Raw genomic sequence first — 144,179 nt, 5'->3', positions numbered from 1 at the left:
TCTCTAGCCAAGTTCTGAAGTCGCTGGCTGCCCTCTAGTCTACCTGGAATGGCAGTGGTCTCCACGACCACTGGGACTTACTCTGGTTCATTGATTCGGTTGTTCTTTCTCCTTGGAATACATCTACAGAGATTTTAGCCTCTGATTTCTTCAGTTTCTTTGAGATGGGAAATTTCTAAGAAGGTTCCTTGGTCAGCTTTGCTTGAATGTGTTTATTCATCCTCACAGTTACCCTGGCCACCTGGAAAAAAAAAAAAGAGATGGAACACAGAATGGCATTGGTTTGGGAAAAGAGTGAAGATGGATGGGAACAAAGATTGCAGTTGGGGTGTGGACAGAGAAGGCATATGTGCCAGGCAAGGACAGGGGAGGGTGTCTTATGGATTCAATAGGAAAGTGGAATTTCGGTGGGTTCAGGTCACCTTGACACTTCCTTTCGACCTCAGTTGAGAGGTCTTCCTCTCAGGTATCTGGAGTCGGGTATTATGTAATGGTGCAAGAGCCTTGTGGTTTCCCTGTCAAGTTAGTTATTTTGAAGACACACAGGGGTCTGCTCCACAGCTGCTGTGCACCCCTTTGTATATCCATCCGCAGGGAGTCACATGCTTATACTTTATGAGGTCAGCAAGTCAATTACCTAGGTAATGGTGGCCTTAGGTGAACCTTGACATAAAAAAGTCCCATCCTGACACTTCTAGGCGAGGATGGGGGAGAAAATCTGGTGCTTTAAAGTGGGAGAAATGTGGTATGTTTAATGCCCCTAAAGAGCCCTGCAAACTCACCTGCCATCATCATCTCTCTAAGTCTACCCTGGTGGGTGACAAATTAGGGAGAGTGTGTCTGCTCCAACCTTGTGTCATGGACACAGTATTCAGGCTTTCATTCTTTTCTCTCTCAACTTTCACCATTACCCAGTTCTTAATACCTTGCCTAAAATCCCTCCATGGTAATTAGACTGTATTGAAAAAGCAAGAGAGTTCCAGGGAAAAAAAAATCAAATTCTGCTTTATTGACTATGCCAAAGCCATTGACTGTGTGGATCACATTAAATTTTGGTAAATTCTGAAAGAGATAGAAATAGTAGACCACCTGACCTGCCTTTTGAGAAACCTGAATGCAGGTCAGGAAGCAAGACTTAGAACAGGGCATGGAAAAACAGACTGGTTCCAAATAGGAAAGGGAGCATGTCAAGGCTGTATATTGTCACCCTGATTATTTTACTTATATGCAGTGTATATCATCAGAAACGCTGGGCTGGAAGAAGCATAAGCTGTAATCAACATTGCCGAGAGAAATTAATAACCTCAGATATGCAGATGACACCACCATTATGGAAGAAAGTGAAAAAGAACTAAAGAGCCTCTTGATGAAAGTGAAAGAGGAGAATGAAAAGGTTGGCTTAAATCTCAACATTTAGAAAACTAAGATCATGGCATCTGGTCCCATCACTTTATGGAAAATAGATGGAGAAACTGTGGAAACCAGCTAAGTTTATTTTTCTGGGCTCCAAAATCACTGCAGATGGTTGTTGCAACCATGAAATCAAAAGACGCTTACTCCTTGGAAGGAATGTTATGAACAACATAGACAACATATTAAATAGCAGCAACATTACTTTGTCAAAAAAGGTCCATCTAGTAATGGCTACCATTTTTCCAGGAGTTATGTCTGGATGTGAGAGTTGGAGTCTAAAAAAGCTGAATGCAGAAGAATTGATGCTTTTGAATTGTGGCATTGGAGAAGACATTTGAAAGTACCTTGGGCCACAAGGAGATGCAGCCTGTCCATACTAAGGGAGATGGAAGGACTGATGTTGAAGCTGAAATTCAAATATTTTGGCCACCTGATGCAAAGAGCTGGCTCATATGAAAAGACCCTGATTCTGGGAAAGATTGAGGGCAGGAAGAGAAAGGTCGACAGAGGATGAGATGCTTGGATGGCATCACCAACTCAATGGAAATGAGTTTGGGTTAACTCTGGAAGTTGTTGATGGACAAGGAGGCCTGGCGTGCTGTGGGTCATGGGGTCGTAAAGGATCAGATATGACTAAGCAACTGAACTGACTGAAGAATGCACCATTGTTTAAACATTTGAAAATCAATGAGTGTAATTCAACTTACAAAAAAAACTATGGTTTTCCCAGTGGTCATGTATGGATGTAAGAGTTGGACTGTAAAGAAAGCTGAGCGCCAAAGAACTGATGCTTTTGAACTGTGGTGTTGGAGAAGACTCTTGAGAGTCCCTTGGACTGCAAGGAGATCCAACCAGTCAATTTTGAAGGAGATCAGCCCTGGGATTTCTTTGGAGGGAATGATGCTGAAGCTGAAACTCCAGTACTTTAGCCACCTCATGCAAAGAGTTGATTCATTGGAAAAGACTCTGATGCTGGGAGGGATTGGGAGCAGGAGGAGAAGGGGATGGCAAAGGATTAGATGGCGGATGGCATCACTGACTAGATGAACATGAGTCTGAGTGAACTCCATGAATTTGTGATGGACAGGGAAGCCTGGCATGCTGCAATTCATGGGGTCACAAAGAGTCAGACACGACTGAGCGACTGAGCTGAACAGAATTGATCTGAAAGAACTAAAACTGAAACTCAGTTGGGTCATCTCTATAAATGCTGAAAAATAGTTTGATAAAACCTATTATCTATCCCTGTGTTGGGAAGATCCCCTGGAGGAAGGTATGGCAGCCCACTCCAGTACTTCTGTCTGGAGAATCCCCAAGGCAAGAAGAACCTGCTGGGCTTACATTACATTGGGTCACAAAAGTCTGGACACAGCTGAGTGACTTGGTCCATTCTGTATAAATACTCTTAGCAAACTAGAAATAGAAAACTTCCTCAACCTGATGATAGTATACACTGTATAACTAATATCATACTTCATACTTTTACGTCTAAGATCAGAATCACCAAAAAGGTGCCCACTTTCAATGTATTTAATTTCTGTCCATGAAGTCAAATTTGAAAATGATTGAGAAATTGTTCAGTTTGGCAAAAAGAATTAAGCTCTTTTTAAGTATTGGGACAATTTATCTAGAACATTGAATAAAATCTATAGCAACATGCAAATTAAAAAAGAATAAATTTTATTCTTAATCACTGAAATAAATGTTCAGTGTTGCAAGATATACACATGGTATATAAAATTAATTTTAGCTTTTCTACATAGCATGACAGACAATTGAAAGTTAAAATTAAAAATAATGACATTAACATTAGAGTATTAAAAACTTAAGCATTTGACAAAACATACGAAAGGCACCAATGAATGAAATGGACAAAATATTTGAACATGAAATTCACGAAATAAAAATATACAGATGGCAACTAAGTGTGCAGGGCACATCAAAATGATGGCTCTAATGAAAAAGCAAACAAGAACACGTGTGATGAGGGTATTAAGCTATTTGAACTTTAATGCAGTGCTTATGGAAATACAAAATGGTACAGCCATGGTGGAAAACAGCTTGGAAGTTCCATAAAAAATAAACATTGGGTTACTATATGACCCAGCAATCCCTTTCCTAGGTTTATACCAACAAGTGTGAATATATATATATATATATATATATATATATATATATATATATATATATATATATATATATATGTTTACCCAAAGATGTGCACATCAGTGTTCATAGCAGTCTTTTTTCTAATAGACAAACAGTTGAGATGAACAAGATGGAGGAGGAGTAGGTCAATGTGGAGTACATTTCTCTCCACAGATACATCAGGAATACACTTTCAGACACAGAAGTGCTTACAAAACACCTGCCTATAGCTAAAAGGACTACTTGACCAGCAGAAAAGAATATATAGACCCACAAAACTCGGTAGGGTGAAGGAAGTATGTGGAAAAACAGGAGTGTTAAGTAGGACTGGCCATGCCCTTGGTGGGTGGGGGAACTGACGTGTCTGGTCCTCACATCATGGTAATTGTCTGGATCAGAGAGGAAGCATTTAATGCTGAGAATGAAACAGTTGACCTATGACAGCCTAAATGGAATGAGAATCAGAAAGATCTTGCTGTAGCCATACACACCCCAGAGAGAAACACAGGTTCCCTAGAAAGCACAACAGCTGGGAGATGCAGTTTGCGGATTGTGGAGGAATCCCAGGGTGAGGGCTGCTGTTGACTGTGGAGAGATGAACTGATGGGATTTGAGGCAGGAGATGGTGATGGGAATGCCTGTAGAGGAATGCCAGGCACTATGAAATCAAGGCAATACTGCTGAGTCAATCATAGTGAGTGGAGCCATCACTATAGTCTCTCTCTCCTCACCCACCAGCATTGGCAGCTGAACAATAGGGAAGCTGGGCCATCAAGCACCTGGCTCACCAAACTACGGAGTAGGACCCAAGGCAGGGTGCCTCTCAAGTACCTGACATGAGAGTAGGACTCCAGGCAGGGGCCCCTGTGTATGCCTGATGTGCTGAACCACAGAGAAAGACCCCAGGAAAGGCAGCCCTCCAACTTCCTGAAAGTTCAGAGCCATGGAGATGGACTGGCCAAAGAGGCCTCCTGATTGCCAGCTAAAGGAGGCTGGGAAGAAGACTCTGATGGGGCCATAACAACTTTGGCTGAGGCAGTCCAAGTCCCTGCACACGTGGTGATGCCAGGGTGCCTGTAAGCCAAAAAGCTACGCCACCTTCATGTTCAACTCTCACCAGGGCAGAGCTAACAGACATAACCAAACTCTTCTGTCTACATGGGCAGGGTCATTTCAGTAGTGTCCAACTCTTTGCAGCCCTGTAGACTATGGTCTTCAGGTCTCTCTGTCAGGGTGGGGGACTCTGCAGGCCAGAATACTGGAGTGTATTGGCTAGTACAGGTTGGCATACCCTTCTAGAACACTATATTCCCTGCTGCCCTAACTGAAAACTCCCGGAGTACCTGGTGCTGCCAGAACCGCTGTGACCCAAGCAGCTGCACCTCCACTTCTGGCCCTCACAGGGGCAAACCAAGTCCTCCAGGGAAGCCTCAGGAGCAAAATCCAGTGGACGATTCACATGCAGTGGTAGACATAAAACCACAGTTGAACTCCAGGGGCCCAGAATATGGTCCATGGGAGAAGGGAATGGCAAACCAGTTCAGTATTCTTGTGTTGAGAACCCCATGAACAGTATGAAAAGGCAAAACAGCAGGACACAGATAGATGAACTCTTCAGGTCAGTAGGTTCCCCATATGCTACTGGAGATCATTGGAGAAATAACTCCATAAAGAATGGTGGGATGGAGCCAAAGCAAAAGCAATCCCCATTGTGGATGGGACAGGTGATAGAAGCAAGGTTTAACACTATAAAGAGCAATATTGCATAGCAACCTGGAATGTAAAGTCATGAATCTAGGCAAACTGGAAGTAGTCAAACCAGATGGCAAGAGTGAACATCCACATTCTAGGAATCAGTGAACTAAGATGGATTGGAATGGGTGACATTAACTCAGATGACTATTATATCTACTACTGTGGGCTGCAATCCCCTAGAAGAAATGGAGTAGCCATTGTAGTGAAAAAAAAAAAAAAAAGTCCAAAATGCAGTACTTGGATACAATATCAAAAACTACAGAATGATCTCGGTTCACTTCCAATGCAAAGCATTCAAAATCTCGGTAATCCAAGTGTACACCCCGACCAGTAACACTTAAGAAGCTGAAGTTCAACCGTTCTATGAAGAACTACAAAACCTTCTAGAACTAACACTCCAAAAGATGTATTTTTCATTATAGGGGACTGGAATGCAAAAACAGGAAATCAAGAAACACCTGGAGTAACATGAAAATTTGGCCTTGGAGTACAGAATGAAGAATGGCAAAGGCTAACAGAATTCTGCCATGAGAATGTGCTGGCCATACAAAAATCCCACTTCCAACAACACAAGAGAAGACTCTACACATGGATATCACCATATGGTCAACACTGAAATCAGGTTGTTTATATGCTCTGTAGCCAAAGATGGAGAAGCTATAAACAGTCAGCATAAACAAGACTGGGAGTGGACTGTAGCTAAGATCATGAACTCCTTATTGCCAAATTCAGACTTAAATAGAAGAAAGTCGGGAAAACCACTAAACCATTCAGGTATGATCTAACTCCAGCCCCTTTTGACTATATTGTGGAAGTGAGAAATAGATTTAAGGGACTATATCTGATAGAGTGCCCAATGAACTATGGACGGAGGTTTGTGACATTGTGCAGGAGACAGGGAGCAAGACCATCCCCAAGAAAAAGAAATGCAAAAATGCAAAATTGCTGTCTGAAGAGGCCTTACAAATAGCTGTGGAAAGAAGAGAGATGAAAAGCAAAGGAGAAAAGGAAAGATACACCCATTTGAACGCACAGTTCCAAAGAATAGCAAAGAGAGATGAGAAAGCCTTCCTCAGCGATCCATGCAAAGAAACAGAGGAAAACAATAAAATGGGAAAGACTAGTGATCTTTCTTCAAGAAACTTAGAGATACCAAAGGAATATTTCAAGCAAACATGAACATGAAGTCTCTCAGTCGTGTCTTGAGACCCCACGGACACCAGACTCCTCTCTCCATGGGATTTTCTAGACAGGAGTACTGGAGTGGGTTGTCATTTCCTTCTCCAGGGATTTCATGCAAAGATGGGCTCAATACAGGACAGAAGTGGTATGGACCTAACAGAAGCAGAAGATACTAAGAAGAGGTGGCAAGAATACACAGAAGAACTGAACAAAATTCTTCATGATCCAGATAATCAGGAAGGTATGATCACTCACACTCACCTAGGGCCAGACATCTTGGAATGTCAAGTCAGGTGGGCCTTGGGAAGCATCACTATGAACAAACCTAGTGGAGGTGATGAAATTCTAGTTGAGCTATTTCAAATCCTAAAAGTTGGTGCTGTGAAATTGCTTCACTCAATATGTCAGCTAATTTGGAAAACCCAGCAGTGGCCACGTGACTGGGAAAGGTTCGTTTTCATTCCATTCGCCAAGAAAGGCAATGTCAAAGAATACTCAAACTATGGCACAATTGCACTCATCTCACACGCTAGTAAATAACGCTTAAAACTCTCCAAGCCAGGCTTCAGCAATATATGAACCTGAGCTTCCAGACGTTTTAGCTGGTTTTAGAAAAGGCAGAGGAAACAGAGATTAAATTGCCAATATACGCTGGATCACTGAAAAAGAAAAAAAAAAGAGTTTCAGAAAACAAACAAACAAACAAAAAACACAACCCATGTCTGCTTATTATCTATGCCAAAACCATTGACTGTGTGGATCACATTAAACTTGGAAAATTCTGAAAGAATTGGGAATACCAGACCACTACACCTGCCTCCTGAAAAACCTGTATGCAGGTTGGGAAGCAACATTTAGAACTGGACATTAAGCAACAGACTTGTTCCAAATAAGAAAAGGAATACATTAAGGCTGCATAATGCCATCCTGTTTATTTAACTTATATGCAGAATACATCATGAGAAGCGCTAGGCTGGAGGAAGCACAAGCTGGAGTCAAGATTGCTGGGAGAAATATCAGTAACCTCAGATATACAGATGACACTACCCTTATGGGGGAAAGTGAAGAAGAACTAAAGAGCCTCTTTATGAAAGTGAAAGAGGTGAGCGAAAATGTTGCCTTAAAGCTCAACATTCAGCAAAGTAAGATCTTGGCATCCAGTCTCATCACTTTATGGCAAATAGATATGGAAACAGTGTCAGACTTTATTTTTCTGGGCTCCAGGATCACTGTGGATGATGATGGCAGCCATGAAATTAATGACAGTTGCTCCTAGGAAGGATAGTCATGACCAGTCTTAAAGGCATATTAAAAAGTAGAGACATTACTTTGCCAACAAAGTTCAAACTAGTCAAGGCTATGATTCTTCCAGTAGTTATGTGTGGATATGACAGTTGGACTCCAAGAATGCTCAGCGCTGGAGAATTGATATTTTTGAACTGTGGAGTTGGAAAAGACTCTTGAGAATCCCTTGGACTGCAAGGAGATCCAAGCAGTTCATCCTAAAGATCAATTCTGGGTATTCATTGGAGAAACTTATTTTGAAGCTGAAACTCCAATACCTTGGCCACCTGATCCGGGAGCTGACTCATTCGAAATGACCCTGATTCTGGGAAAGACTGATGGCTGGAGGAGAAGGGGACAACCGATGAGATGGTTGGATGGAATCACCGACAAAATGCGCATGGGTTTGTGCTGACTTCAGGACTCCGTGGTGGACAGGGAGGCCTAGTGTGCCTCAGTTCATGGGGTCACAAAGGGTCACACAGGACTGAGCGACTGAACTGAACTGCATTGCAGGGGCAGTGTAGCAAAAGAAGAAAACCCAAATCCTTCTTATGAGCTGTACAAGCTACAGATTAAATTTCCCAAATCAACTAGGCATTCCATATATTTTCATATATTAAAAAATATTGAGAGCTCCTGCAAAAGAAAATGCATTAGTTCTCATAGCTGTGAACATGGGAGGCAAGAAATACACATATTATTCTTCTGTTTTGCCTTGCTCTGTATATTCTTTGGGATATTTTTCTTTTCTTCCCCACTCCCCTGCCCCTTTGTAATTGTCAGTTTTATTGGCTCTATGAAATCTAATTAATGTTTTGAGCTTTTTCTTTTTTTCCTCAGTTACAGTTTTTACTGTTATAAACCTCTGTCTCTAAGTTGGGATTTTGCAGTTCTGTAGCATTTCCTTTTTTCTTTTTTAATTTTGATTTTTTAAAGCTATTACAATTTTTCTACATGTATTCCTTTGCTCACCTGCTGTTCTTTGCCCATTGCAGTTAAATTTTAATGTATATAAAACTTCTTTACCTGCCTCTATTTAACTTTGCATATCTATTTTTCCTGTTATTTCCTCTCGATATATTTGCTAGTTTTATTTTCATTGCCTTCTTTTCCAGTTGACACCTTGCTCTAGTTTTGTTTTCCAGTTGTGCTTTATTTAGTTTTGTTCTGGTAGATATAATTTTTGGTTTCATTTTTTCACCAGGTCCATCTATGGCACTTATTTTGATTCTGCTTATGGGAGTATATCTGTATGTGCCTATTCAGTCAAAACTTTTATTTTTGTTATAAACCTCTGCCTCTTCGTTGGTCTTCTGCTGCTCTTCAAAGTTTTCCTTTTTATTTTCTTTCTACATATAGTCAATTGTTTGTCTTTCCAGTATACTTGTCCTTTTGCAGTTAATCTTTAATGCATATGTCTTAATTGTCTATAGCTATTTAACTTTGCATACCTATTCTTTAATTATTTTCTTTCTTTCCTCTCAGCATTTTAGTGGCTTTATTTTCATTGTTTTACTCACTGTTTGGCACTTTGCATTACTTTTGTTTTCCAGCTTGTGCTTTAGTTAGTTTTGTTCTTAACTGGTTAATATAATTTTTGGTTTCCTTTGTCCACAAGGTCAACCTATTGTTACTTTATTTTTGTTGGACTCTTTTGTTGTTGCATATGCGTGTTAAATGTTTATATCCCCATAAATGGAAGTATATGTGTATATTCCATTATTGTAATTGCTATTTGCCTGACATTGTAACTGCCATTTGTTTGGGGTTCATCTTTGGTTTATCTTTTTAATATATTTTTAAAAATATAATTGAATGCCATAATAAACAACTGTGGTATCTCTATTCCTGGCCATAGATCCAGCACTGAGATTGTGGAGTGGGAGCAATGAATCCCAGACCCTAGACAACCAGAGAACTTCTAACATAAGGCAGTATCAATTAGTGAGAACTCACACAAAGGAAACCGCTTGAATGCAAGTCCTGGCATCACCCAACCATCAGTTGCACCCAGTATAGGACACCTTATTCAAACAAACAAGACAAAAATACAAACCCGATCATCAGCAGGGAGGATTACCATCTTACTCAGCCTTGAAAATCAGAAGAAAAAGCAAAAACTCAGCACAAATCTCACCCAATGCAAACATTACACAAACTGCTGGTCCAACCTTGCTGCTGCTGCTAAGTCGCTTCAGTAGTGTCTGACTCTGTGTGACCCCATAGATGGCAGCCCACCAGGCTCCCCGTCCCTGGGATTCTCCAGGCAAGAAAACTGGAGTGGGTTGCCATTTCTTTCTCCAATGCATGAAAGTGAAAAATGAAAGTGAAGTCAAAAAAGACCTTGTTTGACTCTTAGCGACCCCATGGACTGCAGCCTACCAGGCTCCTCTGACCATGTGATTTTCCAGTCAAGAGTACTGGAGTGGAGTGCCATTGCCTTCTCCAAAAGAATAAGCATACAGGGACAAGGAAGACAGTTACTGAAATTAAACATACTCTAGAAGGAATCATATCTGAAGGAGAAGTACGGATAAGTGAGTTGGAAGGTAAAATGGTGGAAACAACTACTGGAAAACAGATTAAAGTAAAAAGAATGACAAGCACTGAGGATAGTCTCAGAGAGTTCTTGGACAATATATAATGCACCAATATTCGAATTATTCAGGTTCCATAAGAAAAGAGAAAGTGAAAGGGTATTAGAAAAATTTTGAATAGATTATAGATTAAAATTTCCCCAACATGAGAAAGGAAATATTCAGTCAAATCCAAAAGGTGCAAAGGGTCCCTTACGGGAAAAGGCCAAGATAAAACAAGCCAAGACAGATTCTCCTGAAACAAACACGTATTAAACACAAAGAAATAATTTTTAAAGCAGCATGGGAGAAGCAACAAGTACCATACAATGGAAACTGTATATGTTTAACAGCTTTTCTATCAGCAGAAACTCTGCAGGCCAGAAGGGAATGACAGGATATATTTAAAACACTGAAAAGGAAAAAATCTACACCCAAGACTACTGTACCTGGCAAAGATCGCCTTTAAAATTGATGGAGGAATCAAAAGCTTTTCTGACCATCAAAAGATAAGAGAATTAACTATCATGAAACCAGCTTTACAACAAATGTTACAGGGATTTAAATAGTCAAGAAATGTTAGAGAAGAAAAAAGATCTACAAAATCAATGCCAGTCAATTAAGAAAATGGAAATAGGAACAGATTTATCAATAATTACTTAAAAGGCGGATATATTAAATGCTCCAACCAAAAGACAAAGACTGGCTGAATGGGTACAAAAACAAGAGTCCCCAGATGGCAGAGGAATAGAACGGGGCAGCTATTTGCTCCCCCACAAATTCATCAAAAGATCATTTGAATTCTGAGTAACTTCCATAAAATATTTCCTGGATGCTGGCAATGGACACTGGACATCCAGAAAGGCATCCAATTATTTTTGAAAAAGCAAAGGACAGAATGAATACCAAAGAAGAGCTAGGCAGCTTCCTAAAGGTCCCTACCCCTGGCTGAGGCAGAGAGGCAGGTGTGCAACAGTCAGAGCCAGAAAGGCAAGGGGCAACGTAGGATCCAGAGACCAGCATCCTCCTCCAAACTATGAGCAGGCTACCAGTTGCTAATGATGTCTTCCTGGAATCCTGGATGGTTGACATCTGCCAAGAGGGTCACAGTCTGAGATCAGCTGCCCAGAAGAGACACATGATACACCAGAGATGGTGTACTCAAAGTACACCTGGGATTGAATGGCCTGAACAGGGTAGGTGATTATGATGTACCACTTGCTTGGAACAGTTTGGTCTCCAAGCACTTGGTCATAGGAGCTGCTCAGACCTGGGAGAGGCACAAAATGCAAGCCCAGCCAAATATGTGCCTTTGCAGAGCACTCAACAACGTGAACCTGAGAAGCTTAGACCTTGGAGGTGCATGAAATGCAGAGCCCTCTTTGGATAGTACCCCTGCAGAGCAACCTGGAGCCTGAGAAGTGTAGACCTAAAAAGCACACACCACTGTGTTCTGGAGCAAAACAAGTGTGGTCCATTCACTGTATCCGCTCCCTAAACACAAACACCAGCAATATCTGTTTCCTGTGTAACTCTCCCCACATACAACTGAACAAGTAAGCCTAAATATAATGACCGCCTTCGCCCCCTTGTGTCAGGTTGGAAATTAAACACAGATGAAACTTGCAAATCAAAGAAGCCAAAAGAGACAAAGAAGAGGGAACCACTCTGGGAATGACAGGTTCAGATGATTAAAACCCTGTAGTTACCAATGACTATGAACTTCGTGATGTTCAAGCTGGTTTTAGAAAAGGCGGAGGAACCAGAGATCAAATTGCCAACATCTGCTAGATCATGGAAAAAGCAAGAGAGTTACAGAAAAACATATATTTCTGCTTTATTGACTATGCCAAAGCCTTTGATTGGGTGGATACAACAAACTGTGGAAAATTCTGGAAGAGATGGGAATACCAGACCACCTGCCCTGCATCTTGAGAAACCTAAATGCAGGTCAGAAAGCAACAGTTAGAACTGGACATGGAATAATGGACTGGTTCCAAATAGGAAAAGGAGTACGTCAAGACTGTATATTGTCACCCTGCTTATTTAACTTATATGCAGAGTACATCATGAAAAATGCTGGACTGGAAGAAACACAAGCTGGAATCAAGATTGCCTGGAGAAATGTCAATAACCTCAGATATGCAGATGACACCACCCTTATGGCAGAAAGTGAAAAGGAACTAAAAAGCCTCTTGATGAAAGTGAAAGTGGAGAGTGAAAATTTTAGTTTAAACCTCAACACTCAGAAACCGAAAATCATGGCATCCAGTCCCATCACTTCATGGGAAATAGACGGAGAAACTGTGGAAACAGTGTCAGACTTTATCTTTCTGTGCTCCAAAATCACTGCAGATGATGATTGCAACCATGAAATTAAAAGACACTTATTCCTTGGAAGAAAAGTTATGACCAACCTAGATAGTATATTCCAAAGCAGAGACATTACTTTGTCGACTAAGAGCCATCTAGTCAAGGCTATGGTTTTTCCTGTGGTCGTGTATGAATGTGAGAGTTGGATTTTGAAGATGGCTGAGCGCCGAATAACTGATGTTTTGAACTGTGGTGCTGGAGAAGACTCTTGAGAATACCTTGGACTGCAAGGAGATCCAACCAGTCCATTCTGAAGGAGATCAGTCCTGGGATTTCTTTGGAAGGAATGATGCTAAAGCTGAAACTCCAGTACTTTGCCAGTTCATGCAAAGTTTTGACTCATTGGGAAAGATTCTGATGCTGGGAGAGATTAGGGGCAGGAGGAAAAGGGAACAAGAGAGGATGAGATGGCTTGATGGCATCACTGACTCGATGGATGTGAGTCTATGTGAACTATGGGAGTTGGTGATGGACAGGGAAGCCTGGCCTGCTGCGATCCATGGGGTCTCCGAGTTGAACACGGCTGAGTGACTGAACTGAACTGAAGCATTGGAAAGGACCTGTAGACACTGAGATGTACTGAAAGCTCAAACAAGGAACTATCTGAAAGTGAACTCATCCCACACTGCCAACAACAGCTCCAGAGGAATTCCTAGATATATTTTTACTATTATCAATGTTTCAGTTTTGTGACTTCTTTATTACTCCTTTAATTTTCCTTTTTATAACCTACTATTACCTTGAAAAAAGACCTAATTTTTAAAGCAAATTTCATATATATGTTATATTTGTTATAATTTGTTTATTTTTCTATTGTTAATATTGTATTTTGAAGTTTCTAGGATCATAATAAACTGTTGAAAATTCTGAAAGAGATGGGAATGCAAGACCACCTGACCTGCCTCTTGAGAAATCTATGCAAGTCAGGAAGCAACAGTTAGAACTGGACATGGAACAACAGACTGGTTCCAAATAGGAACAGGAGTGCATCAAGGCTGTATATTGTCACCCTGTTTATTTAATTTCTATGTAGATTACATCATGAAAAGTGCTGGGCTGGAAGAAGCACAAGCTGGAATCAAGATTGCTGGGAGAAATATCAATGACCTCATATATGCAGATGACACTACCCTTATGGCAGAGAGTGAAGAGGAGCTAAAAAACCTCTTAATGAAAGTGAAAGAGAAGAGTGAAAAGGTTGGTTTAAAGCTCAAGATTCAGAAAACAAAGATCATGGCATCTAGTTCCATCACTGCACGGGAAATAAATGGGGAAACAGTGGAAACCATGTCAGACTTTATTTTGGGGAGGCTCCAAAATCACTGCAGATGGTGACTGCAACCATGAAATTAAAAGAACTTTACTCCTTGGAAGGAAAGTTATGACCAACCTAGATAGCATATTCAAAAGCAGAGACCACTTTGCCAACAAAAATCCATCTAGTCAAGGCTATGATTTTTCCAGTAGTTACATACAGATGTGAGAGTAGGACTGTGAAGAGAGCTTAGTGACGAAGAATTGGTGCTTTTGAACTGTGGTGTTGGAAAACACTCTTGAGAATCCCTTGGACTGCAAGGATATCCAACCAGTCCATTCTGAAGATCAGTCCCGGGTGTTCTTTGGAAGGAATGATACTAAAGCTGAAGCTTCAGTACTTTGCCCACCTCATATGAAGAGTTAACTCATTGGAAATGTCTCTGATGCTGGTAGGGATTGGGGCCAGGAGGGGAAGGGGATGACAGAGGATGAGATGTCTGGGTGGCATCACCGACTAGATGGATTTGAGTTTGAGTGAACTCCTGGAGCTGGTGATGGACAAGGAGGCCTGGAGTGCTGCAATTCATGGTGTTGCAAACAGTTGCATACGACTGAGTGACTGAACTGAACTACACTGAATATACATGTTTCAATGATATTTTCTCAAATCATCCCACTCTTGCCTTCTCCCACAGATTCCACAATTCTGGTGTTTATGTGTTTCTATGTTTTTGTTTTTGTTTTTTTTTTCTGTGTCACATATAAGGTCATCATTACCATCTTTCTAAATTCCATATGTATGCTTTACTATATTCTTTTTTTTTTTTTTTGCTTTTCAAAAGAAATTTTTTTTATAATTTTTTTTTATTTTTTTATTTTTTATTTTTTTAAGTTTAAAATCTTTAGTTCTTACATGCGTTCCCAAACATGAACCCCCCTCCCACTTCCCTCCCCACAACATCTCTCTGGGTCATCCCCATGCACCAGCCCCAAGCATGCTGCACCCTGCATCAGACATAGACTGGCGATTCAATTCTTACATGATAGTATACATGTTAGAATTCCTATTCTCCCAAATCATCCCACCCTCTCCCTTTCCCTCTGAGTCCAAAAGTCCATTATACACATCTGTGTCTTTTTTCCTGTCTTGCATACAGGGTCGTCATTGCCATCTTCCTAAATTCCATATATATGTGTTAGTATACTAGTATACGGTATTAGCGTTTTTCTTTCTGGCTTACTTCACTCTGTATAATTGGCTCCAGTTTCATCCATCTCATCAGAACTGATTCAAATGAATTCTTTTTAATGGCTGAGTAATACTCCATTGTGTATATGTACCACGGCTTTCTTATCCATTCATCTGCTGATGGACATCTAGGTTGTTTCCATGTCTTGGCTATTATAAACAGTGCTGCGATGAACATTGGGGTACATGTGTCTCTTTCAATTCTGGTTTCCTCGGTGTGTATGCCCAGAAGTGGGATTGCTGGGTCATAAGGTAGTCCTATTTGCACTTTTTTAAGGAATCTCCACACCGTTCTCCACAGTGGCTGTAGTAGTCTGCATTCCCACCAACAGTGTAGGAGGGTTCCCTTTTCTCCACACCCTCTTCAGCATTTATTGCTTGCAGATTTTTGGATCGCAGCCATTCTGACTGGTGTGAAGTGGTACCTCATTGTGGTTTTGATTTGCATTTCTCTAATAACGAGTGATGTTGAGCATCTTTTCATGTGTTTGTTAGCCATCCATGTCTTCTTTGGAGAAATGTCTATTTAGTTCTTTGGCCCATTTTTTGATTGTGTCATTTATATTTCTGGAATTGAGCTGCAGAAGTTGCTTGTATATTTTTGAGATGAGTTGTTTGTTAGTTGCTTCATTTGCTATTATTTTCTCCCATTCAGAAGGCTGTCTTTTCACCTTGCTTATATTTTCCTTTGTTGTGCAGAAGCTTTTAATTTTAATTAGATCCCATTTGTTCATTTTTGCTTTTATTTCCAGAATTCTGGGAGGTGGATCATAGAGGATCCTGCTGTGATTTATGTCTGAGAGTGTTTTGCCTATATTCTCCTCTAGGAGTTTTATAGTTTCTGATCTTACATTTAGATCTTCAATCCATTTTGAGTTTATTTTTGTGTGTGGTGTTAGAAAGTGATCTAGTTTCATTCTTTTACAAGTGGTTGACCAGTTTTCCCAGCACCACTTGTTAAAGAGATTGTCTTTACTCCATTGTATATTCTTGCCTCCTTTGTCAAAGATAAGGTGTCCATATGTGTGTGGATTTATCTCTGGGCTTTCTATTTTGTTCCATTGATCTATATGTCTGTCTTTGTGCCAGTACCATACTGTCTTGATGACTGTGGCTTTGTAGTAGAGCCTGAAGTCAGGCAAGTTGATTCCTCCAGTTCCATTCTTCTTTCTCAAGATTGCTTTCGCTATTCGAGGTTTTTTGTATTTCCATACAAATCTTGAAATTATTTGTTCTAGTTCTGTGAAAAATGTGGCTGGTAGCTTGACAGGGATTGCATTGAATTTGTAAATTGCTTTGGGTAGTATACTCATTTTCACTATATTGATTCTTCCAATCCATGAACATGGTATATTTCTCCATCTATTAGTGTCCTCTTTGATTTCTTTCATCAGTGTTTTATAGTTTTCTATATATAGGGCTTTAGTTTCTTTAGGTAGATATGTTCCTAAGTATTTTATTCTTTTCGTTGCAATGGTAAATGGAATTGATTCCTTAATTTCTTTTTCTACTTTCTCATTATTCGTGTATAGGAATGCAAGAGATTTCTGTGTGTTGATTTTATATCCTGCAACTTTACTATATTCATTGATCAGCTCTAGTAATTTTCTGGTGGAGTCTTTAGGGTTTTCCATGTAGAGGATCATCTCATCTGCAAACAGTGAGAGTTTTACTTCTTTTCCAATTTTAATTCCTTTTATTTCTTTTTCTGCTCTGACTGCTGTGGCCAAAGCTTCCAGAACTATGTTGAATAGTAGCGGTGAAAGTGGACACCCTTGTCTTGCTCCTGACTTTAGGGGAAATGCTTTTAATTTTTCACCATTGAGGATAATGTTTGCTGTGGGTTTGTCATAGATAGCTTTTATTATGTTGAGGTATGTTCCTTCTATTCCTGGTTTCTGGAGAGTTTTTATCATAAATGGATGTTGAATTTTGTCAAAGGCCTTCTCTGCATCTATTGAGATAATCAGATGGTTTTTATTTTTCAATTTGTTAATGTGGTGAATTACATTGATTGATTTGCGGATATTGAAGAATCCTTGCATCCCTGGGATAAAGCCTACTTGGTCATGGTGTATGATCTTTTTAATGTGTTATTGGATTCTGATTACTAGAATTTTGTTGAGGATTTTTGCATCTATGTTCATCAGTGATATTGGCCTGTAGTTTTCTTTTTTTGTGACATCTTTGTCAGGTTTTGGTATTAGGGTGATGGCCTCATAGAATGAGTTTGGAAGTTTACCTTCCTCTGCAATTTTCTGGAAGAGTTTGAGGAGGATAGGTGTTAGCTCTTCTCGAAATTTTTGGTAGAATTCAGCTGTGAAGCCGTCTGGACCTGGGCTTTTGTTTGCTGGAAGATTTCTGATTACCGTTTCAATTTCCATGCTTGTGATGGGGCTGTTAAGATTTTCTATTTCTTCCTGGTTCAGTTTTGGAAAATTGTACTTTTCTAAGAATTTGTCCATTTCTTCCACGTTGTCCATTTTATTGGTATACAATTGCTGATAGTAGTCTCTTATGATCCTTTGTATTTCTGTGTTGTCTGTTGTGATCTCTCCATTTTCATTTCTAATTTTATTGATTTGATTTTTCTCTCTTTTCTTCTTGATGAGTCTGGCTAATGGTTTGTCAATTTTATTTATCCTTTCAAAGAACCAGCTTTTGGCTTTGTTGATTTTTGCTATGGTCTCTTTTGTTTCTTTTGCATTTATTTCTGCCCTAATTTTTAAGATTTCTTTCCTTCTACTAACTCTGGGGTTCTCCAATTCTTCCTTTTCTAGTTGCTTTAGTTGTAGAGTTAGGTTATTTATTTGGCTTTTTTCTTGTTTCTTGAGGTATGCCTGTATAGCTATGAACTTTCCTCTTAGAACTGCTTTTATAGTGTCCCGCAGGTTTTGGGTTGTTGTGTTTTCATTTTCATTCGTTTCTATGCATATTTTGATTTATTTTTTGATTTCTTCTGTGATTTGTTGGTTATTCAGAAGTGTGTTGTTCAACCTCCATATGTTGGAATTTTTAATAGTTTTTCTCCTGTAATTGAGATCTAATCTTAATGCATTATGGTCAGAAAAGATGGTTGGAATGATTTCGAGTTTTTTGAATTTATCAAGTTTAGATTTATGGCCCAGGATGTGATCTATCCTGGAGAAGGTTCCATGAGCACTTGAAAAAAAGGTGAAATTCATTGTTTTGGGGTGAAATGTCCTATAGATATCAATTAGGTCTAATGTGGTACATATACACAATGGAGTATTACTCAGCCGTTAAAAAGAATTCATTTGAATCAGTTCTGATGAGATGGATGAAACTGGAGCCGATTATACAGAGTGAAGTAAGCCAGAAAGAAAAACACCAAGGAATTTAGGAAGATGGCAATGACGACCCTGTATGCAAGACAGGGAAAGAGACACAGAAGTGTATAACGGACTTTTGGACTCAGAGGGAGAGGGAGAGGGTGGGATGATTTGGGAGAATGACATTCTAACATGTATACTATCATGTGAATTGACTCGCCAGTCTATGTCTGACGCAGGATGCAGCATGCTTGGGGCTGGTGCATGGGGATGACCCAGAAAGATGTTATGGGGAGGGAGGTGGGAGGGGGGTTCATGTTTGGGAATGCATGTAAGAATTAAAGATTTTAAAATTTAAAAAATAAAAAACTAAAACTAAAAAAAAAAAAAAAAAAAAAAACTAATGTATCATTTAAAGTTTGCGTTTCTTTGTTAATTTTCTGTTTAGTTGATCTGTCCATAGGTGTGAGTGGGGTATTAAAGTTGGGCCGTTCCATCCATTTACGTTTAAGGTAATTATTGATAAGTACGATCCCATTACCATTTGCTTTATTGTTTTGGGTTCGGGTTTATACACCCTTTTCACGTTTCCTGTCTAGAGAATATCCTTTAGAATTTGTTGGAGAGCTGGTTTGGTGGTGCTGAATTCTCTCAGCTTTTGCTTGTCTGTAAAGCTTTTGATTTCTCCTTCGTATTTGAATGAGATCCTTGCTGGGTACAGTAATCTGGGCTGTAGGTTATTGTCTTTCATCACTTTAAGTATGTCTTGCCATTCCCTCCTGGCCTGAAGAGTTTCTATTGAAAGATCAGCTGTTATCCTTATGGGAATCCCCTTGTGTGTTATTTGTTGTTTTTCCCCTGCTGCTTTTAATATCTGTTCTTTGTGTTTGATCTTTGTTAATTTGATTAATATGTGTCTTGGGGTGTTTCGCCTTGGGTTTATCCTATTTGGAACTCTCTGTGTTTCTTGGACTTGGGTGATTATTTCCTTCCCCATTTTAGGGAAGTTTTCAACTATTATCTCCTCAAGGATTTTCTCATGATCTTTCTTTCTTTCTTCTTCTTCTGGGACTCCTATAATTCGAATGTTGGAGCATTTCATATTGTCCTGGAGGTCTCTGAGATTGTCGTCATTTCTTTTAATTTGTCTTTCTTGTTTCCTCTCTGATTCATTTATTTCTACCATTCTATCCTCTATTTCACTAATCCTATCTTCTGCCTCCGTTATTCTACTATTTGTTGCCTCCAGAGTGTTTCTGATCTCATTTATTGCATTATTCATTATATTTTGACTCTTTTTTATTTCTTCTAGGTCCTTGTTAAACCTTTCTTGCATCTTCTCAATCATTGTCTCTAGGCTATTTATCTGTGATTCCATTTTGATTTCAAGATTTTGGATCATTTTCACTATCAATATTCAGAATTCCTTCTCCGGTAGATTCCCTACTTCTTCCTCTTTTGTTTGGTTTGGTGGGCAACTCTCCTGTTCCTTTACCTGTTGAGTATTCCTCTGTCTCTTCATCTTGGTTATATTGCTGCGTTTGGGGTGACCTCTTTATATTTTGGTAATTTGTGGAGGTCTCTTTATTATGGAGCTTCCTCACTTTGGGTGGGTTTCCATCAGTGGCTTGTCAAGGTTTCCTGGTTAGGGAGGCTTGTGTTGGAGTTTTGGTGGGTGGAGCTTGTTTTCTTCTCTCTGGAGTGCAATGGAGTGACCCGTATTGGGTTATGAGACATCAAAAGTTTTGGGATAACTTTGAGCTGCCTGTATATTGAAGCTCAGGGGAGTGTTCCTGGAGAATTTGCGTGGTATGTCTTGTTTTGGAACTTGTTGGCCCTTGGGTGGAGCTTGGTTTCGGTGTAGGTATGAAGGCATTAGATGGGCTCCTATTGCTTAATGTTCCCTGAATTCAAAAGTTCTCTAATGTTTTCAAGCTTTGGATTTAACCCTCCTGCTTCTGGTTTTCAGTTTTATTTTTACATTAGCCTCTAGACTTCTCCGTCTATACAGCACCAATGATAAAACATCTAGGTTAATGATGAAAAGTTTCTCCACATTGAGGGACACTCAGAGAGGTTCACTGAGTTACAAGGAGAAGAGAAGATGGAGGGGGTAGTTAGAGGTGACTGGAATGAGATGCGGTGAGATCAAAAGAGGAGAGAGTAAGCTAGCCAGTAGTCACTTCCTTATGTGCGCTCTATAGTCTGGACTGCTCAGCAGTATTTACAGAGTTATACAGGGAAGAGGAGAGGGAGGAAGTAGACAGAGGTGACCAGGAGGATAAGAGAGAGGAATGAGTAGGAGAGAGACAAATCCTGCCAGTAACCAGTTCCTTAGGTGTTCTCCATGGTCTGGAACACACAGAGATTCACAGAGTTGGATAGAGAAGAGATGGGGGAGAAAAGAGACAGAGGCCACCTGGTGGAGAAAAAGGAGAGTCCAGAGGAGGAGAGAGTGGTCAAGCCAGTAATCTCTCTCTCAGGTAAACTTGGGTAGTGAAGTTTGGGTTTTTAAATGTACAAAATTGACAACAAAAATCTAAGAGCAAATATTAAAAATATGTTTTTGAAGACAATGGTCTGCTTTTCTGGTTGCCTGATGTCTTCTGCCAGCCTACAGAAGTTGTTTTCTGGAGTTTGCTTGGCGTTGAAATGTTCTTTTAAGGAATTTGTGAGGGAGAAAGTGGTCTTCCTGTCCTATTCCTCCGCCATCTTTTCTCCCCCCCCCCAAAAAAAAAGCGCTTTAATATATTCTAATGATGTTTTTCTTTCATCCATATTTTAATTTTTTCATATGTACTTGACTAGTGGAAAAACATACATTTGACTAGGCGGCCCTTTGTTGCTGAGTAGTCTTCTGCTTTTTAACATGCTGTCTAGCTTGGTCTTAAGTTTCCTTCCAAGGAGGGTGCATCTTTTAATTTGATGGCTGAAGGAACCATCTGCAGTGATTTTGAAGCCCAGAAAATGAGGTTTCTTACTGTTTCCATTGTTTTCCCAACTATTTGCCATGAAGTGACGGGACTGAATGCCATTGTTCATTTTTTGAATGTGGAATTTTAAGCAGTTTTTTCAGTCTTTCACTTTTTTGAAGAGTCTCTTTAGTTCCTCTTCACTTTATTCATAGCAATGGTGGTGTTGTATGTGTATCTCAGTTCAGTTCAGTTCAGTTCAGTCACTCAGTCATGTCCAACTCTTTGCGACATCATGAATCACAGCATGCCAGGCCTGCTTGCCCATCACCAACTCCCGGAGTTCACTCAGACTCACATCCATCGAGTCTGTGATGCCATCCTGCCATCTCATCCCCGGTCTTCCCCTTCCCTTCCTGCAGCCAGTCCCTACCAGCATCAGAGCATTTTCCAATGAGTCAACTCTTCTCATGATGTGGCCAAAGTACTGGAGTTTCAGCTTTAGCATCATTCCTTCCAAAGAAATCCCAGGCCTGATCTCCTTAAGAATGGACTGGTTGGATCTCCTTGTAGTCCAAGGGACTTTCAAGGGTCTTCTCCAACGCCACAGTTCAAAAGCATAAATGCTTTGGTGCTCAGCCTTCTTCACAGTCCAACTCTCACACCCATACATGACCACTGGAAAAACCATAGCCTTGACTAGATGGACCTTAGACAGCAAAATAATGTCTCTGCTTCTGAATATACTATCTTGGTTGGTCATAACTTTTCTTCCAAGGAGTAAGCGTCTTTTAATTTTATGGCTACAGTCACCATCTGATGTGATTTTGGAGCCCCCCAAAAATAAAATCTGACACTGTTTCCACTGTTTCTCCATCTATTTCCCATGAAGTGATAGGACTGAATGCCATGATCTTCAGTTTCTGAATGTTGAGCTTGAGCCAACTCTTTCACTTTCCACTTTTACTTTCTTCAAGAGGCTTTTAGTTCCTTTTCATTTTCTGCCATAAGGGTGGTGTCATCTGCATATATGAGGTTATTGATATTTATCCTGGCAAACTTGATTCCAGATTGTGTTTCTTCTAGTCAAGTGTTTCTCATTATGTACTCTGGATGTAAGTTAAATAAGCAGGGTGACAATATACAGACTTGCCATACTCCTTTTCCTATTTGGAACCAGTCTGTTGTTCCATGTCCAGTACTGGCTGTTGCTTCCTGGCCTGCATACAGATTTCTCAAGAGGCAGGTCAGGTGGTCTGGTATTCCCATCACTATCAGTATTTTCCACAGTTAATTGTGATCCACACAGTCAAAGGCTTTGGCATAGTCAGTAAAGCAGAAATAGATGTTTTTCTGGAACTGTCTTGCTTTTTCGATGATCCAGCAGATGTTTGTAATTTGATCTCTTGTTCCTCTGCCTTTTCTAAAACCAGCTTGAACAGACAGAGAACAGAATAATGGACATGGGGAAAGGTTGAGATGTATGGAAAGAGTAATATGGAAACTTACATTACGATATGTAAAACAGATAGAGAAGAGTAATTTGCTGTATGCTTCAGGGCAGTAGTCATGTATGGATGTAAGAGTTGGACTGTGAGACGGGCTGAACGCTGAAGAATTGATGCTTTTGAACTGTGATGTTGGAGAAGACTCTTGAGAGGCCCTTGGACTGCAAGGAGATCCAACCAGTCCATTCTGAAGGAGATCAGTCCTGGATGTTCTTTGGAAGGAATGATGCTACAGCTGAACCTCTAGTACTTTGGCCACCTCATGGGAAGAGTTAACTCATTGGAAAATGCTTTGATGCTGGGAGTGATTGGGGGCAGGAGCAGAAGGAGACGACCTCGGATGAGATGGCTGGATGGCATCACTGATTCAATGGACGCGAGTCTGTGTGAACTCTGGGAGTTGGTGATGCACAACGAGGCCAGGAGTTCTGCAATTCATGCAGTTCCAAAAAGTTGCACACAACTGAGCCACTGAACTGAACTGAACTGAACTGAATTTGCTGTTTGTCTCAGGAAACTCAAACATGGGCTCTTTGTAAATCTAGACGGGTGGGATGGACAGGGAGATTTAAGGGAGTTACAAGACTGAGGAGATATATGTATAACTTTGGCTGATTCATGTTGATGTTTGACTGAAAGTAACAAAATCTTCTAAAGTTATTACATAAACATTTTATTTTCATTGTATTTGAGCCATTAAATTTAAAAAATACTGAAAATGATTAAACTAAAAGCAGAGAAAGTGTTAAAAGAAATGTATATATGAAATGACTCAAATATCCATTAACTGGTGATTGATGGACATGAGATTGGGCAGGGTCCAGGGACTGGTGATGAACACGGTCACAGAGTCAGACATGAGTGCAGAACTGAAATGAATTCATTGACATACGTATGAAATCCTAAGACTGACTCAGATGGACATACTATCCCAATAGTTTTCATATTATATTCAGGAAAGTAACCACAGATGAATACCTCTATGTATTGTTAAAAGGATACAAGAATCTGTACAGCTATAACAATAAGGCCATTTGAGTCAACATGCATGAACCAAGAGAAGATCAGACTAAGTGAAGTGAGTGAGGTACACAGAGAAAGACAAACAACAAACGATATCACTTAAATGTGCAATATAAGATATGGCAGAAATGAATACATGTATGAAACGGAAACACACTGATGGACATAAGAGAACAGACTTGTGGCTTCCAAGACTGAGGGAGCAGGGGGAGCAATGGAGTAGGAGGTTGGGGTTAAGAGATATAAACTAGAGTATTTGGAATTGATTGACAAGTTCCTGCCCACTAAGGAAACCAGAATTGAAATGACATATTTACTCCAATGTTCATCACAGCACTGTTTATGATAGCTAGGACATGGAGGTAACTTAGACGTCCTTTGGCAGACAAATGAATAAGAAAGCAGTGGTACATAAACACAATGGAATATTACTCAGCTATTGAAAACGAATGCATTTGAATCAGTCCTAATAACGTGGATGAAACTAGAGCCTATTATACAGAGTGAAGTATTTCAGAAGGAAGAAATACCAATATATCATGCACATATATGGAAATTAGAAAGATGATAATGATGACCATACACTCAGTGCAGCATATATGGATATCTGTGACCATAGTGTATAAAAGAGACACAGATATAAAGAGACTTTTGGACTCTGTGGAAAAAGCCCAGAATGAGATGATTTGAGACACTAACACTGAAACATGTATGTTACCATATGTGAAAAAAAATCACCAGTCCAACTTTGATTCATGAAACAGGACACTCAAAGCCAGTGCACTGGGAAAACTCTGAGGGATGGGATACGGAGGGTAGTGGGAGGTGGGTTCAGGATGAAAAAGAAAGGTAAACCCAAGATTGATTCAAGTCAATGTATGGCAAAAACCACAACAATATTGTAAAGTAATTAGTCTCCAATTAAAATAAATTAATTTTAAAGAAAAAGACCCATATGCATGATGTCTACAAGAAACCCACTTCGGACCTAAAGACACATGCAGCCTGGAAGTGAGAAGATGGCAAAATGTATTCCATGGAAATGGGAAGCAAAATAAAGATGGAGTAGAAATCTTCATATTAAACAAAATAGGCCTTAATTTACAAAAGATTTCAAGAGATAAGGAGGGGCACTACATAATGATCAAGGGATCAAGCAAAGACAAACATATAGCAATTGTAAATATCTTTTTTTTTTTTTTTGACTATGTCAAAGTCTTTGATTGTGTGGATCACAATAAACTGTGGAACATTCTGAAAGGGATGGGAATACCAGGCCATCTGACCTGCCTCTTGAGAAACCTATATGCAGGTAAGGAAGCAACAGTTAGAACTGGACATGGAACAACAGATGGGTTTCTGGAAAAGGATCATGTCAAGGCTATACATTGTCACCCCACTCAGTTAACTTCTGTGCAGAGTACATCATGAGAAACACTGGGCTGGAAGAAGCACAAGCTGGAATCAAGATCACCAGGATAAATAACAATAACCTCAGATATGCAGATGACACCATCCTTATGGCAGAAAATGAAGAGGAACTAAAAAGCCTCTTGAAGAAAGTCAAAAAGGAAAGTGAAAAGGTTGGCTTAAAGCTCAACATTCAGAAAACGAAGATCATGGCATCTGGTCCCATCATTTCATGGCAAATAGATGGGGAAACGTGGAAAGAGTGTCAGGCTTTATTTTTTGGAGCTCCAAAATCACTGCAGATAGTGATTGCAGCCATGAAAAAAAAAAAGAAGAAGAAGACGCTTACTCCTTGAATGCATCTGTCAACTTAGATAGCATATTCATAACCAGATACATAATTTTCAACAAAAGTTTGTCTAGTCAAGGCTATGGTTTTTCCAGTAGTCATGCTTGAATGTAAGAGTTGGACTATGAAGAAAGCTGAGAGCTGAAAAATTGATACTTTTGAACTGTGGTGTTGTAGAAGACTCTTGAGAGTCCCTTGGACTCCAAGGAGATCCAACAAATCCATTCTAAAAGAGAGTCCTGAGTGTACTTTGGAAGGAATGATGCTAAATCTGAAACTCCAGTACTTAGGCCACATCATGAGAAGAGTTGACTCATTGGAAAAGTCTCTGATGCTGGGAGGGATTGGGGGCAGAAGGAGAAGGGAATGACAGAGGATGAGATGATTGGATGGTATCACTGACTCGATGGGCATGAGTTTGAGTAAGCTCCGTGAGTTGATGATGGACAGGGAGTCTTGGCATGCTGCGATTCATGGGGTCACAAAAAGTCGGATGCAACTGAGCGACTGAACTGACTGATGCCTCCAAAATAGGAACACCTCAACATATAAGACAAACACTAACAGATGTAAAAATAGAAATTGACAGTAACAAAATCATAGTAGACATTAACACCAGCTCACAAAAATGGATAAATCATCAAAACAGAAAATTAGTAAGGAAACACATTTCTTAATGATACATGAGATGAGATGGATCTCATTGACATCTTCAGGACACGCCATCCAAATGCATAAGAATACACCTTATTCTCAAGTGCACATGGGACATTCTCCAGGATAGACCACATCTTGGGTCACAAATAAAACTTCAGTAAAATCAGCAAAATTGAAATCATATAAATCATCTTCTCTGACCACAATACTACAAGACTAGATATCAATTAGAAGAAAAAAAATTGTAAGATACATAAACATATAGAGATTAAACAAGTTTCTGAGAACAAACAGTTAACTGAAGAAATGAAAAGGGAAAAAATATATATATATAAACAAATGACAATGAAATCATGAAACCCAAAACCTATGGAATGGAGCAAAAACAATTCTAACAGGGAAGTTTATAGCAATGAATTCCTAACTCAAGCGACAAAAAAAGCATCAAATAGACAGCCTCAACTTATACCTAAAATAATTGATAAATAATGAAAATATTAGCAAAAACAATAGTAGAAGGAAAGAGATAAAGATCTGAGAAATAAATGAAAAAGAAATGAAAGAAACAATAGTAAAAAAAATAATAAGCTAAAACCTGCTTTTTTGAGGAGATAAAACTTACAAAACATTAGCTAGACTCATCAAGAAAAAAAGCGAAGTATCAAATCAATAAACTTAGAAATGAAAAAGGAGAGGTTATAACAGCCAAGCAGAAATACAAAGGATTACAAGATACTATTATGAAAAATGCTATGTAAATAAAGTTGATAACCTGGAAGAAATGGACAGAGTCTTAGAAAATCTCATGCTTCCAAGACTGAACTTGGAATAGAAATTATGAAGAAACCAATTACAAGCTCCAAATTTAAGCTGTAATCAAAAATTCCCAAAGGCGTAAAGCCCAGGGACAGATGGCTTCACAGGTGAATTGCATCAAACATTTAGAGATGTGTAAATGAATATTCAAAAAAATTTCAAAGGAAGGAACACTTCAAAACTCATTCTACGAGGCTACCATCACCCCGATAACAACACCAGACAAACACAACACCAAGAAAGAAAAATGCAGTCCAATATCACTGATGTAAATAGATGCAAACAAAATCCTCATGAAAATTTTTTCAAGCAGAATTCAACAATCATTAAAAAGCTCATACAACATGATCAAGTTGGGTTTATTACAGGAATGCAAGGATTCTTCAATATTCACTAGGCAATCAATATGACAGATTATATTAATCAAATTAAAGATAAAGATCATATGATAACCTAAATAGATTCAGAAAAAGCCATTAAATTTAAAAATTTTATATCATTAAATTTAAAAATTTTATATCATTAAATTAAAAATAAAGGTTAAGAAGAAATAAAGGAAATAAGTAGAAATGACTCAAATTACCTTCAACTAGTGATTGAATGAATAGAATATGCAATGCAAAAGTTAATTGGCTGTCAAATTAATGGAATTCTTATACAAGCAATAACATGTTAGAGCTCCAAAATGGTTACATTAATTAAAACAATCCAGGAATGAAAGACTGCACATTACACTATTCTGTTCATGTGAATGCATATGTCCCAGTTTAGGTAATTCTCTAAAGACCAAAGTAGAAGGAGGAATGCCAGGGCCCAGAAGAAGAGGAAAATGGAAAATATCTGCCAGCTGGAGAGTGTTTCCCATTGGAGTGAAGAAAATATTCTAGAAGAGGCAGTGGATATCATTATTCAGCCTATGAAGAAATTACAACTCAATAAATTACACAGTTTACCTGGTAAATTCATTGTATATGAACAACATGTTAATAAATAAAATGTTTTTAAGACTATTGAAATTAACTTCTATATCCAGAAATATTATCCTTTAAAAATAAAGGAGAAGGAGATATTCTGATATGAACAAAAAATTGGGAAATTTATTTTCAGTAAATTTCTTGTCATAAGAAATGTAAAAAGAAATTATTTGCAGAAGATATGATGATATTGAAGAGAAACTGTGAGTTAAGAAAGAGTGGCATGTTGAAGTTTGACAGAAAATAACAAAATTCTGGAAAGCAATTATCCTCCAGTGAAAAATTAATTGAAGAATAAAAGAAGGTAAATTGACATGAAGTTTTTTTCTTATTATTAATCGGTAAAAGATAAATAATTGTTTGGGCTTCTCCTTCTTAACTTTTCACTGTTTATGAATTCTCATAATTGAAGCCGGTTTCATGTATATAATATCTATTTTGGCTCTGCCATAAAGAATCCACAACAGCAGATTCAAATTCCATCTATGGGCTAGTAAGATCCCCTGCAAACCACTCCAGTATTCTTTCCTGGAGAATCTCCATGAACAGAGGACACTGGTAGACTTACAGTCCATGGAGTGGCAAAGAATTAGACACATCTGAGCAACTAAACAACAAGAGAAACGTATTCTTAACAGAAACTCTGAAGATACTATAAATAAATGAGAAAAGTATCTGTCTAAACAAATTGAAAGAGAGAGAGAGGAAAAAAAAAAAACTCTAAAAGTTAAAGCTGAATATAAAAGATTTCAGGCAATAAAATATCTCCCACCAGTAGTGTAAACAATTCATTCCACACAAGAGAGAGGAGTAATTTTTAAAACTCATTCAATAGAACATTCTTGTTACATCCATAAATTAAAGGAAATAAAAATGCCCAGAAAACAAACATAGTAGAAAATCTAGTGATGATGTTATCTGATTAAGGCTGTAAGTCTGTAAAACTGTAAGGGATTTCTTTAGAAAAACACATATGTGAAAGGTTCAGTTTAAGCAGCCCCAAAGAAAAGAGTTGGACACTACTGAGTGACTGAACTGAACTGAAGTAGCCCCAATTGCCGGGGTCCAGCCCCGGTGGATCCAGGGTGATTCAAAGGTGGGGACGGAGTTGGCGTCTTTGGAAAGATACATATTTAATCACAGATATAGAGAGATTAGAAATGGATAGTGTAATAGGAAGATTAGTGGATAAAAAGAGGCTGAATAACTTGGATTATGTGGGATAGCATCCATGCTCCAGATGGGAATTCAGCCAGAAAAATGGGAGCAAGAAAGAAGCGACATGGGGGAATCAGTCTTTCTGGAAACTGATCCAATTTCTTTATTTTGGGGTTTGCTTATATACCTTTTGTTACACATAGGGATGAATACAGAGTCACGCGGGAGTCAGCAGTTCTGACCTTTATCAAAATCAGGTGCTTCACATAAATGTATAAAAAAGGTACATCATCTTCTGGCCATGAGTGAGACCTGCTGATATTTTATGATCCTTTCTTTCTGATAACCAAAAAGCTTATTTCTTCCAAGGGTGTTTTTTCTTAAACCAGGCACCACCCTCCAAATAAAGTTACATTCCTGTAAGGTGAGGGTGTAGTGAGTTACAATCAAGAAAGGAATTTATTTAACCCAAGGTTAACATAATTAGTCTTAAAGGTTAATACTTATTTCTCCTATAGGTTAGTTATATTCATTATAAGGGTAGGGAACTTGGAGATTTAGCAGCACACATCAGCCCAACAAATGAAAATCCTTTCACCAATATTCCCCTTAAGATCTATTGAGTCTTAAGATAGTGATAAAGTTACATTTTTACATAACAAGGACACAGTGATTTATAACAAAGCACAGTGATCTATTACAAAAGAGAAAATCCATTAATTCAAAAAGTCTAGTATTGCTAACATCAAAAACTACTGTATTTCCTTTTCTATATTCCAAATACATTAACTTATTCCCAGGTGCCTAAGGATACGGAGGCCTAGTGGCAATCATTGACTCAACAAGAGGAAAAAGCCCTGTGCTAATTAAGACTCTCAAAATACTCCAAAATTCTCCGTGCTGTTTATGGTTGAGAGGTAGTAAATAATCATGTGCCTAGTGGCAGCAGTATGGATAATCCTGTCACACAAACTAGTCTGTCAGCAGAGAGGTCTGACCTGAGACATCCTTGTCCCACCCAGAGCAGTGTATTAGCAGCAATTATTGATACAACAAATGAAGAACCCTTCACCAATATAATTCCTAACCAACCCATTATACTAATAATTTCTAACTCCCTAAAATATTTTGCCTTTAGTAAGTCTAAAACATCTCATGCCTCTCAGTTTGGGAGGCTGTAAACAATCACATATGGCCGGACGAACCTAAACAGGGGGGCTAGATAACCTTCAGAGGAGTCCGTAAGCTGAAACACTCTTGTCACGCCCAAGAATTTTTATTGCCTTGGAGCTGCACGTTTACTCCTTCTCCAAGAAAAATGGTTATAGAAAAAGCATAAAACAGACTCTGGTTTTGGGGTTAGATGCTCGGGAACAGGGGGTTTCCTGAGGCTTGATCAGGCCTTTGCGTATGCCAAGCCTCCTTCCTCATGACCTTTGCCATGGGTGGAGTTCCTCACGCTGGCTCCCGGCACCCAATGAACATAATTTTATTTTCTTTCTTCCATATTGTGAAAATAACTGATAATTAAGAATGAATTTTAGGGGTGGTCTGAAATGGCTGAATGGCATCACTGACTTGATGGATGAGAGTCTAGGTGAACTCTGGGAGTTGGTGATGGACAGGGAGGCCGGGCATGCTATGATTCATGGGGTCACAAAGAGTTGGAAATGACTGAGTGACTGAACTGAAATGAACTGAACTGAAGATGGTAGAGGAATAGGATGGGGAGACCACATCTCTCCTACAAATTGATAGAAAGATTATTTGAACACTGAGTAAATGACACAAAACAACTTGTGAATGCTGGTAGAGGACACCAGGCACACAGAAAGGCAGCCCATTGTCTTTGAAAGGATGTAGGACAAAATATAAAAGATAAAAAGAGAATCAAAAGAGTTAGGGATAGAGACCCTTCCCAGGGAGGGAGTCGTAAAAGAGAAGTTTCCAAACACCAGGAAACATTCTCATCAGTGGGTCTGTGGGGAGTTTTGCAATCTCAGAGGGCAAGATAACCAGCAATAAAACTAACTAACTAAATAAATAGATAAAACCCACAGATTATGTGCTTAATAGCAACTCCCAGCAGAGAAATAGCCCAGATGCTCACATCTGCCACCAGCAAGCAGGGGCTGAAGAGAGGCATGTGCTGTATTGCTTAGCATAAGGACCAGGCCTGAATGCCCTGAGGACATTCTGAGGGAGCTAATGTGAGAGATTGCAATTCAAACTGTGGGACAGCCAGAGATAGAGGGGGGAAAGAGAGAGAGAGAGAGAGAGAGAGAGAGAGAGAGAGAGAGAGGAGGGGGGCGGGGGAAGAACTTTCCTGTGAAAAGCTCTAACCTAAGGCACTGCTGGGCCCACTCACAGAACAAAGGACCGGGCAAATACCAGATGAGAACAAGCCTGCTGTGGACCAGCCCATCCCCCTCCAGAGGCAGAGAGGCAGGCAGGAGACAGCCAGAGCCAGAAAGGGGAAATTTCAGCCCCAGAGATGGCATCCTCTACCAAAGTGTGAGTAGCCTCCCCATACCAAATCAACTATTCCTGGGATCCTTGACGGTTGACATCCATTTGGAGGGTCACAGCCAAAGATCAGCTCTCCAGAGGAGACACACAGCACACCTGAGACAGCACTTCCACTGTGAACCCAGGAAAATGAATGGCCAAGAAGGGCGAGGTGATAAGATACACCACCACACCTGAGGAGAGTGTGCTCATCAAGTACCTGGTAGCCTGAACTGCTCAGACCCAGGAAGAGCACAAAACACAGGCCCAACAGTCTGTGCCTATGTAGAGTATCTGAGAACCTGAACCTGAGTGGCTTAGACCTGGGAAGTACACTCAACCAGGGCCCACTTGAGACAGTTCCCCTGCAGAGCAACTTGGAGCCTGAGCAGTGTAGACTGAGAAAACACACATACCATGTGCAGGAGCAAACCCATTGTGGCCAAGACACTTGTGGCCATTGTGGCCAATGCCAGTGATATTTATTTGCAGTGTTCCTCCCTCCACACAGAACAATTGAACAAGTGAGCCTAAATAACTGACCACCTTCACCCCTTTGTGTCAGGGCACAAATTAGACTGAAGAGATGTGCAAAAAGAAGAAGCCAAAATAAACAAAGGGGACCACTTTGGAAGTGACAGGTGCAACAGATTAAAACCCTGTAGTTACCTGCATTCCCAAACATGACACCCATGATGGATTCATGTCAATGTATGGCAAAACCAATACAGTATTGTAATGTAAAATAAAGTAAAATAAAAACTTAAAAAAAAAAAACAAAAACCTGTAGTTAGCACTGACTACATTGGAAGACGCCTATAGACCTTGAGAAGTATAAGCTGGAACAAGAAGCTATCTGAAACTGAACTGACCCTCAAAAGCTCCAGAGAAATTCAAAGATATATTTTTACTATTATCATTTTTTTTATTTTTAACTTTTAATTGTAAGTCCTTTATTACCACTTTATTTTTTTTGTTTTTATAACCTACTATTACTTTGCCAAAAGATCCTATTTTAAAAGCAAATTTCACATATTTAAAAAAATATTTGCAATTTTTTAAGGAATCTCCACACTGTTCTCCATAGTGGCTGTACTAGTTTCCATTCCCACCAACAGTGTAGGAGGGTTCCCTTTTCTCCACACCCTCTCCAGCATTTATTGCTTGCAGATTTTTGGATCGCAGCCATTCTGACTGGTGTGAAGTGGTACCTCATTGTGGTTTTGATTTGCATTTCTCTAATAACGAGTGATGTTGAGCATCTTTTCATGTGTTTGTTAGCCATCCATATGTCTTCTTTGGAGAAATGTCTATTTAGTTCTTTGGCCCATTTTTTGATTGGGTCATTTATTTTTCTGGAGTTGAGCTGCATAAGTTACTTGTATATTTTTGAGATTAGTTGTTTGTCAGTTGCTTCATTTGCTATTATTTTCTCCCATTCAGAAGGCTGTCTTTTCACCTTGCTTATATTTTCCTTTGTTGTGCACCGAGGAAACCAGAATTGAAAGAGACACATGTACCCCAATGTTCATCGCAGCACTGTTTATAATAGCCAGGACATGGAAACAACCTAGATGTCCATCAGCAGATGAATGGATAAGAAAGCTGTGGTACATATACACAATGGAGTATTACTCAGCCATTAAAAAGAATTCATTTGAATCAGTTCTGTTGAGATGGATGAAACTGGAGCCGATTATACAGAGTGAAGTAAGCCAGAAAGAAAAACACCGATACAGTATACTAACACATATATATGGAATTTAGGAAGATGGCAATGACGACCCTGTATGCAAGACAGGGAAAGAGACACAGATGTGTATAACGGACTTTTGGACTCAGAGGGAGAGGGAGAGGGTGGGATGATTTGGGAGAATGACATTCTAACATGTATACTATCATGTGAATTGAATCGCCAGTCTATGTCTGACGCAGGATGCAGCATGCTTGGGGCTGGTGCATGGGGATGACCCAGAAAGATGTTATGGGGAGGGAGGTGGGAGGGGGTTCATGTTTTGGAATGCATGTAAGAATTAAAGATTTTAAAATTAAAAAATATATATTTTTGTGACCTATTTTAATATTGTATTTTTGAGAGTCTAACCTCTATTCTAGGTTTTTAATCTTTGCTTTCTTGGTATTTGTTATCAATTTTGTACCTTTAAGAATCCAATCTTCAGTACCCATTTTTACTTAGAAGTGTGATTACTGGCTTGATTGCCTTCTCCCCCTTTTGAACCTCCTTTTTCTCCCCTAGTTCACCTCTATCTCTTCCCTCCCTGTTCTATTCTCTACCCAACTCTGAATTTCCTTCTGTATTCCGAGCTGTGGGGAACACTTCAGGAAATGATTACTGGCTAGGTTTGTCTGTCTCCTTTAGACCTCCCCCTTTTCTCCTGGTCACCTCTATTTCCTCCCTACCTCTTCTCTTTGTAACTCCGTGAATCGCTCTGTGTGTTCCAGGCCATGGAGAGCACATAGGGAATTTAATTACTGGCTAGCTTGCTCTCTCCCCTTTTCATTCCCCTCTTCTTCTCCTCTTCACCTCTCCCTCTTCTCTTCTCAGGTAACTCAGCAAACTTTCCTGGGTGTCCCTCACTGTGGAGTATCTTTTTTCCATTAACCTAGATGTTTTGTCATCAGTCTGTATGCATGGAGAAGTCTTGAGGCTACTGTAAGTATAAGACTGAAAACCAGAAGCAGGAGGTTTAAATCCAAAACCTGAGAACACAAGAGGCCTCAACTATAGGAGACATTAATCGATAAGATCACATCCAAAAGCCTCCACCAGTTCAGTTAACTTCAGGCACTAGGTTGTGACCAACTCCTTGCAAACCCATGAATTGCAGTACCCCAGGCATCCCTGTCCATCACCAACTCCCGGAGTTCACTCAAACTCATATCCATCAAGTCAGTGATGCCATCTAGCCATTTCATCCTCTGTTGTTCCCTTCTCCTCCTGCCCCCAATCCCTCCAAGCATCAGAGACTTTTCCAGTGAGATAACACTTTGCATCAGGTGGCCAAAGTACTGGAGTTTCAGCTTCAGCATCATTCCTTCCAAAGAAACCCCAGGGCTGATCTCCTTCAGAATGGACTGGTTGGATCTCTTTACAGGCCAAAGGATTCTCAAGAGTCTTCTCCAACACCACAGTTCAAAAGCATCAATTCTTCAGCGCTCAGCCTTCTTCACAGTCCAACTCTCACATTCATACTTGACCACTGGAAAAACCATACCCTTGACTAGATGGACCTTTATTGGCAGAGTAATGTCTCTGCTTTTGAATATGCTATCTAGGTTGGTCATAATTTTCTTCCAAGGAGTATGTGTCTTTTAATTTCATGCCAGGCTCATAAGGTTTCTGTCTTTATTATGCCTGTCTTTTCATGAAATATTCCCTTTGTATCTCTAGTTTTCTTGAAGAGATCTCTAGTCATTCCCATTCTATTGTTTTCATCTATTCCTTTCCTTTAATCAAATTCCTTATGATTATAGAATGGAAATATCATATGGTTTTGAGGGTTAGATCTCACACACAGAGTAATAGACAATCTATAACCTAATGAATCTATGGAGAATTCAAACGATGTACAGGAAGGGGTGATCAAAACCATCCATGAGATCAGTTAGTTCAGTTCAGTCACTTAGTTGTGTCCGACTCTTTGCGACCCCATGAATTGCAGCAGGCCAGACCTCACTGTCCATCATGAATTTCTGGAGTTTACTCAAAGTCATGTCCATCGACTCGGTGATGCCATCCAGCCATCTCATCCTCTGTCGTCCCCTTCACCTCCTGCCCCCAATCCCTTTCAGCATCAGATCTTTTCCAATGAGTCAACTATCCACAAGTTTCAGCTTAAGCATCAGCCCTTCCAATGAAAACCCAGGACTGACCTCATTTAGGATGGACTGGCTGAATCTCCTTGCAGTCCAAGGGACTCACAAAACTCTTCTAAAACACCATAGTTCAAAAGCATCCATCCTGTGGCACTCAGCTTTCCTCACAGTCCAACTCTCACAGCCATATATGACCACTGGAAAGAACATAGCCTTAACTAGACGGAACTTTATTGGCAAAATAATGTCTCTGTTTTTTAATATGCTATCTAGGATAGTCATAACTTTCTTTCCAAGGGGTTAGTGTCTTTTAACTTCATGGCTGCAATCACAATCTGCAGTGATTTTGGAACCCCCCAAAATAAATTCTGACACAGTTTCCACTGTTTCCCCATCTATTTCCCACGAAGTGAAGGGACTGGATGCCATGATCTTAGTTTTGTGAATGTTGGGCTTTAAACCAACATTTCCACTCTCCTCTTTCACTTTCATCAAGAGGCTTTTTAGTTCCTCTTCACTTTCTGCCATAAGGGTGGTGTCATCTGCATATCTGAGGTTATTGATATTTCTCCCAGAAATCTTGATTCCGGCTTGTACTCTTTCCAGTCCAGCATTTCTCATGATGTACTTACATATAAGGTACATAAACAGGGAGACAAGATACATCTTGACATACTTTTTTTCCTATTTGGAACAAGTCTATTTTTCCATGTCCAGTTCTAACTGTTGTTTCCTGACCTGCATATAAGTTTCTCAAAAGGCAGTCAGGTGGTCTGGTATGCATATCTCTTTCAGAACTTTTCCTCAGTTTGTTGTGATCCACAGAATCAAAGGCTTTGGTATAGTTGATAAAGCAGAAATATATGTATTTCTGGAACTCTCTTGCTTTTTTGGTGATCCAGTAGATGTTGTCAATTTGATCTCTGGTTCCTCTGCCTTTTCTAAAACCAGCTTGAACATCTGGAATTTCACGGTTCTCGTATTGCTGAAGCCTGGCTTGGAGAACATTACTTTACTAGTGTGTGAGATGAGTGCTATTGTGCAGTATTTTGAGTATTCCTTGGCAATTACTTTATTTGAGGTTGAGGTGAAAACAGACCTTTTCCAGTCCTGTGGCCACTGCTGAGTTTTCCAAATTTGTTGACATATCGAGTGCAGCACTTTCACAGCATCATCTTTCAAGATTTGAAATAGCTCAACTGGAATTCCATCACCTCCACTAGCTTTGTTTGTAGTGATGCTTTCTAAGGCCCACTTGACTTCACATTCCAGTATGTCTGGCTATGGGTGAGTGTGAGTGATCTCAGCATCGTGACTATCTGGGTCATGAAGATCTTTCGTTTTACAGTTCTTGAGTGTATTCTTGCAACCTCTTCTGAATATATTCTGCTTCTGTTAGGTCTCTACAATTTCTGTCCTTTATTGAGCCCATATTTGTATAAAATGTTCCCTTGGTATCTGTAATTTTCTTGAAGAGATCTCTAGTCTTTCCCATTCTGTTTTTCTCTATTTCTTTGGATTGATTGGTGAGGAACACTTTCTTATCGCTCCTTGTTATTCTTTGGAACTCTGCATTCAGATGCTTATATCTTTCCTTCTGCCCTTTGCTTTTCTCTTCATTCTATTTATAGGTATTTGTACAGCCTCCTGAGACAGCCATTGTGTTATTTTGCATTTCTTTTCAGAGGGGATGGTCTTGATCCCTGTCTTTTCTACAGTGTCTTGAACCTCCGTCCATAGTTCATCAGACACTCTATCAGATCTAGTCCCTTAAATATATTTCTCAGTTTCACTGTAAAATGATAAAGGATTAGGTTTATGTCATATCTGAATGGTATAGTGGTTTTCCCTTCTTTCTTGTATTTCAGTCTGAATTTGGCAATAATGAGTGCATGAACTGAGCAATTTTCAGCTTCCAGTCATGTTTCTGCTGACTGTATAGAGCTTCTCCATCTTTGGCTGCAAATAATACAATCAATCTAACTTTGGTGTTCATCATCTGGTGATGTCCATGTGCAGAGCCTTCTCTTGTGTTGTTGGAAGAGGGTGTTTGCTATGACCAGTGTATTCTCTTGGCCAAAATCTATTAGCCATTGTCCTGCTTCATTCCTTACTCCAATGCCAAATTTGCCTGTTACCACAGGTGTTTCTTGACTTCCTACTTTTGCATGCCAGTCCTGTAAAATGAAATGTACATCTTTTTTTGTTCTAGACGATCTTTTAGGTCTTCATAGAAACATTTAACTTCAGCTTCTTGAGCATTATTTGTTGGGAGATAGGCTTGGATTACCATGATATTGAATGGTTTCCCTCAGAAATGAACAGAGATCATTCTGTCGTTTTTGAGATTGCATCCAAGTTTCACATTTCAGACTCTTTTGTTGGCCATGATGGCTACTGCATTTCTTCTAAGGGATTCCTTAAATTCACCCTTTTCAGGCCATTTTAGCTCACTTATTTCTAGAATGTCAATGTTCACTCTTGTCATCTCCTGTTTGACCACTTCAAGGAGTACATCAAGTCTGTATATGGTCACCCTGCTTATTTAACTTACATGTAAAGCACATCCTGAGAAACACTGGGCTGGAAGCAGCACAAGCTGGAATCAGGATTGCTGGGAGAAATATCAATAACCTCAGATATGCAGATGACACCACTCTTATGGCAGAAAGTGAAGAGGAACTAAAAAGCCTCTTGATGAAAGTGAAAGAGAATAGTGAAAGTGTTGGCTTAAAGCTCAACATTCAGAAAACGAAGATAATGGCATCTGGTCCCATCACTTCATGGGAAATAGATGGGAAACAGTGGAAACAGTGTCAGACTTTATTTTTTGGGACCCCAGAATCAATGCAGATTGTGATTGCAGTCCGGAAGTTAAAAGATGCTTACTCCTTGGAAGGAAATGTATGACCAACCTAGATAGCATATTCAAAAGCAGAGACATTACTTTGCCAGCAAAGGTCCATCTAGTTACAGCTATGGTCTTTCCAGTGGTCATATATGGATGTGAAAGTTGCACTGTGAAGAAAGCTAAGTGCTGAAGGATTGATGCTTTTGCACTGTGGTGTTGGGGAAGACTCTTGAGAGTCCCTTGTACTGCATGGAGATATAACCAGGCCATTCTGAAGGAGATCAGCCCTGGGTTTTCATTGGAAGGACTGATGCTTAAGCTCAAACTCTAATCCTTTGGCCACCTCATGTGAAGAGTTGACACGTTGGAAAAGACTTATGTTAGGAGGGTTTGTGGGCAGGAGGAGAGGGGACAACAGAGGATGAGATGGCTTCATGACATCACCAACTAGATGGACATAAGTTTGAGTAAACTCCAGAAGTTCATGATGGACAGGAAGGCCTGACCTGCTGCAATTCATGGAGTTGCAAAGAGTCAGACACGACTGAGTTACTGAATTGAACTGAACTCAATTTGCCCTGATTCATGGACCTAACATTCCAGGTTTCTACACAATGTTGCTCTTTACAGCATTGGACCTTGCTTCTATCACCAGTCATATGCACAGCTGGGTATTGTTTTTGGTTTTGCCCAATCCCTTCTCTCTTTCTCGAGTTATTTCTCCACTGATCTCCAGTAGCATATTGGGTGCTTACCGACCTGGAGTGTTCCTCTCTCAGTATCCTATCATTTCGCCTTTTCTTACTGTTTGTTGGGTTTTCAAGGTAAGAATACTGAAGTGGTTTGTGATTCCCTCTCCAGTGGGCCACTTTCTGTCACACCTCTCCACCATGACCTGTCCTCCTTGGATGGCCCTACACTGCATGGCTTAGTTTCATTGAGTTAGACAAGGCTGTGGTCCTTGTGATCAGATTGGCTAGATTTTTTTTTTTATTATGCATTTAATGTGTCTGCCCACTAATGCCCTCTCCCAACACCTACCATCTTACTTGGGTTGCAATGGGCAAGTTTCGTGATTCAAGCTTAGTAGTGGCAGGCCATATACACAACAGCACAAATTCAATAGTAGTGGACTGTATACTACATTGTACTTGCAGTGCATGGCTCTAAATCACAGGCACAATAGTGGCAGCAAGGTGCTCCAGAATTGAAGCTCAGAATTGCGGTACCCGTGCTGTACCTCGATAGTGAGGAGACACATATTTCAGAGTGCAATTTCAGTATTGCAGCACACGTAGTTTGAAATGAGGTCTTAGGGATGGTGAAAGCATGTTGGACAGTATATGCTCAATAGTAGTGGCATGGCAGTTCCAAAGCATAGGCAAAATCGGTTGTGATATATATGCTTAGGTGTGTGGGCTGACTAGAGTTATAAAGGTTGCTCTAGAGTACAAACTAATTACCTGTCTGTGGTACTGTGCTCAAATATCATGTTCATTAGAAGCAGGACATATGCTCCATGTCCAAGCTCAGTTATTGCTCTAGGCATAATTTAGATTGTGGTCTTTGTACATAAGACTTAGAACATTGATTAGAAGTGATGTACATGTGATAAAAACATCTGAGCTCATTAGTACTGAGACACGCATTTTAGAGGGCAAGCTCAGCAGTTTTGTCACATCTACACAAATGTTCAGGTTATGAAGGCAGGATTTTTGCTTTGGAATACAAGCCAGATGTACACTGGAGGAATGCAGCAGACAACATGCTATGTCACTGTAGTATGATGCTAAATGTCACAGGCACAGTAGTTGTAAAACATAAATTCCAGTGCACAATCTCAGTAACTGTGGCATGCTTGCTCTGGAACAAAGGATCTGGATTGACCAGATGCATATAATTTAGCATGTGCTCAGTAGTGGTAGATAATGTGCTACAAGGTGCCAGATCACAAGTTGCAACAAGAGTGAAATAAAGTGTGGTACAGTAGCAGCAAGTAACATGGTTTAGATGCAAACTGAGATGTTGTGGAACACATGTTACACAGGGTGATCTAGTAGTTTTGAGGCATGCCTGGTGTACACAATTGGTTCAATGGTACTCAGAGATGTTATAGAAGGCAGGCTCAATATTGGCAAGATGCCTGCCTTAGAGTACATGCTAGTAGTGGCAGAATACTAACCTGATATTTCAAGCTCAGTAATTGTAATGTTCATACTTTTAAGTGCAAGGTGAGTAGTCATGGGACATGTTATCCACAGTCCAAGTTCAGTAATTGTTTCATGTGATTTCTGGATTTTAGTCTCAGTAGTGGTGGCATATATACCCCACAGTGCAAGAGTAACTGCAGCTAGTGACCATACACACAGGATCACAAGTGGAAGCACATATGCTTAGAGTGCATACTTAGTAATGAGTGATAAGTTCTCCAGAGTACAAAGTCAGTAACTTTGGCACACCTACTATAGACTACCATTTCACAATAGTGGGATATATGCTCCACAGTGAAAACTCAGTAGTTGCAGCACCTGTGTTCTCGAGCACAATCTCACTAGTGACAGAATATGTGCTCCTGATTGCCATAAAATTAGTCATCAGTGCATAGTCTAGTGTGTGGGCTGATTAGTTACAGTACACTTACTTAGGGTGAAGCTCAGTTGTGATGAGTGCTAAAGAATGAAGGTCAATAGTTGTAGCATGTGTATTTAAGAGACAGGGCTTAGCAGAATTGAGAATCCTGCTCCAAGGTGAAAAACAGTACTTGTCACACACATAATCTAGAGGGAAGGCTCATTTGTGGCATGACAGTTACAGTGCACAGACTCCATTGTGGCAGTAGGTGTGCTACAAATCATGGCTTCAGACATGATCCTGAGAACAAACTCAGTAATGGCAGTACAGCTGACCTAAAATTAGTCTGCGTGATAGTGAGACCCATGCTGTAGAAGTCAAGGACAGCATTTGGCATATGCTTGTTTTAAAGCACAGGCCCAGTAGTTGTGGAATATCTGCTATAGAATGTAAGTCCAGTAGTAAAAAGATACATGTTCAGAAAGCAACTGAGCAGTTTTAGCCATCCTGCTGTAAAGCATGTGCTGTGTAGTGGTGCTAAGTGTGCTCTCGAATGCAGGTCCAGTAGTGACTGGATTCATCTTCCCACATTTTAGGTTAACTGGTTTCAGACAGACTACTCTAAAATGCAAGCACGCTAGTACCAGGGTATCTTCTCCAGATCACAAGCTCAGTAGTTTTACCACTAGAACTCAGACTCTGTAGTGGTGGGATGAAGGCTCCAGAGTGTCATCCCACTCATTGTGACACATATGCACTGGAGCACTGGCACAAGGTTAGTCAGAAGTGTGCTCTAGAATGAAAGCTTAGGAGATGCAGCACGTGTTCTCTATATCATAATTTAGCTCAGTAATTGAAGATGTCTCATATAGATCATGAATCTGTTGTTAATGGCCTATGTACTAAAAGGTTGGTCCTGTTATGATGAGACACATGCTGAAGAGTACTCTAGCACACACCTGTTGCAATAAATGAACTTGTAATCAGGCAAAATTGTGTTGGCTAGGGATTTCCAAGCATAGAAAAATAGACTACAAAGGTCAGGCTTTTTTTTTTCCTTCCCTTCGCTACACAAAAATTAAAACAAGCTTTCTTTTAAAATTCTATGTTGCCGTGATGACATCTGGTTCCACCTGAAACTAACTTTTCTAAAATATAGAAATTTTTTTAAGCTATGTTGATGAGCTATGTATTTACCTTAGAATCTTCTTTCTTCAAGTCAGCTCTGCCTAAGACTCAGAACACATAATGGCTCAGCAAATCAGTATCTTTTACTCACAGATATGTTCTCTTAAACTATGTTAATGAACTCAGTATTTGCTTGGAAATATGACTTTCTTTGAAATTCATGTCAGTTTTTTTATGGCCCAGGATGACTAACATTCTGCCAACGCTATCTTAAAATGCATGTTCTGGGTGAGGTGCGTGGTACCACTCCCTCAGTTTTGAAGCATTTCTTTTCTCTAATTACTTGCTATAATTATTATTATTTTCTATAATTACTTGCTAAAAAACTAGCAAGGGGGCACTGTTTTCTGACCCCTTCTGATGTCTATGTCAGAAACTTTCTCTGTCTCTTTGACAATTTAGTAAAACTTCATTATACAAAAGTTCTGAGAGATCAAGCCTCATTACTGGCCCCAGATTGAATTCCTATCTTTCAGAGGCCAAGAATCCTAGCATCATTCATTGCTCATAGCAGCAACCTTTCATTTGGGTACTTCAGAATTTGAGTTTCCAAGTTGTGGGAAAAACATTTCAGAGTGAAAGTTCAGATGATTTTTCATGTCTACCAAAATCACAGGTTTAGGAGAGACAGGACTTATCCTTTGGAATACAAGCAAGTAGCCACTAGAGGAATACTTCAGACAACAATGTTGTATCACGGTGCTTAAGGTCACAGGCATACTAATTGCAGAACAAAAGTTCCAGATTGAAAATTCAGTAGCAGCAGCATTCCTGTTGCACAGGGTACTTAGGGGCCAGATGCATACGCATGAGCATGCACTTAGTAGTGGTGGTTAATGTGCTCCAGAATGCCAACTCATTAGTTGCAATAAAAGTACCATAGTCTGAGATTCAGTGGCTACAAGAAACATGATTCAGAGTGCAACTGCATAATTTTGTGGCACAGGCTGCAGAGGGTGGGCTCAGTAGTTCTGATGAATGCATGCTGTTCACTTGGGCTCAGTAGTACTCAGAGATGCTATAGAAATCAAGCTTAGTATTGGTATAATGCCTGCTATAGAGCCTGCTCAGTAGTGGCAGAACTTGAGCCTCATATGCAAGTTGAGGGAGTACAAGTTGAGTAGTGGTGGGACATTTGCTCCATGTTTCAAGTTCAGAAGTTGGAGAATGTGTTTCTTAGAGCTCAGTTTCAGCAGTGGTGGAACACATGCTCCAGAGTGCAAAAACAGTTATTGCAGATGCTTTATCTAGACATATGGTCAAAAGTGGCAGCACATGTGTTTAGCATTCAGATTTCCATAATAGGTTCTCCAGAGTACAAGGTAGTAGCTTGGACACGTCTGCTCTAGACTACTATTTCATTAGTGGTGGAATGTGTTGTTCCTAGTGGAAACTCAGTAGTTGCAGCATCTGTGCTCCAGAGCACAGTCTCAGTAGTTGCAGGATATGTGTTCCTGAGTCTAACAACAGTGGCTATGAATGCATACTCTAGTGAATGGGCTGAGTAGTTGCAGTACAGTTGCTTGCTGTGAAACTCACTCACGGTGTGACATGTGCTCCAGTGTGTATCTCAGTAAAGGTAGCATGTATATGTTAGTGCCAGGAGTCAGTAGTGGTGAGATGAATGATGCAGAGTGAAAATCAATACTCGTAGCACACATAGTTTGCAGTTGGGGTTTACTTCCCATGTCATCATAGCTATTAGAGCACAGCGTCCATGTGGCAGTAGATGTGGTATTTGATGTGGGTTCAGGCATGCTCTGGCAAGCTCAGTGATTACAGCAGAGTTGATCTAAAGCAGGGTTTTAGCGTTTGCAAGACACAGGCTCCAGAAGTCAAGGAAAGTATTTGAGGTATGCCAGTTTTATAGCACAGGCTCAATACTTGTGGAACATTTGTTGTAGAATGCAAGTTCAATATAAAAAATCCCATGTTTCAGAATGCAACTTAGGAGTTTTAGCCGTTCTGCTGTAGTGCATGGGCTACACAGTTGTGGGACCTTGCTCTAGAATTCAGGCTCAGTAGTGGCTGGATATATCTTTCCATGAACCAATTGGATGTTTTCAGACAGCCTGCTCTAAAGTGCAAGCACAATAGTAGCAGGAAGGGTGCTGTGCTACATACTGCAAGTTAAGTATTTTCAGGACTTGTACTTGAATTTAGATTCAGTAGTTTTCAGACACAGGTCCAGAGTGCCATCCCACTAGCTTGCCATGTCTGCTCTAGACCACAGGCTTGCTAGTGATGGAGATATTCTGTAGAATGCAAGCTCAGGAAATGTAGCACATGTTTTTAAAGCACTAGCTCAGCACTTGAAGCATTCCTGAGGTGGTCCCAAGATGATAGACAAATAATAAAGGAAGACCATAAATATATTAAAAGATCATCTGCATTGGGAGCAACTTCCACAAAACAACTTCTGAATGCTGACTGAGGAACCTAGATATACAGGAAGGCACATCAATATCTTCCTAATGAAGCAGTACAAAAGATAAACACAAAAAAGAGACAAAGAATTGACAGATGGAGACTCATCCTGTGGAGGGAAACATGAAGGAAGAGTAGCTTCCACACAATAGGAAACCCTCTCTCAGACAAGTCAGTGGAGAACTTTGGATTGTCAGAGGGCAGGGTAACTGAAGAGGGGGAAAATCATCACATAATTTGCACTAAAATGGAATTACCAGTGAAGAAACTGCTCACACTCTTGTTTCCCAGAACCAAATGTGAGATGGTTACAGAGATGTTGGCAACATCATGAGTCCTTAGAGTTAGGACCAGATTAAAAGCCCTGAGTACACTCTGAGGGGACTGCTGTGACATAGCACCCAAAACTTTGGGAAGACCAGAGAGACAAGGAAAAACAAAGGACTTTTTTTTTTTTTCAAGGAAAGCTTTAAAGCCACTCTGTGTTCCCTGGGACACTTATGAAACAAAGGGTTACATCCTAGTGAATGCCAAAGCAGAGAAAGCCAGATGCTTTTAGGTCCACTGTGAAGCCTGAGAGGCAGGTGTGGCAGCCAGAGGTAGAAAGTGAGGACCCATGGTAATCTAGGCCCCAGAGATGTCATCTAAATCTAAGCGTGATCTGGCTGCCAGTTACAAACCACTTCTTTCGGACATCCTGGACTGTTCACATCCGCCAGGAGTGTTACAGCCTCCAACCAAACCTCCTGAGATCCACAGCCCACCTGGGACTGTTCTACTCCAGGGAATACCCTGGAACTTAAGTGGCTTAGACCTAGGATGTTGATGAGACATATGGCCAATCTGGAACTGTGTCCTCCCAGCATCCCTGTGAGACTGAGAGGCTTAGACCTAGAAAGTGAAATAGATACTCATATCAATTGAAACACAATTGCAAATAAGGACCATTATAAGATACAAAGAAGAACCCTACATAATGATCAAGGGATAAATCAAAAAATAAGATATAACAATTATAAATACATATGCACCCAATACAGAAGCATCTAAATATATAAGGAAAATATTAACAACTCATAAAAGAAAATTGACAATAACACAATAATAGTGACAGATTTTAAATACCCACACACACCAATCAACAGATCATTCAGATGGAAAATCAAACCGAACACCTAAATTTACATCCAAAACAAATAGAAAAAGAATCAGATATACTCACAAAAAAACTAGTATAGGTAGAAAGAAATGAAGGGGATTACAGAAAAATCAATAAAACTAAAAATATTTATTTGAGTAGAGAAACAAAATGGAAAAATCCTGAATGAGACACTTCAATAAAAAAAAAGGGAGGTGGAGGGGAGAAGACTCAAATCAATAAAATTAGAAATGGAAATGGAGAAATTATAACAAACAACTCAGAAATAACAATCATAGGAGAATATAATGGGGGTGATCCTAAGATGGCAGAGGGATAGGATGGGGAGACCACTGTCTCCCCCTAAATTCGTCAAAAGATCACTTGAATGCTGAGGATCCCCTGCAAAACAACTTCTAAACACTGGCAGAGAACATCAGGCACCCAGAAAGGCAGCCCAATCTCTTCAGAATAAGGTGGGACAAAATATAAAAGACAAAAACAGAGACAAAAGATTTATGGATGGAGCCTTGTTTTGGGGAGGCAGTCATGAACAAGGAGAAGTTTCCAAACAGCAGGAAACCCTCTCATATGCATGTCTGTGGAGAGTTTTGGAATCTCGGAGGGTAACATAACAAGGAGTGGGGTGAAGCTCACAGAATATGCACCTAACTGTAATGACTAGCAGAGGAGTATGTCAGGACCCCTTGATTACCTTTGTGAAAACTACCAATAGTTTTCTAGTTTTCTGACAGGACATTGAAGTGGTGCCAATCTTCTGTTGATTTTCCTTATTTCACTTAGTTTAAAAGTATTAGGCACTTTGATAATTATTATCAAAGAGAAGTGGCCAGAATGCTTGTTTCTGCTATCCGTGAGAGGAGGCTGGGCAAGGAGGCATGGGCTGCATCATCGGTCCTTAGTGTAAAGACTGGGTTGAATCCCCTGAGGACAATCTGAGGAAACTAACAAGAAATAGCAATCTAAACTGTGGGATTGCCAGAGAGACAAAAAAGAAGAATACTTTTCCCACTAAAGTCTCTAATCCCTGGCACAATCACAGAACAAAGGATTGAGGAAATGCTAAAGGAGACTAAGCCAGCTGCCTGACATACAGGGACCTCCCTCCTCAAAGATAGAGTGGCAGTAGAGTGACAGCCAAAGCCGGAAGGCAAGGGGCTGCTGCACTGTTGACCCCAAAGACCGCATCTTCCACCAACTTTTGAACAGGTTCCCAATTGCTAACCATGTTTTCCTGGGATCCTGGATTGTTTGACATCAGACGGGAATGCCACAGCCTGATATCCGCTCCCCAGAGGAGACACATGACCCACTTGGGACTGTGTCCTCTCAGTGCACCTGGGAAAGTGAGCAGCTGGACCAGGCATGTGAATAAGAGGCATGGACAGTGCACTCATAGAGCACCCTGTCACCTGAGCTCCTCAAACCTGGGAAGGGCACAAAATGAACAGCCCATCTGGATCTGGACCCCCTACAGAGCACCTGAGAACCTGAGAGACATAGTCCTGGGAACTTCATGAAAATCAGGGCCCACTTGACGGTGACCATGCAGAGCACCCTGGAGGCTGAGCAGTACAGATCTGGGAAGTACACTCCACTTGGGCTCTGGCAAACCCAGGGTGGGCCATCCACTGTGAGCACTCCCCATACATGCCAGTGGTATTTGATGTGTCCCTCCCTTCCCAAAACACAACTGAACAAGTGAACCTAAGTAAGTGGTCACCTTCACTGTAAGGTAAGGGAGTTAGAGGAGGCAAAGTTCAGAAAAAGAAGAAGACTGGCACTTTACAGGAACAGATCACCTTTAATGAGGTGAGAAGGGGCAGCAGTCAGACTAGCAAGCTGCCACACTTACCCACGAAAACAATAAGTATATATAGGCATGCATGTGGAAAGCACAAGCCAGAACAAGAAACTATCTGACACTGAACTGACTTCACGCTGCCCATAACAGTTCCAAAGAAATTACCAGATAAATTTTTACTATAATCACTTTTTAATTTACCAAAAAAGTTAGTTCCTTACTATTCCTTTTCTTAAATTTATTTTAATTAGTGACTACTTACTTCACAATATAGTGGTGGCTTTTGCCATATATCTACATGAATTGCCAAGCGTGTACATGTCTCCCACCATCCTGAAAGAAATAAACTTTGTTTACTGCAAAATTTGTAGAAGGAAATAAATCATAAAAGTCCTAGCAGAAATTAATGAAAAAGAAAAGAAGGTGACTGTTTCAAAAATCACAAAGACTTCAAGTTGGTTCTTTGAAATGATAAATAAAATAGACAATAATTATCCAGAATCACTAAGCAAAAAATGGGGAAAACATCAAATCAATAAATTACAATTGAAAATGGAGAAATCACAACAAAAAAAAACACAGAAATATAAAAAAAATCATAAGAGACTACTATGAGCAATTATATGCCAATAAAATTGACAGGTTGGAAAAAATGGAGAAATTCTTAGAAAAGTATAATTTTCCAAAACTGAACCAGGAATACACAGAAAATCTTAACAGACCCATCACAAGCATATAAATCAAAGCTGTAATAAAAAAAAAAAAACTTCCAACTAATAAAAGTCCAGGACCAAATGGCTTCACAGCTGAATTTTGTCAAAAATCTAAAGAAGAACTAACAGGTATCCTGGGTATACTCTTCCAGAAAACTACAGAGAAAGATTAACTCTCAAACTCATTTTACAAGGCCTCCTTCACTGTAATACCAAAGCCAGACAAAGATGTCACAGAAATAGGAAATTATAGGACAATATCACTGATGAATATAAATGCTAAAATCCTCAACAAAATTTCAGCAAACAGAAGGCAACAACATATTTACAAGATCAGACACCATGGCCAACTGGGCTTTATCCCAGGGATGCAAGGATTTTTCAACATCACAAATTATCAATGTGATACAACATATTAACTAATTGAAGGATTAAAAACCATATAACTATCTCAAAGGAGGCAAGCAAGCCTTTGACAAAATTCAGCATCCACTTGTGACATAAAAATCTTCCAGGAAACAGGAAGAGTAGGAACATAAAAGGCATATACAACAACCCCACAGCAAACATTTTTCTCAATAGTGAAAAATTGAAAGTTTTTCCTCTAAAAACAGTAACAAGACAAGGGTGTCCACTCAGTTTTGGAAGTCCTTATCACAGCCAACAGAGAAGAAAAATAAAGGAATAAAAGGAATACAGATTGGAAAAGAAGAAGCAAAGCTCTTACAGTTTCCCTCAGACGTGATTCATTACATAGAAAACCCTAAAGATACCACCAGAAAATAACTGGAGCTAATCATTTAATATCTCAATGTTTCAGGATATAAAATTAATACAGATAAAACCCTTGCATTGATATATATACAATGAGAAAAGAGAAAACATATATATTTTTTAATTTATTTATTTTAAATGGAGGCTAATTACAATATTGCAGTGGTTTTTGGCATACATTGATATTAGTCAGCCATGGGTGTACATGTGCTCCCCAACCTGAGCCACCTCTCTCACCTCCCGCCCAACCCCATCCCTCTTCGTCATCCGAGTGCACCATCCCTGAGCGAGCACCCTTTCTCATGCATTGAACCTGGACTGGTTATCTGTTTAACATATGATAATATGCATGTTTCAATGCTATTTTCTCAAACCATCCCACACTCATAGAAGGTCTGAGGGCCTTCTCCCACAGAGTCCAAAAAATTGTTCTCTAAATTTGTGTCTCTTTCTGTCTCACATATAGAGTTATCCTTCAGTTTAGTTCAGTCGCTCTGTTATTTTCGACTCTTTGAGACCCCATGTATCACAGCATGCCAAGCATCCCTGTCCATCATCAACTCCCAGAGTTCACTCAGAACTCATGTCCATCGAATCAGTGATGCCATCCAGCCATCTCATCCTCTGTCGTCCCCTTCTTCTCCTGCCCCCTATCTCTCCCAGCATCAGAGTCTTTTCCAATGAGTCGACACTTCTCATGAGCTGGCCAAAGTACTGCAGTTTCAACTTCAGCATCATTCCCTCCAAATAAATCCAAGGGCTGATCTCCTTCAGAATGGACTGGTTGGATCTCTCTGCAGTCCAACGGACTCTCAAGAGTCTTCTCCAACACCGCAGTGCAAAAGCATCAATTCCTCAGCACTCAGCTTGCTTCACAGTACAACTCTCACATCCGTATATGAACATTGGAAAAACCATATCCTTGACTAGATGGAAATTTGTTGGCAAAGTAATGTCTTTGCTTTTGAATAACCTATCTAGGTTGGTCATAACTTTTCTTCCAAGGAGTAAGCGTCTTTTAATTTCATGACTGCAGTCACCATCTGCAGTGATTTTGGAGGCCAAAAAATTAAGTCTGACACTGTTTCCACTGTTTCCCCATCTATTTCCCAGGAAATGATGGGACCAGATGCCATGATTTTCGTTTTCTGAATGTAGAGCTTTAAGCCAACTTTTTCACTCTCCTATTTCACTTTCATCAAAAGACTTTTTAGTTCCTCTTCACTTTCTGCCATAAGAGTGGGGTCATCTGCATATCTGAGGTTATTGATATTTTCCCCAGCAATCCTGATTCCAGCTTGTGCTTCTTCCAGCCAAGAGTTTCTCATGATGTACTCTGCATATAAGTTAAATAAGCAGGGTGAAAATTTACCGCCTTGATGTACTCCTTTTCCTATTTGGAACCAGTCTGTTGTTCCATGTCCAGTTCTAACTGGCTTCCTGACCTGCATATAGCTTTCTCAAGAGGCAGGTCAGGTGTTCTGATATTCCCATCTCTTTCAGAACACAGTTAAAGGCTTTGGCATAGTCAATAAAGCAGAAATTGATGTTTTTTCTTGCTTTTTCCATGATCCAGCGGATGTTAGCAATTTGATTTCTGGTTTCTCTGTCTTTTTCTAAAACCAGCTTGAACATCAGGAAGTTCATGGTTCATGTATTGCTGTAGCATGGCTTAGAAAATTTTGAGCATCACTTTACTAGCATGTGAGATGAGTGCAATTGTGCGGTAGTTTGAGCATTCTTTGGCATTGTCTTTCTTTGGAATCGGAATGAAAATTGACCTCTTCCAGTCCTGTGGCCACTGCTAAGTTTTCCAAATTTGCTGGCATATTGAGTCCAGCATTTTCACAGCATCATCTTTCGGGATTTGAAATATCTCAACTGGATTCCATCATCTCCACTAGCTTTGTTCAGAGTGATACCTTCTAAGGCCCACTTGATTTCACATTCCAGGATGTGAAGCATCAATACAAACAAAGCTAGTGGAGATATGGAACTCCAGTTGAGCAATTTTAAATCCTAAAAGATAGTGATGTGATAGTGCTGAGCTCAATACGCCAGCAAATTTGGAAAATCCAGTAGTGGCAACAGGAATGGAAAAGATCAGTTGTTCCAGTATATGTATTTTAGTCCTTGTTCTCTGTAGCAGTGAAATGTGTCCCACAAAGAGGCAGACAAGACTGAAGCAATCCTATGCAAATATTTGCAAGATTTTTTTTTTCTTTTTAACCTGTGGCAGCATTTACCCAGTGAGAATTAACTGTGAAGGTGGAGCAGCTGCTTGGCTTTCAGGGACCTTGATGGTATCAAGTGTGCAGGGTGCAGCGGCACAGACTGACTAAACCACAGGAGTTATGGCCCTATCAGAGTCTTTTTTTGAGCTCCTTGTAGCTGGTGATCAGAAGTCCTCTTTGGCCAGTCTTTCTCCATAGTTCCACCCATTTAGGCACTTAGAAATCTTCCTAGCCTGGGATCCTTCTCTATTGTTCAATGTGTCAGCACATAGACAGACCTCCATGGCTGGGGTCCTACTCTGTAGATCAGTGAATCTGGCACTTAAAGGCACATCCTGAGTGGGGTTCTACTCTAGTTTGGTGCATCAGGCACTTAAAGGAGCACCCTGGGAGGTGTCCTGCTCTGAATTTCAGTGTGTTCAGCATTTGATGGGTCAGCCTCAATATTGTAGTAACTGCTAGTGCTAGCATGTGGGGAGAGAGAGGCTATGGTGATTACTCCACCCCCTACATGTGACTCGGTGTTATTGCCTTGCTTCCATGGCTGCCTGGCTTTCCTCCATAGGCATATCCTACCACAGTCTTCTTCCTCACACCCCCGTCTCCATTTCTCTACAGTAAAGAGCAGCCCACACTTAGGAATTGCTCCAGAATCCCTAAACTCCAGCTCCCACCCACTGTGCTTTTCAGGGGAAACATGTCCTTGTCTGGGGTATGTACGGCTGCAGCAAGGACTCTCTGATTCTCATTGCATCTAGGTTTCCACAGATCAGCTGTTTCAATGTCAGCTTTAAATATATCTGTTCTATGATTCAGACAATTTCCCCGATGTGGGATTGGACCCTTGTTTCAGTTCCTTCACTCACTCAGAGCAAATCCAGCCCTACTAACACTCCTGGTTTGTTTCTTTTCTTTTTTTTTTTTCTTTTTTTTCCCCGCAGTTCTTTCATCCTACTGAGTTTTGCATGGCACTATATATTCTTTTCCACTGGTTAGGTACTACTGTCTGCTTTCAGCTGATGTTCTGATTACTCTTCTGTGTTTGAAGGTGTATTCCTGATGTATCCAGAGAGATGTACTCCACATCCACCTACAGCTCCACCATCTGGTTCTCTCATCTCACGAGAGTTTTAGAGTACATAATCTACAGTGGTAGTAGTTGTGATATAAAATGTGAGTTCAGACATACTCTTGAGGGCAACCTCAGTGATTTTAGCACAGCTGATCTAAAGCATAGATTTAGTGTTGGCCAGACACATGCTTCAAATGTTAAGAAAATTATTTATGATGTGCCAATTCTAGAGCACAAGATCAGTGATTGTGTAACATTTACTGTAGAATGCAAGTTCAGTTGCAGAAAGAGATATGCTTCACGATGCAACTGAGCAGTTTTAGACATCTTGTGGTAGAGTACATGCTCAATAGTGGTAGGAACTGTGCTCTAGTGTGCATTCAGTAGTGGCTGGATGCATGCTGCCATTGCCAATAGGATGGCTTCAGACAGCCTGCTCTAAAGTGCAAGCACACTAGTGGCAGAAAGTGTGCTCCAGAATGCAAGCTAAGCAGTTTCAGTACTTCCAGGCTAGAGCTCAGACACAGTAGTGATGTATGCAGGCTCCAAAGTGCCATCCTAATATCTGTGTCACGTCTGCTCTAGAGCACAGTCTTAGCAGTGGTAGGGAAAGTCCTCAAAAGCACAATCTCAGGAGATGAAGCACATGTTCTCTAAACCAAAGATTCAGTATTTGAAGCATGCCTGCTCTAGATCATGGGTCTGTATTAACAGGGGTATGTGTAAAGTGTGTTTCACTGTTGAGAGGCATGCTGAAGAGCTAAGCTCAGCAGATGCAGCATGCCTGCTCTACATGTGCTTCAGAGTGTTGTCTCAGGAGTTGCAATGCACTTACTCAAGAGTGCAGACCCAGTAATTGAGGGACATGTTCTCTTGAAGGAAGGGTTTTATTTTTGGTTGCATATCCAGAGATCAAATTCAGAAAATGTGATTCACCTGCTCTGCCACACAAGCTCAGTAGTGGGAAGACAAGTCATCAACAGTGCAAGCACAAGGGTTGTGGCGTATGTGTATTGTGACACATGATCAATTGAAGCAGGAAATATGAAGTATAGACCAGGTCTGTAGTGGGGGCACATCATCCATAGATGTACCTGTTGGTACACTACTCACAGCTTGCACAGTCTAGAGTGCTGGATGACTAGCAGCATAATGGCTGGTGTAAAATACCCCTGCAGTAATTTTTTCATGCACCTTTTAGAGCAATACCACAAGGAAATGACTTTAATGCTTCAGAATTCTAGGACCTAGTGGTCACACAATTGATCTAGAATGACGGTTCACTCATGGGTAGGATATGTGTTTTACAGTGCAGCCTCCTGGAATAGGTCCTCCAGAGTGCAACCTCAGTAGTTGGGACATCTGCTCTAGAGTACAGGAAGAAAAGTGGGGAAAATATGCAACAGAGGGCAAGCCAAGTCATTGGCAATTTTCAGCTGCAGAGTGTAGGCTCACTAATTTAAGCACATAGGCCATGGAGCAAGATTAGTAGTAGTGGAACTCATGCTCTATAAGGCAGGCTCAGTAGTGATAAAGCAGTGCAACAGGAGAGTGAAAAGCTGGTTTAAAACTCAACATTCAAAAATAAAGATCATGGCTTCTGGTCCCATGATTTCATGGCAAGCAGATGGGGAAACAATGGAAATGGTGAGAGACTTTATTTTCTGGGCTCCAATAACACTGTAGATGGTGGCTGCTGTATAAAATTAAAAGATACTTGCTTCTTGGAAGAAAAGCTATGACCAACCTAGACAGCATACTTAAAAACATTACTTTGCCAAAAACAGTCTTTCTAGTCCAAGCTACATTTTTCCCAGTAGTCATGTATGGATGTGAGAGTTGGACTGTACAGAAAGCTGAGCCCTGAAAACTTGATGCTTTTGAGTGTGGTGTTGGAGAAGACTCTTGAGAGTCCCTTGGACAACAAGGGAATAAAATCAGTCAGTAAGAGATTCAGTCCTGAATATTTATTGGAAGGACTGATGCTAAAGCTGAAGCTACAATACTTTGGCTACATGATGCAAAGAACTGACTCTTGCAAATGACCCCAGTGTTGGAGAAGATTAAAGGCAGGAGGAGAAGCAGATGAGAGAGGATGAGATTGAGTCCATCACCGACTCAAGGGAGATGAGTTTGAGCAAGCTATGGAAGTTGATGTTAGACAGAGGAGCCCAGTGTGCCACAGTCCTTAGGGTTACAAATAGTTGGACATAACTGAGTAACTGAACTGAATTTGTGTTGGGATAGAGAGTCGATTCCTAGTCAGACTGATAAGAAGTCTTGGCTCCCCAAAGAGGAGAAGGGCGTCTGGATTCTTGAGGAGGAAATAATGTTCTGGAATTCTCAAGGAGGAGAAAAGGGCAAACATGTTTGTTTGCTCATTGTTTGTTTTTCTCTATATTACTTAGTTTTAGTCACATAATTTTTTTTTCCCTTTAAACCTGGAACTGATGTTTACCCAGCAAACAACTCAGTTTAAACTCTGTAATTGGGATTATATAGCAACAATGTATCATGCTTGAGGACAGTTTGTCCTTCCTGAAAACCTTCTGACTAATCCTAATATTTTGGAAGGTATATTATGGGAGTTGGTCTGGTAGGATCTTTCTATTGTTAAATTCTAATCCCGTTATCCTAAAATATAATTTATGGGAGTAAGTCTAGCAAAATATTCACAAACTTGAGACATTATTTATTTATTTGAGCCAAAGATCATTTCAAAGTTTATTGTTTTTATTCAACCTAACCAACAACAATCTTCACACTATGTCTTTTGGAAAATAAAACCTAAAATTTTATTTTTTAAAAAATTTTAATGTATTTATTTTAATTGGAGGCTAATTACTTTACAATATTGTATTGGATTTGCCCTACATCAACATGAATCTGTCACGGGTGCACATGTGTTACCCATCCTGAACCCCCTCCCACCTCCCTTCCCGTACCATTCCTCTGGGTCATCCCAGTGCACCAGCCCCAAGCATCCTGTATCCTGCATCAAACCTGGACTGGCGATTCATTTTGTTATATGATATTACACACGTTTCCATGACATTTTCCCAAATCATCCCACCTTCTCCCTTTCCCACAAAGTCCAAAAGACCTTCTATACATCTGTGTCTCTTTTGCTATCTTAATGCATATAAATGGAATTTAGAAAGATGGTAATGATAACACTGTATGTAAGAAAACCTAATTTTTAAAAAAAAAAATTTTTACTGTATTTTGCTTTACAATACTGTATTGGTTTTGCCATATATTGACATGAATCAGCCAAAATCCATAACAAAATTCTAGCAATCAGAATCCAACAACACATTAAAAAGATCATACACCATGACCAAGTGGGCTTTATCCCAGGGATGCAAGGATTCTTCAATATCCACAAATCAATGAATGTAATTCACCACATTAACAAATTGAAAAATAAAAGCCATATGATTATCTCAATAGATGCAGAGAAGGCCTTTGACAAAATTCAACATCCATTTGTGATAAACCTCTCCAGAAAGCAGGAATAGAAGGCACATAACTCAACATAATAAAAGCTACATATGACAAACCCACAGCAAACATTATCCTCAATGGTGAAAAATTGAAAGCATTTACCCTAAAGTCAGGAACAAGACAAGGGTGCCCAGTTTCACTGCTACTATTCAACATAATTCTGGAAGTTTTGGCCACAGCAATCAGAGCAGAAAAAGAAATAAAAGGAATACAAATTGGAAAAGAAAAAGTAAAAATCTCACTGTTTGCCAATGACATGGTCCTCTACATGGAAAACCCTAAATACTCCACCAGAAAATCACTAGAGCTCATCAATGAATATAGTAAATTTGAAGGATATAGAATCAACACACAGAAATCCCTTGCATTCCTATACAGTAATAATGAGAAAGTAGAAAAGGAAATTAAGGAAACAATTCCATTCACCATTGCAACAAAAAGAATAAAATACTTAGGAATATATCTACCTAAAGAAACTAAAAACCTATATATATAAAATTATAAAACACTGAATAGCCAGGACATGGAAATAACCTAGATGTCCATCAGCAGATGAATGGATAAGAAAGCTGTGGTAATCATACACAATGGAGTATTACTCAGCCATTAAAAAGAATACATATGTATCAGTTCTAATGAGATGGATGAAACTGGAGCCAATTATACAGAGTGAAGTAAGCCAGAAAAAAACAACAATATAGTATACTAAAGCATATATATGGAATTTATAAAGATGGTAGTGATAACCCTGTATGCAATACAGCCAAAGAGACATAGATGTATAGAATGGACTTTTAGACTCTGAGGGAGAGGGAGAGGGTGGGATGATTTGGGAGAATGGCATTGAAACATGTATACTATCAGGGAAGAAACAAATCACCAGTCTATGTTCAATACAGGATACAGGATGCTTGGGGATGTTGCATGGGGATGATCCAGAAGGGTGGGAAAGGGGATGGAGAGTTCAGGATTAGGAACTCATGTACACCTGTGGTGGATTCATGTCAATGTATGGCAAAACCAATACAGTGTTGTAAAGCAAAATGAAGTAAAAATAAAAATTAAAAAAAATAAAAATTAAAAATAATAAAACTTATGAGTTATATATTTCTGGAGTTTTCCACTTAATATTCTCAGTGAACTACTGAGGGTTAACTGAAACCACAGAGAGTGACACCTGAGATCAGAGGGGATGACCATGTCCTGCGGTTGCCTTTATGTGGAAAAAACACTAGAAGGGGCCACTTGAAGCCAAAAGTGATTGTAAAATGTCCCATCTCTCCCAGTGTGAGGAAACACAAGCATCACTAGAACCTGAGAAAAAGACCAGAGGGCCCATTCCAGAGATGAGGACAATCACGATGCTGAGGTCATCTTTCTTGGAGTGGAGCACGTCAATGAGGATGCAGAAACGCTCTTTGTCAGGGAGATGTCAAGTTCAAATATATATTTATATGTCATATTTATAACATTTTGAACAGAGTGACCAAGGGCTCATCTTCAAGAAGGAAGAAGGGCCATGTGAGTCCAATTCCCTCCTGCATGTTGCAATCTGCAAATCTGAGGACCCCAGCATCTGAGCCAGTGGCCGTATCACCGGCTTCTCAGTCTGAATGGGGAGGAAGAGAGTCCTATTATTTTTGACCCTTCATCTAAACCTGATTATAAAATGAGCTTTCTGGAAGCTGTGCTTCACAATTCAGAATTGCTCTCTCCATGGCCTCACTGTCTGTCTGGAGCTGTTCTCTCATTAGGAGCCAAGGATGAATGTGCTCTTAATTCAAAGCTATGTCCTACTTCAGATGTAAAATTTAATAGTGGGAATGCCAAAAGACCCAAACTCAGCGATGGAATCCCAGTTGGACCTGCCTCCACCATGGCCCCTTCAGGTGTCTCTCCTACAAAGAACATGATTATGACCTTGGAAGATCTTCCGACCTCACCGAGCCATGTTCACGGTGGGGCATCATTTTCACGGACTCACGCCAATGACCAGGCATACTTCAGTCTTATGGATCCTCACAGAACACGTAGTTTGGAAGGGCTGGAGAAAATGGACTTTTTGACTCTTGCAAGTTAGAGCAGGACTGTTAATCCCATGAAAGGAAATCTGATCATGTTACTTGATGACTTTTACTATAGACAGCATAAAAGAGATGGACAGCCAGAACAGAAGACTCACACAGCCTTTAAATACCTCAGGTGCTCGAGAGTTCTAAAAAATGTCAAGTTAATGACCCAAGTGAAGAACCATGTGGAGCTTGAGAGGCAGAAGGGTGACAGTTGGAAATCCACACTACCTGACAACACTACCACAGCCAGTCCATTCCAGCTGCAGTGTCACATAGAAAGTGTCCACGCTTCCTGGAAGCCCTCCATGGTCTGTAATATCTGTGAATTGTCCTTCAGCACAGATCAGGTTCCCTTACAGCACATGAAGGACAGTCACAAACAGGGTGAAATGCCCTATATGTGCCGTGTTTGCAATTACAGATTGTCAGCCTTTGCCAATGTACAGGCAAATTTTTGAACGTGGCATGGAAACATGAACAGTTTGCTTTGTCTGTTTGGCCTCGAAATTTTCAAACTGGTAACATCCTTCATAAATCACAGTTGGAGGCAGTGAAATAAGAGGGTGATTCCATGTTCCAAGTGCCAGCTACAGTGTTTGAACCTGAAGGAAAAGACAGAGCTCCAAACCAGAATCATCAGTCATTCAAGAAGCCAGAGCAATTGTGAGGGTTGCTTCCTGAAACAGAGGTCATGATCCGAACTTCAGTTCAGCTGGAACTGACAGAGACAGCATCCAACATTGTGAGGAACACTGACTCCCAAGTGCTGCCCAGAAAAATTCGAACACAAAATAATCCAGACATGTTGCAGCAAGGGATCTAGCTAAAAAATTATGTTCTACCTACATCCAGAAATTAAAAAAAAAAAAAGCCCTATTGAGGTTCAGCCAGCTGTACATAAAGACCCTGCCCGGTTTTTGTTGTTCAGTAGCTCAGTCATGTCTGACTCCCTGTGACCCTATGAACTTCAGTATGCTAGGCTTCCCTGACCATCACCATCTCCTGAAGCTTGCTCAAACTCATTCCATTGGGTTGCTGATGCCATTCAACCATCTCATCCTCTGTCACGCCTTCTGCTTCTGCCTTCAATATTTCCAAGTATCAGGGCTCTTTTTTTTTTTTCTTTTCTTTTTAAACCGATGAGTTGACTCTTCCCATCAGGAGGCCGAAGTATTGGAGCTTCAGCATCAGTTCTTCCACTGAATATTCAGGGTTGATTTCCCTTAAAATTGACTAGTTGGATCTCCTTGCAGTCCAAGGGACTTTCAAGAGTCTTCTCCATTCTCCAGCACCACAGTTTGAAAAGATCAATTCTTCAGCACTCAGACTTTTTTTATGGTGCAGCTCTTCCATCTGTATCTGACTACTGGGAAAACCATAGTTTTGACTTTATGGGCATTTGTTGACAAAGTAATGACTGTCTTTTAATACACTGCCTAGGTTTGTCACAACTTTTCTTCCAAGTAGTGAGCATCTTTTAATTTCATGGCCTCAGTAACCATCCACAGTTATTTTGGAGCCCAAGAAAATAAAGTCTGGCTTTACCATAACTGAGGTTGCATTTGCTTCATCTCTCTACCATCAAGTAGCTTTGAAATCTCCATGTTCTTTCCTGGCCACTCTATGCTCCCCAAAGTAACCACTTCTCTGACCTCTAGCACCAGGGATTCATTTTTCTTTGTTTCAAATTTCAAATAAATAGAATCACACAATAGAGTTTCTGTTCCCCCAGTCCTGGTTTTCTTTTAAATAAGTGAGAGGCATTCTTATTGTATGTAGTTGTGGAACACTCTTTTTCATTGCTGGGTAGAATTCCCTTGGATGAATGGGCATAGTATTATATGTCCATTTTACTGTGCCTGGAATTTGAGGCTCTTATTTTGCCTTTTTGAATAAGCTTCCTATGAACCTGTGTGTGTCTTTCATAGTAGTTTCTCTAGGATAGCTATATCTGTTGTCTAGGCATGAGACTTTCTGATAATGCATGTGCTAGTGGTTTAGTTGCTAAGTGGTATTTAACTTTTGCAACCCCATAGACTCTATCCCACCAGACTCAATTGTCCATAGAATCTCCCAGGCAAGAATACAATAATCGGTTGACATTTCCTTCTCCAAAGGATTTTCCTGACTCAGGGTTCAAACGTGGGTCTCCTGCACTGCAGGCAGATTTGCTACTGACTGAGCCATTCAAATATGCAGGTACAGGCAAATGCTTTTTCAGACTGATTAAAGTAATGTTTATTTCCTGAAGAACTGACACTTTTGAACTGTGGTGTTGGAGAAGACTCTTGAGAGTCCCTTGGACTGCAAGGAGATCCAACCAGTCCATTCTGAAGGAGATCAACCCTGGGATTTCTTTGGAAGGAATGATGCTAAAGCTGAAGCTCCAGTAATTTGGCCACCTCATGCAAAGAGTTGACTTATTGGAAAAGACTCTGATGCTGTGAGGGATTGGGGGCAGGAGGAGAAGGGGATGATCAAGGATGAGATGGCTGGATGGCATCACGGACTTGATGGACGTGAGTCTGAGTGAACTCCAGGAGATGGTGATGGATAGGGAGGCCTGGTGTGCTGTGATTCATGGGGTCGCAAAGAGTCGGACATGACTGAGCGAGTGAACTGAACTGAACTGAACTGAACTAAACAGTATTGACATTTCCATTTATATCTAACACTTAGCATTGTCACTCTGTTTCATCATATAACTGAGCAGGACCCTGCAGAGCTTTCCCAAGGACAGACTAAACCCTCGGCCCACCCCCCACCCCCACCCCCACCAATGTACTCTGTCTCTTATTTGTAGAAAAACTTTAGGTCCTAGACCTTCCACGAGTTTCAAAGAACAAATTTAATTAGAAGTGAAAAACTGCAGAAACAAACAAACAAAAAAAATCAAGCAAGACAAACAATAATTTGTTTTGGGGCAGTCGTGTTCACTCCTTGTGACCCCATGGACTGCAGCACACCAGGCTTCTTTGTCCTTCACCATCTCCTGGAGCTTGCTCAAAGTCAAGTCCATTGAGTCTGTCATGCCATCCAACCATCTCATTCTCTGTTATCGCCTTCTTCTCCTGGCTTCAATCTTTTCCAGCATTAGGGTGTATCCTAAAGAGTCTGCTCTTCCCATAAGCTGGCCAAAGTATTGGAGCTTCACTTTCAGCATCAGTCCTTCCAGTGAATATTCAGTGTTGATTTCCTATAGGATTAACTGGCTTGATCTTGCTACAGTACAAGCAATTCTAAAGAGTCTTCTCCAACACCACAGTTCAAAAGCATCAATTCTTTGGTGCTCAGCCTTCTTTATGTTCCAACTCTCACATCCATACATGACTAGTGGAAGAACCATAGCCTTGATAACACGGACCTTTGTTGGCAAAGTAATGTCTCTGCTTTTTAATATGCCATCTAGGTTTGTCACAGCTTTTCTTCCAAGGAGCAAGCATCTTTTAATTTTGTGGCTGCAGTCACCATCTGCAGTGATTTTGGAGCTCAAGAAAATAAAGTCTGTCACTGCTCCAATTGTTTCCTGATATATTTCCTATGAGGTGATGAGACTGTGTGGACCACAACAAACTCTGGAAAATTCTTAAAGAGATGGGAATACCAAACCATCTGACCTGCCTCTTGAGAAATCTGTATGCAGGTCAAGAAGCAACAGTTAGAACTGGACATGCAACAAGAGACTGGTTTCAAATAGGGAAAGGAGTACGGCAAGTTTGTATACTGTATCCCTTCTTATTTAATTAATATTCAGAGTACATCATGGAAAACGCTAGGCTGGATGAAGCATAATATGGAATAAAGATCTCTGGGAGAAATAGCTACAACCTAAGATATGCCAAAGATGTCACCCTAATGGCAGAAAATGAAGAGCCTCTTGATGATGGCAAACGAGGAGGGTGAAAAGGCTGGGTTAAAACTCAACATTCAAAAAATGAAGATTGAGACATCTGGTCCCATCTCTTCATGGCAAACAAGTGGAGAAAAATAAAATAGCAGATTTTATGTTCTTGGACTCCAAAATCACTGTGGATGGTGAATGTAGCCACAAAATTAAAAGAAGCTAGCTCCTTGAAAGAAGAGCTCTTGCCTGAAAAACCCCATGGATGGATGGACTGCAGTCCATCGGGTCACTAGGAGTCAGACACTACTGAGTGACTTCACTTTCACTTTTCACTTTCATGCATTGGAAAAAGAAATGACAACCCACTCCAGTATTCTTGCCTGTAGAATCCCAGGGACGGGGGACCCTGTTGGGCTGCCATTTCTGGGGTAACACGGAGTCGAACACGACTGAAGCAACTTAGCAGTAGCAGCAGCAGCTCCCTGGAAGAAAAGTTATAACAAACATAGACAGCATTTAAAAAAAAAAAAAAAAAAAAGCTAAGGCATCACTCTGCTGACCAAAGTTCTTATCATCAAAGCTACTGGGGCTCAGACAGTAAGGAATTCACTTGCACTATGGGAAACCTAGGTTCAATTATGTGAAGGACATCTCTGTAGCCCAGTGGTAAGACTCGGTGCTCCCAAATTAGGGCATCCAAGGGCATTCTCTGCTCGGGGTATTAGATCCCACATACTGCAACTAAAAATACCACTTGTGACAATTAAAAATCCTGCCTCCCACATGCTACAGTGAAGATTGAAGATCCCCTGTGCTCGCACTAACACCAAGCACAGCCAAGTAAATGAATAAATATTTGAAAGATAGAAAGAAAAAGATACGAGAATTCCCTGATGTTTCAGCGGTTAGGACTTGATACTTTCAGTCCCAATGGCCAGGGTTCAACCCACGGTTGTGGAACTAAGATCCCACAGGTTCCATGGCAGGGCCAAATAAAAACCCAGAAAGACAATTGAGGAGGAAATAACTCCCAAGGTTTGAAAACGAAGCAATATAACTGCAAATGGGCTGAAGATAGAATAAGGATTGCCAGGAACCCAAAGTGCAAAAGTGGCACCTTTGTAATTCACAAGCCTCTTTAATATTGTGGTTTAGCCTCCTCCTACTCCTGCTTCTGAACCTAAATAACTTATTTCTCCAAAGAGAAATTGTTATGGGAAAAAGAAAATATTTGAACTGAATGATATTGAAAGCAGCAAATTTTTGAGACAGAGCTAAAGCAGTTTCATGCGTTAATGTGCATTACATTTGAAAAGAAGAAAGGTTGGCAAATAATGATCTAAGTCAGTGCTATTTGCAGAAGTTTCTTCAGCAATAGAAAATTTTAAATATTTTTTACATGTATTCCCTAATAAAGATGATCAGCTTTTCACACAGATAAGTGTATATGTTTCTCTTCAGCAAGGTGATATACTTTATCTGTATTTTCAGATGGAGTGTTCATGTGGTAGGACTTTCTTTTTTCTTTTTTTTCCCTTGCTCTGAGGACTAAGAGATCTTAGATCTTCAACCAGGGATTGAATCTGTGACCTCTGAAGTGGAAGCATAAAGCCCTAACAACCAGATCACTAGGGAATTCTCAATGAAAATGTTTTCAATGTCCTTGCGTAATATGTCACTTTGGAGATTTTTTTTTTTTAGTTTTTTATTTTTTACATTTTAAAATCTTTAATTCTTACATGCATTCCCAAACATGAACCCCCCTCCCACCTCCCTCCCCATAACATCTTTCTGGGTCATCCCCATGCACCAGCCCCAAGCATGCTGCATCCTGCGTCAGACATAGACTGGCGAGTCAATTCACATGATAGTATACATGTTAGAATGTCATTCTCCCAAATCATCCCACCCTCTCCCCCTCCCTCTGAGTCCAAAAGTCCGTTATACACATCTGTGTCTCTTTCCCTGTCTTGCATACAGGGTCGTCATTGCCATCTTCCTAAATTCCATATATATGTGTTAGTATACTGTATTGGTGTTTTTCTTTCTGGCTTACTTCACTCTGTATAATCGGCTCCAGTTTCATCCATCTCATCAGAACTGATTCAAATGAATTCTTTTTAACGGCTGAGTAATACTCCATTGTGTATATGTACCACGGCTTTCTTATCCATTCATCTGCTGATGGACATCTAGGTTGTTTCCATGTCCTGGCTATTATAAACAGTGCTGCGATGAACATTGGGGTACATGTGTCTCTTTCAATTCTGGTTTCCTCGGTGTGTATGCCCAGAAGTGGGATTCCTGGGTCATAAGGTAGTTCTATTTGCAATTTTTTAAGGAATCTCCACACTGTTCTCCATAGTGGCTGTACTAGTTTGCATTCCCACCAACAGTGTAGGAGGGTTCCCTTTTCTCCACACCCTCTCCAGCATTTATTGCTTGCAGATTTTTGGATCGCAGCCATTCTGACTGGTGTGAAGTGGTACCTCATTGTGGTTTTGATTTGCATTTCTCTAATAATGAGTGATGTTGAGCATCTTTTCATGTGTTTGTTAGCCATCCGTGTGTCTTCTTTGGAGAAATGTCTATTTAGTTCTTTGGCCCATTTTTTGATAGGGTCGTTTATTTTTCTGGAGTTGAGCTGCAGAAGTTGCTTGTATATTTTTGAGATTAGTTGTTTGTCAGTTGCTTCATTAGCTATTATTTTCTCCCATTCAGAAGGCTGTCTTTTCACCTTGCTTATATTTTCCTTTGTTGTGCAGAAGCTTTTAATTTTAATTAGATCCCATTTGTTTATTTTTGCTTTTATTTCCAGCATTCTGGGAGGTGGATCATAGAGGATCCTGCTGTGATTTATGTCTGAGAGTGTTTTGCCTATGTTCTCCTCTAGGAGTTTTATAGTTTCTGATCTTACATTTAGATCTTTAATCCATTTTGAGTTTATTTTTGTGTGCGGTGTTAGAAAGTGATCTAGTTTCATAGCTAGTGTGACTGAGGTATTATATCTTTGTGTGTGTTAAGCCACTTTAGTCTTGTCCAACTCTTTGCAACCCCAGCAGTTGTAGCGTGCCAGGCTCCTCTGTCCATGGGATTCTCCAGGCAATAATATTGGAGTAGGTTGTCATTTCCCTTTCCAGGGTATCTTCCTGACTCAGGGGTTGAACCCTCATCTTTTATGTCTCCTGCATTGGCAGGCAGGTTCTTTACCACTACAACCACCTGGGGAACCTCTTAAATCTTTAATTTAATTAATTTAAAATTAAAAGATATGGCCAGAAGAAACAGATATTCCTTATAAATGAATTTCAATTAATTTATATACTCAGTAATTTGTGTATCTCTTAGATATTTTCCTCAAGATGAGAGTCCATGCCCCTCCCTAAATGTAGATTGGATTTAGTGACTTGTTTCCAAAGAACATAATATGTCAGAGGTGAGGAGATAATTTATAGCAGAGGAACTAGTGGTAAGTCATATTGATAGTATGAATCCTTGATGGGAAGTGATGAGAAAGATATTCTGCCTTGGAGGAATAGTTCTAAAAATATATAAACACCAGTGCAACCAGGAGAAATATCTAAAACCCATATTGAGATTCATTCTGCAAAATACCTGTTCCTGAAGGACTCCTAAAAATTGTCAAAAGTCATGAAAAGCAAGGAAAGTTTAAGAAATTGCTACAGACCAGAGTAAGCTAAGGGAGGTATCTGTAGCTTTTTGCTCCCTATCCTCATGCAGTTCACTATCCTATATAGGAATATGAAACTGGAAAAGAACATTTGTGGAAAAACTGGTAAAATTTGACTAAAACCTGGAACTTAGTTAAAGGTATCCTGTTGAAAGATGCTGGAATAATTGTGAGGCTTAAAGGAGGCAATTTCACATATATACGTTTTAGACATTGCAAGTATCTTCTCTATATCACATCCACTTCATTTTGACTTCACTGGAATGGAAATCTAAAATATGGTATACTTAACTGAATGGAAATCTTCAAATACAAAGGATCAATAATATTTAGACTGAATGATCTGACCATAAGGCAATAATTAGATATTGGCAAAGAAACATCTTCTAAAATGTCATGCATCTGGAAAATATCAATAACTATATTAATACATATATGTTTCCATGGAATTTTCAGACAAGACTACCGGAGCAGATTGCCATTATTTTCTCCATGAGATCTTCCTGACTTGGGATAGAATCCAGGCCTCTTATGTCTCCTGCATTGGCTGGAAAGTTCTTCACCAATTGAGTGACCAGGGAAGCCCATACAATATATAATTTTTGTCTTAAGAAAAGCCTATTAGGACATACTTGGAAGTGAATGATAAAGAACATATTATTCAGCACAAACCATGGGACAGGACACAGTTAAATTTGTACAGAGAAACGATGGAAACAGTGACAGAGTTTGTTTTCTTCGGTCCAAAATGATTGTGGATGGTGACTGAAGCCATGAGCTTAACATATTTGCCCCTTGGAAGAAAACCTTTGACAAACCGAGACAGCATATTAAAAAGCAGAGACATTATTTGCTGACAAAGTCCATCCATTCACAGCTATTTTTCCAGCAGTCATATGTGGATGTGACAACTGAATCAGAACGAAGGCTGAGTGCTGAAGAACTGATGTTTTTGAACTGTGGTGTTGGAGAAGACTCTTGAGAGTCCCTTGGACAAGAAGATCCAACCAGTCAATCCTAAGGGAAATTAACTCGGAACATTCACTGGAGGACTGTTGCTGAAGCTGAAGGACCAATAGTTTGGCCATTTGATGTGAAAAGCCAACTCATTGGAAAAGACCGTGATGCTGGGAAACAGCTAGGGCAGGAGAAGAAGTGGGCAGCAAAGGATGAGATGTTTGGATAGTATGACCACCTCAATGGACATGAGTTTGAGCAAGCTCCAGGAGACAGTGAAGGACAGGGAAGCCTGATGTGCTGCATTCAGTCCATGGGGTTGCAAAGAGTCCAACATGATTGAGGGACTGAACAACAACAACAAATTAAGGTAAATTTATAGCATTAGCTATAAGAGAAATGAGAGTTACAAGTAATTATCTCAAAAAGTTGTGAAGATGAGCAACAGAACAAACATAGTGACAAGAAGGAATTAAATTAATAAAGAATGAAAAGTGAACATAATAGAGGAAATATTGAAACAAAACCAAAACTTTATTCTCCCATATGACTACTAGGAGACGTCTGCTACTAGTAGCAGAACAGGACATTAAAAACAAACAAACAAACAAACAAAAAACAAAAAACCTCTGCAAAGGGCAAAAAAAGAAATACTTTAGGCTTTCCGAATATGATCTTTGGCAATTAATCAAGTTTTCAGCCATAGACAATTATGAAATGAACTGGTTATTGTTCCAACTTTAAGGATTCAAAAAATTGAATTTCACACAATTTTCACTTCAGAATATATATATTTTTTTGATTTTCCTCAGTCATTAAAAGGCATACAGCTCTAAAATTTAGAAGATGAAGAAGAAGAAGAAGAAGAAGAAGAAGAAGAAGAAGAAGAAGAAGAAGAAGAAGAAGAAGAAGAAGTAGTAGTAGTAGCAGTAAAGCTCATTCTCAGCTCTCTATATGTTGTGCATAAACAGGGAAAGGCTCTCCTGTATTGATCTAAATGGAATTCCAAGAGGTGGGGGCTTCAAGATCCCAGTGTATGGTCAAATTCCTTAAGCAAGGGGCAGGTCACCCCTGAGGGCTGTGAATGCTGGAAACCATCACTGGACTCCCCTGGTAGACTCAGAGGCCATTCTCAGCCCTATGCTCTGGCGACTGTGCAGTCTGTTTTTTTTTTTTTTTCTTTTCTTTTTCCCCCCCTTTGGTGAGCTGTACAATCTTGACAGACCAAAGACCCTTGAGATTCAGGTTCAACCTGACCACGCCCCTAGCGGGTGACTCCAGAGGTGCCATCACACACGCACGCATCCAACTTGGCCTCGCAGCCAAATAGATTCCAGGCCCCGACTCCTGGCAGCCAATCATCGTTGTCAGTGGGCACGTCTGTAGGGGCAGCTGTGGTGGCACCATAGTCCCCTCAGGCTTGCCACCTCAGGCTTAACCTGGGGACCCACTAAGGGCAGGTGAGCTGCCGACAGTTCTGGTACTGCCACCAATGGGGACCAGTAAGGACTGGTGCATGGTGTGGCCAAAGAGGTGCCTGAGGGCCAAGGGGAGGGTTTCTTGGGTCCCCACTAGTGTGGGACCTTGCTCTGTGGGGCAGCATGTGAGGACTCGGAGGTCCTCAGGAGAGAGTGTGCGGCCAGGCCCACAGGCCACAGGCCCCTCTCACCCACTCCCCTCTATAGTCTGGGTAGGCACTGCTCTCCAGCAGCCTTCCTGCCCTGGGGGTGGGACAAGCCAGCTTGGAGAAAGGACCTGTCAGGCCCTTGGCCCTGGCCCTTGGCCCCCACCCAGGTCTTCTGTGGTCTCAAGAGTTGAGTTAGGCATTACTGACAAATGGAGGCACAGCCCTAGGACACCTCCCTTTTTTCCATAGGCACAACCCAGAATGAAGGAGTTAGGCTTTGTGATTCTGACTTGTTTTCTCCTTTCCTCAGCTGAATTTACTGAAGAGAATATTAAGGGGCTTATTGTTTTGGAGAGGAGCATGAGAAGGCATAAAGCCTTCTGCAGCTGTGATCAAAGAATAATTCATAAAATTAATCACTGACATTTGTTCAAGGACTTTTACCAAAAAAAAAGTGTTTCAGGGTGAGCGCAGAGGCCACAGCTTGAAACCATGGGAGGGATTCCTATCTGAAGCCTATTTGAGAGAAAAGTATTTATGGCAGAAGAGTTTGCTGAATTTAGACATTAGGAATAATTAAAATAGTTAGAATCTAAAGATTTAAGGGATGCTGTAATGTTAGCATATTCTACTACAGCTTATAGAGATTAGGGACTTTAGAGATATTTATAGCTCGAAGCCCTTTCTGAGAAATAGTGAACTTAAGATACTAGGGGCAAACAGGACTTAGAAAGATAATATTAAACTGAGGAATGTGGTATGCAGCCCAGACATTAGCATGAGTTACTGTGTATTGACAAGGACACATGAGAGAAATTAGATGAGAGAATTTAGATAAGAGAATCGCTGAGGAACAAACTCTTTTTGAGGGGCAACAGTGATTTGGGGAGAAAAATAAATCTGGGTCAATGGGAACTAAAGTTATCAAACCTCTGATCTACAGCTTTTGTAAAAGTATAAAAGAGAATCATAACCTTGAAATAAACAGGCAGTCCAAGAAAACTGAGAGGCTGCCTTGGTTTCTCACCAACAACACTCACCCCTTCAGGCTGAAACCCTGGCTGCTGGAGCTGGACTCCGGCACTGTGGAACCTAATATATTCAAACATACACAAAAATCTTCATGGTGGGTTTGTGACTTGGACCCAAACTGGTTCTGCACCCAGGCACAGTCGGACAGGCGCAGGAAAAAAAAAAAAATTTAGTGGTCTCTTCACTGCCACAGCGCTTTGGTTGTTTTCCTGCTTCCTCTGCCTCTGCTCAGACTCCAGGGCTGCCCCTGTCCCTGGGGGCTCTGAGATTCAGGCATTTGGTTCAGGAAGTTGGCAGATGAGGTATTTGTTTCTTTGTTTGTTACTGAGAGAAGAGTGGTGGGAGGAAGAAGCTCAGGGAAGAGGAGCTCAATCACTTGCTCTGGTTGAGTGTCAGATGCCTGGTCAGCATCCAAAGGGTAGGCCCTGATAAGGCCTGGGGGATAAAACGTTCCCTGAACAGGTGACTCGCCCTGAACTTTTCCTCTGCCTGCCCCCAAGATTGACCTTTTCCTGCCTGGGAAGTCTCAAGTGCTCAGGTTTTCAGTGTGCCCCTGAGGTAAGACATCTTTACAATAAGGAACAAAGCTTTGTCTTTCTTGCCTTCAGTTTTTCTCCTTTCATTCATGGGATGACACGTTGCTTTTGAGAGAATTCTGACTGGGGATTAGCTGACCCTGATTATGGGTGCTGACTTCAGGGCAATCATGGTTTCAGGTTTGCAGCTCTCTGAGTTGCAACCTTAAAAACAGGCAGGGAGGCTGGTGGCTTGCTTTCTCCTCCCTTCTTAAAAGAAAAAAAGTAAGAGCACCATGGGTTTTAAGCTATGTAGGGCTGACTCTTACCACTTGATGAGGCTAAAATGGGGCAGTGCACATATCCTAAGGTTTTAGCTACAAAAGCAAAGCAATGAAGGTGTGGGAGTTCCCTGGTGGCCTGATGATTTTGATTCTGGGCTTTCACTGCAGTGGTCTGGATTTAATCTCTGGTCAGGGAATTGGGACCTCATAAGCCAAGCAGCATGGCCAAATGAATAAATAAATAAAGTGATTCATTCAGAGAAAATGTGTTGTGATTTAACATCTTTACATGGGATTACTTGCTTTTTTCTGTACCCTTAAGGGCTTTATTTCATTAAGTAATTGAACTCCACTGGATGGGGATGGGGGACCATCTGAGTTCATTTCATGCAAGTAAACAAGATCATAAGTAGCTCTATGTCCAGAAACTTGTGCTTACAGCTGTGTTGTACAGTTATCTATTGCTGGTACAGCTTTGAACTTCACAGCATGTTTTGTTTTGGTCACAACATGTGGCTTCATAGGATATTAGTTCCCCAATGAGGGATTGAACACAGGATCCTGGCACTGAGAGGGCTGAGTTCTAACCAAACCACTGGACTGCCAGTAAACTCCTGTTTTTAGGTGCTTTGATTTTTTTTTTTAATTTTGCCTTATCTGTAGAACTCCTCTGAATGTAAGTATGATGTGAATGATATTATAACTTGAAATGTTTGTGTTGTACATATTATCTCAAAATGGAATAGTTTGAAAGAACTTACACATGTTATCTCTTGGTCTAGAATCCTGTTGGGTAGTTTATCCTCAGGGTCTCTCCTGAGGTTGTAGTCAAGCTTTTATCTGCTTTGGCAACTTCCGAAGACTTGGCTTGTTGAATCTAAGCTCTCTCACTTGGCTGTACTCATGAAGCCTCAGTTCCTCCTTCTGTGGTTCTCCCCAAGTGGCTGCTCTTGTGGAGGCTGCTGTCTTTTCCCAGAATGAGTGATTCAGGAAAGAACTTGCACCCACGATAAAGTTCAGAGTCTTTTTTCAGATGTTACACATCTTCACTTCTGTATTTGCTTAGTCTCACAGGTCAAGCCTGTGATAGATTGAGAGAAAACTACACAGCGCTGGGAATATCAGAAGATGTGATTCATTTGAAGCCTGGCTACCATACCCATTAATCCACCATGCCAGGCTTTCTTCATATGATCTCAGTTCCGTTACTGTGAGCGAATTATTTGGCTTGTGTACATTTCTTGTGTGCTGCTGCTGCTGCTGTTGCTGCTAAGTCGCTTCAGTCTTGTCCAACTCCGTGCAATCCCATAGACAGCAGCCCACCAGGCCCCCGCATTCCTGGGATTCTCCAGGCAAGAACACTGAAGTGGGATGCCATTTCCTTGTCCAATGAATGAGAGTGAAAAGTGAAACTGAAGTCACTCAGTCGTGTCTGACTCTTTGAAACTCCATGGACTGCAGCCTACCACGCTCTTCCTTCCATGGCTAGAGTACTGGTGTGGGTTGTCATTGCCTTCTCCTTCATGTGTACTAGATCTACTCAATTGTTTATTCAGTGATATTCTAGCAAGTGTCTTATTTGTCCTGAACTAAGTTTTCTGTTTCTCTGGACGGTTCCCATCAGCAAACAGACTGACTATAATGTCACCTCTTGTTAAAAATCCATCTTTTGGTGACACATCCTGCTTCTATTTCTTTTGTTTCATATTTGCTTATTATAGACTTCTGCAGAGCTTGTAGAATTTGTTAGCTCCAGTCCTCTCATTTTCCTTTAAATCTACTCTTGCCAAGGTAACCAATGAATTTCAAATGTTTAACTCAGTGGTCATTTTTAGTTGTTATTTTATTTAATTTATTGTCAGCCTTTATCAGAGTAGTTAATTTCCTCCCTGGGGTGGAAAAAATGTTTCACTTGGGTTACAGAGTGCTTCTCTTTCGTGCTTCTCTTTTACCTACAGTTCTTCCGCATACAATGTGTGACCTTTGTGTCTGGCTTTATTCAGATGTCATATTTTCTTTTTAAATATTTATTTATTTAGCTATGTGGCATGTTGTATGTTAGTTCCCAGCCCAGGGATGGAACGTGTGGAGAGTCTTAAACACTGGATCTCCAGGGAAGTGCCACAGTTTGTGTATTTTCAAGATTCATCCATTTCATGGCTGTATAGCAGTGCATTTTTTTTTAATGGCTGAATATGGTACATGGCTTCCATGTAGTCCATTGTGAGCATATACCACGTTTATTTATCCATTCATCAATTAATGCATAATATTTGGATGGTGTATTCTTTGTGGCTACTCTACGTAATGTTGCTTTGAACTGTTTTTGCATGGACTTAACATTTTCAGTTTTTATGGGTATATAAAAAAGAGTGAAATTGCTGGATCATATGGCTACTCTTTATTTAATTTTTGAGGTACTGACCTGTACCATTTTAAAGTAATTACATCAACAATATATGACTCCTTTTCTCCCCATCCTCTGCAGCACTTGCTATTATTCTCCTTTTTTATTATATCTAAATTAATGTGTGTGGAGGAGTATCTCACTGAGACAGATTTACATTTTGATAGGGGCTTCCCTGGTGGCTCAGCAGGTAAAGCGTCTGCCTGTAATGCAGGAGACCTGGGTTCAATTCCTGGTTTGGGAAGATCCCCTGGAGAAGGAAATGGCAATCCATTCCAGCTCTCTTGCCTGGAAAATCCCATTGATGGAGGAGCCTGATAGGCTACAGTCCATGTAGTCACAAAGAGTCGGATACGACTGAGCAACTTCACTTTCTTTCACTTTCAATCATGTCAAGCAGTATTTTCCAGTGGTTGTTGGCCATTTGTATATTATCTTTGGTGAAATGTCTATTCAATTTTTTTTTCCTGATTGTTAAATGCTTTTTTTTTTTTAAATTGTTGTAAAAAAACTACCTTAAGTTTTTACCATTTAAACCATTTTTACATGCTAAGTATTTCACACACTTTCATCAGCCTTCTTGGAGAAAGAAATGGCAACCCACTCCATCATTCTTGCCTGCATAACCCCATGGAAAAAGGAGCCTGGTGGGCTGCAATCCATGGGGATGCAAAAATTCGGACATGACTGAGTGACAAACACACACGCACACAGTCATAGTGTTATTTTGTTTTTATTGTCATTGTTTTAGCTGTGCTCTGCAGCTTGAATGACAGTTCCCTGGTTAAGGATCATACCCAGGCCCCAATAGGAAACCATGGAGTCCTAACCTCTGAACTACCAGGGAATTCCTTATTACATTGTTAGGAAACAGCTATCTACACCTTTTCATCTTGCAAAATTGAAAGTCTATACCCATCACCTGTCCCATTAAACAATAACTCCTCTTTTCTTCCCTGTTTCCCTAGACCCTGGACTCATTGTTCCTTGTTTTCTTTCTATTGATTGACTATATTAGATATTTTATATAAGTGGAAACATATGGCATTTGTCTTTTTTATGACTGGCTTATTTCATTTGCTTGATGTCTTAAAGGAACATGCATGTTGTAGCATGTGATAGAATTTCCTTTATGTGGTTAAATAATGTTTCATTGTATGTATATATCACATCTGATGGACATTTAGATGCTTCCACCTCTTAGTTGTTGTGATTAGTACTGCTGTGAGCATGGCTGTGCAAATATCTCAAGACCCCATGTTAGCTTCTTTTGAATTTATATCCAGAAGTGGAATTGCTGAATCATGTGGTAGTTCTATTTTTAATTTTTCGAGGAGCCTTTGTACTGTTTTCTGTAGCAGTTGCCCCGTTTTATAATCTACCCATAACACACAAGAATCCAGCTTCTGTACATGCTTGCCAACAGTTTCCCTTTCCTTTCTTTCCCTTTTCCTTTCCTTTCCTTCATAGGTACACACACACGTATACACACACAACTTTTTCATATCCTTTCCCATTATTATTTATCACAAATTATGAATATAGTTCCTTGTGCTGTACAGTATGATCTTTTTTTATCTATTCTATATATTAATATTATAGTTTTTGTCTGCTGATCACCAGCTCCCAATCTATGCCTGTCCCACCCTTTCCCTCTTGGTAATCACATAGTCTGCTCTCTATATCTGTGAGTCTGTTTCTGTTTCATAGATAACTTTATGTATTATATTTTAGAGTCCACATGTAAGTGATACCATATGATATTTGTCTTTCTCTTTCTGACTTCCTAAGTATTTTTTTTAACATTAGTGTAGATCTAAGTGTTTACTTAACTTCACTTTAAGAACATTTGTTTCTACTATATAGAAATGTGATTGATTTTTTAAATATTTATCTTGTATTCTGCAAGCTTTTTATTAATTCTAATACTTGTGATTTTCTTCAGGATTTTCTATATACAAAAGTATATATTTTGTACATACTAATATACTTTGACTTTTTCCTTTCCATTCTGAAGGCTGTTTGCTTTTTGGTTTTTTTTGTTTGTTTGTTTTTTGTTTTTTTTTTAAACAATAACAATTCATTTTTTCTTACCTGATTGCTCTGGTTATAGAACTGCCAGTATAATATTAAGCCAAAGTGTGGAATAGACTTCCTTGTGTTGTTCCCAACCTTAGAGGGAAAACTTTCAGTGTTTCATTATTAAGTGTGATGTTAGCTGTGGGTCTTTTACAGGTATCCTTTGATTGAAGAAGTTTTCTTCTGTTCTTAGTTATTTTTGTTGTTGTTGTTGTTGTTGTTGTTTGTTTTATTTTTAACCACTATAATGAAAAGGCGCTAGATTCAGGAAAATGCTTTTTCTGCAGGCAGATGTGTTATTTGTCCTTTATTGTATTAAAATGGCATAATGTTGATTGATTTTCATATAATGAACCAACTTTGCATATCTCCATAAATCCCACGTGATCATGGTATATAATCTTTTTAAAATGTAGTTAGATTTTGTTTGCCAGTATTTTGTTGAGGACGCTTTCACCTGCATTCAAAGGGATATCGGTTGTGTGTGTGTGTGTGATGTTTCTGTCTGATATTGTTGTTAGATAAATATTGGTATCACTTTGCCTGCTATGTGGGGAAGAGACCTGTGGAGTGAGGGATGAAGAATTGTTGAATTTAAGTTTAGCCAGGATTAGAGGGAGAAATTTAGGATATATCAGTGTGGAATTGGGTTGAGATTATCAAGAGAGTTCATTCTCAATTTGCTAGGCCTGTGTTAAGTGCTTGACATTGAATCATGCTCTTTGTTAACTATGTATAGATACTTCATACTTTGAATTTACTACCTATTTTCTGTATTAACATTTATGAAATAGTATTTGTGAATCAATTGTAATGTGCCTTTACGATAGGTTTTCTTCCAATTTTACTACAAAACAAGATGCCATTGAATAACTGATGCTTTTTAAAAATAGATGTTAATCTTAAGTCTAAGAAAGAAGCATGTTTGTGTTTAAGTTACAGAAACACATTTAAAGGTTATAAATTTGCCCAAAAAGATGCAGCTGGGGTGTGGTTAACTTAGAATTACAACTTAATCTTCTTCGACTCCAAAGTCCATGGTTCTAAACACACAATAGTGCTTTTGTAAAAATACTCTTCCTTTACATGTGATTTCACCTAATGATCAGTATTTTTTTTCTTTGTTTTTTAGATAGAAAAGATTAAAGTCAACATGGGACAAAGCTATGATTCTAGAGTCATGTAGACTTGTAGTCATAGGTATTTCAGCTGTCATTTAGTCTCTTTGATGCTCAGTGTCTTTATCTATAAGATAAGGGTGTTTATAACTACTCTAGACTTTTGGAGATAATCAAATAGCACATTTTTCTGTACTTAACTAATACATAGTATGTTTATACTTAGGTGACAGTTTACATAAATGAAGCACTGGGACTTGTGGCTACATTCTCCAAGAATAAAAATGTATTTAAAATATGGAACCACAGTGTATGTTATGTGCAGAAGGACAAGAGCCAGAATCACAGAAAAGTGAGGGGAAAGCCAAACAAGTAGATGATGAAGATGCTGAACTGATCTTGGTTGGAGTGGAACATGTAAATGAAGATGCTGATGTGATCTTTGGATGACCTCAACTTCAAAACCAGTCATTTCAAACATACTGAACAGTGTTACCCCAGGTTCTTGTTCAAGGAGAAAAAGGTATGTTCACTTCAGAAAAAATAATGCTCACAAATTTCAGCTGTTAGTTATGTGACTCCTACATCAGAAGCAAAGAATGTCTTGCCAGTTTCTGACTCTCAATCAATATCAACAGATAGTCCTATTATTATTGAGCCTTTGTCTAAGGCTGATTATAAAAATATTTCACCACAAATAGAACCTAATACCTTTTCAGAGTTATGGTCTCCTTTGATTATCTTCACAAGTTCATTGCAGCATCCAGTAGAAACAGCCATTTCTGTAGGAGATATGAATAAAAGTACTCATGTATCAAAGTGACTTTCCACTTCTGAAACAAATAGCAGAAATCCCAAAAGGCCTAAACTCAGAGATGGCATTATAGGGGAACATTCTTTAGCTTTGTCCCCTTCAGGTATTTTTCATACAGTGACTACTCAGCAAAGCACACCAGACAATGTTCATACCTCGCTAAGCCATGTTCAGAATGGAGAACATTGTCCAATACCTTTTCCAAAGGACAATGTTCATTGTCAGCCTGTAAGACCTTTAGGGGAAAATGGACTGACGAAAACTGATTTTCCAAATTTAGCAAGTCCAAACAAGATTATTGATCCCACAGAAGGAAATCTGATTGTGTTACTTCGTGACTTCTACAATGGAGAGCATATAGGAGTTGGGCAGCCAGAACCAAAGGCTCACACAGCCTTTAAATGCCTCCGCTGCTTGAAAGTTCTAAAAAACTGTCAAGTTTATGAATCACATGAAGCACCACTTGGAACTTAAGAGGCAGAGAGGTGACAGCTGGAAAACCCACACCACCTGCCAGCACTGCCTCCGCCAGTTTCCTACTCCCTTCCAGCTGCAGTGTCACATTGAAAGTGTCCACACTCCCCAGGAGCCCTCTGCAATCTTTCAAGTCTGTGAGTTGTCCTTTGAGACAGATCAGGTTCTCTTACAGGACATGAAAGACAATCATAAGCCTGGTGAAATGCCCTATGTATGCCAGGTTTGCAGTTACAGATCATCATTTTTTGCAGATGTGGATGCACATTTCAGAGCATACCATGGTAACACTAACAATTTGCTTTGCCAGTTTGTCTCAAATTTTTTTTTTTTTTACAGACATCATTATAGAAGGCACTGGGAAAAGAGTTTTCACCAGTGTTCCCAAATGTCGGCTACAGTTTTTAGCTTTCAAAGAGAAAAGGGAGCACAAGACCCAGTGTCATCAAATGTTTAAGAAGCCTACGCAGCTAGAAGGATTATCTCCTGAAACAAAAATTGTTATTCAGGTATCGCTGGAAGTCCTTCAACCAGGATTGGTGGAAGTAGCATCCATTACTGTGAACATATCTGATTCTGAATCATCACCCCCAAATCTAAAAGTAGGAGGTTAAAAAAAGAAAGAAAAAGTTAATCCTACTTTCAGTAAGTCTGAAGCAAGTATTTCAGTCAAAGTTAAAATCCCCATTCAAAACAAAAATTCAAATTACATCATTATTCAATAATATCCAATATAGAGAAACCAATGGGTAACATGTGTTTTTGTTTTAAATACATGAAATACAGTTTTGTTTGATCTGAATATTGAGATGCTATCTAAAAATGTATTACCTGTTTTTCATATAATTGTCTTAACATGTAAAAAATTTATGTGTGTTTGTGTGTGTGAGAGAGAGAGAGAGAATGAGAGGGGTGGAGAAAGGTAAAGTAACAACCTATTATGGTATTTCATGCTATTTGTAAGTTTGAAAGCTCTGCTATACATATATTCTGTAGAGTGTTTCAGCAACGTTATTTTCAACTGTTTTCATGCCATGAATAGCTCAGTATCAACTATATCACCAGATTAGAATGGCTTTGTTATGGTATGGTCCTGTGTGCTGCTGAACTCTCCAAAGTACCTCTGTTGTGCTGATCTAAGATAACCTGGCTCCGAAAGCCTGCTGTGGACAAGTTGATGGAGAAGCTATGATGTGAGTTTGGACCAGACATGGGATTTAGTCAGTGGAGAGTTGTGGTTTCTTGTCCCAGTTGAGGAAGAGACATATATTCACTCCAGACATGGGTCAAGGCAGAAGGAACACTGTCTCAGGGTGTCTTTACCTAGCCCAGGGACATCTCAAGGAAGCCAACCATTAAAATGCCTGTGTTTAGTGAAACATCACTGGAAGCATCAAGCAGGCCTTGTGTATCATTGACTGCAGTTGGAGAAGCAGAGAGAGTTAATAGAATGAAACCTGGTGCCTGTGGACCTCTTGTTGAGTGACCAAAATGGAAATTTGATTCATTCCATCCCCTTTCACATTTGGCTGGCCTTTAGTCACAGTGAAGTAGCCATATCTGTCTCAGACACAGTAATAAAATAAGTTAAATTCCCAAGAAAAACAGTCTTGACATCCAGTTTGATTTGTACTGGGCCCATAGTTTTAACTGAATAACTCTCAAACACAGGGAAACGGTTCAGTTTATGAACTGGGCTACATTTAGTTCTCTTACCTTTAAGCTACAATGGAGTTGTCTGAGATTAGTAAATGTAGTGGATAAAAATTGTCCAGAGTAATTAAACACTTTATAGAACTTTTCCTTACCTTTTCCAGTTACCTGTGACTTTGGATCAGGAAGAAATGGAATTTGCTTGAGGAAAATCAAGCAAATTTAACATGTGAATATTGTTTAGTTTAACATGTGAATACTTCAGTTTTGTATTTTATCTTGCCTTGGACACAAATATATGATGGTTAACAGCTAAACCTTTTTTCTTGTGGTCTCCAGAGGATTTTTCACAGACCTGCAGTGTACCCTCTAAGTACTGATTCCTGAACATCAGCACACTTGCCTGTCTCTGTGGGTTCCTGGAGTTGAGTCTCCCCCTGTAGTTTAATGTCATCCCTTCTCCACTTCTGGCACAGATACCTAGCAATCTCTGTGCACCGTTCAAGGAAACTGGGATCCTGGCTGTAGACCTATGCCAGGAGAAATCTCTCTGTTTCCTCTTCCTTTCTCCTCCACTTTTTCTTTCCCCAATCTTTCCCCTGCTCCTCAATTTATTTAAATCCTCTAAGCTTTCACAAAATGCTGGAAAGTGATAATCAACAAGGGGTTAGCATCCCTCTTAGAACTGAAGAGGAAGGACTACAGATGACTAAGCTGAAGTGAGTCTATTCTTTCCATTTTAGGCAGTTTCCTGAGTGTAAATTCAAATACAAATAAATTGTATTTATTTACTTAATGCTTGATTGATTGCTTTTGACTTTGAATGTTTTACTAGGCCTATCTAGTCGGTTTGCTTGGGCCAAAGCACTTTGCTAACTGTCAGCTTAAACCACTTTTAGGTGTATAAAGTGTGTGTGTGTGTGTGTGTGTGTGTTCTGGTCTCAGGTGAAAACTCTGTGTAGAAATAAGTGTACAGACTACTGAATTCCTATCTCTTTTATTCTATTTCCAAAGTAAAAATATGAAATGTTTTAGTTATGTGTTTTTATTGTTGTTTAGTATTAACAACGCTGTTACTCTTGTTTGTTCTGAAGCATGCACCTAAGGAATACAAGTTGTATTTATTGCCAAATAAAAAGGTTCCAGTGATATGGTCCCTGACTGCCTCCTCTCTTCCATTCTCTGTCATCCTACTTTACAATTTTCCCCACTGGTGCACTGTTTTTGGCAACACTGGCCTTGATTTTCCTCAAGAGAATTCCATTTCTTCCTGATCCAAAGACTTTGCAACTGCTGTTCTTCTGGAAATGCTCTTCCCCTAGGCCTGCATGGCTTGCTGCCTCCCTTGTTTGAGCTTCACCAATGCTTCTCAAATCACGCAATGAAATCTCCAACCCCCTCCCTTTCCTCCTCCTCCTTAAAGGCACTTTAAGTCTCTACCCTCTTCTTCCCTCTCCAGCCTCAATTTCCTAGACTTTCACACACACACACACACACACACACACACACACACAGAGGCACACACACACGCACACACACATGCACATGCACGCACACACACAGAGAAGAGATAAAAACATCAGAGGTTTGCTTCTTAGAATCAACTTGAGTCAGTTTCTGTGCTTGCAAATGAAAGATAGTTAATAGTGCGATGAGTTCTTTCAGGAGCTTCCTCTGTCTTTCTATTGATACCTCTTTTTTTTCAGACAATGACACTTTGTTTTATTACAAATATATTGAATATCTGTCAAGATTACTATTTTATTATTGTCCTTTGTGAATTTCCCTGTCTACTTTGCTTGTTCTTTTAGGTAAAATTTATTATTTTATTAACGTTGCCAAACATTGTAAGTAAAATTAGAATTTATAGAAATAAAATATTATTTTTTTAATTACTTCTGCTGTCTGTCCTTTTACAAACAACATGGCATATTTTTAGATTTTTTAAAAAATAATCTTATTGTATTGGCCAGGTTTCTAAACAGTGATGTGTAAATGGGTTTTCTTGTTCTTAGTACCATCAAAGGCAATGAGTATATGGCTTAATAAATATCCATTTCTGTTTTTAGGTTTTAAAGAGACTTCCTTTATTGGATAGTTTACAACATCTGTTGAGACATACTTTTCTTTCTTTCTCCCTTCCTTTCCTCTTCATTTCTTCCCCTGTCTCTCTTCCTCTTTTTTTTTCCTTCCCTTTCTCTCCCCAGGTTTTTGCTTGACTAAAATTTTCTTGAAAAAAAAGGAATTTCACTCAGGGTTGAATATTATCCTCTAAGAATCCCATTCCATTTCTCATTTCTAGTATTTGAATTAACCTCCTCTTCCCCTTATTAGATTTGCCACAGTTGTATTAATGTTTCTGATTTTCTTTTTCCAAGAAGCAGCTCTTCTTTTATTACCCCAACAAAGTTTAGTTTTTGTTGTTTTCTTTTTTTTTTCAATTCATATATACTTTCAACTTTCTTTAGAATTTTTTCTTTATAATCCTGTAAAGCTTTATTTACGAATTTTTATGGAAACGTATTTGATTTACAATGTTGTCTTTCAGATGTATTTCAGAGTGATTTAGTTATGCAGATACATATCTCTTATTTTTTAGGTTCTTTTCCATTATAGGTTAGTACATGATACTTAGTATTTCTTCCTTTCTTTCTTTTTTTTTCTTTTTCATAGAGAATTTAGGGCTTGACCTACCTTTATTTAAATAACAATTTTATCTGAATCCCAAATATTTGTATGTATACATCAGAGGGAGAGGGAGAGGGTGGGATGATTTGGGAGAATGCCATTCTAACATGTATACTATCATGTGAATTGAATCGCCAGTCTATGTCTGACGCAGGGTGCAGCATGCTTGGGGCTGGTGCATGGGGATGACCCAGAAAGATGTTATGGGGAGGGAGGTGGGAGGGGGGTTCATGTTAGGGAATGCATGTAAGAATTAAAGATTTTAAAATTTAAAAAAAAATAAATAAAATAAAATGTTAATACTCATAAAGAAAAAAAAATGAACAAATACTAATAGAAAAAAAAACAAAAAAAATAAATTAAAATTTCATTTTTTATGACTTTTAGCAAGTTAACTTCAAAGATTTCACTATTTGCAGGCTGAATGTTTTAATTTATAGTTTACTGAGAATTAAGTTTTCCTTGGAGCTCTGAGAGTATGTGTGTATATACACTGACATGTCTATATACACTTCCTTTCAGATTACTACATTTTTTGAAAGATATATAAATATATTTAAAATATATTTTCTATTTGTATGGTAAAAACATGAAATGTTTTAAATTCCCCCAAATGAATATAGTAGAAAAAGTAGAGGTGTAAAACTATATTCCTTTGATAATAATCCTTACTAACAGTACTCGGAATTGTTAAATAAAAAATATTCATAACACTTACTAAAGGTGGTCAGAAAACCTTTATTCAAGTTAAGAGTACTCCAGCAGGGTTTTATAATATGGGAGAGAGATACAGCTTATGTCTGACTCCAGCAGGGACACAGCTGGGATTTACAGCTAAGGAACAGGGTGGGTCCATGGGGTTGCAAAGAGAGGCTGGGAGACTGAAAAGCAATGAACAACTACAGGGTGGGTGTCAATGGATGGAAACGTATTAAGAGCACCATAAGCATGAGGGTGGATTCTAGCTCAACTGAGAGTATCATTGCTGAAGCTAGGCAAGGTTGATAACATATTGAGGTGAGTGAGAAGGAATTTGATCTGATACTGAGGGTGGTCAGATCAAGGGTGGGGTATGTTTTCTAAACTGAAGTATCAGGTTCCAGCTTAGATTGGACTAAATGGACAGGCGCCCCGGGATAAAGACATTGCCCAAAGTTGGCAATGCATTAATGAACTACTGCTGCATAACAAATTATCCCAAACTAACAGCTTAAAACAATATTATCTCACACTGCTGCTGAAAGTTGGGAATCCAGGAGTAATTCAGCTGAGTGTTCTGGCTCAGTGTTTCATGAGACTGCCGTCATCTGAAGCCTTGATATGAGCTGGTGGATTTCCTTCCAAGATGGTTTACTCATATAGCTGTTGAAACCACTTTCCTTGCTGGCTGTGGTAGAAAGTCTCTGTTCTTTCATGAGGGCCTCTCTACTGGGCTACCTGAGTGTTCTCAAGAGATGACTAATCTGGCTTCTAGAGTGAGTGATCCAAGAGGATGAGTAAGGAGGCTGCAGTGCCTTTTATGACCTACTCTCAGATGCTTCATTTTCATTTCTACAATATTATAACATTAGAAGTGAGTCACTAAGTCCAGCACATATGTGAAAGGGAGTATAAAGTCCACCCTCGAAGGAAAGGATTGTGGACATAATTTAAAACCACATAGTACACATATGGCCACAAATTGTTTACATAATTGTATGTCCAAAATGCATTTTCCTGCCAATGCTTTCAAATAATTTATCCATTAAAGCATTAACTTGAAGTTCAGGACCTTGTTATCTATATCAGGTCCAGATATGGATCAGGGTCCACTCGTGCAGTATCTCAAGTGTTCAGTGGCTCAGATGTGTCCTACTCTTTGGACCCCATGGACACCAGCACTGCAGGCTTCCCTGTCCATCATCAACTCCAGGAGCTTGCTCAAACTCAAGTCTACTGAGTTGGTCATGCCATTCAGCCATCTCATCCTCTGCCGTCCCCTTGTCTGGCCTACAAACTTTCCTGCATCAGGGTCTTTTCCAGTGAGTCAGTTCTTTGCATCAGGTAGCCAAAGTATTGGAACTTCAGCTTCAGCATCAGTCCTTCCAATGAACATGCAGGACTTATTAACTTTGGGATTGACTGGTTTGAGCTCCTTGCAGTCCAAGAGACTCTCAAGTCTTCTCCAACACATCAGTTCAAATTACACAAGTGCAGTTCCTCTAGACCTGAGGGTCTGTTAACAAAGGAGATGAGTTAATCTGTTCACTTTCATATAGATAACCTTAATAGACACTCCTGTTCCTGAAAGGGGAGGGGAGATGGGAGTCAGTAGCAGTTATGAAATCCCACCGGTTCTGGTTGGCAGTCCTTTGATTAGTGTTTAAGGCCTGGAAACTTCCTAGGCTTCAGTCTCTGAATTTTTAATTCTGCCTTCTGACATGATTCCATTGCATGAAAGATGGGTAGTATATGGTTACAGTGAAACAGTCTCCCTAGCCTGCTTCCTGCTTGTAGAAGGTAGAAGTCGAGAGCTCTCTTATTTTGTACTATTGCGGGTCCTTTCAATCCGAATTGAACTTAAAAATATTATCTTAAATACTTGCTGTGTCTCCTGATAATCTTACTGGTGTTCATGGCAAAGCAGCCCACTACAAAGACACAGTCACACATGTCTTCATATTAAGGCCTACTCTGTCTTGGTTTTCCGCTGAGATAGCTGAGGGATAACATTCTGAAACTTGGTAGAAGTCTTATTGTGTAACTGAAATGATCTCTGAGTGACACCCCTAAACTCTTTGGAGGGCATTGGCTTGACTAAATAATGCCAAGAAACATCCCCTTCCAGCTTTCTGATGCTTAACAAAGAATCTTACAGTCACACTCATCTTTAGACCACCTTTATTAGAAAAAAAATTAAGAACTGACATATAGGTGATGCAAAATGTTATATTTAGACCATTTTATCTCAATGCCCTGGATATGATCTTGCTTGAGAGCCATTAATTTTAGCCATTAATTTTCTGTCATATTAAAAGACTGCAAAACTTCCAAATCAGCAAGTTCTCTCTCCTTGTTTAATAATCTTTCTCTTAAACTTTTTTTTTTAGTTTTTTATTTTTTTAATTTTAAAATCTTTAATTCTTACATGCGTTCCCAAACATGAACCCCCCTCCCACCTCCCTCCCCATAACATCTCTCTGGGTCATCCCCATGCACCAGCCCCAAGCATGCTGCATCCTGCGTCAGACATAGACTGGCAATTCAATTCTTACATGATAGTATACATGTTAGAATGTCAATCTCCCAAATCATCCCACCCTCTCCCTCTCCCTCTGAGTCCAAAAGTCCGTTATACACATCTGTGTCTCTTTCCCTGTCTTGCATACAGGGTCGTCATTGCCATCTTCCTAAATTCCATATATATGTGTTAGTATACTGTATTGGTGTTTTTCTTTCTGGCTTACTTCACTCTGTATAATCAGCTCCAGTTTCATCCATCTCATCAGAACTGATTCAAATGAATTCTTTTTAATGGCTGAGTAATACTCCATTGTGTATATGTACCACGGCTTTCTTATCCATTCATCTGCTGATGGACATCTAGGTTGTTTCCATGTCTTGGCTATTATAAACAGTGCTGCGATGAACATTGGGGTACATGTGTCTCTTTCAATTCTGGTTTCCTCGGTGTGTATGCCCAGAAGTGGGATTGCTGGGTCATAAGGTAGTTCTATTTGCCATTTGTTAAGGAATCTCCACACTGTTCTCCATAGTGGCTGTACTAGTTTGCATTCCCACCAACAGTGTAGGAGGGTTCCCTTTTCTCCACACCCTCTCCAGCATTTATTGCTTGCAGATTTTTGGATCGCAGCCATTCTGACTGGTGTGAAGTGGTACCTCATTGTAGTTTTGATTTGCATTTCTCTAATAATGAGTGATGTTGAGCATCTTTTCATGTGTTTGTTAGCCATCCGTATGTCTTCTTTGGAGAAATGTCTATTCAGTTCTTTGGCCAATTTTTTATTGGGTCGTTTATTTTTCTGGAATTGAGCTGCAGAAGTTGCTTGTATATTTTTGAGATTAGTTGTTTGTCAGTTGCTTCATTTGCTATTATTTTCTCCCATTCAGAAGGCTGTCTTTTCACCTTGCTTATATTTTCCTTTGTTGTGCAGAAGCTTTTAATTTTAATTAGATCCCATTTGTTTATTTTTGCTTTTATTTCCAGCATTCTGGGAGGTGAATCATAGAGGATCCTGCTGTGATTTATGTCTGAGAGTGTTTTGCCTATGTTCTCCTCTAGGAGTTTTATAGTTTCTGATCTTACATTTAGATCTTTAATCCATTTTTTAAAAGTCCCCCTTCATATTTTAATATAGGCAGCAAGAAGAAACCAGGAAGCACTTTTGGCTATTTGGATGGAAATATCCTTAGCTAGATAATTCAATTAACTAGGTACAGTTTTTTCCTTCCAGCTCATTAGGTATATTTTCTACTTTTCATAAACTGCAAGTGTAGTGGACTTTCCTCTGCACACTGACCAGACTCCTCCTGCCTCTCCTTTCTACCAGACATCCTAGGTGCACCACTGTGATTCCACTTAGAACGTGTTCACTCGGAGAGATAACGGGTATCAATTCCCCAGCTTCAGTGCTTCTGCTGGCCAGAGTTTATGTACCTTTCCCTAAGACCTTCATGTTTTCACTATCCACTTATATCACCTGGTTAGGTCAGTTCCAACAGCTCGTACTCACAAGCATGCTGGCAGGGACTTCTATGTGCGCATGTGCACAAACATCCCTGAGAAGAAACTTGCATATATGCAGAAGTACAAGCTTTCTTTTCTACGAACATGAATTTTGGTAAGCACCCGAGTTTCTTTGTCCCAGTTGTTTTCTTTCACTTGCTCATTGATCATGTCAGGTTGTACTTCTAACTCTGTGACTTATCCTCAAAGGTTACAAAATCTTGGCATTTGCTAGTGACAGTGACCAACCTGCAGATCAGCGGTCAGGGTTGGAAGCACTTGCCATGAACAACTGTATAACATGTGCCTGCCTTCTGCATTCTCCCATCACCTTGGACATCTTCACAGTACCAGTCATCTTGGCCTGATACATTGCCTGTGCATTCCTTCAGGAGACCAGTAAGCAAGGACCTCTGGGTTTAGCTGACTTGGAGAACTGCTTTATCGGTGTGCTCCTATCTAGGTCATTCCTTGTCAATGTTGTGCCCTTCTTGCTAGCCTACCACCCCTTAGAGCCCACACCATTCTGAGTGAGGCCCCCTGTTCTTCCTATCTGTGTAGCTTTCTGTGTGCACCTGTCTACTTGTGCCTCCAAGTGCTATGTCCATATACCAGGAAAAGGCCAAAGAAACACCTGAGTCTCCAAGAGCCCCAGGAGACTGTGATGGGCCTGGGTCTGATCCAATGTTGTGAAGAAGGTGCATATGGATATGCGGTTTCTTCTGATACAAAGAATGGAACCTGAGGTCATAAAGATAAGGTGGCATCCCCAGATGTCGTCCCTTCTGTTTAACTCTTCCCATCCACATGGAGTCCCCAAACAGATGATGCCCTGGGAAATCTGCCCTTTCTGGGCCCACACCTCATGCCTCCCTTGGGCAGAAAACAGCTTTTCTATCTCAAATGCACCAAGAGGGCTTGCACCATCCAGGCCTCAGTGATTTATTTGTTAAATGCCAAGGCTCTGATTCAGTTGCCCTCGTTAGGCCCAGGTAGGACTCCCTACAGTCACACATCCCAGCTTCCCTACACAGCCCACATGCCAAGGAAGCCAGTGCCCAGTTTGGCCCAGGGACATCCAAGACAGTCACCTGAAGGCAGCGTCCCTCAGAGTGTCACCTGGTGTAGATCCCCTATGACAATATCAGAGACTGTGCTCCAGTGAGACTTCGAGAACCCTCCCTCTGGTGCAGATACACACTTTTGCCCTTCAGGCCACCAAAGCCAGGGGCAAGACCCAGAGGAAAGAAGGAATTCATATCCTGACTTTCAACACAAGCCATGGGGTATCTTTGGCAGGACTTCCCCCTTGACCCTGAAAACCAGCAGGCCCCAAATTGCACCCAGGGTCTTCCCTGTCTCCCACTCTCCTGAGGTCCCTTGTTTCATACAATAAGCCCAGCATCCTTGCTTCCTCCCTGTTCCCTTCCTCACAGGCACACCCCAGCAAGGAGCACACACATATGCCAACACATGAATATTCTTCATCTCCAGGGTATTCTCCCCTCCAGGGTATCTTACAAAATGTTTCAGGTGACTGGAGAAGAAACAAAAGAGATCAGTCACTTTTTAGCACAAATTAATGTGGGACATTCAATTTTGAATAAATTTCTAGACCTGACAAATATTTACCTATACAATTTCTACATGACATGTATCAAAATAATTCTTCCATGGAAAATTGCACATAAGCAACTCAAGATGAAATACTATGCCTTGTAGTAAATACAGAGTGAGAATAAAATGTGTTGTCGCCAGTATTTCACATTATTCAAGTTCTTACATCAAAATACTACAAACTGGCTTCTCAAGAACGGAAAGTTTTGCTTCCAGTCATGGGAAATCTAGGATCAGTGTGCTGGTAGGGTTAGGGTTCTGGTGTAGATCCTCTTCTGATTTGCAAACTGCTGAGTTCTTGCTACCTCTGCTCATGGTGAATCCTCTGTGGTCTCCTTCATACACGGAGAGATTTCTTTCCCAACAGTTCCTCCATCCCAGAGGGCCTGCTTCCCAATACTATCGTCTTCTGGGATAAGGGTATCAGTATACAATTTTTAGGAAGATAAAAACAAACCAACAAGCAGACAAACAAACAAGCATACAACAATCAGCATGACAACTAACGAACACAATTTAAGTGTAGATTAAAACTTTGGACAAACCTGTATGTGTTTGAGAAAGTCCACAGAGAAGTTTCTCGCTTTGTCATGTGTGTAGATTCTGATATATTTGGCAAATGGTTAAAGAAAGATACGTAAAAGATTAAATAACCAGGAATTTTTGATTATCCATGAAGTCAACTTCTCAAGTTTTTTCTTCAGCATACTAAAATTAATCCTCCATCTCAAATACATTCAGAATATAAGGGTTCAGGACCACCACAGATAAAGCACAACAAACCACACTGGTGAAGTTTTTTCTTGGATTTATTTGTGTGTATACTCAGTTTATAAATTGGGGAAAGAAAACTTTAGCACAGTGAAATGAAACCATTGAGGGTTTACTTACCCGTTTTTTTTTTTTTATATTACAGAAACCAGATAAATGTGTGTCCCCTATAAATTCTCAGAAGAAATGTGTTTCAGAAATTACTTGATGGTCTCTCACTACACACGAGTAAAGTTTTATTGAGTTTAATGAACTAGCCCTGAACTTAATTTCATCTTACTACAGAGGATATAGTCAAAGCACACAGTTAAAAAACAAGGTTAGTGTTACAACCTCACCAGAGCCATGACAGGCTCAGAGAGGTGCACTAGGCCAAAAATAATCCCTGAGTCATGCTTCCGAGGCTTCTGGGGATGATAACTCTGGCCAATCAGAGGGATGATAACTGGTCAATCAGTAAATACCAGGAAACCCCTGCAGCCAATCAACCCTTGCCAACTCCCTGTCTTTGTTCTAAACTTATAAATACTGCTGTAAATCTGGGCTCAGGGCTCTTGTTCTACTCCACTGTGTTGGATGTGACAGGAGCCCTGGCTCGAGCTAGCAATAAACCCCATTATGCTTTTGCATTGCTGTGGATGTCTTATTCTCTCAGTTTTGGGGACTCGGACGCTGGGCATAACAGTTAGTATCTAAATTTGCAGGAAAATATACACACACAAAAATCACCAGTGACAAAAAGGAAGGCCAAAATACACTGTGTGCAACACTTTCTCAAATTTTTCAGTGGCTCTTCCTTCCTTTCCCTTATCTCAGCTAAGGGATAAATTTACAAAAGTCTTAGTTTATAGAATTTAATTATGAAATTAGATTTTCACTTGAACAACATAATTATATGGTTCATCAAATTCAGCACTATTTGGTTACAACGCATATGACTTTAGAAAATGAAATGACATACAATCTATTTTATCTGTAAAGATCACCTAGTTATTTTATCCTTAATGATTGTTGTACTTGAGAAATATTTAAAATGCTAAGTAAAAACACTCTCAACAAACAGATCAAAACTCATTGTTAAGAAAACTGAGGATTACTTAGTATAGAATTTCTTCAACTTCTAATCACATGAATTGAAAATTATGACTCCAATCTGCCTTATGAAAGCTTCACTTTGGAAATGATCTTCTTATGATAGTGGCAACACAAAATGATGAAAAGAATATATGTTAGCAAAGAGCATAAAACTACACTTGCACAATGTCTGTTAGAAAATAACCTATTTTATTAACTTCTAATGTATATTTCTGTTTTCCTTAAATTCTGTAAAAATAAAATCTCAAGAAAATATCTAAATAAGTGGAATATATAGAAAGACTCTGCAAATAGATGAGTTCTTACTAGGGTTTATAATGATGAGACAATTTATTCAAAATATCTGTTAACTGGAAGGCAAATCAGGAGAGGAATCCTTTTTCTCCTTTCTTTCTTCCCAGTGTCTGCACAGCATATATTGTGGTCTTTACCCCTAAGTTTCATTATACTGAAAGAACCAAGTGTTAACATTTCCCTCAAAATAATTCAGGTCCATTACTTTTTAAAAGAAATATATTTAAAAAATGAAAATACACCGTTGTTTATTTAAGGAACAGTGTGCTTTAAATTACATTCATACTGAAGTTTTACTCATTTTAACAGGTGATGACCAAAATTCAAACTATAGCATGATCTCAGACCTCTGAGTTCAATTCAGATCTGTAAGTGAAAAGAACATCAGATCTACAGAAAAAAAAAAAAAATCTTGCAATAATACATAAGGGATCTTCTTCACACTACTTAGAAAATGAATCCTTTTGAACTAAAATCAAGGACACCAACCAGATTGGTTTCTCAATTCCTATCTGTTTTCACAAAATCTCTATGATCACATGTTATACAAGGTATTCTTTTTTTTAAATGTTTTAAATTAACTCTTTCATTTTAATGGGAAGAGAAAATGGTAACCCACTTCAGTATTCTTGCCTGGGGAATGCTGTGATCAGAGGAGCCTGGAAGGCTGCTGTACGTAGGGTTGCACAAAGACACAAGCGAAGCGACTTAGCATGCATGCATGCATTGGAGAAGGAAATGGCAACCCACTCGTTATTCTTGGCTGGAGAATCCCAGACACAGAGGAGCCTGGTGGGCTGCCCTCTATGGGGTCGCACAGAGTCAGACATGACTGAAGCGACTTAGAAGCAGCAGCAGAATTCATTTTAACTGGAGTTTAGAGTCTTATTTCCTCCTAAAGAGAGAAGGTTAGATAGCATAATCAAAAGCAGAGAAATTACTTTGCCAAATAAGGTCCGTCTAGTCAAGGCTATGGTTTTTCCAGTAGTCATGTATGGATGTGAGAGTCAGACTGTGAAGAAAGCTGAGCACTGAAGAATTGATGCGTTTGAAATGTGGTGTTGGAGAAGACTCTTGAGAGTCCCTTGGACTGCAAGGAGATCCAACCAGTCCATTCTGAAGGAGATCAGGCCTGGGATTTCTTTGGAAGGAATGATGCTAAAGCTAAAACTCCAGTACTTTGGCCACCTCATGTGAAGAGTTGACTCATTGGAAAAGACTTTGATTCTGGGAGGGATTGGGGGCAGGAGGAGAAGGGGACGGCAGAGGGTGAGATGGCTGGATGGCATCGCTGACTCGATGGACACGAGTCTGAGTGAACTCCAGGTGTTGGTGATTGTCTGGGAGGCCTGGCGTGCTGCGATTCATGGGGTTGCAAAGAGTCGGACCCGACTGAGTGACAGAATGGAACTGAACTGAAAGAGAGAAAGATGGTACTCAATCAAATTCTTCTGACTCAGTCTTATCACAGGAGTGGCACTCTAGTAAATCACCGGGATAACTGACTCTGGCCAGGAGTGGGATTCTGACATAAAACATATAAACAAAATTTCCAAACTAACACAGACTCTTTTCATTACAGTTGTCTTTAGTCTTTTCCTCAACTGAGCTGCTTAGTCACCACTCCAGAAAGCAATTCTTTTTTCCTTCTAAGGGCAAGGTTACTTCTTTCGGGCTTGGTATTCAAGTGTTCCCTTTGGTTAGATTCCTTGCCTTCAACCCCAGATCAGTGGCGACAATTTCAGGTCTCAAATAACATACTATGCAACCGGTGCATTTTCATTCTTACGACAGAAAATAACTATCAGTTGTACCTCCACAGTATTAACTTACCACAAGGAATCTCTGGCAAAACTGAACAAAATTTTAGAGAGAGAGGACAGCACTTCTATGAAATCTGTTGTCATTATTACAAACAACCTATAAACTACAAAGTCATCACTAAATAGACATCTACTTAATACACATTTCATTACTGAATTATTTCTTTATAAATAATCATTTTATACTTTCTGATATGCAACTGATTCATAAAACCTGGGGTCCACTTTTTCAAATAAAACTCTTTTTTTTTTTAAGCCAAGATTTAACTGACATCTTTTATACATACATTTTAATATTTACATAATTCATAACTCCAAACACATAACAGATGATAACAAAAACATCATAAAGACATAAAATTAAAAGGTATGTTAAATTTTTAGAGCTTCTGATAAATGATAGCAAAACTGGGACAGATAAATTTTAAAAACATTTAATATTTCAACGATATTTTTCTAATCTTTTTTTCATTTCATATTTCTCATGTGTTTTAAAATGCCTTACAATATCAGTAGAGTATTGGGCTTCCCTGGTGGCTCAGAGGGTAAAATGTCTGCCTGCAATGCATACCCGGATTCCATTCCTGGGTTAGGAAGATCACCTGAAGAAGGAAATGGCAAGCCATTCCAGTATCCCTGCCTAGAGAATCCTCCAGACAGAGGAGTCCGCAGTGTCGGAAAGAGCCAGACACAACAGAGCAACTTACCTTTCACTTTAGTAGAGTATTATCATACGTTGAAAAATCTATTTTAAAAATGGTAAAAAAATTATGGTAAAAATTTTGCCATTAAAGATAAATATTCAGCTGTTCTAATTCATGGTGTGAGTAATCTGAAACAACTTAGGTTTTCACTGTTATTTGTGACCATGCTGCAGCAGGACATTGATCATTCTTTTCCAACCAGGAATGTAACTCATGAACCCTGCAGTGAGAATCTTAAAACACTAGACCATCAGGGTAGTGCTTTGGTTTTATTTCCTAAATGATTTGGAAATCCATCAATGTATAATATGGACTGGTATGAACAGGATAGATGTGACACACTGAGTAGAAAAATACAAACTGTATAATCTTGGTGAATATGTGATTGCTCACTTCACATTAAAATTCACTTTCTCTGAATGTCTGAAAATGCTCTTAATAAGAATGTTGGTGACTGAAAAGATCTTGAAATCCATGTTCTAGATCAGTGATCCAATTTAGACTTCCTAAAATCTGTTCTTGGAAGTCTAAACTTCTGCCTCAGTATTCATTCAAACACTCATTAATTATTTTGCACTTTTGGTTTCTACAGTACATTTTTACTACAGAACTACCAAAAGAATAAGAAGTCTAACAGTGCTTAAGAGAGTATAAGCCATACTGTCATTCCAATTACTTGATATCCCTGTCTAATAAATCAAGAGATACAAATCAATAAAATGTTAACTTAAATACATCCATATCAGAAAAGTAAGGCATTTAAAACCCCTATCATCACTATCTCGTAACCAAGATAAACAACCATTTCCCACAAACTTCAAACCAAAAGTGTGTCCTAGAGTGATACCAGACAATTAATGTAACTGCTAAATCAATGGGCAAAAACACAGGCCTTCATTTAAAAATGTTTTGGAGACACTGAAATCCCAATGCTTCAGCAAGCTGGCTTTCGGAGGGGATATATGTATACTTATGGCTGATTCAGCAATTATCCTCCAGTTAAAAATGAAAAATTTTTAAAAGAAAAAAATTGCTTTTCCTCTTTTAATATACCAGTCTTGGGAGATGACACATGTTAAAACTGCCTGCTAAACTTACTACAATCACCGTAGACCCCCCTTGCCTAATAAAGTGTCAATATGGACTACCCAGTGTCAGACCTAATTGATTAAAAACAAAACAAAACAAAAACAAGGATTATGTACAAGTGTAGGATGTCTAAGCTTTTTAATTCCCCACCAAAAGAACATATATTAGGAAAAGAATCCATTACTAAGTTGTTAATATTCTGAAGTATTTAGTATATACTTAAAGCGAATTTAAGCATCTATGCAAAAATACAGAAAAGAGAGAATTCTGAAAAGACCATTTCACCTAAATACTAACTGCTGCTGCTGTTAAATCACTTCAGTCATGTCTGACTGTGTGACCCCATAGACTGCAGTCCACCAGGCTCCACTGGCCCTGGGATTCTCCAGGCAAGACACTGGAGTGGGTTTCCATTTCCTTCTCCAATGCATGAAAGTGAAAAGTGAAAGGGAATTTGCTCAGTCGTGACAGAATCTTTGAGACCCACAGACTGCAGACTACCACGCTCCTCAATCCATGGGATTTGCCAGGCAAGAGTACTGGAGTGGGGTGCCATTGCCTTCTCCGAAATACTAATTAGCAAATACTATATGAAGACAGGGAAATGTAACAACTTTGATATTAACTGTATTCTTTATAAGCCTTCAGACTTCTAGCTTCATCTGCATTGTACTTTAAAATTACATCAGCTTTGTTATCCTTAGAGAAAAACAAGGAAGGATCAAAACGAGTTATGCAAAGAATCATCAATTGTCTCATAATTTACTTTCAAACGAAACACACTTTAGAAAAACCTCACTTTCATTTTCCTTCTGTCATCTTCACACACACACACACACACACACACACAATCCACATGACAAAGTTTGCCTGCATGACCAAATAAAATATAGACTAGAAAAGTAATGTTTATAATGCACTGAATCAAAGAAAGAAAACACGTGGGGTGGCAATGTGGTCCTTGTCCGCACTCTATCACACTGAAAGTGGTATTATTACCGAAGAGAAGGTGTCTGGTTACATATAAGTAGTTAATACAAAGCATGGCTCAGAAAGCCTAAAAGCTGGACTTAATAGAGACTTTACATCAGGTAGTATAGATAAAAATAACACAAGAAACAATGTGTATAATTTTTTATTTAATTGTCAAGAATACTTCACTGGAGAATCAGGACATACAGATTCTTTAAAAGAAAACCAGTGGAGATGAAAAGAGGAGTGGCTGACCTCAAACTGTTTCTGTAAATCACTAATAGAACAATCACACCAAAAAATCAACAAGGAAATAGAAGACTGAAACTTTACAAATCAGAAAGTCTTAGGTATTTACAGAACACATGACCTGATAATAGAATAGAGAAAAACAGCAATCATTTCACTCAAAATTTAATTAAGCACAAGTGATTGGTTTGACACCGAAACTGAAAGGATTTCTGTCTCATATTACACACATTGAGATCATAGTGGGCAACTACCAAGTAGTTCTCCAAATATTCATCTCAGATTTACAACTTACACTTTAAAAGACCTGGTCTATGCCTTATCTTTCTCCTATAAGCCCAAAAAAACATTTTTGGAGATAGAGGGTTTGTGCTATTTAATTGCATCATCTACAGCAATGGTTTCTCTAACTTGGATCTGAGACCCTTAAATTTAAAAATCATAACTGAGAACACAATATAAACTTACTAATTTTTTCTTTTGATGGGTGAGAATGCTAATGAAAATCACTGTCATATGCTACTGTTCTCTTCTCAGCAAATGTCATTTTTCAAAAATATTTAGAAAGCAAATCTGAAGGGAATCCTCTGGTCATCCAATGATTAGGACCCAGGGCTTTCACAGCAGTATTCTGGGTTCAATCCCTGACTGGGGATCTAAGATCCCACAAGCTGCAGTGCCATCAAAAATTAAAGAAAAAAAATTGAAAGGAAAGTGAATAATCTAGCTCTGTGAAATATATATCATAAAATACAAAGATATCTTCTCATTTTACTACAGAAACTGAAAAAGTCAGCCTGCAGCATAAACCCTGAAAACCTAACACAGAGCCTTGAATACACCTGGACTTTAAATGAGGACAGAATGATGAGCTGTAGTATTTATCCAGAATTATAAGAGAATATGTATTGCATATTATATTTAAAATCAGAAAAGAAACAATCAGTCTTCCCACAGAACACATGTACTGACAGTCAGCCAGAATCCTATCATCTTAAACATAAGTGGATCATAACAAATTTTGATGCCAGAAGGATGAGAATCATAACTGGCTAGAACAGGTAAAATGCATTTTATTGCATCAGTGAAACACTGATATTAATGCTGCCAAATTTAAGAACATAACAAATTTAAGTGTAATTGCTATCTGATAGTCTCAAAGACCAACCAATATAATATCTGAAGTATTTATCCAAATCTATAAAATAAATCTCACTGTATATTATATTTAAATGCAGACAAACAATAGTGTTTGATGTTAAGCCATACTTAACATGATACAAAAAATACAATTCACACAGTGTGTGAAAAGTATCTGCTAAGGATTAGGGGAAAACTACAGATTGTGTGTGTGTGTGTGTGTGTGTGTGTGTGTGTGTCTTGTATGCATGTGCAGGTATGTGTGTACGATGTGAGTGTGTGCTAATGCCTATAGACAGTCTAGTTATAGACAGCTACAGAATATTAAGCAAAAACTAAAGCTCAGCAGTTCAGTTCAGTTTAGTCGCTCAGTCGTGTCCAACTCTTTGCTACCCTGTGAATCACAGCACGCCAGTCCTCCCTGTCCATCACCAACTCCCGGAGTTCACTGACTCATGTCCATCGAGTCGGTGATGCCATCCAGCCACCTCATCCTCCGTTGTCCCCTTCTCCTCCTGCCCCCAATCCCTCCCAGCATCAGAGTCTTTTCCAATGAGTCAACACTTCGCATGAGGTGGCCAAAGTACTGGTGTTTCAGCTGCAGCATCATTCCCTCCAAAGAAATCCCAGGGCTGATCTCCTACAGAATGGACTGGTTGGATCTCCTTGCAGTCCAAGGGACTCTCAAGCGTCTTCTCCAACACCACAGTTCAAAAGCATCAATTCTTTGGCAATCAGCTTTCTTCACAGTCCAACTCTCACATCCATACATAACCACTGGAAAATACCATAGCCTTGACTAGACGGATCTTTATTGGCACAGTAATGTTGCTGCTTTTCAATATGCTATCTAGGTTGGTAATAATTTTTCTTCCAAGGAGTAATTGTCTTTTAATTTCATGGCTGCAGTCACCTCTGCAGTGATCTTGGAGCCCCCCAAAATAAAATCTGACACAGTTTCCACTGTTTCCCCATCTATTTCCCATGAATTGATGGGACCAGATGCCATGATCTTCGTTTTCTGAATGTTGAGCTTTAAGCCAAATTTTTCACTCTTTAATAAAGCAGAAATAGATGTATTTCTGGAACTCTCTTGCTTTTTCAATGATCCAGCAGATGTTGGCAATTTGATCTCTGGTTCCTCTGCCTCTTCTAAAACTAGCTTGAATATCTGAAAGTTCACAGTTCACGTATTGCTGAAGTCTGCCTTGGACAATTTTGAGCATTACTATACTAGCATCAGTCCAATTATGTGGTAGGGGTCGCAGAATCAGACGTGACTGAGCGACTGAACTGAACTGAACTGAGCATTCTTTGGCATTGCCTTTCTTCAGGACTGGAATGAAAACTGACCTTTTCCAGTCCTGTGGCCACTGCTGAGTTTTCCAAATTTGCTAGCATATTTAGAGCAGCATATTCACAGCATCATCTTTTGGCAGTTCAGTTTGGGTAAATTTTCCAGTTTAGTAAATCAAAATATACAATAATTTTACATCAACTAAAGTCTTTTAAAATTAAAAAACCATAGATCTTTGTCACATAAATTACTTTTATTCACAAATCATTCTGGGAATTTTTAGTTATTATAAACAAATGAAAATAACCCATCTATGCAAATATAGCCATCTACTTACCAATCTGTACCAATTCAGGTCCCAATTCATTAACTGGAAAAGAGCGATTCAAGAGAACAAAACTTATATATATATATATATATATATATATATATATATATATATATATGTATGTATGTATATATATGTATATATACATATATGTATATATATAATTTATTTATTTATTTATTTTAATTAGAGGTTAACTACTTTACAATATTGTGTTGGTTTTGCCATACATAAACATGAATCCACCTCAGGTATACATGTGTTCCCCATCCTGAACCCCCCTCCCTCATCCCTCTGCGTACCATCCCTCTGGATCATCTCAGTGCACCAGGCCCAAGCATCAAGTATCATGCATCGAACCTGGACTGGTGATTCTTTTCACGTATGATATTACACGTTTCAATGCCCTTCTCCCAAACCGTCTCACCCTCACCCTCTCCCACAAAGTCCAAAAGACTGTTCTATACATCTGTGTCTCTTTTGCAGTCTCGCATACAGGGATATCATTACCATCTTTCTCAGTTCCATATATATATGTTAGTATACTCTATTGGTGTTTTTCTTTCTTGCTTACTTCACTCTCTATAATCGGCTCCAGCTTCATCCATCTCATTACAACTGATTCAAATGTATTATTTTTACTGACTGAGTAATACTCCATTGTATATGTGTACCACAGCTCTCTTATCCACTCATCTGCTGATGGACATCTAGGTTGCTTCCATGTCCTGACTATTATAAACAGTGCTGCGATGAGCATCGGGGTACATGAGTCTCTTTCAATTTTGGTTTCCTCTGTGTGTATGCCAAGCAGTGGGATTGCTGGGTCATAGGCAGTTCTATTTCCAGTACTTGTTAAGGAATCTCCACAATGTTCTCCATAGTGGCTGTAATAGTTTGCAATGCCGCCAACAGTGTAAGAGGGTTCCCATTTCTACACATCCTCTCTGGCAGTTATTGTTTGCAGACTTTTGGATCACCGTCATTCTAACTATCATGAAATGTTACCTCATTGTGGCCTTGATTTGGATTTCTTTGATAATGACTGATGTTGAGCATCTTTTCATGTGTTTGTTAGCCATCCATATGTCTTCTTTTGAGAAATGTCTATTTAGCTCTTTGGGCCATTTTTTGATTAGGTCATTTATATTTCTGAAGTTGAACTGCATAAGTTGCTTGTATATTTTGGATATTAGTTGTTTGTCAGTTGCTTCTTTTGCTATCATTTTCTCCCAATCTGAAGGCTGTCTTTTCACCTTGTTTATAGTTACCTTTGTTGTACAGAAGATTTTAATTTAATAAGGTCCTGTTTGCTTATTTTTGCCTTTATTTCCATTAATCTTGGAGGTGGGTCATAGAGGATCCTGCTGTGATGTATATTGGAGAGTGTTTTGTCTATATTATACTCTAGGAGTTTTGTAGTTTCTGGTTAACATTTAGATCTTTAGTCCATTTTGATTTTATTTTTGTGTATAGTGTTATAAACTGTTCTAGTTTCATTCTATTAAAAGTGGTTGACCAGTTTTCCCAGAACCACTCATTAAGGAGATTGTCTTTAATCCATTATATATTCTTGCCTCCTTCGTCAAAGATAAGATGTCCATCAGTTCAGTTCAGTTCAGTCACTCAGTCCTTTCTGACTCTTTGCGACCCCATGAATTGCAGCATGCCAGGACTCCATGTCCATCACCAACACCTGGAGTTCACTAGGACTCATGTCCATCGAGTCAGTGATGCCATCCAACCATCTCATCCTCGGTCATCCCCTTCTTCTCCTACCCCCAATCCCTCCTAGCATCAAAGTATTTTCCAATGAGTCAACTCTTCACATGAGGTGGTCAAAGTACTGGAGTTTCAGCTTTAGCATCATTCCTTCCAAAGAAATCACAGGGTTGATCTCCTTCAGAATGGGCTGGTTGGATCTCCTTGCAGTCCAAGGGACTCTCAAGAGTCTTCTACAACACCACATTTCAAAAGCATCAATTTTTTGGCACCAGCCTCCTTCACATTCCAACTCTCACATCCATACATGACTACTGGAAAAAAAAAACATAGCCTTGACTAGATGCGCCTTAGTCGGCAAAAAATGTCTATGCTTTTGAATATACTATCTAGGTTGGTCATAACTTTTCTTCCAAGGAGTAAGCATCTTTTAATTTCATGGCTGCAGTCACCATCTGCAGTGATTTTGGAGCCAAAAAAAAAAAAAAAAAACTCTGACACTATTTCCACTGTTTCTCCTCTATTTCCCATGGAGTGATGGGACCGATGCCACGATCTTCGTTTTCTGAATGCTGAGCTTTAAGTCAACTTTTTCACTCTTCTTTTTCACTTTCATCAAGAGACTTTTTAGTTCCTCTTCACTTTTTTCCATAAGGGTGATGTTATCTGCATATTTGAGGTTATTTATATTTCTCCCGGCAGTCTTGATTCCAGCTTGTGTTTCTTCCAGTCCAGTGTTTCTTATGATGTACTCTGCATAGAAGTTAAATAAGCAGGGTGACAATAAACAGCCTTGACATAAGCCTTTTCCTATTTGGAACCAGTCTGTTGTTCCATGTCCAGTTCCAACTATTGCTTCCTGACCTTCATACAGAATTCTCAAGAGGCAGGTTAGGTGGTCTGGTATTCCCACTTCCCTCAGAATTTTCCACAGTTTAATGTGATCCATACAGTCGAAGAATTTGTCACAGTCAATAAAGCAGAAATAGATGTTTTGTTTTGTTTTGTTTTTCTGGAACTTTCTGGCTTTTTCCATGATCCAGCGGATGTTGACAATTTGATCGCTGGTTCCTCTGCCTTTTCTAAAACTAGCTTGAACATCAGGAAGTTCATGGTTCACATATTGCTGAAACCTAGCTTGGAGAATTTTGAGCATTACTTTACTAGCGTGTGAGATTAGGGCAATAATGCGGTAGTTTGAGCTTTCTTTGGCATTGCTTTTCTTTGGGATTGGAATGAAAACTGACCTTTTCCAGTCCTTTGGCCACTGCTGAGTTTTCCAAGTTTGCTGGCATATTGATTGCAGCACTTTCACAGTATCATCTTTCAGGATTTGAAAGAGCTCAACTGAAATTTTATCACCCCCACTAGCTTTGTTCGTAGTAATGCTTTCTAAGGCCCACTTGAGTTCACATTCCAGGATGTCTTGTTCTAGATGAGTGATCACACCATCATGATTATTGGGGCAGCACTTGGATGCAATCAAAAATGACTGAATGATCTCTGTTGGTGTCCAAGGCAAACCATTCAGTCTCACAGTAACCCAAGTCTATGCCCCAACCAGTAATGCTGACAAAGCTGAAATGAACAGTCCCATGAAGAGCTACAAGACCTTTGAGAAATAACACCCCCTAAAAAATGTCCTTTTCATTCTAGGGGACTGGAATGCAAAAGTAGGAAGTCAAGAAACACCTGGAGTAACAGGCAAATTTGGCCTTGGAATGCAGAATCAAGCAGGGGAAAGACTAATAGAATTTTGCCAAGAAAATTAACTGGTCATAGCAAACACCCTCTTCCAACAATACAAGACTCTACACATGGATTCACCAGATGGTCAACACCAAAATCAGTTAGATTATATTCTCTGCAGCAAAAGATGGAGAAGTGTACAGTGTACAAAAACAAGACCAGGGGCTGATTGTGGCTCATATCATGAACTCCTTATTACCAAATTCAGACTAAAATTGAAGAAAGTAGGGAAAACCGCTAGACCATTCAGGTACGACCTAAATCAAATCCCTAAGATTGTACAGTGGAAGTGATAAATAGATTTAAGGGCCTAGATGTGATAGATGGAGTGCCTGAAGATCTATGGAATGAAGTTCGTGATACTGTACCGGAGACAGGGATCAAGACCATCCCCATGGAAAATAAATGCAAAAATACAAAATGGCTGTCTGTGGAATCCTTACAAATAGCTCTGAAAAGAAGAGAAGTGAAAAGTCAAGGAGAAAAGGAAAGATATAAGCATCTGAATGCAGAGTTCCAGAGAATAGCAAGAAGAGATAAGAAAGCCTTCTTCAGTGATCAATGGAAATGGAGGAAAACAACAGAATGGGAAAACTAGGCATCTCTTCAAGAAAATTAGAGATATCAAGGGAACAGTTCAAGCAAAGATGGGCTCTATAAAGGACAGAAGAGGTATGGACCTAATAGAAGCAGAAGCCATTAAGAAGAGATGGCAAGAATATACAGAAGAACTGTTCAAAAAGATGTCCCTAGGTGCCTGAATTTATCTCTGGACTTTTTATTTTATTTCATTGACCTATATTTCTGTCTTTGTTCCAGTACTATATTGTCTTGATGACTGTGGCTTTGTAGTAGACCTGAAGTCAGGCAGATTGATTCCTTCAGTTCCATTCTTCTTTCTCAAGTTTGCTTTGGCCATTCAAGGTTTTTTTGTATTTCCATACTAACTGTGAAATTATTTGTTCTAGCTCTACAAAAAATATTGTTGCTGGCTTCATAGGGATTGCATTGAATCATAAATTGCTTTGTGTAGTATATTCATTTTTACTATATTGATTCTTCGGATCCATGAACATGGCATATTTCTCCATCTATTAGTGTCCTCTTTGATTTATTTCACCAGTGTCTTATAGTTTTCTATATATAGGTGTTTAGATTCTTTAGGTTTATATATTCCTATGTATTTTATTATTTTCATTGCAATGGTGAATGGAATTGTTTCCTCAATTTCTTTTTCTACTTTCTCATTAGTATTGTATAGGAATGCAAGGGATTTCTGTGTGTTGATTTTACATCCTGCAATTTTACTATATTCATTGATTAGCTATAGTAATTTTCTGGTGGAGTCTTTAGGGTTCTCTATGAAGAGGATCATCTCATCTGCAAACAGTGAGAGTTTTACTTCTTCCTTTCCATTTTGGATTCCCTTTATTTTGTTTGTTTGTTTATTTATTTATTTATTTATTTATTTATTTTCTGCTCTGATTGCTATAGCCAAAACTTCCAGAACTATGTTGAATAGTTGTAGTGAAACTGGGCATCCTTGTTTTGTTCCTGACTTTAGGGGAAATGCTTTCAATTTTTCACCATTGAGGGTAATGTTTGCTGCGGGTTTGTCATATATAGCTTTTAATATGTTGAGGCATGTTCCTGTTATTCCTGTTTTCTGGAGTGTTTTTATCACAAATAGATGTTGAATTTTGTCAAAGGCCTTCTCTGCATCTATTGAGATAATCATATGGCCTTTATTTTTCAATTTGTTTATATTGTGAATTACATTGATTGATTTGCAGATATTGATGAATCCTTGCATCCCTGGGATAAAGCCCATTTGGTCATGGTGTATGATCTTTTTAATGTGTTGTTGGATTCTGATTTCTAGAATTTTGTTAAGGAGTTTTGCATCTATATTCATCAGTGATATTGGTCTGCAGTTTTCTTTTTTTTTGTGGCATCTTTTTCAGGTTTTGGTACTGGGTGATGGTGGGCTCATAGAATGAGTTTGGAAGTTTACCTTCCTCTGCAATTTTCTGGAAGAGTTTGAGGAGGATAGGTGTTAGCTCTTCTCGAAATTTTTGGTAGAATTCAGCTGTGAAACCTTCTGGACCTGGGCTTTTGTTTGCTGGAAGATTTCTGCTTACAGCTCCAATTTCCTAGGTTGTGATGCATCTGTTAAGATTTTCTATTTCTTCCTGGTTCAGTTTTGGAAAGTTGTACTTTTCTAAGAATTTTTCCATTTCTTCCACATTCTCCATTTTATTGGCGTATAATTGCTGATAGTAGTCTCTTATGATCCTTTGCATTTCTGTGTTGTCTGTTGTAATCTCTCCATTTTCATTTCAAATTTTCTTGATTTTTTCTTTCTCTCTTTGTTTCTTGACAAATCTGGCTAATGGTTTGTCAATATTATTTATCCTTTTAAAGTAGCAGCTTTTGGGTTTTTTGATTTTTGCTATGGTCTCTTTTGTTTCTTTTGCATTTATTTCTTCCCTGAATTTTATGATTTATTTCCTTATACTAACCCTAGAGTCCTTCATTTCTTCCTTTTCTAGTTGCTTGAGGTGTAGAGTTAGGTTATTTATTTGATTTTTTCCTTTTTTCTTGAGATAAGCCTGTATCGCTATGAACTTTCCACTTAGCACTGCTTTTACAGTGTCCCACAGGTTTTAGGTTGTTGTGTTTTCATTTTCATTCATTTCTATGCATATTTTGATTTATCTTTTGATTTATTCTGTGATATGTTGGTTATTCAGCAGCATGTTGTTAATGCATTATGGTCAGACAAGATGCTTGGAATGATTTCTTTTATTTATTTATTTATTTATTTTAATTTACCAAGGCTAGATTTATGGCCCAGAATGTGATCTATCCTTGAGAAGTTCCCGTGTACACTTGAGAAAAAAGTGAAATCATTGTTTTGGGTTGAAATGCCCTATAGATATCAGTTAGGTCTAATTGGTCTATTGCATCATTTAAAGTTTGTGTTTCCTTGCTAACTTTCTGTTTAGTTGATCTATCCATAGGTCTGAGTGTAGTATTAAAGTCTCCCACTATTATTGTGTTATTGTTAATTTTCCCTTTCATACTTGTTAGCATTTGTCTTACATATTGCAGTGCTCCTATGTTGGTTGCATATATATTTATAATTGTTATATCTTCTTCTTGGATTGATCATTTGATCATTATGTAGTGGCCTTCTTTGTCTCTTTTCACAGCCTTTGTTTTAAAGTCTATTTTATCTGATATGAGCATTGCTAATCCTGCTTTCTTTTAGTCTCTCTTTGCATGTAAAATCTTTTTTCAGCCCTTCATTCTCAGTCTGTATCTATCTCCTGTTTTGAGGTGGGTCTATTTGGACAACATATATCGGGGTCTTCTTTTTGTATCCATTCAGCCAATCTTTGTCTTTTGGTTGGGGCATTCAACCCGTTTACATTTAAGGTAATTACTGATAAGTATGATCTCGTTGCCATTTGCTTTATTGTTTTGGGTTCAAGTTTATACACACTTTTTGTGTTTCCTGTCTAGAGAAGATCCTTTAGCATTTGTTGGAGAACTGGCTTGGTGGTGCTGAATTGTCGCAGCTTTTGTTTGTCTGTGTAGCTTTTGATTTCTTCTTCATATTTAAATGAGATCCTTGTTGGGTACAGTAATCTGGCTCTAGGTTATTTTCTTTCATCATTTTAAGTATGTTTTGCCATTTCCTCCTAAATCAGGTTGATTATATTATTTGCAGCCAATGATGGAGAAGCTGTATACAGTTAACAAAAACAAGACCAGGAGCTGACTGTGGCTCAGATCATGAACTCCGTATTACTAAATTTCAAATTTTAATTGAAGGAAGTAGGGAAAACCACTAGGCCATTCAGGTATGACCTAAATCAAATCCCTTATGATTATATAGTGGAAGTGAGAAATAGATTTAAGGGCCTAGTGTGATAGATAGAGGGACTGATAAACTATAGAATGAGGTTCATGATATGGTACAGGAGACAGGGATCAAGACCATTCCCATGGGATGACCCAGAAAGATGTTATGGGGAGGGTGGTGGGAGGGGGGTTCATGTTTGGGAATGCATGTAAGAATTAAAGATTTTAAAATGTAAAAAATAAAAAACTAAAAATAAAAAAAAATGCAAAAGAAAAAATGGCTGGCTGTGGAGGCCTTACAAATAGCCATGAAAAGAGAAGCAAAAAGCAAAGGAGAAAAGGAAAGATATAAGCATCTGAATGCAGAGTTCAAGAGAATAGCAAGAAGAGATAAGAAAGCCTTCTTCAGTGATCAATTCAAAGAAATAGAGGAAAACAACAGAATGGGAAAGACTAAAGATAAATTTTAAAAAATTAGAGATACCAAGGGAACATTTCATACAAAGATGGGCTCGATAAAGGACATAAATGGTATGGACCTAACAGAAGCAGAAGTAATTAAGAAGAGGTGGCAAGAATACATAGAAGAACTGTACGAAAAAAGATCTTCACAACCCATATAATCATGATGGTGTGATCACTCATGTACAGCCAGACATCCTGGAATGTGAAGTCAAGTGGGCCTTAGAAAACATCACTAGGAACAAAGCTAGTGGAGGTGATGGAATTCCAGTTGAGCTATGTCAAATCCTGAAAGATGATGCTGTGAAAGTGCTGCACTCAATATGCCAGCAAATTTGGAAAACTCAGCAGTGGCCACAGGACTGGAAAAGGTCAGTTTTCATTCTAATCCGTAAGAAAGGCAATGCCAAAGAATGCTCAAACTACTGCACAAATGCACTCATCTCACATGCTAGTAAAGTAATCCTCAAAATTCTCCAAGCCAGACTTCAGCAATACATGAACCATGAAGTTCCTGATGTTCAAGATAGTTTTAGAAAAGGCAGAAGAACAAGAAATCAAATGCCAACGTCCGCTGGATCATGGAAAAAGCAAGAGAATTCCAGAAAAACATCTATTTCTGCTTTATTGAGTATACCAAAGCCTTTGACTGTGTGGATCACAATAAACTGTGGAAAATTCTTTAAGAGTTGGGAATATCAGACCACCTGACTTCCCTCTTGAGAAATCTGTATGCAGATCAGGAAGTGAAAGTTAGAACTGGACATGGAACAACAGACTGGTTCCAAATAGGAAAAGGAGTCCGTCAAGGTTGTATACTGTCACCCCGCTTATTTAACTTCTATGCAGAGTACATCATGGGAAACGCTGGGCTGGAAGAAACACAAGCTGGAATCAAGATTGCCTGGAGAAATATCAATAATCTCAGATATGCAGATGACACCAGAGAGTGAAGAAGAACTAAAAAGCGTCTTGAAGAAAGTGAAAGAGGAGAGTAAAAACGTTGGCTTAAAGCTCAGCAATCAGAAAATGAAGATCATGGAATCTGGTCCCATCACTTTCTGGAAAATAAATGGGGAAACAGTGGAAACAGTGTCAGACTTTATTTTCTTGGGCTCCAAAATCACTGCAGATGCTGACTGCAGCCATGAAATTAAAATGCACTTACTTCTTGGATGAAAAGTTATAACTAACCTAGATAGCGTATTCAAAAGCAGAAACATTACATTGCTGACTAAGGTCCATCTGGTCAAGGCTATGATTTTCCCTGTGGTCATGTATGGATGTGAGTGTTGGACTGTGAGGAAAGCTGAGCACCGAAGAATTGATGCTTTTGAATGGTGATGTTGGAGAAGGCTCTTGAGAGTTCCTTGGACTGCAAGGAGATCCAACTAGTCCATTCTGAAGGAGATCAGCTCTGGGATTTTTTTTTTTTGGAAGGAATGATGCTAAAGCTGAAACTCCAGTACTTTGGCCACCTCATGAGAAGAGTTGACTCATTGGAAAAGACTCTGATGCTGGGAGGGATTGGGGGCAGGAGGAGAAGGGGATGGCAGAGGATGAGATGGCTGGATGTCATCACTCACTCGATGGACGTGATTCTGAATGAACTCTGGGAGTTGGTGATGGTCAGGAAGGCCTGCCATGCTGCGATTCATGGGGTCGCAAACAGTAGGACACAACTGGACGATTGAACTGAGCTGAACTGAACTGGGGTGTTTTGCCTTGAGTTTATCCTGTTTGGGATACCTGGGTCTCTTGAATTGGGTGATTATTTCCTTCCCCATTTTAGGGACGTTTTCAACTATTATCCCCTCAAGTATTTTTTCATGGTCTTTCTGTCTTCTTCTTCTGAGACTCCTATGATTCGAATGTTTGGGTATTTAACACTTTCCTGGTGGTCTCTGAGATAGTCCTCATTTCTTTTAATTCATTTTTCTTTTTTCCTCTCTGATTCACTTATTTCTACCATTCCATCTTCTAATTCACTAATGCTATCTTCTGCCTCTGTTATTCTACTACTTGTTGCCTCCAGAGTGTTTTTTATATCTTTTTTTTTTTTGCATTATTCATTGTATATTTACTCTTCTTTATTTCTTCCAATCCTTGTTAAACCTTTCTTGCATCTTCTCATTCCTTGTCTGTGATTCCATTGTTATTTCAAGATTTTGGATCATTTTTGCTATCATTATTTGGAATTCTTTATCAGGTAGATTCCCTAACTCTTCCTCTTTTCTTTGGTTTGTTGGACATTTATCCTGTTCCTTTACCTGCTGGGTATTCCTCTGTCTTGCTAATGTTTTGATTGGTGGGTTGTTTTCTCAGTAATATTTGTAGCTGAGTGTTGCGATGCATGAGCAGCTTGCATGTTTTGGAGATTAATTTTGTTGTTAGTTTTTCAGTTGCTATTATTTTCTCGCAATTCTGAAGGCTACATATTCACCTTAATTACATTTTCTTTCATTGTACCAAAGTTATAGAGCTTAATTAGGTTTCTTTTAAAATTTTTTTTTATTTCCTTTACTCTAGGCAATGGGTCATAGAGAATCTTGTTGTGACTTATTTTGGGGTGGTTATATCTATGTTTTACTCTAAGGGTTTTATATTTTCTGGTCTTACACTTACATTTGTAATCCATTTCGAGTTTATTTTTGAAAGTGAAGTTATATTGTGTTCTAGTTTCTACACATAGCAGTCCAGTTTTCCTGGTAACAATTTTTGAGGAAAATGTATATTTATGTTGCAAAATTTGCCTCCATTCTTAAAGATAATGGGTGCATATATTTATTTTTGGACTTTATATTTTGTTCCATTGGTCTATATTTCTATGCTTGTTCAACTTTCATACTCTCTTGATATCTTTTTAGTGTAGTCTGAAGTCAGAAAGTTTAACTCCTCTTGTTCAATTCTTCTTCCTCAAAATTGCTTTGGGTCTTTGAGGTCTTATATATTTTCATGCAACTCGTAAAATAATTTGTTCTAGTTTTATGAAAAATATTGTTGGTAGTTGGAGAGGTATTGCATTGTATCTATTGATTGTTTTTATTTTTACATCTATATGTGTTTTGATTTCTTTCATCAATTTTTTTTTAAATCTCTCTGGGAAAGAGAAAGTTGCTCAGTCATGTCTGACTCTTTGCAATCCCATCAGTTTATGCAGTTTGTAATTCTCCAGGCCAGAATACTGGAAAGGGTAGCCTTTCCCTTCTCCAAGGCATCTTCCCAATTCAGGGAACAAACACAGGTCTCACACATTGTAGGAGGATTCTTCGCCAGCTGGGCAGCATGGGAAGCCCAAGATTATTATAGTGGGTAGCTTATCCATTCTTCAGGGGGTCTTCCTGACCAAGGAATTGAACAGGAGTCTCCTTCATTGCAGGCAGCTTCTTTACCAATTGAGCTATCAGGGAAGCCCTTTGTCTCTATGCAATTTTTTTCCTAGTTATTTTATTCCTTTCGTTGCAATGGTGAACAGGATTGTTCTTTAATTTCTCTTTCTGATTGTTTCATTGTTAGTGTATAGGAATATAAGGGTTTCTGTGTATTACTTTTATACCCTGTACATTTACTCTATTCATTGATTAGTTCCCGTAATTTTCTGGTGGCATCTCTTGGGTTTTCTGTATAAAGGATAATATCATGTGCAAATACAGGGAGTTTTACCTCTTCTTTTCCAGTGAGGATTCTTTTTATATCGTTTTCTTCTTTGAAAGTTGTGGCTAGAATTCTCAAAACTAGTAGTGATGAGTGTGGGCACCCTTGTCTTAATGCTGATTTTAAAGGAAATGCTTTAAGTTTTTCATTATTGACAATAATGTTTGCAGCGGCTTTGTCATATTTGTCTTTCATTATGTTGAGATATGTTCCATCTATGACTACTTTGGCAGAGAGTTTTTTCCTAGAAAACTCTGAATTTTGTTGAATTCAAATTTGAATTTTGTACTGTTTAGCCTTCAAATTATTTGTGCTTCCTCTAGCTGTTTTTCCCCCCTGTAGTTGATATCTGATCTAACAACATTGTGATCAGAAAATATGCTTGAAAATATTACAATTTCTTGAATTTACCAAGGTTAGATGTGGCCTTGGATGTGATCTGTCCTAAGATAATGTTCCATTTGCACTAGAGAAAAAGGATAGAAATGTGAAATTCGTTCTTTTGGAGTGAGATGCCCTATGGATATAAATTAGGTTAAATTGGTCCAATGTATCATCTAAAACTTGAGTTTTCCTTACTGAGTTTCTGTCTGTATTATCTGTCCATGTTATAAGTGAAGAATTAAATGACCCAATAGTATTGATAGTGCTTATTTCTGCTCTAAGTGTTGCTGGCATCTGCCTCTTGTATTGAGGTGCTCCTACATTGGGTGCATATAGTTTCTTCTTCGACTGTTACTTTAATTATTATGTAATGCAAGCTTCTTTGTCTCCTATCATACACATCGTCATCAGTCGTGTCTGACTCTGTGTGATCCCACAGATGGCAGCCCACCAGGTTCGTCTGTCCACGGGAATTTCCAGGCAAGAGTACTGGACTGGGGTGCCATTGCCTTCTCTATTTTCTCCTATAGTGGTCTTTAATTAAAGTCCATTTATTTGGTATGAGTATTGCTCCTCCCACTTTCTTTTGCTCTCCACTTTCACAAAATAGCTTTTTTCCTGGCCATCACTTTCAGTCTGTATGTATCCCTAGTTATGAGGTGGTTTTCTTGCAGGCAGTATATTCTTGTATACATTCAACCAGTTTTTGTCTTTTCATTGCAGCATTTAGTCCATTTATGTTTAAGGTAGTTGTTGATAAGTATCTTGTTCCATTTACTATATAGTTTTGTGACTTTGTTTTTATAACGCTCTTCTCTTGCTTATCTAATGAAGATCCTTCAGCATTTCCTGAAGTGCTGATTTGGTGGTTTTGAATTCTATTTGATTGTGTTTGTCTGTAAAGCTTTTGATTTCTCTTTTGAATTAGAATGCTATCCTTGTTGGACAGAGTAATCTTGGCTGCATGTTTTTTCCTATCATCACTTCAAGTATATCCTGCCATTCCCTTCTAAGCTGAGAAGTTTCTATTCTAAGATCAGCTGTTATCCTTATGCAGATTCCCTTCTATTATATGTGTTATTCCTTTGTTGTCTTTAATATTTGTTCATTGTGTATATTTATTTGTTTGTTTGTTTTCATTTTGATTAATGTGTGTTTTGACATGTTTTTTCTTGGATTTAGCCCTATGGGAAACACTGGGTTTTTCATTTTAGGTGTCTATTCCCTTTCCAATTTCAGGGAAGTTTTTTAACTTTTTTCTCCTCAAATATTTTCTGGTGCCCCTTCATGTTGTCTTTGTTCTCTGGGAAACCTATTATTTAAATGTAGGGGCATTAAACATTGTCCCAGAGGTCTCTGAGGCTGTCTTCATTTCTCTCTCTCTCTCTTTTTTTCCTGTTTTGCTTCATTTATTTCCAACATTCTATCTTCCAGCTCACTTAGTCTTTCTTCTGCCTCAGTTACTCAACTGTTTCTGTTGTCCAGAGTGATTACTCTCTCAGTTATTGCATTGCCCATTATTGATTGACTACTCATTATTTCTTTTAGGTCCATTTAAAACACAGCTTTCTTCTTCTCAATCCGTGTCTAAAGTCTATTTATCTGTAGCTCCATTTGTTTCCAAGACTTTAGATATTAATATGCTGAATTGTTTTTCCTGTAGACTTCCTACCTCCTCCTCTTTCATTGGTTTGTTGATTTTTATTGTTTTCCTTCTCCTGCTGGATATGCCTCTGCTTTTTCACATTGTTTAGATGGCTGTCTATAAGGCCTATTTTCTTCAAACAGGAGGGTCATCATTGCTATTAATTGGGTAGTCTCCTCCCAGTGAATGTGGTGGGACCAGTGGCTTGTGAAGGTTTTCTAGTTGAGATGATTTTTGTTATTGTTGTTGTTATAGGAGATAGCTGTGGATCTCATTTTTTCTTAGAGACAATACAGTGTCCATTAGAGAATTAGGGGTCTCTATTATGGCTTTGATTCCAGTTGAACTATTTCAAATCCTCGAACATAATGATGTGAAAGTGATGCACTCAATATGCCAGGGAATTTGAAAATCTGAGCAGTGGCTTGGCAGGAAACAATCAGTTTTCATTCCAATCTCAAAGAAAGGCAATCCCAAAGAATCCTCAAACTGCCATGCAATTGTACTCTTCTCACATGCTACCAAAGTAATGCTCAAAAATCTCCAAGTCAGGCTTCAGCAGTACATGAACTGTGAACTTCCAGATGTTCAAGCTTCTTTTAGAAAATACGGAGGAACCAGAGATTAAATTCCCAACATCTGCAGGACCTTCAAAAAAAGCAAGCAAGTTCCAGAAAAACACCTACGTCTGCTTTATTGACTATGCCAAAGCTTTTTACTGTATTGATAAAAATAAACTGTGGAAAATTCTGAAAGAGATGGGAATACCAGACCGCCGGACCTGCCTCTTGAGAAGCCTGTATGCAGGTCTGGAAGGACAGTTAAAACTGGACATGGAACAACAGAATGGTTCCAAATAGGAAAAGGAGTACCTCAAGGCTGTATATTGTCACCCTGCTTCTTTAAGTTCTATGCAGAGAAATGCTGGACTGGAAGAAATAAAAACTGGAATCAAGATTGCAAGGAGAAATGTCAATAAATTCAGATATGCAGATGACATCACCCTTATGGAAGAAAGTGAAGAGGAACTGAAGCCTCTCTTGATGAAATTGAAAGAAGAGAGTGAAAAAGTAAGCTTAAAGCTCTACATTAGCAAAACTGAGATCATGGCATCCTGTCCCTTTAATTAATGGCAAATAGATGGGGAAACAGAGTAAACGGTGGCAGACTTTATTTGTGGGGGCTCCAAAATCACTGCAGATAGTGACTACAGCCATGAAATTAAAAGATGCTTACTCATCCTAGACATCATAAAAGAAGACCAGGAGCTGACTGTGGCTCAGATCATGAAATCCTTATTGCCAAATTCAGACTTCAAATGAAGAAAGTAGGAAAAACCACTAGGCTATTCAGAAATGACCTATATCAAATCCCTTATGATTATACAGTATAAGTGAGAAATAAATTTAAAGGATAGATCTGATATGGTGCCTGATGAACTATGGATGGAGGTTCTTGACATTGTACAGTAAACAGGGATCAGGACCATCCCCAAGAAAAAGAAATTCACAAAGACAAAATGGCTACCTGAAGAGGCCTTACAAAAGGCTGTGAAATGAAGACATGTGGAAGACAACGGGGAGAAGGAAACAAAGTGGAAATGAAGTCGTTCAGTTGTGTCAGACTCTTTATGACCCCATGGACTGTAGCCTACCAGGCTCCTCCCTCTATTGAATTCTCCAGCAAGAGTACTAGGGTGGGTTGCCATTTCCTTCTCCAGGGGATCTACCCAACTCAGGGATCAAACCCGGGTCTCTCGCATTCCAGGCAGACACTGTAACCTCCGAGCCACCAGGGAAGCCCAGAGAAGGAAAGATATCCCCATTTGAATACAGAGTTCCAAGAATAGCAAGGAGAGATAAGAAAGCCTTCCTCAGTCATCAGTGCAAATAAATAGAGGAAAACAATAGAATGAGAAAGACTAGACATCTCTTCAAGAAAATTTGAGATATCAAGGCAATATTTCATGCAAAGATAGGCACAATAAAGAACAGAAATTATATGGGCCTAACAGAAGCAGAAGATATTAAGAAGTGGCAAAGAATACACAGAAGAACTGTATGCAAAAGATCTTCACAACCCAAATAATCATGAATATGTGACCACTCACTTAGAGCCAGACATCTTGGAATGTGAAGTCAATTGGGCCTTAAAAAGCATCGCTATGAACAAAGTTAGTGGAAGTGATAGAATTCCAATTGAGCTATTTCAAATCCTAAAAAAATATGCTATGGCAGTGCTGCACTCAATATGTCAGCAAATTTGAAAAAAACTCAGCAGTGGCTCCTGACTGGAAAATGTCAGTTTTCATTCCAATCCCAAAGAAATCCAAGGTCAAAGAATGCTCAAATACCACACAACTATGCACTGATCTCACACGCTAGTAAAGCAATGCTAAAAATTCTCCAAGCCATGCTTTAGCAAAACATGAACCACAAAGTTCCAGATATTCAAAATGGTTTTCAAAAAGTCGGAAGAACCAGAGATCAAATGGCCAACATCCTCTGGATCATCAATAAAGCAAGAGAGTTCCAGAAAAAAGATCTACTTCTACTTTATTGACTATGCCAAAGACTCTGACTGTGTGGATGACAATAAACTTTGGGAAATTGTGAAAGAGATAGGAATACCAGAGCAGCTCACCTGCCTTTTGAGAAGTCTCTATTCAGAACAGAAAGCAGCAGTTTGAACTGGACATGGAAAAACTGGTTCCATAAACGAATAGGAGCACCTCAAGGCTGTATATTGTCATTCTGCTTATTTAACTTCTATGAAGAGTACATCATCAGAAACACTGTGCTGGATGACACACAAGCTGGAATCAAGTTTGCCAAGAGAAATAACCTCAGATATGCAGATGACACCATCCTTGTTGTAAAAAGGGAAGAACAAAAGAGCCATTTGATGAAACTGACAGAGGAAAATGAAAAAGTTGGCTTAAAACTCAACATTCTGAAAACTAAGACCATGGTATCTGATTCCATCAATTTATGGCAAATAGATGGAGAATCAGTGTGACTTTCTTTGGGGGATTCCAAAATCACTGCAGATGGTGATTGCAGCCATGAGATTAAAAGAGTCTTACTCCTTAGAAGGAAACTTATGACTAACCTAGACAACATATTAAAAAGCAGAGACAATACTTTGCCAACAAAGGTCTGTCTAGTCAAAGCTATGGTTTTTCTAGTAGTATGGATATGAGAGTTGGACTGGAAAGAAACTGAGCATCGAAGAAAGGATGTTTTTGAACTGTAGTGTTGGAGAAATCTCTGGAGAGTCCCTTGTATGGCAGCGAGATCCAACAAGTCCATCCTAAACATCAGTCCTTAATAGTCATTGAAAGAACTGATGCTGAAGGTGAAACTCCAATACTTTGGCCACCTGATGTGAAGAGCTGACTCCTTTGAAAAGACCCTGATGCTGGGAGAGATTGAGGTCCAGAAGAGAAGGGCATGACAGAGGATGAGATGATTGGATGGCATCACTGACTCAGTGGACATGAATTGAGCAAACTTTGGGAGTTGGTGATTGACAGTGAGGCCTGGTGTGCTGCAGTCCATGGGGTTGCAAAGAGTCAGATACAACTGAGTGACTGAACTGAGAAGATTGTCTTTTAATTTTCTTGTTCTTGTTTTGCTGGAAGATGAGCATGTGATGTCTTGCACTGGAGCTTGCTGCCCTTGGATGGAGCTTGCTTTCGGTGTAGACATGTATCCTTTTGAATGGGATCTTGTCTATCACTATTCGTGGGTCCAGGGGTTCTATGATGATCCAGAGTTCTGGTGCTTATCTCCCTGCCTCTGGTTTTTGGTTCCCCCCTTCCAGTAACCTCAACACTATTTTTTCAACATTGCACAGAAGGCAAAACCCTGTGTTAGTGGTGAAATAACTCCACATCCGGAACAGTCAAGGGACCACAGTGTTATATATATATCTAAAAGAAGAAGGAAGAGCTAGATAGAAGTGATTAGGAGGAGAAAAGGAAGTCAAAATGAAAGAGAGCAATCAAGCCTATAATCAAATCCCTGAGTAAAAATTGATATTAAAAAATTGACTGTTAATGCTACAAAACTAATAACAAATATCAGAAAGCAAAAATTAAAAACCTAGACTAGAATTTGGACTCCTAAATGTACCATATAAAATAAACCAAACGAATCAAACACAAAAATTAGAAAAAAAAATGTGGAGTCAGTTCAGTGTCAGGTAATCCCTGTTCTAGCTTGCACTTTTTCTCAAAGTCTGCAATTGTTCTTAAATCCAGTTTTACTGCTTGATTCAATCTGTTGCACCTTCCATTTCTGGATTGGTTCTTCTGTCTTATCTTTACTCAGGCTGGCTTGCAAGTCTCTTCAATATGTAATCTAAGCCTTGATAGGAAGAGGCGGCTGTAGACCCTTATTCAAGGTCGCTTGCTCTGTTGTGTTGTGGAGAGGCAGGAACACTGCAAACAAATACCCCTGGGATTTGTGGGGAGCTCTTGTAGTGAATGGACAGCACGGGGTCTCCCAAAGTCCAAGGTGATGTGCACTTCTCAGATCCAACCGCTCAAGCTCCTGGGTGCTCCATGAGGGCACAGTCACAGGTGGACCTTGTATCTCTTGCTCTTCCCAGGCCCAAGCAGCCCAGACTCCCCAGTTCTCTGTCAGGGCACAATTCAAGGTGGTTCATTGTCTCCTGCACTTCCCAGGCCCAAGTTGCCCAGATTCCTGGGTGTTCTATGAATGCCCAGTCCCAGCTGAGCCATTCATCTCTTGCTCTTCCCAGGCCCAAGTGGTCTAGTGTTCTGCCAGAGCTTAGTCCCAGGTGGGCTCTTTGTCTCATGCACTCCCAGGTCCAAGCTGTTCAGGTTCCAGGATGTTCCAGAATACACTGTTCCAGAGAGCCACTCAGGCTTGCAGGATAGCTGTGATGCCACAGTCCCAGGTGGCCCATCTTTTTCATGCACTTCTCAGGTTCAATCTGGTCAGTTTTGCAGATACTTAACAAGGATACAGCTAAGGATACTAAGGATACACCATGGTGTGTGCTGTGCATCTCCTCAGAGGATTTGTTCTCAGGTTATGACATTCTTGACAGCTATAAATTGTCCCAGATCCCAGGAAGCTATGGTAAGTGGCTGCTCATGGATAGAGTCTGCTCACAGCTTGGCAGAAGATGCAGTCTCCTGGGCCTAGATCATGGCCTTCTACCGCTGGTTGTCAACCTGAATCTTTGGCCCTCCTGAGAGGGCCATAATGGAAGCTGACTTGTTCTCCTTTGGTAAATACTAGGGTATAGTCTGTTCTGTGAGCAGGTCAGGGGTCGCAGTTTGGTCTTAGAGCCTTTCCATGGGAACATAACTTTTCTTTTTATTTTAATTTTTGTCTATCTGACATTCTGTCATTACAGCTGCTACATCACATTAGTCTTCTCAGAGTGTTCTCAGGACATTCAAACCCCATCTTCATTCTAAGCACTGAAGATGCAGAGGGCACCTCTGTACATAGTCTCCACTCATTGTAGGTGGACACGAGACTGTGAGGCAATTCTCCATTGATAATTTTTGTTGGGGGGGGGAGGGGATTGGATGGTTATACTACCCTCTGAGATTCCAAAGTGGCCCGCTGAATCAATCTCTGAGAGGGTTTCCTGTGGTATGACAACTTCTCCTTCTCAAATAGCTTAAGATGAATGGTGCCAGATTCATGATCTCTGAAGAAAAAGATTTAGCTTCAAGACCAGTGACCAGGCTTGATCACTCAAGAGCCCTTGCATAGCAGTTTTATTAAAGTAAGAAAAAGGACAGAGAAAGCTTCTGACATGGACATCAGAAGGGGGCCAAAGAATGCTCCCTTTGCTAGTGTTAGGAAGGGAGTTACACACATTTTAATTTAGTTATTATAATAAAATCAAAATAATGTCTCAAGTTTGTGAAAATTTTACCAGACCTACTCCCGCAATTTATATTTTAGGATAACAAGGTTAGAATTTAACAATAGAAAGACCCTACCAGACTCACCAGGATAATATACCTTCTAAAATATTAGGATTAGTCAGAAGGTTTTCAGGAAGGAGAAACTGTCCTCAAGCATGATACATTGTTGCTACATAATCCTAGTTGCAGAGTTTAAACTGAGTTGTTTGCTGTGTAATCAGCAGTTCCAGGATTAAAGGAAAAAAATAAATTATGTGACTACTGCTGCTGCTAAGATGCTTCAGTTGTGTCCAACTCTGTGCGACTCCATAGATGGCAACCCATCAAGCTCTGCCATCCCTGGGATTCTTCAGGCAAGAACACTGGAGTGGGTTTCCATTTCCTTCTCCAATGTATGAAAGTGAAAAGTGAAAGGGAATTTGCTCAGTCGTGTCCAAATCTCAGCGACCCCATGGATTGCAGCCCACCAGGCTTCTCTGTCCATGGGATTTTCCAGGCAAGAGTACTGGAGTGGAGTTCCATTGCCTTAAATCTTTCCCAGCACTGGGGTCGTTTGCAAGAGTCAGTTCTTTGCATCATGTAGCCAAAGTATTGTAGCTTCAGCTTTAGCATCAGTCCTTCCAATAAATATTCAGGACTGAATTTCTTAATGACTGACTTTATTCCATTGCTGTCCAAGGGACTCTCAAGAGTCTTCTCCAACACCACACTTCAAAATCATTACGATTTGAGGGCTCAGCTTTCTGTATAGTCCAACTCTCACACCCATACATGACTACTGGAAAAATTATAGCCTGGGGTAGAAATACTTTTGTTGGCAAAGTAATGTCTCAGTTTTTAAATATGCTGTCTAGGTTGGGCATAGCTTTTCTTCCAAGAAACACATATCTTTTAATTTTATGCTGCGGTCACCATCTACAGTGATTTTGGAGCCAAGTAAATAAAGTCTCTCACCGTTACCAGTGTTTCCCCATCTACTTGCCATGAAATGATGGGACCAGGTGTCATAATCTTCGTTTTTGAGTGTAGAGTTTTAAGCCAGCTTTTTCACTCTCCTGTTTCTCTTTCATCAAGAGGCTGTTTAGTTCCTCTTCACTTTCTGCCATATGGGAATTGTCATCTGCCTATCTGAAGTTATTCATATTCCCCCAGCAATCTTGATTTCAGCTTGAGGTTCATGCAGTCTGGCATTTCACATGATGTACTCTACATCTAATATAAATAAGTATGGTTACAGTCCATTGTTGCATGTCTGGTTCTAGAATCAGTCTCTATCCCTAAATCCTTTGTCTCTCTTTTCCTGTTTACCTCTTTTCCTATATCATTTTGAGTAAATTGATTGGCCTCTCTGGGTATCTGGTGTCCTCTGCCAGCATATAGAACTTGTATTTTGAAAGTTACTCCATATGCTGACAATCTTTTGAAGTATTTACTGGGGAAAAATTGAACTCCTTGTCATATTTCACTGCCATCTTTGGACCAGTCTACAGAGTTTATATTCAAAGGTATGCATTCTGCCGCTACTAAGCAAGTGCTCTAATGTAGGCACACTGTCAATATAATACCATCAAGTACTATTGAGCTCACAGTGAAGCATGCACGCAGTGAAGCTACTGAGCTCACCCTCTGTAGTATGCATCCAGCAGCTACTTAGTTTACACTCTGAAGTATGCTTCTTACTACTGTTGTGCCCCACTCTGTGGCAATTATGCTGCAACTCATGATCTGGCACTCATGAGTGCATGAACCGCTACTCCTGATTATGCATGCAGAAACTACTGCAGTTGAAATCACGAGTTTGCATTCCGCTTTTACTGAGAATTAAATTAGAACAGGTGTACTAATTAGCTTGCACTCTGGATAATATATTACAACTTTAGGGCATAAGTATCACAACCAAGTGTGTCTGCACTCTGGAACTGGCATGCCGTAACGACTGAAATGTAAGAAGCTTTTCACAACTACTAACCCCTGATTTCAAACTGCTGCTGCTGCTGCTGCTAAGTCACTTCAGTCTTTTCTGACTCATTGATTTTGCACTACTGAGGTTTACTCAGAAGCATATCTCCCATCATGACTGTGTGTGCCTTCAAGAGCCAATGTTCTGACACTACTGAGACTGTGCTGTAGAGTAAGAATGCCACAACTGCACACTGAATCATGCATCCCAGCAGCATAAATCCTAGTACTACAGCACACTTGTTACTTCTGAGTCCTTACACTAAGCAGGCATGGCACATCTAGTGAGCATGTGGTCTAGAGCATGTGTGTGGCTATTACTAATTTTGCAGTCTGAAGCATGTGTCTTGCTGCTTGTAAGCCCAGGCCCCAAAACACTCATACTTCAGCTACTGATTTTGCACCCTGGTACACTGTTTTATCACTCCTGAGCCTGCCTTATAGAGCATGAGTTCTACTACTACTAATCTTGCTCCATGGCCTGTGTGCTTAAACTAGTAAGCCCACACTCTGCAGCTGAAATTTGCCAATGACTTGGCTTGCCCTCTGTGGTATATGTTCCCCCACTATTCTTCCTGTACCCTAGAGCAAGTGTTCCAGCTATTGAGGTTGCACTCTGGAGGACCTATTTCAGGAAAATGGGGGCTGAATTACAAATCACATATCCTACTCACGAGTGAACCGTCATTCTAGATCAACTGTGTGACCACTAGCCATCTTTAATTCTGAAGCATTAAAATCACTTCCTTGAGATATTGGTCTAGAAGGTGTGTGCAACAACTATTCCAGTGGCGTTTTATACCAGTCATTATGCTGCTAGTCATCCAGCACTCTAGACTGTGCAAGCTGTGAACAGTGCGATGTGCCATAACTACAGGCCTGGTGTATACTTTATATTTCCTGCCTTAATTGGCCACACGTCACAACACAACCCTTGTGCTTGCACTGTTGAGGAGCTGCCTTCCCACTGGGCTTGCGTGGCAGAGAGGTGTATCATACTTTCTTAATTTGATCTCTGGATATGCACCCAAAAATAAAAATTCAGCATTCAAGTGAACATGTCCCTCAATTACTGAGTCCACACTCTTGAGCAAGTGCTCTGCAACTTCTGAGACAACACTCTGAAGCATACTTAGAGCAAGCATGCTTCATCTGCTGAGCTTAACTCTTCAGCATGCATCTCAACAGTGAAACAAGCTTTAGACATATCCCTGTTAATGCAAACCCATGATCTAGAGCAGTCATGCTTCAAATACTGAATCTTTGCTTTAGAGAACACGTGCTTTGTCTCCTGAGATTGTGCTTTTGGGGATTCTTCCCACCACTACTAACACTGTGCTCTAGAGCAGATGTGCCACAAATAGTAGGATGACACTTTGGAGCCTGCATACATCACTACTGTGTCTGAGCTGCAGCATAAAAGTACTGAAACTGCTTAGCTTGCAATCTGGAGCATATGTTTTGCCACTAGTGTGCTTGCACTTTAGAACAGGCTGTCTGAAGCTATCCCATTGGCACTGGCAACATGCATCCAGCCACTACTGAATGAACAGTAGAGCACAGTTCCTACCACTATTAAGCATGTACTCTACCACAAGATGTCTAAAACTGCTCAGTAGCATTGTGGAGCATATCTCTTTCCACAACTGAAATTTCATTCTACAACAAATGTTACACAACCACTGATCTTATGCTGTAGAATTGGCGCACCATAAATAACTTCCTTAACATCTGAAGCATGGGTTTGGCCAACACTAAATCCACGCCTTAGATCAGCTGTGCTGAAATCACTGAGCTTGCCCTCAGGAGTATATCTGAACTCACATTTTATAGCACGCCTATTACCACTGTGAATTATGTACTCTAAAACTATTGTGAGATGAAAGAACAAGATGGTTGGAGCTGTAGGTGGATGTGGAGTACATTTCTCCATGGATACATCAGGTTTAAGCCTTCAGACACATAAGATTAATCAGAACAACAGCTGAAAGCAGACAGGAGTACTTGATCAGTGTAAAATAATATATAGAACCATTCAAAACTCAGTAGGATGAAATAACTGGGGATGGGGGGAAAAGGAGTGTTAGTAGGACTGGATCTGCCCTCAGTGGATGAAGGAACTGAAGCAAGTGTCCAATCCCACATTGGGGCAATTTTCTGAATCACAGAATAGAATAATTGTTTTACAATTAGACCAGTTCTTCAAGGAACAAGGGGGAAATGATCTTAAAGGACAGATTTTTTAAACAGTCAGCTCCAGATATCCGTTGTACGCTATTAACATGGGCATATAGGCCAAATCAAAGATCATGGCATCTTGTCCCATCATTTCATGGAAATAGATGGGAAACAGTGGAAGCAGTGTCATACTTAATTTTGGGAGGCTCCAAAATAACTGCAGATGGTAACTGCAGCCATGAAATTAAAAGACACTTACTCCTTGGAAGAAAAGTTATCACCAACCTAGATAGCATATTGAAAAGGAGAGACATTACTTTGCCAACAAAGGTCCATCTAGTCAAGGCTATGGTTTTCCCTGTGGTCATGTATGGATGTGAGAGTTGGACTGTGAAGAAAGCTGAGCACTGAAGGATTGATGGTTTTGGACTGTGGTGTTGGATAAGACTCTTGAGAGTCCCTTGGACTGCAAGGAGATCCAGCCAGTCCATTCTGAAGGAGATCAACCCTGGGATTTCTTTGGAAGGAATGATGCTAAAGCTGAAACTCCAGTACTTTGGCCACCTCATGTGAAGAGTTGACTCATTGGAAAAGACTCTGATGCTGAGAGGGATTGGGGGCAGGGGGAGAAGGGGACGAAAAGATGAGTTGGCTGGATGGCATCACTGACTTGATGGACATGAGTCTGAGTGAACTCCGGGAGTTGGTGATTGACAGGGATGCCTGGCGTGCTGCAATTCATGCGGTCACAAAGAGTTGGACATGAGTGAGTGACTAAACTGAATTGATGGGCCAAATCAGTCTTAGATACTCTGTTACAACTGGCTCAGACAGTCTACTATTGTAGGGTATATAAGGAAGCAAATGAAAGGGGGGAAAAGACAAAGGAAAAGGAAGAAGCCTTCTCAATGGCTATGAAAAACATTCTTAAACAGCCTGAGGAAAACGACCAGAGGGATCCAGGTGAAAATGGATGGGCTTGCTATTACTGTGCAAAGGAGGGCACCTCAGCAGGCATCTAAGCCCCCCCCCGCCCCTGGTTCCATGTCCAGTCTGCAAAGGACCACACTGGAAGAGAGACTGCCCCCAGAGGCATACGTGTCCGGGGTCAGAATCTCAAGACCATCATGACTGAAGGTGCCCAGGAGTCCCCACACAGGCTCCCATCCTGATAACACCTGAGAAAAGCTGGGTATTAATAATTGGGGGGGGGTGAGGGTAATCAATCAATTTCCTTTTAGACACTGGGGAAACTTACTCTGTCCTTACTGAAGCACCTGGCCCACTTTCTTCCCATCCACTCCGTAATGGAAGTCTCTGGATGAGCCAAAACATATTATTTCAATTATTCCTTGTCTTTTAAGTGAGATTCTGTACTATTTTCACATGAGTTTCTGATCATGCCAGAATCCCCCTCACACTTTTGGGGAAGGGATATACTAAGGAATGTCCATACCTCTCTTTTCATGAATATGGAACCCTCCCTTTCTCTCCCTTTAGTTGAACAAAATGTAAATCCATCAGAGTATGTGCTGATGGAAAATCTATGGGTCGAGCACAAAATGCTATTCCTGTAGTTGTCAAGCTCAAAGACCTGCACTTGTGTCCCCATAAGAAGCAGTGTTAACTGAAACCTGAGGTTAAGGAAGGGTTAAAACCCATTATCAGAAATTTAAAGGAGCTGGGACTATTAATTCCCTGTAACAGTCCTTGCAACAATCCTATTTTGGGTGTAAAGAAATCAAATGGTAAATGGAGACTAGTTCAAGATTTACAAATAATAAATGAGGCTTTAGTTCCTCTACACCCTATGGTGCCTAATCCTTATAATTTATTGTCTGAAATTCTTGAATGAGCCAAATATTTATCAGTAACTTATTTGAAAGATGCCTTCTATTCTCTGCCTGTGATGGATGAAAGTCAATTTCTATTTGCCTTTGAAGATCCTCTGCTGCTGGCTTCTCAGTTAACCTGGACAGTTTTGCCCCAGGGATTTCGTGACAGTCCTCACTTATATGGACAAAGTTTATCATGGGATCTACAAAACTTTAATAGCTCTGAAGCAGTGGTGTTAAAATATGTAGTTGACATTTTGCTCTGTGCTGAGACAGAGGAAGACTGTTCACAAGGCTCAGAAGATTTTTTATGCTTTCTGGCAGGCTGTGGTTACAAGGCATCAAGAGAAAAGGCTCAGCTTTGTCAACAATCAGTTAGATATCTGGGTCTAATCATATCAGAAGGGACTAGGGCCATAGGCCCTGAGAGAATTAAATCGTCTCCTACCTATGACCTTAAGACAATCAGAGGATTTTGTGAATCACAAATTGCTGTCGCATTTGGATTCTGGGTTATGGGGAACTTGCCCAGCCTTTATATAAACTTATAGCTAAAACTCAGCAGGCCCAAACCAACAAACTGGTTTGGTCTCCAGATACTAAAAAGGCTTTTAAGGTTCTTCAGACTGCTCTCATGCAGCTCCAGCTCTAACCTTGCCCACAGTGTCAGAATTTAATTTGTTTGTCACTGAAAGAAAAGCTGTGGCCTTGGGAGTTTTGACACAACCACGAGGGCCTCACCAGCAAATGTCTGCTTATCTAAGCAGATAATTATATGTAATTTCATGTGCGTGGCCTCACTGCCTAAGAGTAATTGGGGCAGCAGCTTTATTAGCACCTGAAGCTTTTTTTTTTAATTTAATTTTATATTTTTAAATTAATTTATTTATTTTTTAATTTTAAAATCTTTAATTTTTACAGGCGTTCCCAAACATGAACCCTCCTCCCACCTCCCTCCCCCTTACATCTCTGTGGGTCATCCCCATGCACCAGCCCCAAGCATGCTGCATCCTGCGTCAGACATAGACTGGCAATTCAATTCTTACATGATATTATACACGTTAGAATGTCACTCTCCCAAATCATCCCACCCTCTCCCTCTGAGTCCAAAAGTCCGTTATACACATCTGTGTCTTTTTCCTGTCTTGCATACAGGGTCATCATTGCCATCTTTCTAAAGTCCATATATATGTGTTAGTATACTGTATTGGTGTTTTTTATTTCTGGCTTACTTCACTTTGTATAATCGGCTCCAGTTTCATCCATCTCATCAGAACTGATTCACATGAATTCTTTTTAATGGCTGAGTAATACTCCATTGTGTATATGTACCACAGCTTTCTCATCCATTCATCTGCTGATGGACATCTAGGTTGTTTCCATGTCCTGGCTGTTATAAACAGCTGCGATGAACATTGGGGTACATGTGTCTCTTTCAATTCTGGTTTCCTCTGTGTGTATGCCCAGAAGTGGGATTGCTGGGTCATAAGGTAGTTCTATTTGCAATTTGTTAAGGAATCTCCACACTGTTCTCCATAGTGGCTGTACTAGTTTGCATTCCCACCAACAGTGTAGGAGGGTTCCCTTTTCTCCACACCCTCTCCAGAATTTATTGCTTGCAGATTTTTGGATCGCAGCCATTCTGACCGGTGTAAAGTGGTACCTCATTGTAGTTTTGATTTGCATTTCTCTAATAATGAATGATGTTGAGCATCTTTTCATGTGTTTGTTAGCCATCCGTATGTCTTCTTTGGAGAGATGTCTATTTAGTTATTTGGCCCATTTTTTGATTTGGTCATTTATTTTTCTGGAATTGAGCTGCATAAGTTGCTTGTATATTTTTGAGATGAGTTGTTTGTCAGTTGCTTCATTTGCTATTATTTTCTCCCATTCAGAAGGCTGTCTTTTCACCTTGCTTATAGTTTCCTTTGTTGTGCAGAAGCTTTTAATTTTAATTAGGTCCCATTTGTTTATTTTTGCTTTTATTTTCAGAATTCTGGGAGGTGGATCTTAGAGGATCCTGCTGTGATTTATGTCTGAGAGTGTTTTGCCTATGTTCTCCTCTAGGAGTTTTATAGTTTCTGGTCTTACATTTAGATCTTTAATCCATTTTGAGTTTATTTTTGTGTAGGGTGTTAGAAAGTGATCTAGTTTCATTCTTTTACAAGTGGTTGACCAGTTTTCCCAGAACCACTTGTTAAAGAGATTGTCTTTACTCCATTGTATATTCTTGCCTCCTTTGTCAAAGATAAAGTGTCCATATGTATGTGGATTTATCTCTGGGCTTTCTATTTTGTTCCATTGATCTATATTTCTGTCTTTGTGCCAGAACCATACTGTCTTGATGACTGTGGCTTTGTAGTAGAGCCTGAAGTCAGGCAAGTTGATTCCTCCAGTTCCATTCTTCTTTCTCAAGATTGCTTTCGCTATTCGAGGTTTTTTGTATTTCCATACAAATCTTGAAATTATTTCTTCTAGTTCTGTGAAAAATGTGGCTGGTAGCTTGATAGGGATTGCATTGAATTTGTAAATTGCTTTGGGTAGTATACTCATTTTCAGTATATTGATTCTTCCAATCCATGAACATGGTATATTTCTCCATCTATTAACTTTAAAAATAATCAATGGATGAAACCTTACTATACTGACTTCTCATGATGTGAGTGGAATCTTAAATTCTAAGGTTAATATTTGGATGACAGACAGTAGGCTTCTTACATGTCAGTCATTGCTGTTAGAAGGACCAGTAACTAAGATTAAAGTTTGTGGAAATTTAAGTCCTGCCACTTTCCTTCCTGAGAAGGAAAATGAATTACCTGGTCACAGTTGTTCCCAATTCCTAACTCTAAACTATGCAGCTCAGGAAGATCTAATGGATATCCCATTAGACAATCCTGACCTGAAAATATTTACACATGGCAGTTCTTTGGTTTGGGATGGAAAGCGTAAAGCATGTAACACTGTGGTGACTACTGAACAGGTTTTGGTAGCAAAATCTCTCCCTCTGGGAACCAGTGCTCAGTTAATGGAGTTTGTGGCTGTGACCCAAGCTCTAGAGTTAAGCAAGGGACAGCAAGTGAATATCTACACTAATTCTAAGTATTCTTATTTGACTTTACATGCTTATGCTGCCATATAAAAAGAACAGCAACAGAATGCATTGCAAAGGGCACAGCAGGGATCAGAGTGAAGTAGCTGAAGGTAATCAGCTGGCTGACTGTCAGGCCAGAAGAGTAGCACTTTATGAAACCTCTTCACTACAGATGCCTTTGACCTGGACAGGTCTTGTGGAACAGGAAAAACCACAATATACTGAGGAAGAATTAGAAAGATATGAGAAAAGAGGAGCAAAGATTACTGGTAAAAGATGGTTAAAGTCTGAGAATGGTTGATTAATAATTCTTGAAAATGCTTAGTGGAAAATTCTTAAGGGTATATATGAGAGTTTTCATTTGGGTGCATAGAGTACTTGCCAAATGACTTCTCGTTTGTTTGAAGGGGAAAAAAAAAAAGTAATGAAAACTTCAAAGAATATTATCAAAAGGTGTGAGGTTTGTCAGAAAAATAACCCAAAGACTGAAAAGCTAGCAAAATCTGGATAACAACGAAGTGGGAAGTATTCTGGTGAGGACTGGGAAATTGTTTTTACTCATATGACAAAAGCTGATAGATATTCTTGCTTTCAAGTTTTGATACATACTTTTCCTGGATGGATTGAGTCTTTCCCTGTCATAGTGAACAGGCTCAGGAGGATATAAAGCTTTTAATCCATGAAATTATCCCAAGGTTTGGGCTGCCACAGAGCCTTCAGGGTGACAATGGCTCCATCTTTAAAGCTACTGTAACTCAGTTCAGTTCAGTTCAGTTCAGTCACTCAGTCGTGTCTGACTCTCTGTGACCGCATGAATTGCAGCACGCCAGACCTCCATGTCCATCATCAACTCCTCGAGTTCACTCAAACTCACATCCATTGAGTTGGTGATGTTATCCAGATATCTCATCCTCTATCATCCCCTTTTTCTCCTGCCCCCAGCTACTCCCAGCATCAGAGTCTTTTCCAATGAGTCACCACTTCACATGAGGTGGCCAAACTACTGGAGTTTCAGCTTTAGCATCATTCCTTGCAAAGAAATCCCAGGGTTGATCTCCTTCAGAATGGGCTGGTTGGATCTCCTTGCAGACCAAGGGACTGTCAAGAGTCTTCCCCAAAGCCACAGTTCAAAAACATCTATTCTTTGGCACTCAGCTTTCTTCACAGTCCAACATTTATATCCATACATAACCACTGGAAAAAACATAGCCTTGATTAGACGGACCTTTGTTGGCAAAGTAGTGTCTCTGCTTTTCAACATGCTATCTAGGTTGGTCATAACTTGCCTTCCAGGGAGTAACTGTCTTTTAATTTCATGGCTGCAGTCACCATCTGCAGTGATTTTGGACCCCTCAAGATAAATCTGACATGCCTTCCACTGTTTCCCCAACTATTTCCCATGAAGTGATGGGACCAGATGTAACTCAGGAAGTATCAAAAGCTCTAAGAATGGAATATCATTTACATTGGGGTCCTGGAGGCCCCAATCTTCAGGAAAAGTTGAAAAAGCTAAGGACATTACCAAAAGACATCTGCACAAATTAACTCGAGATGCAGGACAATTTGATTTAAGTCCTACACATAGCTTTAATGAGGGCTTGAACTGCCCCAAAAAAGGAAGGGCTGCCCACCTTTTAATGTATTTATGGAAAGCCTTTCTTATGCACAGACATTGGTGTAGACCCTGAAGCCTTGGAATTATGTAACTCAGCTCTCAGCTTTCCAACAGGCATTAACACAACTCCAGGAGATGACTCCTGACCAACTTCTGAATCAAGAAAGCCTTTTTTTGAGCCAGGAATTGAGGTCCTCAGAAAAACATTGGGATCTGGGGGCCCATCTCTGGAGCCCTTCTGGGAAGGCCCTTACCAGATTATCCTTTCTTTTCCCATAGCTGTCAAAGTGCCAGGAATTGATTCATGGGTACAACACACTCAAGTTAAGAGGTGGCACCATGACCACAAATGACTTCATTTTATGTCTTTACTTTCTATGCTCTGACTTTGTATTTTTCAGATGGGCCTGATATCTATGTGAGACTACTTCTGCTGACTCCAAAAATCCCGAGTCTGCTATTTGATTCACAAGAAAATGCCTTCCTGTCCTGGACTCACCCTTACTCTTCATTCCACAATTGGTCTAACTGTGGGATCTGTGGAACACTCCCCTCTTCATCATGGAAGACTCCCTGTGGTGGACAACTCCACTTCAAGTAAAAGACTTTTTCCAAGTCTGTGAATACCTTTAACAAGAATCATATGGGTTGCCTCTTCTTCATCTGATGACATCTAACATTCCTAAAATGGACTGGTGCACACATTGTACTTTAACTATGTACATAATCTGACTTTTAACTTTGATTATAACTTGTTTAATGACTATTTTGCCCTGCATCTGTAACTGTGTAACTGGATTTGTTTCTAGTCGCACAGAAGCTTGTAAGTTACAAATGGTTGCTTGAACTCCTACTACTGCTAAAGCTTTTTCCAACCACTATTTGGAGCCCCATGATCAGATATCCTTAATAGGAGGATTAGGAGAATTTGTTGCCTCATCATTTGAGAGACAATGCCCCTTGTGAGCTTGGAAGCAGTTATGGAAAGAGAACTATGCCCCATTTCCCAACTCCACACAATTACCTGTACAACCCAGGGCTGATGTTTTACACCACACAACAAGCAAGACAGAAACATAAGCAAAATCCTAAGCAGATAGACTGCCTTATGTCAGACTAAACCCATCAGTTCAGTTCAGTCACTCATTCTTGTCTGACTCTGCGACCCATGAATCGCAGCATGCCAGGTCTCCCTATTCATCATTAACTCCCAGAGTTCACTCAGATTCAAGTCCGTTGAGTCAGTGATGCAATCCATCCTTGGTCGTCACCTTCTCCCCCTACCCCTAAACCCTCCCAGAATCAGAGTCTTTTCCAATGAGTCAACTCTTCGCATGAGGTGGCCACAGTACTGGAGTTTCAGCTTTAGCATCATTCCTTCCAAAGAAATCACAGGGCTGATCTCCTTCAGAATGGACTGATTGGATCTCCTTGTAGTCCAAGGGACTCTCAAGAGTTTTCTCCAACACCACAGTTCAAACCATCAATTCTTCAGCGCTCGGCTTTCTTCACAGTCCAATTCTCACAGCCATATATGACCACAGGGAAAACCATAGCCTTGACTAGACGGACCTTAGTCGGCAAAGTAATGTCTCTGATTTTGAATATGCTATATAGGTTGGTTATAACTTTTCTTCCAAGGAGAAATTGTCTTTTAATTCCATGGCTGCAGTCACCATCTGCAGGGATTTTGAAGCCCCACAAAGTAAAGTCTGACACTGTTTCCACTGTTTCCCCATCTATTTCCCATGAAGTGATGGAACCAGCTGCCATGATCTTGGTTTTCTGAACATTGAGCTTTAAGCCAACTTTTTCACTCTCCTCTTTCACTTTCATCAAGAGGCTTTTTAGTTCCTTTTAACATTCTGCCATAAGGGTGGTGTCATCTGCATATCTGAGGTTAATTGATATTTCTCCTGGCAATCTTGATTCCAGCTTGTGTTTCTTCCATTCCAGTGTTTCTCATGATGTACTCTGCATTGAAGTTAAATAATCAGGGTGATAATAAACAGCCTTGACGTACTCCTTTTCCTATTTGGAACCAGTCTGCTGTTCGATGTCCAGTTCTAACTGTTGCTTCCTCACCTGCATACAGATTTCTCAAGAAGCAGGTCAAGTGGTCTGGTATTCCCATCTCTCTCAGAATTTTCCACAGTTTATTGTGATCCACACAGTCAAAGGATTTGGCATAGTCAATAAAGCAGAAATAGATGTTTTCTGGAACTCTTTTGCTTATTCCATGATCCAGCTGATGATGGCAATTTGATCTCTGGTTCCTCTGCCTTTTCTAAAACCAGCTTGAACATCTGGAAGTTCATGGTTCATGTATTGCTGAAGTCTGGCTTGGATAATTTTGAGCATTACTTTACTAGCATGTGACATGAGTGCAATTGTGAGGTAGTTTGAGCATTCTTTGGCATTGTCCTTCTTTGAGATTGGGATGAAAACTGATCTTTTCCAGTCCTGTGGCCACTGCTGAGTTTTCCAAATTTGCTGGCATATTGAGTGCAGCACTTTCATAGCATCATATTTCAGGATTTGACATAGCTCAACTGGAATTCCATCACCTCCACCAGCTTTGTTCATGCTGATGTTTTCTAAGGCCAACTTGACTTTACTTTCCAGGATGTCTGGCTCTAGATGAGTGATCACACCATCATAATTATCCAGGTCATGGAGACCTTTTTGTACAGCTCTTCTCTGTATTCTTGCCATCTATTCTTATTAGCTTCCACTTCTGTTAGGTCCATACCATATCTGTCCTTTATTGTGCATGAAATGTTCCCTTGTCATCTCTAATTTTCTTGAAGAGATCTCTAGTCTTTCCAGTTCTGTTGTTTTCCTCTATTTCTTTGCATTGATCATTGAAGAAGGCTTTCTTATCTCTTCTTGCTATTCTTTGGAACTCTGCATTCAGATGCTTATATCTTTCCTTTTCTCCTTTGCTTCTCACTTCTCTTATTTTCACAGCTATTTGTAAGGCCTCCTCAGGCAGCCATTTTACTTTCTTGCATTTCTTTTCCATGGTGATGGTCTTGATCCCTGTCTCCGGTATAGTGTCATGAAATTAATATCATAGTTCTTCAGGCACTCTTATCTATCAGATATAGGCCCTTAAATCTATCTCTCACTTCCACTATAAAATCATAAGGAATTTTATTTAGGTCATATTTGAATGGTCTAGCGGTTTTCCCTACTTTCTTCAATTTAAGTCTGAATTTGGTAAAAAGGACTAATCCTATAGACACCTGCAAATGACACGAACAGACATTGTCCCACTATTAGAGAGGGAAGACTCAGCTGTAGACTCAAGAACATATTTGTCAGTCTTTCCCACTCCAAATCCCACACTAGCCACTGACCAACTTTATTGACTTGGAGTGGAGACTAGGAGTAATAACTATAACCCAGCAGGCTGGGAAGAAATTACCATTAACACAGTAAGTAAGGAAATGTAAAGAGAGACAAATAAGTTGCGAGTAAAGGAACATGGTAAAATCTTAAAACATAATTAACTAAAAAATGGGCAGGATCACTGAAAAAAACTTGAAAGTTATGGTTATAAAGGTAATGAAATATTAGAGAAATGGAATGGAGAAAAGACGAGATAAATTTCTGAAGGGCCTTAAAAAATGAATAAGTAACAACAAATAATTAACAACACAAAAATGGCCTTTGGTCTACTATAGGCTAATACACACTGTTGTACTGCAGAAACCAACACACTTTGGAAATAAATTATCCTCCAATTTAAAAATAAAGTTTAAAAAGAAACACAAGTGTTCAATGCCACAAGAGACCTGATAAATTTTATTGATACTTATAGGACATTCTACACAAACACAGCAGAATACATATTTGTCTAAACTGCAAATGAAAAGTCTCCAGGATAAATCACAAACTGGATCTCAAATCAAGCCTTGGTAAATTTAAGATAATGATTATTATATCCATCATTTTTTTCATTTTTCGTTTTTCTTTCTTTCTTTTTTTTTTTTTTTTTTACTACAACACTGATTTACACATCAGACTTTGGGTTCGGGACTGTGAAAAACACAAATCCGTGTATGCTAACAAGTAAAACCTCTACATGACCAAGAGATCACTAATGAAATAAGAGAGAAAACAAAACAAAATTTTCAGAAGCAAATAATATTAAATATATGATTATCCAAAAGTTATGGAGCATGCTAAAGCAGTAAAAGAGTGAAGTTGATAAATACTACACATCTCAGGTAATCAACATACGCTGAAATCTAAAGCATTTAGAGAAAGAAGAAAAAAGCAGACAAAATTCCCCAGAGTAAATAGAAGGGGAAAATATGATAAAAATCAGAACAGAAATTAAAGAAAATATATGATGAAAAAAAAATAGCCAAAATAAGTATCACTAAAAGGGATCTCTTGGAAAGGAGAAACAAAATAGATCAATCATGGTCCAGATTTATCAAGGAAAAAAAAAAAGACACTTAATCAAATTTGACATGCCAAAGAATGACATTATATATGATATCACAGAAATAACAAAGAATCATAAAAGACTAGAGCTAACAACTATAAGTCAATAAAATTTAGAATCTGAAATCCTTGGCAATTGCTCAGAAATTCAACTAAGAAGAAACAGAAAATATGAACAGAGTAATTACAAGCACTAATATTGAAACTGTGATGAAAATTTTCCATTTGACACAATTAAAGCCAGATGACTTCACATGGAAATTTTACAAACCAGTCAGAGAACTGCTAACACAAGCACTTCTGAAGCTCTTCCACAATTCTAGAGTGGAAGGACAACCCATAAACTCAAGCTACAAGGTAAGCACCACCCTGATACCAACACTGAGATAACACAGTAAAGGAAAGTTAGAGACCAATATTACATAGATGAACAGATGCAAACATCCTTAGCAGAGTACAAAGAAATCTACCAATACTTTAAAAGGATCAAACACTGATATTAAGCGGGGGTTTATCCCAGATATGGAAACATTATTCAGTAGCTGCATATCAATGTATAGTGAAGGAGTAAAACCATATGATCACCTCAGTAGATACTGAAAAATGTTTGATATAATTCAAAAAATGTTTGTTATAGAAACTCTCCAAAAACTTGGCATAGCAAAAACTACCTCAACTTAATAAAGGCACACAAATCAAAACTACAATGACATAACACCTCACACCATTCCAAATGGCCATCATAAAAAAAAAAAAAAAGAAAGAAAGAAAAGAAATCTACAACAGAGGACTGCTCTGCTGGTTCAGTGGCTAAAACACCATGATCCCACTACAGGGGCCGCAGGTTTGATCCCTGGTTGTGGAATTAGATTGCACATGCAGTGATTGAGGTTTGTGACAATAACATAAAGAAGTATATATATATATATATGGTTATATAGTTATATAATTATAGTTATATATAGTTATAAAATTGCATAATAATATATGAAGGAGATGGTGTGGACAAAAGATAATCCTCTTACCCTCCTGCACTATAGTTAGGAATGTAAATGAATACTGCCATGATGCCAAACAGTATATGGAAGTTCTTTAGAAAACCAGGAATAAAACTACATCTAACCCAACAACCCCACTATTTAGCATATACGCAAAGGAAACCTTAATGAAAAATAGATATGTATGCCAGTAACCATTGCAACACCATTTAGAGTAGCCGATAAAGAGAAAAAACCTCACTGTCCATTGAATGAGGAATGTTTAAAGGAACTATGGTACATGTACAGGATGTAAAATTGTTTACTGATAAAAAGGAACGAAGTTGGTTTATTTGTAGAGGTGCAGATGAATCTAGAGGCTATTACACAGTGAAGGAGTTAAAAAACAAAAAGCCCATTGTGGTATATTAATGTATATGAGTGGAATATAGGAAACAGGTACTAAAGAACCCATTTGGAGTGTAGGAAGAGACGCAGTCATAGAAAACAGATTTATGCACACACTTTGGGAAGGAAAGAATGGAATAAATTGAGCAAGTAGCACTGACATATGTAAAATACCAAGTATATAGTAGATAGCAAGTGCTATGGAGTGCTCTAGTGCAGTAGGTACTGAGGTAGGAGAGGAGGCTCAAGAGGGAAATGGCAAGACTGCTCAAAAGGGAGGATCAGCCATATTTACTAGTAGCTGATTTATTTTGCTGGGCAGCGGAAACTAACACAACATTGTAAATTAATTATACTCCAAATTTTAATCATTTTGTTTCAAATGAAGAAAGAAAATCAATCCTTGGTGAACTTGTGCAAGTGACAAATAAAGCATTACAGTGCATGTCAAATAAAATGTGTACCTCAGTTCAGTTCAGTTCAGTTCCGTTGCTCACTCCAGTCCGACTCTGTGTGACCCCATGAATTGGAGCATGCCAGACATCCCTGTCAATCACCAACTGCCGGAGTTCACTCAGACTTACGTCCATCGAGTCAGTGATGCCATCCAGCCATCTCATCCTCGGCCGTCCCGTTCTCCTGTCCTCAATCCCTCCCAACATCAGAGTCTTTCCCAATGAGTCAACTCTTCGCATGAAGTAGCCAAAGTACTGGAGTTTCAGCTTTAGCATCATTCCTTCCAAAGAAATCCCAGGGCTGATCTTCAGAATGGACTGGTTGGATCTCCTTGCAGTCCAAGGGACTCTCAAGAGTCTTCTCCACCACAGTTCAAAAGCATCAATTCTTCAGCACTCAGCTTTCTTCACAGTCGAACTCTCACATCCGTACATGACCACAGGAAAAACCATAGACTTGACTAGACTGACCTTAGTTGACAAAGTAATGTCTCTGCTTTTAAATATGCTATCTACGTTGGTCATAACTTTTCTTCCAAGGAGTAAGTGCACCTAGGATTGCTTTATTAAATACAGAGCTAATTTAGCCAGAATGCATTCAGAATCTACACTAAGTCCCTTCACTTCACTAATCTGTCATTGTTTCTTAAAGTAAAGAAGGGGTGTCTAAAAGTAAAGCAAACATATATGGTTATATGTTTCCATAAATCGATGCCATCAATTTATGAAACCATGAATTCCTTCCATTTTAATAAGTAATAGCATACCTTTCAGAACTATGCTAAGTGGGAATTAGTAAACACAGGTTAAAACCGAGGTGCTGCACAAATATCCCTTATATTGCAATTCTAGAATGTGCACTCCTGACTGGGAAAAATGCATAGCCCCAAAGTGGAGAATTATGTTTTCTTCCTCAGGTCTTTCATCCTAAGAAGGATTTTTTTTCTAAGAAGGATTTAATCATGAGGAGTAACTTTCACGTATTGTGAAAAGACTGCTGTGAAGGATAGAAGGATCCAGGTTTTACAGACGTTTTGGTACAACGATCAGGTATGGAGAATGTCCTAATATTATGGTTAATGAAATAAATACTGCACACCTCAAATGACTGGATTGAGATAATTTCTGCTTGTGGGAAGATGCAAGAATCTGTGCTCCTTGGAATAATTCATTTGATAAGTACCTTAACTAGGGCTAGTATCTGTTCTTTCTGTCTCAAGTCAGTTCTTCAGTCAACACTGGTGGAAGCAGCAGTAACTAAGGACTTGATAGTGGGCAAACTGATTGCATCAGGAGTTCCCCAGGTTTCACATTTATGGATGGATACAATGGCTTATGACTTGATGACAGCAGCATCATTTGTTTACTGATATGTCTGGCAAATTTCTTTGTTCACAGTGTGCTGTGTACTGTACAGACTCAAAAATGTTACTATCTGTAGAAAGATTTTTATACTCTCACCGGAGGTGACTGTGGGCTTCTACCTCAACAGGACCTAAAGTAATGTGAAAATACCTAATATAGATTTAGTACAAATCCAAAAGAGAAAGGAGATGGAAAGCAAAGTATAAATCTGAAAAACATGACCCAAAACAATTCAGTATCAAGGAAGGGTAAACTATTTTTGTATATGTATATTTACAATTATGTAGCTACACTGATGCATTCAAATAGACATATATACACATACTATTTATATATTTATCTTTAATCATATATATATATATGCACACACACATATATTTCCATATGTATCTGAACTTTCTCTGGAATGTTCTCAAAAATAGGCTTTACATTAAGGCATAACAGAAGTCATTATTTTAAATCATGCCAACTATGTTCTCTGAAAACCAGAAGTGGAGCTAAATGTTAAAAATGGGATTCATGTATGCAAATTTGACAATGTGTATAAAATTTAACAATATATTCCTAAAGAACCAATAATTCAAAGTGTAAGTCACAAGGGAAATTAGATAATTACCTGAGGTGAATATAACTGAAAGTCCTTTTACCAAATCATTAGATCCTGAAAAAATATATACCTGCAGTTATATATCAGAGAAGGCAATGGTATCCCATTCCAGTGTTCTTGCCTGAAGAATCCCAAGGATGGGGGAGCCTGGTGGGCTGCTATCTCTGGGGTCACACACAGTCGGACGCGACCGAAGTGACTTAGCAGCAGCAGTGGTTATATATATTCTCCAAAATATATACTGCTACCTAACAGAAGCAGAAGACATTAAGACGAGGTAGCAAGAATACACAGAAGAACTGTACGAAAAGATATTCATGATCAACATAATCATTATGGTATGACCACTCACCTAGAGCCAAATATCCTGGAATATGAAGTCAAGTGGGCCTTAGAAAGCATCACTACGAACAAAGCTAGTGGAGGTGATGGAATTCCAGTTGAGTTATGTCAAATATGGAAAGAAGATGCTGTGAAAGTGCTGCACTCAATATGCTAGCAAATTTGGAAAACTCAGCAGTGGTCACAGGAATGGAAAAGGTCAGTTTTCATTCCAATTCCAAAGAAAGGCAATGCCAAAGAATGCTCAAACTACTGCACAATTGCCCTCATCTTGCACACTAGTAAATTAATGCTCAAAATTCTTGAAGACAGGCTTTAGCAGTATGTGAACTGTGAACTTCCAGATGTTCAAGCTGGTTTTAGAAAAGGCAAAGGATCCAGAGGTCAAATTGCCAACATCTGCTGGATAATGGAAAAATAAGAGAGTTCCAGAAAAGATCTGTTTCTGCCTTATTGACTGTACCAAAGCCTTTGACTGTGTGGATCACAATAAACTGGAAAATCCTGAGAGAGATGGGAATATAAGATCACCTGACCTGCCTCTTGAGAAACCTCTATACAGATCAGAAAGCAACAGTTAGAACTGGACATGGAACAACAGATTGGTTCCAAACAGGAAAAGGAGTATGTCAAAGCTGTATATATCACCCTGTTTATTTAACATAAATGCAGGGTACATCATGAGAAACGCTGGGCTGAAATCACACAAGCTGAAATTAAGATTGCTTGGAGAAATATCAATAACCTCAGATATGCAGATGACTATGACAAAAAATGAAGAACAAAAAACGGGCTTCTTGATTAAAATGATGCAGAGGTGAAAAAGTTGGCTTAAACCTCAAAATTCAGAAGACGAAGAACATGCTATCTAGTCCCATCAATTCATGGGAAATAGGTAAACAGTGGAAACAGTGGCTGTCATTGTTATATATATATATATATATATATATATGGGGGGGGAGGCCTCCAAAATCACTGCAGATTGTGATTACCACCATGATATTAAAAATGTTTACTCCTTGGAAGGAAAATTATAATCAACCTAGACACTGTATGAAAAAGCAGAAATATTCCTTTGCCAACAAAGTTCTGTCTAGTCAAGGCTTTTTTTTTTTTTTTTTTGGTTTGTTGTTGTTGTTTCCAGTAGTCGTGTATGGATGTGTTATTTGGACTATAAAGAAAGCTAAGCACCAAGAATTGATGCTTTTGAACTGTGATGTTGGAGGAGACTCTTGAGAGTGCCTTGGACTACCAAGAGATCCAACCAGTCCATCCTAAAGGAGATCAGTCCTGGGTGTTGATTGGAAGGGCTGATTTTCAAGCTGAAACTCAAATGCTTTGCCCACCTAATACAAACTAGTGACTCAATGGAAAATATCCTGATGCGGTGAAAGATTGAGGGCAGGAAGAGAAAGGGATGACAAGGATGAGATAGTTGGATAGCATCACCAAAATAATGGACACGAGTTTGGGTGAATTCAAGGGGTTGGTAACTGATAAGAAGGCCTGGCATGCTGTGGTCATGTGGTTGTGAAGAGTCGGACACAACTGAGTGACTAAAGTGAACATTACATATAATTTAAATAAGCAGGGTGACAATATGCAGCTTTGTCATAATCCTTTTCCTATTTGGAAGCAATCTGTTGTTTTACATCCAGTTCTCACTGTTTCTTCTTTAGCTGCATACAGATTTCCTAGGAAACATGTCAGGTCATCTGGTACTCCTATTACTGTAAGAATTTTCCACAATTTATTTTGATCCACACAGTCAAAAGTTTTGGTATAAACAATGAAGAAGTAGATTTTTTTTTTTTCCCCTCTCTGGAGGTCTCTTGTCAATTTGATGATCCCACACATGTTGAGTATTTGATTTTTTGTTCCTCTGCCTTTATTAAATCCAGCTTGAACATCTGGAATATCACAGTTCATGTACCATTGAAGCCTGGCTTGGAGAATTTTGATTACTTTGCTTCCGTTTGAGATAAGAGCAACTGTATTTTTTTGTGTACAGTCTTTGGCATTGCCTTTCTTGAGTGGAATGAACTTTTCCATTCCTGTGTCTACTGTTGAGTTTTCCAAATTCACTGGAATACTTAGTGAAGCACTTCCACAATTATAAAATAACTCAAGCAGAATTCCATCAACTTCACAAGGATTGTGCGTATGGATGCTTCATAAGGACTCCTGAATCACATTCTAAAATTTCTGTCTCTAGGTGAGTAATCACATTGTTCATAAATGGTTCATGAATACCCTTTTTATATAGTTCTTCTGTGTATTCTTGCCACCTCTTCTTAATATCTTCTGCTTCTACTAGGTCCACGAAATGTCTGTCCTTTATTTTGACCATTTTTGAATTAAATATTCCCTTGGTATCTCTAATTTTCTTGAAGATATATCTAATCTGTCCCCGATTCTATTGTTTTCCTCTATTACTTTGCATTGTTCACTGACAAAGCCTTTCTTATCTCTCCTTTCTATAATTTGGATCTCTGTCTTAAAATGGGTATATATTTCCCTTTCTCCTTTGCTTTCAGCTTCTATCCTTTTCTCATCTATTTATACGGCATCTTTAGAAAACCATTTTGCCTTTTTTGCATTTCTATTTCTTGAAAATGGTCTTGATCACTGCTTCTTGCATGATGTCACAAACCTCTGCCCATTGTTCCTCAGGCACTCTTTCTATTAGATCTAATCCCTTGAATTTAATTGTCACTTTCACTGTTTTATCTTAAGGGATTTGATTTAGGTCATACCTGAATAGTTTAGTGGTTTTCCCTTCTTTTTTAATTTAAGTCTGAATTTGGCAATAAAGAGTTCATGATCTGAGCAATAGTCAGCTGGCAATTCTACTTTTGCTGACTGTATATAGCTTCTCCAACTTTGACTGTAAGTAAAAGTATCAATGTGATGCCAGTATTGAACGTCTGGTGATTCCATGTACTCTTCTCTTGTGTTGATGGACTGGGGTGCTTGTAAAGGTGTGTGTTCTCTTGGAAGAACTTTGTTAGCCTTTGACTGGATTCCTTTTGTACTCCAATGCCAAATATGTCTGTTACTCCAGGTATCTCTTGACTTTCTATATTTGCATTACATTCCTCTATGATGCGATGGACTTCGTTTTTTTTTTTTTTTTTTTTTTGGATGTTAGTTCTAGATGGTCTTGTAAGTTCATACAACTGTTTATTCCAACTACTTCAGCATAACTGGTCATGACAAATACTTGGATTACTGTGTTATTGAATGGTTTGTCTTGGAAACCAACAGAGATCCTTCTGCGTACTACACGATTCATGATCTGTCACCTTCATCTATTCATCAGCTGTGGAAGGACACACATCCACACAGAAAAAAACACAAAAACACAGGCAACAATTTCTCACACGTGTAGACACAAACAAATGATGAAGGCACAGGCAAAGAGGGAACATAGGTGTTTCTGCAGATGAAGAACCAGTGCTTCTTGTGAAATACAGAGATTTTCATGTTTTTATAGGAATATCTCCATTCTGACCTTAAATATGATATATAGAGAAGTCCAGCATCTTAGATATGAAATTAGCACCTTTGTTCTGTACAGAAAATACAGAATATTACACATTTCAACGAAAAACTCTTTGTTTTGATATATGTTTGAGAAAGGCAAACTCTCTCTAATTTATGAAAAAACAGTGGTATCTAGATTTTCCTTTGTGCAATAAAATTGAAATTTCATAATGGTTCTCCTTATCTTCAGAAAGCCAGTGCTAGGATTCTCATATGTGAAATATACACATTTACAGACTCAATGGAAGAAAATCACCACCTGGATTTTCATACATGTGGTGTAGAGAATTTCACCTTTCATGTAAGAAAAACAGCTTCCATATTTTCATGAAGTGGAGTAAAAAAATGCAATAAATCATGTAGTAAATCCAGCATCATTATACTGGCATGTAAAAATATAGGTGATTCTACATTTGAGTTTAGTTCAGTTCAGTCTCTGAATCGTGTCCAACTCTTTGTGACCCCATGGACTGGAGCTTGCCATGCTTCCCTGTCTGTCACCAACTCCTGCAGCATACTCAAACTCACATCCATCGAGTCGGTGATTCCATCCAACCATCTCATCTTCTGCCGTCCTCTTCTCCTCTTGCCATTAATGTTTCCAAGCATCAAGATCTTTTCAGATGAGTCAGTTCTTTGCACCAGATGGCCACATTACTGGAATTTCACCTTCAGAATCAGTCCTTCCAATGAATTTTCAGGACTGATTTCCTTTAACCGCCTTAAAGCCAAGAGACACTTAAGAGTCTTCACCAACAGCACAGTTGAAAAGCATCAGTTGTTCCGCACAATTATTTGTGAGTCCAAAACTCACGCCCATATATGACTGTTAGAAAAATCATAGCTTTGACCATGTGGAGATTTGTTGGCAAATCAGTGTCTCAGCATTTCAATATGCTGTCTAGTTTTGTTTTAGATTTCTTCCAAGGAGTATGTATTTTAATTTCACGTTGCAGTCAACATCTGCAGTAATTTTGGAACTTCCAAAATAATGTTTTTTGCTCTTTCTATTGTTTCTCCATCTCCTTGATATGCAGTGATTAGATTGGATCTCATGATCTTAGCTCTCTGAATGTTGAATTTGAAGCCATATTTTTCACTCCTCTCTCATTTTCATCAAGAGGCTGTTTAGTTCTTCTTCATTTTCTGTCATAAGCCTGATGTTGTCTACTTCTCTGAGTTTATGATATTTCTCCCAGAATTATTATTTCAAGCTTGTGCTTCATCCAGCCTAGCATTTGGCATGTTGTACACTACATCCCGAGGAGCTGTGGCTGCACAGGCGCAGGAGGGCCTAGAGGAACTACCCAACGTTGAAGGTCAGGAACTGCAGCAGTAAGGAGACACCTTCGTCCAAGTTAAGGAGCAGCAGCTGTGCTTTGCTGGAGCAGCCATGAAGAGATACCCCAAGGCCAAGGTAAGAGAAACCCAAGTAAGATGGTAGGTGTTGCAAGAGGGCATCAGACAGCAGACACACTGAAACCATACTCACAGAATACTAGTTAGTCTAATCACACTAGTACCACAGCCTTGTCTAACTCAATGAAATGAAGCCATGCTTGCGGGGCAACCCAAGGCAGGCGGGTCACGGTGGAGAGATCGACAGAGCATGGTCCACTAGAGAAGGGAATGACAAGCCACATCAGTATTCTTGCCTTGAGAACCCCCTGAACCTCATGAACAATATGAAAAGGCAAAATGATAGGATAACAAAAGAGGGACTCCCCAGATCATTAGGTGCCCAGTATGCTACTGGAGATCAGTGGAGAAATAACTCCAGAAAGAATGAATGGATGGACCAAAGCAAAAACAATACCCATTTGTGGATGTGACTGGTGATATAACCAAGATCCAATGCTATAAAGAGCAATATTGCATAGGAACCTGGAATGTCAGGTCCATGAATAATGCAAATTGGAAGTGGTCAAAAAAGAGATGGAAAGGGTGAACGTGGACATTCTAGGAATCAGAGAATTAAAATGGACTGGAATGGGTGAATATAACTCAGATGACCATTATATCTACTACTGCGGGCAGAAATCCCTCAGAAGAAATGGAGTAGCCATCATGGTCAACAAAAGTCTGAAACACAGTATTTGGATGTTATCTCAAAAATGACAGAATGATCTCTGTTTGTCTCCAAGGCAAACCATTCAATATCACAGTTATCCAAGTCTATACCCCAACCAGTAATGCTGAAGAAGCTGAAGTTGAATGGTTTTATGTAGACCTAGAAGACCTTTTAGAACTAACACCCACAAAAGATGTCCTTTTCATTATAGGGGACTGGAATGAAAAAGCAGGATGTCAAAATCTGGAGTAACAGGCAAATTTGGCCTTGGAATGTGAAATGAAGCAGGACAAAGACAAATAGAATTTTGCCAATAAAATGCACTGGTCATAGCAAACACCCTCTTTCTACAACATAAGATAAGACTTTACACATGGATATCACCAGATGGGCAACACCAAAATCAGATTGATTATATTAGTTGTAGCCAAATATGGAGATGCTCTATACAGTCCACAAAAACAAGACCAGAAGATGACTGTGGCTCAGATCATGAACGCTTTATTGCCAAATTCAGACTTACATTGAAGAAAGCAGGGAGAATGGCTAGACCATTCAGGTATGACCTAAATGCCTTATGACTATACAGTGAAAGTGAGAAATAGATTTAAGGGCCTAGCTCTGATAGATAGAGTGCCTGATGAACTATGGAATGAGGTTCATGACATTGTACAGGAGACAGGGATCAAGACCATCCCCATGGAAAAGAAATGCGAAAAAGCAAAATGGCTCTCTGGGGAGGCCTTACAAAAGCTGTGAAAAGAAGAAAAGCAAAAAGCAAAGGAGAGAAGGAAAGATATAAGCATCTGAATGCAGAGTTCCAAAGAATAGCAAGAAGAGATAAGAAAGCCTTCTTCAGTGATCAATGCAAAGAAATAGAGGAAAAGAACAGAATGGGAGAGACTAGAGATTTCTTCAAGAAAATTAGAGATATCAAGGGAATATTTCATACAAAGATGGGCTCGATAAAGGACAGAAATTGTATGGACTGAACAGAAGCAGAAGATATTAAAAGAGGTGGCAAGAATACATGGAAGAACTGTACAAAAAAGATCTTCATGACCCAGATAATCATGATGATGTGATCACTAATCTAGAGCCAGATATCTTGGAAAGTGAAGTCAAGTGGGCCTTAGAAAGCATCACTATGAACAAAGCTAGTGCAGGTGATGGAATTCCAGTTGAGCTATGTCAAATCCTGAAAGATGATGCTGTGAAAGTGCTGCACTCAATATGCAAGCAAATTTGGAAAACTCAGCAGTGTCTACAGGACTGGAAAAGGACAGTATTCATTCCACTTCCAAAGAAAGCAAATGCAAAAGAATGCTAAATCTACCGCACAATTGCACTCATCTTACATGCTAGTAAAGTAATGCTCAAAATTCTCCAAGCCAGACTTCACCAATACAACAACCTTGAACTCCCTGACGTTCATGCTGGTTTTAGAAAAGGCAGAGGAACCAGAGATCAAATTGCCAACGTCCGCTGGATCATGAAAAAAGCAAGAGAGTTCCAGAAAAACATCTATTTCTGCTTTCTTGACTATGCCAAAGCCTTTGACTGTGTGGATCACAAGAAACTGTGGAAAATTCTGAAAGAAATGGGAATACCAGACCACCTAACCTGCCTCTTGAGAATTCTGTACGCAGGTCAGGAAGCAATAGTTAGAAGTGGACATGGAATAATAGACTGGTTCCAAATAGGAAAAGGAGTACGTCAAGGCTGTATATTGTCTCCCTGCTTATTTAACTTATATGCAGAGTGCATCATGAGAAACCCTGGGCTGGAAGAAACACAAGCTGCAATCAAGATTGCCTGGAGAAATATCAATAACCTCAGATATGCAGATGACACCACACTTATGGCAGAAAGTGAAGAGGAACTAAAAAGCCTCTTGATGAAAGTGAAAGAGGAGAGTGAAAAAGTTGGCTTAAAGCTCAACATTCAGAAAATGAAGATCATGGCATTCAGTCCTATCACTTCATGGGAAATAGATGTTGAAACAGTGGAAACAGTTTCACAGTTTATTTTTCTGGGCTCCAAAATCACTGCAGATTGTGATTGCAGCCACGGAGTCAAAAGACGCTTACTGCTTGGAAGAAAATTTAAGTCCAACCTATATAGTATATTCAAAAGCAGAGACATTACCTTGCCAACTAAGGTCCATCTAGTCAAGGCTATGGTTTTCCCTGGGGTCATGTATGGATGTGAGAGTTGGACTGTGAAGAAGGCTGAGCGCCGAATAATTGATGTTTTTGAAATGTGGTATTGGAGATGACTCTTGAGAGTCCCTTGAACTGTACGGAGATCCAACCAGTCCATTCTGAAGGAAATCAACCCTGGGGTTTCTTTGGAAGGCATGATGCTAAAGCTGAAACTGCAGTTCTTTGGCCACCTCATGAGAAGAGTTGACTCATTGGAAAAGACTCAGATGCTGGGAGGGATTGCTGGCAGGAGGAGGGATTGCTGGCAGGAGGAGTATGTGCTGACCGAGGATGAGATGGCTGGATGGTGTCACTGACTT

At 39.4% G+C, this 144,179-nt stretch overlaps 1 non-coding gene across 1 annotated transcript; it reads left to right on the top strand.

The window, feature by feature from the left end:
- Positions 1-72,586: 72,586 nt before the first annotated feature.
- Positions 72,587-72,658, top strand: TRNAY-GUA (transfer RNA tyrosine (anticodon GUA)). Its single transcript has one exon. It is a non-coding gene; the product is annotated as a tRNA-Tyr (tRNA).
- The last annotated feature ends 71,521 nt before the right edge of the window (positions 72,659-144,179 follow it).

Source organism: Ovis canadensis, chromosome Y, assembly GCF_042477335.2.
Source record: "Ovis canadensis isolate MfBH-ARS-UI-01 breed Bighorn chromosome Y, ARS-UI_OviCan_v2, whole genome shotgun sequence".
Classification (NCBI taxonomy): Eukaryota; Metazoa; Chordata; class Mammalia; order Artiodactyla; family Bovidae; genus Ovis; species Ovis canadensis.
The sequence above is the reverse complement of the archived record's forward strand: the minus strand, read 5'-3'. Positions and strand labels throughout refer to the sequence as shown.